The sequence below is a fragment of the Nicotiana sylvestris genome, chromosome 4 (assembly GCF_000393655.2).
Source record: "Nicotiana sylvestris chromosome 4, ASM39365v2, whole genome shotgun sequence".
NCBI lineage: Eukaryota > Viridiplantae > Streptophyta > Magnoliopsida > Solanales > Solanaceae > Nicotiana > Nicotiana sylvestris.
Genome location: NC_091060.1, coordinates 180,762,834 through 180,892,514, shown reverse-complemented (window position 1 = coordinate 180,892,514; position 129,681 = coordinate 180,762,834). Strand labels below are relative to the sequence as shown.

Below are 129,681 nucleotides of genomic sequence, written 5' to 3'. Positions count from 1 at the left end.
GGGGATTAGGGCTTGAAATTGGAGACCTTGATTTAGGAATTTGAGGGGTTGTTTGTGGTCGGATTTTGATATTCTTGGTATGTATGGACTCGTGGAAGGATAATGATTCTATTGATGTGACTTTTATCGAATTTCTAGACGTGGGCCCGGGGGTTGGATGGACCAATTTCGGGATTTTTAATATAATTTGATTATTTTCGCATGGGCTTCATTCCCTTAGCATATTTTGACGTTATGATTTTGATTTTGGATAGATTCGATGTGAGTTGAGGATGATTCAAGAGGAAAGGGCATCACGAAGTAGTATTTCATCCGGTTTGAGGTAAGTAACCATTGTAAATCTAGACCTGAGGGCATGAAACCACGGTATTTCATATTGTTTTGATAAATGAGGTGGCACACATGCTAGGTGACGAGCGTGTGGGCGTACACCTCTAGGGATTGTGACTTGGTCCATCCCGTAGCGACTATTAAGTCGCGTATTTGATTTGAAATCATATGATATCCCGTATTTCATCGATTGATACTATATTTTGGTTTGTACGCAGGCCTTGTGCCGACCTGTTTAGACCCTTAGGGGTATTTTACTACTTTCCTCACTCTGTTTGATTTGAAAGCATATCTTTTGTCATATTTTACCTATTTACTGTTTAAATTCGATTTCATTACCCTACTTCTTAATATATGAAAACTGTTTGGACTGAGTTTTTCTAATTTTCACTAATAAGCCCGAGTGGCCGTGATGTTATTGACTGAGAGAGGTTGAGGACCTAATGGTGAGGATTATGTATATATATATATATATATATATATGTGTGTGTGTGTGTGTGTGTGTGTGTATGTGTGTATGTGTGTATGTGTGTGTGTGTGTTATGGGTCGGGCTGCACGTCGCAGCGACATTATGTATATATTATGGATCGGGATGCACACCACAACAATATATATTAGGTTGGGCTGCATGCCGCAACAATATGACGCTTGGGCTGTAGGAGCCCCTACGGAGTCTGCAAACCCCCTGTGAGCATAGTCGACCATAAACTATGGATCGGGCTGCGCGCCGCAACGGTTATTATTATTATTATTATTAGATATCTATTGAGCCGGAATGCTAAGTGTGAGTACTGATTGGCGAGAGCTGAGTCCCGAGTGACTGAGAAGCTTGCCCGAGAGGCTATACTTATGAGTGATACCTTGCCCGAGAGGCTTGTCTGGGACATTTTGATGCTTTTACTCGCCATTTATACTGAGCCTCTGTTGAAAAATGCTGAATAAATGTATTGTTTTTCAAAAGTTTTGAATTGAAACTGGAGTTTTATGAGATAATTGGCTATTGACTGCTGATTTGACTTGATATTTCTGTTGAAATTCTTATATGATTTTAAATGCTCATCACTGCACTCAGACTTTATTTACATTAGTTACTTACTGAGTTGGCGTACTCACGTTACTCCCTGCACCTTGTGTGCAGATCCAGGTGCCCAAGCATCAGAGTGAGAGATTCCAGCACTCTCAGAGTCGTATCCGGAGATTGCAAGATAGCTGCACGACGTTCGCAGCCCTGCCTTCCTCCTTCCTATCTTAGTGTTTTGTACTTCAGGCTCATATTTTATTATTTAGACAGTGGTTGATTGTATTTAGAGGCTCATGACTAGTGACATCGGATTCGGGCTGTGTTAGTATGTTTTGTACTGGTTTCCGCACATTTCTGTTGATTTATATATTACATATGAAGAGTTTGAGACTTAATCAGTTTTAGAAAATGATTTTTATAAAAAAGAATTCGATGTAGTAAATGTTGGTTTGGCTTGCCTAGTACTATGATAGGCGTCATCACGATCGGGGTATTTGGGGTCGTGACACATTGCAGAATAAGTATGATACCAAGGAGGCAGGTGGGAAAATTTATGCTGCTAGCAGATTTTTTCGTTTTCAAATGGTGGCAACAAATCTGTAGTAGACCAAGCTCAAGACTTTATAATGAACGTTGGAGAGCTCAAGTCCGAGGATATTAAAAATGGAGACAATCTTATTGTTTGTGGCATAATAGATGATAAATTTCTACCTTCATGGAAGGAATTTCAAAAAAATATGCGTCACAAACAAAACGAAACTTCACTTGAGACGTTAATAATGCGGATTCGCATGGAAAAAGAGGTAAGAGGCCAAGACGCACTTATACAATCAGAAAAGAGCACTCTACAACCCGTCACAACAAAGATAAATGTAATTATTTCAAATAATATTACTCTTAAAACTCACAAAAATACTTCCTTGAAGCCGAAGAAGAAGACTTTAAGAAACATTATGGTAGACCTCCCAAGAATAATTATGGTGCAAATAACCAAGCACAGAATCAACAAGTTCAAATTGTGAAATTCATGCTTTATCTATGGTAAGAGTGGGAATATTGCTCAATTTTGCAAATTTCGGAAATGTGGTTCTACACCACAGGCAAACGTTATCGAAGAGGCACTTGTGACGATAATAACAGACATTAACATGATAGAAAATATTGATGGATGGTGGGCTGATCCTGGAGCAAACTGTCAGGATCTATCAGAGTGTCAATAGGTCTACAACCTGTCATTCTTGTCTCCTCAAGAATATCTACGACATAATTCCGTTGTGAGATCACAACACCTGAGCTAGACTGAGCGACCTCAATTCCCAGAAAATACTTTAATCTGCCCAAATCATTAGTCTGAAAGTATTGAAAGAGATGTTACTTCAACTTACTAATACCATCATGATCATTGCCGGTAATAACAATATCGTCAACATAAACGACCAGATAAATACAGAGATTTGAAGTAGAATGTCGATAAAATACAGAGTGATCAACTTCACTATGAGTCATGCCAAACTCCTGAATAACTGTGCTAAACTTACCAAACCAGGCTCGAGGAGACTACTTTAGACCATAGAGGGACTGGCGCAACTGACATATAAGACCACTAGACTCCCCCTAAGCAACAAAACTAGGTGGTTGCTCCATATAAACCTCATCCTCAAGGTCACTATGAAGAAAAACATTCTTAATGTCCAACTAATAGAGAGGCCAATGGCGAACAACAACTATGGATAGAAAAAGGTGGACTGATGCAATTTTAGCCACGGGAGAAAAAGTATCACTGTAATCGAGTCCAAGTATCTAAGTATACCCTTTGGCAACAAGACGAGCCTTAAGTCGATCAACCTAGCCATCTGGACCACCTTTGACTGCATACACCCAACGACAACCAACAGTCGATTTATCCGAAGGAAGAGGAACAAGCTCCCAAGTACTACTCGTATGTAAAGCAGACATCTCGTCAATCATAGCATGTCTCCATCCGGGATAAGACAGTGCTTCACCTGTAGACTTAGGGATGGAAACAGAGGACAAAGTTGACACAAATGCACAATGGGATGATGACAGACAATGGTAACTTAAACCGACATAATGAGGATTAGGATTAAGTGTGGACTATATAACTTTTCGTAGTGCAATCGGTTGATTAAGAGGAGACAAGGCCGCAATATTAGCAAGGCCAGGTGCAGGGCGTGAATCAGCTGAGCCTGATACTGGGTGCAGACGACAATGAAAAGTCAGGAGTGGTGGAGCTGTAGAAAGTTGAACTGGACTAGGTGGTGGCACTGGAGCTATAGTTGGTGGAATTGGAATAGGTGGTGGCACTAGACTCGGTGGTGGCACTGGAGCTATATGTGGTGGATCTGCAACTGTAACTGTAGATGGTGGAGCTATGGAGGAAGATGAATGAGAGATAGGGACTGAATCTCCAAAAGAAGGAATTGGTAGCACCTCAGAAATATCTAAGTGATTAACTGGACCTATGAAATATGATTGGGTTTCAAAGAAGGTAACATCAGCAGACATAAGAAATCGTTGAAGGTCAGGAGAATAACATCGATATCCCCTTTGTGTTCTTGAGTAACCCAGAAATATGTACTTAAGAGCACGAGGAACTAACTTATCTTTTCCTGGAGTAAGGTCATGAACAAAGCACGTACTCCCAAAGACACGGGGTGGAAGAGAGAACAAAGGTAAGTGGGGAAACAGAACATAGAATGGAACTTGATTTTAGATAGCTGAAGATGGCATACGATTAATAAGATAACAAGATGTAAGAACTGCATCCCTCCCAAAATGCAACGGAACATGAGATTGTATGAGTAGGGTACGAGCAGTTTCAATAAGATGTCTATTCTTTCTTTCAGCTACCCCATTTTGTTGGAATGTGTACGGACAAGATGTTTGATGAATAATCCCATGGGAGTTCATAAACTGCTGAAATGGGGAAAACAAATACTCTAGGGCATTATCACTACAAAATGTGCGGATAGAAATCCCAAATTGATTTTGAATTTCAGCGTGGAAGGTCTGGAAAATAGAAAACAATTCAGATCGATTTTTCATCAAAAATATTCAAGTGCACCTGGAATAATCATCAATAAAACTGACAAAGTAGCAGAATCCCAAGGTAGAACTGATCGACTAGGACCCAAACATCTGAATGGAGTAAAGTAAAATTTGACTCTACTCGATTATCACGACGCCGCAGGAAATGGGAGCGGGTATGCTTACCGAGCTGACATGACTCACACTCTAGAGTGAACAAGTGAGATAAGCCAGGTACCATTTTCTGAAGTTTTGACAAATTGGGATGTTTTAACCGTTTATGTAATAAATCTGGTGAATCAGTAACGGGACAAGTTATTGAAGGAAGACAAGATGCGAGTCCATGTAATTTTGCAAGGATAAGGTAATAAAGTCCATGTGATTCACGTCCGATACCAATGATCCGCCCTGTACTGCATTCCTGTATAAAAACAAGGTCATCAAGAAATAAAACAACAGATTTAAGTGATTTGGCTAAGTGACTAACATCTATGAGATTAAAAGGCCTACCAGGAACATAAACAACTGAGTCTAAATATAAGGAAGGAAGTGGACTTGCTTGACCTATTGCAGTTGCCATGGCTTGAGATCCATTGGCCATTGTGACTGTTGGAAGTGATTGAGGTGAAATATTAGTGAAAAGAGATTTGTTACCAGAAATATGATCAGATGCACCTGAATCAATGACCCAGGACTCAGAGGTTGAAGGTTGGGAGACACAAGTCACACTACTATCTGTTTGAATAATGGAAGTTATCCCTAAGATGTTTGTTTATATGCTTTATACTGAAGGAACTTAATATAATTCGGTAAAGAAACCATTTGGAGTAGATTCAATGTATTGGATCCAATGGATTGTGAGTTAAAGGCTTCAGATATGAATGCCATTATAATGTTGCACCGGAAAAAGCAAATTTTTTTTCTTCTAAAAATTATTGTTCACGCCGGAAAAATATAAAAGTGGTCAGAATTTGATTTAAATTGGATGGGTAGGCTCGGATTTGTGAGGAGAATACAGTAGAATACACTGTCCTGAAGAAGTTTCTCCAAAATCTGGCTGGAAACACTATCATGCTCTGGCGCGTGGACGTCGGAGCTTCGACGAAAAATTTCTTCCAGCGGTGCAGTGCGTGGGGGGTCTTCTGACGGAGAATTTTTATGGGTTGGTCACCGCAGGCCGATCTACTTCATGGTGGTGTTGGTTTTTCCACAACACTAACGAAAAATGGCTTTTTGTTACGGACAGACTCTTAAGTTGCCAGAAAATTGGCGACGAGATCTTTCTTCCCGGAAGCCGCTGGAATGACGCACAACGATAATTTTCTCACTAAAGCTCTGATACCATGTGAGAATGCATGGGAGAAAATATTATTAATTAATATTAACAATGATACAATGAGCCCTATATATATATAATACATGTCCTACTCCTAATACATATGGGATTAGGGTTATTTACTACTATTTAACTATCAAACTAACAGTGATGCAATGGATGAAAATCCTTAAACGAACCGACGGTAATAACCCGCCAAACCAAGAAGCTGCGAATCACTGTGGCTGAGGACGGTCTGGGCCAACAATGAACTGCCTCTATCTTCTTCGGATCAACCTGAATACCCTCACTAGACACCACGTTCCCCAAGAAAGCCACTAAACTGAGCCAAAACTCATACTTGGAGATATTTGCATAGAGTTTCTCATCCCTCAATCTATGCAACACAACTCTCAAATGCTCAGCGTGCTCCTCTTGACTACGCGAGTATACCAGAATATCATTAATGATAACAATCACAAACGAGTCGAGATAAGGCCAAAACACACTGTTCATCAAATGCATGAACGTTGTTGGGGCATTGGTCAGCCCAAAAGACATCACAAGGAACTCATAATGACCATATCGGGTCCTGAAAGTTGTCTTAAGAATGTTCGAGTCCCTGATCTTCAATTGGTGATACCCTAAACGGAGATCAATCTTAGAGAACACTCTGGCTTCCTGAAGCTGGTCAAATAAATCATCAATACGAGGCAAAGGATACTTGTTCTTGATTGTAACTTTGTTCAACTGCCTGTAATCAATGCACATCCTTATCGTGCCATCCTTCTTCACAAATAGAACAAGTTCACCCCACGGTGACACAATAGGCCGAATAAACCCCTAATCAAGGAGTTCCTGAAGCTTCTCCTTCAATTCTTTCAACTCCGTCGGTGCCATAAAATACAATGGAATAGAAATAGGCTGAGTGCCCGGCACCAAATCAATACCAAAGTTAATATCCCTATCCGGTGATATGCCCGACAAGTCTGCAGGAAACACATCGGGAAAATCCCTCACAACAGGAATAGAGTCAATACCAGGAGTCTCTGCATTAACATCCCTCCCAAAGGCTAAGTGTGAAAGACAACCTTTCCCAACCATCTGCTGGGCCTTCAAGAACGAAATTACTCTATTGGGAACAAAATCAATCGACCCTCGCCACTCATTCCATGGCACACCCGGCATAGCCAACGTCATTGTCTTAGCATGACAGTCCAATATAGAATGACACGGAGATGGCCAATACATGCCCAATATCACATCGAAGTCCACCATACAAAGCAACAAAAGGTCTACTCGGGTTTCCAAACCCCCAATAGTTACAACAAACGACTGGTATACACGGTGTACAACTATAGTATCGCCCACTAAAGTGGATACACAAACGGATGAAACAAGGGACTCATGGGGCATATCCAGATAATGAGCAAAATATGATGACACATATGAAAAAATTGGAACCAGGATCAAATAATACAGAGGCATCTCTGTGGCAGACTGAGATAATACTTATAATCACAACATTTGAAGAATCGGATCTGGTCTGGCTGGGAGTGTATAGAAATAGGCCCGACTACCACCTGATCAACCTTCCCCTCTAAGGCGACTCATAGCTGACTGACCCCCACCCCTAGATGCCTGAGCGGGTGGTGAAGTAACTGGAGCTGAAGTCGAGGGCTGACCCCTCTGCTGAGACGGACCCTCAAGAAGACGAGGACATTGCCTCCTAATATTCCCAAACTCTCCACACTCGTAACAACTTCTTGGTGCGGGAAATAGGGACTGAAGGGAACCCCTAGCACTAGAATGACCAGTAGAAGGACCTGGCATGGAAGAACCCTAAACCGATGGAGCACGGGACGAACTCTGGGCTGGTAGGGAATTGAGTGATGAATGACCCTGATGTGAGCTGTGAGAACCATGGCCCTATGACGCCCCACGATGAGCTGGGCGAGCTGATTGAGCATGTCTGAATGGATGGCATTTGCCATGCTGAAACTGACCTCTCGAAGGAGCACCGACAAAACTACCGGATCCACGAGGCCTTTTGGCCTCCCTCTCATCTTGCTCCAGGCAACAAACTAACTCAATCTCACGAGCAATGTTAACAACCTCCTCAAAATTAGCACCTGACACCCTCTCCCTGGTCATGAGAATTCGAAGCTGATATGTGAGGCTATCAACGAACCTCCTAATCCTTTCTCTGTCCATAGGAATCAACCAAACAACATGAAAAGCTAACTCCAAGAACCTCATCTAATACTGCATCACAGTCATATCTACCTGATGCAACTGCTCAAACTGCCTGCGCAGCTCCTCTCTGCGAGACTGTGGCAATACTTCTCCAAAAAGAGAATGAAGAACTGCTGCAAGGTAAGGGGCGCTGCATCAACAGGCCTATGCCTCTCATAAGCCTCCCACAAAGTAAAGGCAGCTCCAAAAAACTGAAAAGTAGTAAATTCTACACCGCTGGTCTCCAAAATACTTGATGTACGAAGAATCCTTTGACATTTGTCCAAGAAACTCTAGGCATCCTCGCCCTCTGTACCATTGAAAGTAGGAGGCTAAAGTTTACCAAACCTCTCTAATTGACGCTGCTCGTCGCCAGACATAACTGGTACCACATAATCCTAAGCTAGTGCAACCGGCTGGGCTGAAGGTGCCCCCATTGTCTGAAGTCCTTGCACAACCTGCTCAAGTGTGCGAGCAACGGGAGTCTGAGTACCTCCCCCGGCTTGAGAAGTAGTTGCAACCGTAGTAACTGAGACCGCTTGAACCAGGCCGGTGTATACAGATAGAATTTGGGCTAGGGCCTCCTGAAAGCCTGGAATCATAATAGGCACAATTGGTGCCTGAGCTGGTGCTGCTGGAGTGTCCGCATCTAGGACCTGATCCTGAACTAGGGCAGCTGGTGGATCTGCAGGTGTTGCCTTAGCTGCTGTGCGGGCTACACCCCTGCCCCTACTACGGCCTCGACCGCGTCCTCGGCCTCTAGTGGCCCCAACTGGTGATCGTTCATCCTGACCGATACCACGTGTCCTTACCATCTATAATAGAATAGAATAACAGAAGTTTAGTACTAGAATCAACAAATTCGCACGACAGGAATTTCAAGAATGTAAAGTTCTTCCTAAAGGTTCTGCAGCCTCCCGAGGATAAGTACATACGTCTCCGTACCGATCCGCGAGACTCTACTAAATCGGCCCATGACCCGTGAGACCTATGTAACCTAGGCTCTGATACCAACTTGTCATGACCCCAAATATCCTGATCGTGATGGCGCTTATCGCAGTACTATGCAAGCCAAACCAACATTTACTACATCAATTTTTTTTTTATAAAAATCATTTTATAAAACCGATTAAGTCTCAAACTCTTCATATGTAATATATAAATCAATTGAAATGTGCGAAAACCAGTACAAAATATACTAACACAGCCCGAATCTGGTGTCATTAGCCATGAGCCTCTAAATACAACCAAACACTGTCTAAATAATACAATATGAGTCTGAAATACAAAATACTAAGATAGGAAGGAGGAAGGCAGGGCTGCGAACGCCGTGCAACTACCTTGCGATCTCCGGATACGACTCTGAGAGTGCTGGAATCTCTCATTCTAATGCCGGGCACCTAGATCTGCACACAAGCTGCAGGGAATAACGTGAGTACGCCAACTCAGTAAGTAACTAATGTAAATAAAGTTTGAGTGCAGTGACAAGCATTTAGAATCATATAAGAATTTTCAACAAAAATATCAAGTCTAATCAGCAGTTCAATAGCCAGTTATCTCATAAAACTCCAGTTTCAATTCAAAACCTTTGAAAAAATACATTTATTCAGCATTCTTCAACAGAGGCTCAGTATAAATGGCGAGTGAAAGCATCAAAATGTCCCAGACAAGCCTCTTGGGCAAGGTATCACTCATAAGTATAGCCTCCCGGGCAAGCCTCTCAGTCACTCGGGACTTAGCTCTCGCCAATCAGTACTCACACTCACCACTCCGACTCAATAGATATCTTATAATAATAATAAAAATAATAACCGCTGCGGCGCGCAGCCTGATCCATATTTTATAGTTGACTACGCTCACTGGGGGTGTATAGACTCCGGAGGCGCTCCTACAGCCCAATCGTAATATTACTGCAGCGTGCAACTTGACCCAATATATATCATTGCGGCATGTCGTCCGATCCATATAAATATCGCTACGGCGTGCATCCCGATCCATAAAATATACATAATATCGCTACGGCGTGCAGCCCGACCCATAACATATATATGTATATGTATATATATATATATATATATATATATATATATATACACACACACACACACACACACCATTAGGTCCTCAACCTCTTTCAGTCAATAACCTCATGGCCACTCGGGCATATCGGTAAAAATCAAGAAAACTCAGTCCAAATAGTTTTCATATATTAAGAAGTAGGGTAATGAAACCGAATTTAAACAGTAAACAGATAAAACATGACTGGGGATATGCTTTCAAATCAAACAGAGTGAGGAAAGCAATAAAAATACCCCTAAAGGTCTAAACAGGTCGGTGTAAGGCCCCAAACATGGCGTACAACCCAAAATATAGTATCAATCTCTGAAATACGGGATATCATATGATTTAAAATCAATGCGGCTTAATAGTCGCTACGGGACGGACCAAGTCACAATCCCTACCGGTGCACGCCCACACGCTCGTAACCTAGCATGCGTGTTACCTCATTTATCAAAACAATACAAAATACCTGGGTTCAATACCCTCAGGTCTAGATTTACAATGATTACTTACCTCAAATAAGATGAAATACTACTCCGTAATTCCCTTGCCTCTAGACTCGGCCTCAACTCACGTCGAATCTATCCAAAATCAAAATCATAACGTCAAAATATGCTAAGGGAACGAAGCCCATGCGAAAATAATCAAATTATATCAAAAATTCCGAAATTGGTCCACCGACCCCCGAGCCCATGTCTCGAAATTTGATAAAAGTCACATTAATAAAATCATTATCCTTCCACGAGTTCATACATACTAAGAATATCAAAATCTGACCACAAATGTCCCCTCAAATTCCTAAATCAAAGTCTCCAATTTCAAGCCATAATCCCCCGATTTTCTTCCTTAATTTCCACTAACACCATGATTAAATAATGGAAAAATGGTGATAACCACAAGTAATGAAGCTTAAGTGGCTTACCCAACTAATAACCTTCGATTTCCCTTGAAGGACCACTGTCCTAGCTCACTTACCGTCTTCAAAAATGGAGAACCTAGCAAAAATACATGAAGGAAACCTTATATACTTTCTGACGCAGGGATTTCGCACCTGCGGTCCTTTTTCACTTCTGCGCTACCGCTTCTGCGGTTTTCACTTAAGTTCCTGGAACCGTACCTGCGCCTTACCTTCCGCACCTGCGGTCTCGCAGGTGCATTAAACCTTCCGCACCTGTGGTCTCGTAGGTGCGTTAAACCTTCCGCACCTGCGTCTTCTGGTCTTCCAGCTCCTGGCCACATCTGCACCTACTCTTCCGCTTCTGGGATCTCGCACCTACGGTCCCCAATCCGCAGGTGCGGTTATGACATGGGCAACAACTGAAGCTGCTCACTTCCAATTCCAAACTTTTTCGAAAATATTTCGAATTCATCCCGAGGCCCCCGGGACCTCAACCAATGATACGAACAATTCATATACCACTATTCAAACTTATACCAATCTTCGAAACACTTAAAACAACATCGAATCATCAAAACACCTTCGGATTCAAGCCTAATATTTCTAAAACTTCCGAATTCCGCTTTCGATCAAAAAATCTATCAAACCTCGTCCGAATGACCTGAAATTTTGCACACACGTCACAAATGACACAACAGACCTATTACAACTTTCGGAATCCCATTCTGACTCTGATATCAAAATTTTCACTACCAACCAAAAATGCCAAAATTCCAATTTTGCCAATTCAAGCCTAAATCTACCACGGACCTCCAAAATACATTCCAATCACGCTTCTATGTCCCAAATCACCTCACGAAGCTATCCGAATCATAAAAACCCTATTCCGAGATCATTTACTCACAAGGCAATTTTCGGTTGACTTTTCCAACTAAATGGCCAACTTAAGAGACTAAGTGTCTCATTCCTTTACAAAACCACTCCGAACCCGAACCAACCAACCTAAAACCATATAATACAATTGAACAAGACATAAGAAACAAAAATGGGGGAAACAGAGCGGTAACTTATAAACGACAGGCCGGGTAATTACACAATGCTTTCCAAATTTTCTTTGCAGTAGAGTAAGTTCTATCATAATAATTATAAAAATTATCAGATAGACAATTAAGAAGATAATATTGGCACTTGTATGAATCATCATTATATTTTTCAATTTTTTCTTGAAGGGCGATTAGCTCATCATCATTCATGGAGGAGTTGTCTACTTTGCTTGGATTCTTCTCAGTTAAAACGTAAGAAACATTGAGAAGACTCAAATAAAAAAGTACTTTACCCTTCCATCTTTTGAAATGAGTACCATTGAAACGGAATGACTTGTTGAGATCTCCCACCTTGATATCCGCGGATTTTTCAACTGTAGCCATTTGAATCTCCTTAATATCGTTGGTGAAAATACAATTACAGTTGAAAAATAAAAATAGAGAAAATAAAATAACTTCAAGCTGAGGCGCGTATATCTCGCTCTCTTTAATGAGATTCAAGCCCACTGCATCAAAATCTTCACTGGTCCATCAGTAATCCTCTTGACTTGTCTCTCCCATGATATAACATCCCGATCACGTCGTATGATTCGAACAAACTCTGGACAAATTGTTGAGTCCAAAGCTCCACCAAGATGAACACATTCCTTCAACAAAAGTAAAAACTCTCTTCTTCTTTTTTCACAACTTTAACCTCATTTCATTGAAACACTCTCAATTATTTTTCACACCACGTTATGGAAGAAAGACTCCTATTTATAGGTGTAGGAATTCTTCCTTGAATTAAATTGGAAGAAAGTGGGGTAATAAGTCATGAAATCATGGGGAACATCGGGTAATTAGTGGTAGAATATGTGAGAAGAGTTACAAAAGAGTTATGACCATGTTCTACATCATGGAGTAGTGGATTATGAGAGTTATGACCATTTTCTACATTATGGAGCAGTGAGAGTTATGACATATTTTATTTTAATATTAACATGCTAAAATACTAACAAAATATATATCTTCTATTATATTACAAAAATAAAGTGATAGACAAAAATATTAAACAAAGTAATATGCTAATAAAAATTTCTATTAACAATGTAATTATATAAAATATTGGATAATCTAATAAAAAGATATATAACAAAATGTTATTCAATGACTATATAAGTCCCTATAATTTAGTAGAGATTTTATTCATTAAAATTAGATAATATTATTGACAATAACAGGATAAAATTAAAAATTAAAAATATAATCAAGATTAATAAAATAAATATATTTTTTCTTATATTACAACAAACAAACAAAAAAACGAGCAGACAAAAGTATTAATAAAGTAATATGCAAATAAAAATTTGTGTTCAATTGTATAAGACACAAGAAAATTTGTTCGTTTTACTTTTCACCAATCTGTTAATTATTGAGAAACTAAAAACACAACTTATTTTCTCAAAATAGAGATTAAAATGCAGTTTAGTACTCTCTCCGTTTTCTTTTATTTGGTATGTTTTGATTTTTCACGACCCTTAAGAAATAATAAATGAAGTGCATAATTTATCAGAATACTCATATTAATTAATGCATATTTTATTGGATTTAAAAAAATAATTTAAAATAAGTAATAAATATTATGGTTATAACAGAATTTTTTTTGTCTTCGTAACAAATAAAAGTAAAAATTTATTTTTAGTATATATGTGAGGGTGGGAACACTATAAAATCTTATAATGCCGTATATAGTAGCTGACGTGGACCGTAGTGCCTTTAATCTGCCCAAAAATACCCACAAGCTTGTCTTGATTCCGTAACCTGAACATGGCGGAAACCGGCGACAGCAAGTCACCGGCAGCTAATCCCAACCCTGAAACTACCTCTCCGCCACCGCCACCGCCACCGCCACCTACACTTCAACAGCCGCAGACATCGTCACAGCCTCAGCTGCAACCACCGCCACAAACGCCGTCACAGCCACTGCCACCACCACAGCAACCTCAATCTGAACTTTTGCCCCCAAAGCGTCCCCAACAACTGGAATCCTCCCCAAACCCAACCACCGATTCCAAAGACGTGACTCCCGCTACCCTCTCTTCCCGCCTTACTGAGCCTGATTATATTTACATCCCCAGTCACTCCCGTAAGTCCCATCTACTCTTGAGCTACTTTTTATTCTTAAATTCCCCCCCCCCCCCCCGCACCCCCCCATATATAATGGATTGATTAATTAATTAATTGATGTATCGGTGTTTTTCTTTTAGGTTGGTTTTCGTGGAATAGCATACATGAAAGTGAGGTTCGATTTCTTCCTGAATTTTTCGACGGAAGATCACCTTCTAAGAACCCTAGGACTTATAAATACTATAGGAATTCCATTATTCGTAGATTCAGAGACAATCCCACTAAAAAAATAACCTTTACTGAGGCTCGCAAGACCATTATTGGTGATGTGGGTTCCATTCGTAGGGTTTTCGATTTCCTGGAGACATGGGGCTTGATTAATTACACTGCTAACTCTTCCAAATCGCTGCTCAAGTGGGAAGAAAAAGAGTCTAAGTCTACTTCTTCTGCTTCCGCGGCTCCGCAAAATGCTGATGTTAATGGAACTACTCCCACTGATTTTACTGCCCCCAAGAAGAGACTTTGCAGTGCCTGCAAATCAGCTTGCAGCATTGCCTGTTTTGTTTCTGATAAGGTGATTTCAACAATCTTCCATTGTTGTGGGTTTGTCTTATCTTGTTTAGAAGGATTAATTTGTTATTTAACAACCTTTGGAATCAAGTTTGAATCTTTTAACTTCTCAGCTGGTCATGCTTAAATTTGCTCTCACTGCTCAGCTCGTAGCTTCCTACTTTTATAGCTGGTGGTTTCAATTTTTTAAAAAAGTTTTCCCTTTTTTGGGCTTACTCGTAATTGGTAGTTTACTTAAGTGTTGCTAGGACTTGTTGCTATGGTCTAAGAGTTAGATCAACTTTGTTTGTTTAAGTGCAGTATGATTTGACTCTTTGTGCAAGATGCTACGTTCGTGGTAATTTCAGAGTCGGCATGAATACTTCAGATTTTCGGCGCGTTGAAATTAGTGAAGAAGTTAAGACAGATTGGACCGACAAAGAGACTTTGCACCTTTTAGAAGCTCTTATGCATTATGGCGATGATTGGAAGAAGGTTGCCGAGCATGTTGGTGGCAGAAGTGCGAAAGAATGTGTGGCTCGATTTGTGAAGCTTCCTTTTGGTGAGCAGTTTATGGGCCCTCCGGTGTCTGCAGAAGTGGATAATGAACCTGGGTCTGAAACTATGCTTCTTCCATCCAAGAGAATGCGCCTCACACCCCTTGCTGATGCTAGCAACCCAATTATGGCTCAGGTACTCCGTCATATTTCTTATTACCGGAAAGTGTTTAGGACGTTAGATCAACATGTTCTATTTAGTACCCATGACCATGAATATCAAACAGAGTCTGGACATCATTAACTGAAAACAAATTTGCTTTGGAATGAAAATGTTTCCTCACCAACGATACTCTGCAAGTTCAATATAGTTGCTGAACCAACTCACATCCTAAATGATCAAAGGAAACTTCACTTCTTATGACTTTGGATCGTTATGTAGTGCTGGAGAAGGGCTGCAGGGGTGCTTTGATTAACTTCCATTTTATGTCTCGGATTAATTGTTATAGGGTCCTGCTTTCTTATGGACTAAGACGCTTTTGGGGATTTCTTGAGGGGGACAAGTTAATTAAGTAGCACTTCAGTGTTATTCAAGTCAGACCTCAAATGATTCCTTTAGTTTTTGAATCTTACTGCAGGCTGCTTTCCTTTCTGCTCTAGCGGGAAAAGAGGTTGCAGAATTAGCAGCACATGCCGCTGTTACGGCTTTGTCTGAGAACAGTGAGGGAATAATGAAAGGGAGTCTAGCATCTCTACCTGGTGTCTTGGAGAAGCAAGGTATCTATCATCACTTATTACTTGTTTTGGTTTTGATGAGAATCCTTGTTACTGTTGTGAGATACTCGAGGCATCTTAAAAAGAATTGTCTAAAGCTTATCTGATTACAACTCTTGATTTTTGCTGTAATGCTATGCTGCAAATCTGCTATGTTAACTAATGTGTCTTCTTTGTGCATTGCGGGCTGCGTTCTGCCAGGGATTTCTGACAGTATTTTTGCAGTATTTGAATGCCAAGGATCATGTTTACTACCATTTTTGCTTAGCTAAAATTCTTCTCAGTTATTCTGACAGGATTGGCTTTCTTTTAGAGGGAAACATTAGTGACCTTGATACACAATTAAGTTAGAGTGATTAAACTACTCATTGAGAACATTTGTGATAATGCGACTTAGATAAGAGGCTTTTGGTGTTCCAATATTGACAATATGATGTCCCAATCTCGTTTTTCTGAAAATACTCGGGACTACGGCAACTTTGGGAAATTTGCGGAACTTGCAAATTTAAAGACAATAATCTCCCTCGTAGTGGTATTGTTGGCAAATGAGGCAGATTTCCATGAAACTGCAATAGTGAAAACGAAGATGAAACATTCATTTTCCAATTTTGCAAACAATAGAACTTCTAGATGGCTCAATGAACTGCTGTAAGTGACATGGTCTTATACTATGCAGAAACGGACGGAACTTCCAATGGGCATGCCAAGGATACACTTGAAAGAGCTCTTGTTGAAGCACGGTCTCAGCTTGAGGAGGAGGCACAGGACATAGAGAGAGCTGTCTCCGAGGTTGCTATCGAGGTATACTCATACATGAAATCAAGTGCTAAATATTCCAAGCTCCCTTTGATGAGGTCATCAGTGATGCTCAATATTTGATCTTTGTACATGTTTGCTTTCTTGCTTCCGTGCTTTACAGACCAGGGAGATTGAGGACAAAATTGCTCGTTTTGAGGAACATGATTTACAGATGGAAAAGGAGTGGCAACAGCTGATGCAGCTTAAGAACCTAATCTTCTTCGATCAACTTACTTTGCTGCTAAATAAAGTTGGTGCTACAAAAGCTGGAGAAGCCATTGGGGAGGAGGTGATGAATGTTAAGGCAGAATGACAAATCCCCTTGGTAGAATATGGTATCTTAGTTGCTTACCAATATAGTGGGATCTAGTTATTTGTCAAATATTAGGTAGTGGCAAATTCAAAGGAATCAGAAAGCAGAATGAGTTTCTTTAGCTGCTAACCCCTTTTCTTTTCTGTATTTCCTGACTTACATGTTGTATTCCCCTCTCCCCAGTTCCCTGAGAAGCAGCAACTGTTGCCTATATATTAAAACAAAACATTACAAGGGATTTAAAGTCAGTTGGTCTTGCAGAACTTGTAATTTACATTTTTTATTGTGTTTTCTTTAATATTTAACAGTGGAAACCAATGTATGTAATGCTATACCCTAGAGGATATTGTCTTTGCACTTGTTAGTTTCCCGTCCAGTTCTGCTTCTTAACTCTTACCTTAATATATTGGTCTCATCCGTTACCTTATTAATAGGCCAAATACATCGGCAGACCATTAAACTTGTCCTCACTTTTCACTCTGACACTTAATAAGGTCCTGGTTTGGGTTTATTCATGAGTTCTTCTTAATCTTTGCAACTTCTTGCGTTTTGTGACTCGGATTGGGGTACATGTCCTGAGTCGCGTCGCTCAATCAGTGGCTTTTATATTTCTGTTGGAGGTTCCCCAATCTCATGGAAGTCGAAGAAACAAACATCTGTCTCTCTTAGTTCAGCCGAGGCAGAATACCGTTCGATGAGGCAAGTAGTTACAAAATTGATATGGCTTGTGCGATTATTTGCAGATCTCTCCGTTCCTATCTCTCTTCCAGTTCCTCTTCACTTAGATAGTCAAGCCCCGATTCATATCGCCAAAAACCTGGTCTTTCATGAAAGAACCAAGCATGTGGACTTATATTGCCATTTTGTCCGGCAACAATTCTTAGCATGCTTGATTTCACTGTCCTTTGTTCATCTTCCTTGCAACTTTCATATCTCTTCACAAAATCCCTCCCCGGATCGGTACATCAAAATCTTCTGGACAAGTTGGGTGTTCTCACCGCCCCCTGCAACTTGACGGGGGTATTGACGAAGTCACAAAAGACGCTCAAATTATTAAAGACAAACATGATCAAGCAGGTCTCAAATTGTTGAAGACAAGCAGGAAGGAAACTTATTGTTCTAGAGATGAAAAGAAAAGCAAAGAAAATTCTCTTTGTTAAATCGATACTAGCAAAGGCCATACATTTCAAATTTGTTTTGAAAAATTTAATTTGGGCGAAATTTAATTTGAAGATGAAAATGTGTTCGGACATACATTTTCAAAACATAGTTCCCAATTTTATTTTGGAAAAACATGTACTCCTATATAATTTCCAAGTTTTGGAATTTTGGCCCAAAATCAGCAATTGATGTGATTTTGGGATTTAGGATTTTGCCAAAATATTAAGTTTTGAAAATAAATTCCAAATTTATTTTGACAAAACTCATGACCAAACGGAGCCAACAAACAACAGTATTATTATTTTAGATCTTTCCACATGTGCCAAGCTTGTGAGCTATAGCTGCATACAACTTATTTTTGTACAGTTCTGTAGTTTAGCCTTCTAAAGAGACAAATACAATAAAGATACTTTACAAATTTATTACTCCCCCATTTTAATTTATGTGAAACTGTTTAACTGGACACGAAGTTTAAGAAAAAATAAAGATTTTTGAAATTTGTGGTCTTAAACAAGTTAAAAAGGGGCTCAGAGTATTTGTGTGGTTATAAAAACTTCTCATCATTAAGGGTAGAATTGTAAGTTTAAACTAAATAGTTAATAAATTTTAAAAAGGGTCACTATTTTTGGAACGGACCAAAAAAAAAATAGGTTCACATAAACTGGAACGAGGGAGTAGGAGATTTTGTCATTTTATTTTGTATAGTTTGTATAAGTAGAATGTACAGGATTGAAATGAAATACACAGAAGAAATTTCTCTCAGTTGCACCTCTGTTTTTACATGACAATGGATGCATGTTTATGTCAAATTATCCTCAATCTCTTTCCCTAAAACTAGGATTTTTTTTTCTTCTTCTTTTTAGCCTTTTCACTCTTGAACTACTTGAACGAGGGGAATAGTCATCCGGTTCTGTAATAAAGATGGAATTTAGAAATAATTTATAACTCTCACGTCACTTATAAAGTAATTACAGATAAATTTCTAATGAGCATTAATTTGTAACCTAGAAAAAAAAAATGTTAACTAACGAGTTAACATTAAATTTTTTTATCTTGTCAGTCTGCCCTTGTATGTAACTTTGGTCATTATTTCTTTGTTTAACTAGTATATAGATTGCATAAGAATATTATTAAATATGGTGTATTAGTAATGTATGAGATTAGTAATATTAGGATTAGTTATGCTGAGATTATTTTTTATCCATTGTTTGGTTTGGTGTATTAAAAATAACATGCACTCCATAAGGGTGTATTCATGCTTATCCATGTATTAAAAACCATGGCATTACTAATACTATGGTTTGCTATGTATTAGTTCTATATAAGATAATACCAATAAGGTGTATAACTAATACATATATCATTTATACATAGGTTTAAAATTACTATCAAACAAGGATATAATAATACCAAAAACTAATACATATATTGTTTTTCCTAATATATTCTACCAAACGACCCTTCTAGTATAAGAAAATTGAACAATATCAAGTCATATTTACTTATTATCGTGATAAGTAATTTGTATTATTTTAAGCTTATAAAATCTATTTTTCTTGGGGTGATCCCTTTTATACTCTCAAATGTATATAATACAAAGGCTGAATTCATAGAAAGCCCCTTAAATTAGTCCATATTTTTTTATCTAGACACTTTAATTAAGGCAATAACCTATTGGACACGTATACTCTATTTAAAATGTGCCAATTAAACACAAACTGAACATTCTATGAACAAAAAAAAAATGCGTGCATTACAGGCATTTAACGTGGCAAATGCAACCATTAAAAAAATGACATGTCAATACATCCTCACTTTTCTCTCTATCTCCTTATCTGTTCCCTACTCTCTCTAAGATAAAATACATCACTGTTCATCCCCTTTAATTCTTCTGAACTTTTATCTTTTTTGCGTTTTTATCTCAAAAAAAACCATTAGCCATATGGGAGGAGGGCCATCAGGTGTTGGCTAGGACGACAAAGAGCTAAAGAAAAGTAGAAGAAGATTTTGGCCGGAAAAAACTATCACGCCGGCGAACACTTTTTTTTGACTAGAAAAATTTAAATTATTAAAATATACAGTTCCCAAGGATTTGATTACTTATCCACCATCGATGTCTTTCTTAACAACTGCTTAAATTATTTTCTAATGAATGACAAGAACGTAATATGCATCTTCTAAGAACTTATCACTCGTTGTTGGGATCAAGTTATGCAGTAAAATATGCTTATGAACCTGGGACTGAGTGTTTGGCCGATTCTTGTTGTTTATCATGTTCTTTTTTTTTTTTTTTTAAATTTCTCTGTTTGCATTGATTGTGGCTTGCAGGAAAATGAATCTTGCGGGATAGATTGGATTCCGGCCAAAAACCTTTTCTCATTTATCATCTATTTTACTACTTCGCTTTACTTTAGTTTTTTAGATTTTAGCAGTCACAAAAATTTGATTTGTTTGTGAACGTTAAATTTTCATTCATTCACGCACCTAACTTTGGGTGTGAAACACGTGTTATGACATGTAAGCAATGAGTGTCTAATAGGTACACTTCCATCTGAGTTTAGGTATTCAATTGGTCACTGTCTCAGTTGAAGTGCTTAGATGAAAAATATGGACTAGTTTAGGGGGCTGTTTATGTATTCTGCCTAATACAAAATTATTTTTAGACGGGGGTCAATTGATAACCTCTTATCAGAATGAAAAGAGTAATAAGGCCTCATTTGTTTGCACTTAATGGAGGTCTGAATCTTAATCATTCAGATCTCAGATATTAAGTGCGTTTGTTTTAAAGTCTGAATCTTAATTATTCAGATCTTAATCATTAAGTATTTTTTTTTACTTCATAATCACTTAATAGGTCTGAATAGACCTGTATGATTAAGATCCATAAAGAGACTTAATTTCATTAAGATGCGATCATCCATATTAATTATTAATTATCGCCACCGCCAACCATTATCAACTACCATCATACCACTACCACTACCACCATACTCAACCACCACCACCACCGCCACCATAATCGACTACCACCACCCTCCATCCCCACCACCATCATTCTCAATCACAAACAATACTCATCCACCTCAACTACCACAACTAACCACCCAATACCCTGAACCACCACCATCAACCAAACCTACCACCAATCACTACCTTTAGTCGACATTCACAAACACCCCCTTAGCGATCACCACTAACAACTACTATATTTTAAAGAATATAAGATTAATTAATATTTTATTTGAATTTTATGTTTATTAATTTTTTAATAGATTAATTTTATACATTCAGATGTTAAAATCAAACCGTCTTAGTTATTTAATATTCAAATTTTAATACATATTTTAATTGTTACTACAGATATGTATTCAAATTCAGATATTTTAATTTAAAAAAAAAACAAAAAACAAACGGCAAGCAGTGTTTGTTCTGTCACTTCTCATAAAGCTCAAACAGTGTTAGAAAGTATAGAACTTCTCAGCTCCACGTGCTAACACAGAACTTTCCAAAGAGAGCCACGCGTGATCATTAGACCTAGTAGAAAACAGACAATAGTGAATTTACTGAAAATGACTCAGTAGTGGCGTCATTTACAGAAACCTAAGAAAATCCCGATGTAGTCAGTGCCTAAAATAGGGTCAAAATCGACTTTACACTATGGGTGTTAAACGGGTCGGGTCAACCCGGTTCCGGACCGGCCCAGCCCGGTTAAAACCGGAACCGGCCCAGACCGGTTAAAGGGGGCTGGGTTGGGCTGGGTTAGGGGGGACAGGCCGGTTGGTCCGTTTACCATTAAAATATCGGTTACCCGGACCGGTCCAACCCGTTAGGTGAACAATACCCGTAAACCGGTTAACCGGCCCGGTTTAACGGTAAAAAAAAAATAATTTAATTTTTTTTTAATTTGGGCCAGATCTGGCCGTTGTCCAACGGGTGAATTGCACAAATAGCCAAATTTTGTTTTTTTAAAAAAAAAAGATTAACCCCCTCTTTAAAAATCTATAAATACCTCCCCTCTTCCTCATTTTTTCACTCATCTCTCAATTCTCATATTCTCTCATTCTTCAATCTTTATTCTTCACCTATTAAAGTGCAATCAACTATTTGGCTATTTTTTTTGGAATTTAATTTATCTTAGTACTTATCTTTTGAAGTTTGAACAATTGAACTTCAAAATTGGAAGAATTGACATTTCTTCGTGGTAACATTTGAGTTGCGGAATCATCAAGTGCTCAATTTATTGCCGAATTCGGTGCACTCCCTCCAACTCTTTCTCTTATTTACTATTTTACTTGCATATTTATTTGTTTTGTTGCTAGTAGTTAAATTTTTACAATATGTTTAATGCTGCAAAAAGAGTTTGTAACAAGGTTACTAATAGGAGAAATAAAAAAAGAGGTAGTACTTCAGGTTCAGCATATGGTAGTAATTTAAATACCTCTCCAAATATTCCTGAAATATTACCTGATAATAATATAGACTATGAACAATTGCAGGAAGATTTTGGTATAGATGATAATGAATTATAAATGGAAGATGAGATACCACTTACGCCTAGTAGTGTTGGAGCTGCTAGCAGGGGTGGTGGTTGTGTTGCTAGTAGTAGACCACCTGTGGCCCCGACTAGTAATCGTAGAAAAAGAAGTAAGGTTTGGAAATTCTTTGAGGAAATAGAAGGTACTGATAGAGTTAAATGTAAACTTTGTAATGATACTTTTAAACATAAGACTGGGGGTCAATTAGGGGGGACTGAGACACTTAGTAGACATATGAGAAGTGAGCATCCTATAGAATGAGGATCTGATGGAGATGGAAATCAATCAACTCTAAACCCTACTACTGGTGGTCTTGTGAAATATGATAAAATGAAGGATCGTGAGAAGTTAGCAAAAATGATTGATTTGGTTTGTCTACCTTTTTCTTTTGCTTCTTCATCATATCTTATTATGTATATTCAAAGGATTTACAATTCTTTATTTAAAGGTATCCCTAGAAGTACTTGTAGAGCTGATATCTTTAGACTTCATGGACAATATCAAACATACATATGTTATTTGTATAGCCACCTTACTTGTAGAGTTTCTCTAACTTCTGATATTGGTCATGCTGTTAATGGAAATGATTATTTGACAATTACATGTCATTGGATAGATGATAATACTTGTATGCAAAAACGTATTATCGCTTTTAGATATGATGAAGATCAGAGTCATACCGCTACGTTTATAAGTAGTACTCTTTGTGAAGTTGTTGAATTTTATAATCTCAAGCAAAAAGTATTGTGTATGTCTTTTGATAATGCTTCTAACAATAATGTCGCAATTTCAATATTAAAACTGCATTTGCAACTACCTCTTGATGAAATTTTTCATGTTAGGTGTGCATGTCATGTTTATAATTTAATTGTTAAAAGTGGCCTTGATTTATTTTCAACTGAGATTACTCATGTTAGAAGAGCAGTTGGTGTTATTCAAGGAAATAATAGACAATCTAGAATAAAGGAATTTAAGAATAAGTGTGTCCAGTATAACCTTAAACCCAGATTCATGCCAGACGAAATTGTTACTAGATGGAATTATACATATATATATTTAAAATGTTGCTACAAATATAGCTTCCCAATAACTGAAGTTGCTAATGCGCATTGTACTGATCCAAACCGTATGTTAACAACTACTACTTGGGAGGTCATTAATGATGTTGTTAAATTTTTACATAAATTTTATACAGCTACTGTTGAGTTTTCTGGAGCATATTACCCTACTGTTACTATGGCTTTAGTACATATAGCTGAAATTTCTTTTCTACTCTTTGAATTTAAGAAGAAAGAAAAATATAGGGATGTTGTTGAAAAAATGCAAGCAAAATTCAAAAAATATTTCTTTCCAATTCCTCCGATTTACTTAATTGGTGCCGTTTTAAATCCTTCTATTAAGATGTCTGATTGTCACCAATTAATGAATGCTTTATATACTTATATGGAGATTGGACCAACTGAAACCCCAGATTTATATACTTGTATGAACAAGCTAAATGAATATTTACAACAATTATACAATTATTATGCAAATGTAATTGATGATGCTGCTCTTAATGTAGGCAATGTTAATCCCACTATGTATTGTACCACTTCTGCTACTGTGGATGATGAAGAAGGCCTTGATAGTTTTAATATTTTTTCTACATTTTCTAACACTCAAACCAGTAGCAGGAACATTGATGAACTTCAATTCTACTTGCAGAAGCAAAAAGAGCCTCGCACAAAGGAATTTTCACCGCTGGGATGGTGGCATGAGAATGGAAAGCAATTTCCTGTTCTTTTCGCTATGGCTCGGGACGTGCTGAATGTGCCAATTTCAACTGTTGCATTAGAGAGTGCATTTAGCCAAGCAAGACAACAACTTGGAGACACCCGTCACTCATTGGGAAGCAATGCTTTGGAAGTTTTAGTATGTTTCAGAGATTGGATTAGATCGGAATGAAGAAATCAAGGACGTGAAGATGTTGATAGCCTAGAAGACGAGGAACTTGGAGATATATTAACACATGGTAACCCATCCGAATTTAACACTCCAGAAGAAGGTCACTCAGTTCATATTGATTATGAAGAACTTACTAAGGCAATGCAAAACTTTTGAATTTATTCTTTTTTGGTTAATTTACTTGTTAAATGTAAACCTTTCAATTTGTAAGTTTGAATTTTGAAATAAATGTAGCACTTGAAATTTATAAGTGCAATTTTTTTCCATCTTACTTGTATTCTTTATATTAATATAACTTACAATAGTTATACAAAATACAAAAAAAAAAATTAAAAAATACACTAAACCCGGCCCGACCCCCTCAACCCGTAACCCGTACGGTTCAATTTTTACCCGGATGAACCCGAACCCGTTAAACCCGTTAAGAATCAACCCGGAACCGGCCCGGACCGTAACCCGTACGGGTCCAAAAAAAGCGACCCGGCCCGGCCCACCCAATTAACACCTATACTTTACACTGCTGCCATCTCCGGGTCAATATCGGAGTTGAAACCGGGTTCGGACCTTCGTGACTGATCAGTTCATGTGCCTTTGAACTCTCCTAATTTCCCTCTCAATTCCAAGCCACAGTTTACACACAAAAAAAAAAAAAAAAAAAGAGAAATGTCGCAGCGACGCGATGATTATACCTCAATAGTTGAAGCCATGACTTTGATCAATCAGAAAGTGAATCTCATGGGCGTCGTCCTCGAAACTAGCTTTCCAAGGAAGACCAAGGGCACTGGTTAAAGCTCCTTTGATTTTCAACAATTTCAAGATTCTTTTTTTTGATGTTGGCAGTTACTTGTAAAAATTTGAGCTTTTTTCTTTTTAACAGATTACTTCTGTTTGGTTAAAATCATTGATCAGTCATACCAAAGTCGTGGGCTTTCTGTTAATATTTTCACTGAGACGATAGAGAAACTGCCTCTGGTATTCAATGCTGGTGATATTATTCTGCTTTTTAATGTTAGGGTAAAACTTCCTTTAGTTTTAACTTTGAACTTTAATTTACTATGTTACTAAAAATCTTGACTTATTTATGGTTATTGCACTTTGTGCAGATGAAAGTTCATAATTCCGTGGTTCATGCTGTGTTCAATAAAAATTTCTCTTCGTTTGCTTTGTTTGATGGCAAAGAGGGGCAGCTGTAAGCACGTGATTTTTGCCCTATATGAGAAATACTCCCAGAAAATGCAAAATAAAATAATTTTCCTTGGTGTGCAATTTTGAGTATTTTTGTGATATTTTTGGATAATTATTTGTATTTGTCTGTGTTTGCTTATTTGTTAAATTAATAAAAAATATAAAAATATGTCGCATTTTGCATGTAGGATTTCATTCTACAATTGTTAGTAATTAAATTAGTTTTACAAAAATTAAAAATTACAAAAAATAGGCATCTTTTGCATTTTTAGCATTTAATGTCCAAATGAACAATTTTATGCTTAATTATTACTTAATTGTGCGTTAATTGTTATTGGGAGTTAATTTGCGCTTTTATAATTTAATTTAGTTCTTAATAATAATTTAAGTATTTTTATAATTTAGTTTTAGAAAATAAAAGAAGAAAAGAGAACAAAAATACAAAGAAAAATCGGATTGGGCCACTTCTTCAAAATTCAACCCCAGGCCCAAACATTTGTCCAACCTTCTCCATGACCCAGTCCATCTCAACATGGGTCGACCCGGTCCGCCCCATTAACCCAATCTATAACCCAATACCCCTATCTTGCATTTCAAAGACACAAAAACAAAAGAAAAAAAAGAAAGAACAAAAACCCTAAAAAAGGGACCTAAACCATCCGCCCCCATTTTGGCTTCTTCTTCTCCAAACTCCAAGAACACCCCATCCATGGCTGCCCAAACCAGCTCCCTTCTTCTGCGTCCACCACCCATCACCTTCCCACCGCGAACACCACCACCATGGACGCAGTCCGGACTCTCTCACGTCCAAACACCACCACCCGAGCTGCCTTCCCGCCATTGACGCTGCTTCAAGCTCGAGTTTTCTGTGTGCTGCGTCGACCACCTTCCTCCTCCTCGTCAACCAGCTGTTGCTTCATCTTCTCCGAGCTTCATCTGCTCCGAGCTGCTGCTCCGCTCCGTCGAGTTCGTCGTCGTTTGGTCGAGCTTCATCTTCTCCAAGCTGCTTCACCATGAACGACGAAATCAGCTCACCATGACTGCTGTTGCTCGACGTCCAGTCCCCCCAGCTGCTGCTTCTTCACCTCCAAACAGACTTCGTCGACCGTTCGTTTCCATGGCCAAACGACCTCCGTTGCTGTTTCGTTCTCTTCGAGCTTGCGCATCACCATGGCCAAGCTGTCTTCACGCTATTGTTGCTGCCCTCATCTTCTTCGCGTGAACAAACCAAGCACTTCCAGCTGCTGTATCTTCAGACGAGCTGCTGCCACCTTTTCGTTCGGTCGAGTTTTAGTCGAGGTCGTCGAGCGTCGTTTTGAGTTCGTTCAAGTTTATAAGAAAGGTGAGTTCGTCGTTGAGTTCGCCGTTGAATCCGGACAGATTTATTCCCATGTTTGAGGTTCATCGAAACAGTCCATACGATCGAATTCATCGTTGCTCATCTCCGGTTAGTAGATTTTTGAGTTTTATTTTGTCCGTATTTTGTTTTGATATTTTCGGATCTAAAATCGGCAAATGTTTGTTTTGTTTATCGTTTGAATTAATTTTTAGTTCATGTTCATGTGTTGTTTGTTAAATTAATTTTTCAGATTCCAAATGAAAGATTAATTAATTGTTTTTCATGTTTATTTCATGTTCGTATTGTTGTTTTAAATGAATATTTGTTAGTTTAATGCTTGTTAGATTCAAATTGAAATTTAATTAATTATTTCTTCAATTTGTTTCATGTTGTTATAAATTTTCCAGAAAATGTTAATGTTGTTTGAATCGTTAGAATCCGTCATGTTTGTTGCTTAAAAACAGATTTAATTCATGTTCATCTTTGTTTGAAGTTCATGTTTAAATCCAGTGATTTAATGTGAATTCATGTTTGTTTGTGATTTGCTTGATTTAATTTGAATCATGCATATTGTTGTTTGTATCATTGTCTCTTTGTTCATCCATTAATGGTCTAAATTAACCAGGATTGGTTCCCGATATGGTTGATTTATTTCCATTAATTTGGAGTTTGTATTGTTCATCATGTTCATGTAAATTGTTGTTGAAGATTGTTGAGAAATTGGTCATCTTGACTATATTTTGGTTGAGTTATGATTAATTGATTGTTTAGAGCAGAGGGGTAATTTGGTAAATTGCATTGCATTCGGGGATAGATTTGTAATTGCAATAAGGTCGGAGGGGTAATTTGGTAATTGAACATTATTTTGATTCTTTTTGTTAAGCATGGGGGACAAATATAATGGGGTGGGGTTTTTGATGTACTTGTTTAATATAATGGGGGACAAGACAAAACATAATGGGGAAGAATCTTGCACTTGTTTAATGTAGGCATGGGGGACATATTGTAATGGGTTGGTAATGTGGCATTTATTTAATGTAGGCATGGGGGACATATTGTAATGTGTTGGTAATGTGACATTTATTTAATGTAGGCATGAGGGACAAAGTTTTAAAATAAAGAAGACATTTGATAGTGGGACAAAGCATGCCATTGGGGGAATAATTTGGGTTTAGGAATTCAAGGCAAAGTCTTGCTATAAATATAGAGTCATTTCTTGACATTGAGGAGAAGACTAGAGAGTTTTAAGAAGGATTTTTGGGGGAGAGAAAAAGAGTTGAATATTATTGAGAGGATTTTTAGAGAGAGTTGACAGATTCTTTTACACTTGAGAGTTGACATACTTTTATACTTGAGAGAGTTTGTGATAGTAAAAGAGAAAGACAATTTGAACTTTCACTCGAACAATTCTGTTTGCTTTTCTTCGAGTGTTATTCAAAAGTCAGAAACTACTGCATCTCGTATCTTTTCTCTCTTCTGCTTTGACTGCGATTGTACTTTTGCACTGCTGAGTTTTCAATCTGTTACTGGGTTATTCTACTGGTTTTTACTGGTTTTGCGGTGTTGCTGAACCTGCTGTTGCCGCGTTATTACTGTCGCTGACTCCTACTTCTTTTGTTCTTGTACTGCTGTTTCCAGGTACACATTTGTACACTCTTGGCTTGAAGCGAAAAAATGAAATATTAATCAGGCTCCTGTTCCTGTTGAATTCCTTTGTTTGGATCTGTGTTTGAATATTAATTTTCCTCTCTTTGTATAAAAATGTAGTCGATTAATTAATGAGTAATGAGGCTGCATATGTATGATTTCTTCATCTAATAATGCTAGTTTAAATTACTTGAAGAATAGTTAATCGGCTTTGATATTATTGTGTATCCCTCTCATGTTCCAGCATTAGTAAATAATAGAATATAAAAATGAAAGCAGTTTTTCTTTGTACAAACTCGATCGCAATTTTCCAATCGCATTAGCCGTAAACTAATAACTAATAAGTTACGTTTTCAGCATGTAAATAATTAAGAGATTTTCTTTTATTTTAGAGACGAACTTAATAGAAAATATAGTCACTATAGGTTTATCCTTTAAAATAAAAATGAGACGAGCCTCGCCAAATAAATCACAAACCGCCGGGGCCCTCAATAAAATACATAACCATTGACTAGACTTTGGATTTGGCCGTTTAATGAACCTTCACGGCCTCTTCCTAAAATAACAATACGCTAGTTGCTTTAGGCGTACCTTTAATAATTTAACCTTCTTAAACACGGGTGCACATTGATGTGACCCAAATCCAAATCTCAACGGAGTCAAAATGTGTCGACGACCACGGGTGCATTGATTGTGACGTGGTTCGAGATGCATTTTCACGACGTTGCAATTCTATAAAAATAAATGATAATAATAAAAGCGGTTTAAACTTAATAAAAGCACGTAAGTCATAACATGTATTTAAATCAGATATTTAGCCATTATAACAATTTAAGCGACCGTGCTAGAACCACGGGATTCGAGGGTGCCTAACACCTTCCCTCGGGTCAACAGAATTCCTTACTTAGAATTTCTGGTTCGCAGACTTCATTTGGAAAAGTCGAAAATTTCCTCGATTTGGGATTCAAGATAAACCGGTGACTTGGGACACCAAAAGCCAAACCTTTCCCAAGTGGCGACTCTGAATTAAATAAATAATCCCATTTCGAATATTGTCACTTAAATTGGAAAAACTCCCCTCGCGCATCTTACCCTTCGGGGCGGGCGCGCAAAAAGGAGGTGTGACAGCTGTGGCGACTCTGCTGGGGAAATTTACCCAGAACCACTGGTTCAGGGTTCAAGAATTCGAGCTTAGAATAATTGTTATATTTGGCTTTATTATCTGATCTTTATTACATGTTTTTGCATAACGTGCTAAATGTTGTCTTTTACCGCTTTGATATTATCTGAACTGTATATAAACTGTGCCGAAACCCTTCTCTTCTTACCTCCGGGGAGAAGCTCGCTGGTCGAGACTCCCTATTCTGTTAGTGTCAATACCTGAAATAAGAAAGAGGCCGGACAAGTTACAAAGCCGGACGATCTCGCGGGTCCCCGGTACGTAGCCCCCTCCTCGACTCGAGTTGTCCGCTCGGGTACACAGTCTAGAACAAATACCCAGGTTATGAACCTAGAATAACTTGACTTCATGCCGGATCCCTAGTAGGAACGCTTATTTGCATCATGTTGCATTTGACTTAGGGGACGCAACCCAGGGGTTGGGTCCGTCTAGGGCTAGCAACCTGAAATGAAAAGACCATCCTGTTGCATCCTATTTGTTTCCGTGCATTTATTTGTCTCGGACATGCATGCTGCCTGACTTTGGAGTATTTGAAAAATATCAACAAAAAAAAATAATAAAAAATAACAGTGTATAGGGCTAATTTTCTACTTTGAAAAATAGCAATGCCCAATTACTGTCAAAACTCTGCCGAAATTTTGCGATAATAAAAGGGGAAAATGTTTTATTTACTAAGAAAAAGAAAAACAAAAAGATAGAAAAATAGTCTTTTATTTTTGGGAAGTTGTTTGTTGAAAAATAAAAGAAAAGAATTTTGTTCTAAAATAATTCGGTTAATTTGACCGAACTACGCGGGTCTGATTCTCACCGGATGTGAGATACGTAGGCAAACCTCATCGGTTCTGGCCCCAATTTTCAAAAATCCAAAAAAAATATATTTCCCTTTAGTTCTTTCTTTATAAATTTTTCCTTAGAAAATACAAAAAAAAAAAAAATTAATATAGAAGTTTTCTTTAAACTCAAATAAAAATAGTCTCCTTCTTTCTGAAGTCTTTCATGTGAAATAATGAAATAAGAATTAAAATCAGCAATAAAAATCCAAAAAAAAAAATACTCTTTGCTTTTTAGTCTCTCTTTTGTAAAATGTTCAAAAAAAAATAGTTGAAAAATTGAATTCCAAAATATTAGGACTTTTCTTTAGAAGTGCTTTTGTAAATAAATAAAACTCAGAAATTCCACATCATTTTCTTAAAAGTCCCTCTTTCAAAATTTAAGAGGCAACATCATAAATCAAAAAATATACATTCTTTCTTCCGTAGAAAAGGTGAAACAAATGAAAAAAAAATCAACCAAACACATTTTCTTTTTCGTTTAAAAATAAAATATATATATAAAAATATATACATATATATAAAAAAAAACACAAAAAAAAAATTCCCAAAGTTCAAGTCAAAAGCAAATAAATTTTTTAGAAGTCTTTCTTTAAAAAATAAAACAAAAATAAAAAAAATAATTCTTTCTTCTTTTAAAAGCATTCCTTTCAAAAATTCAAAAAAAGGGTTAGTTTAGTTACTCCATTTTCGAGGCGAGAACTACGCCGGTTTGATTCTCACCGGATGTGAGATACGTAGGCAACCCTCATCGGGTCCAACCCCACCTTTCGCTAAAATAGCCAAAAATCAATAAATAAATAAAACGTGTCAAATTTTAAATTTTGCCATAAATAAGTTGGGTGGTGTCCAACCTTCCCTTTTGCTAAAAATAGCCAAAAATATATGTCAAATTTTAAATCTGTCATAAATAAGTCAGGTGATGCTGTTTTGTCATAAATAGCCGAATGTTCCCGAAAGGGACGCCGGAAGGCTGACTTTGCATAAACAGCCACCTTTGGGTCATTTTTTAAGGTTTGGTCCAGTTGACCCACACAGCCTTAAAATCTTCGTCACCGAGGCGTTGAAAGGCCGTGTTGGCAATATTGAGTTTTCTAATTTGGAAAACGATAAAAAGAGTCATAAATAAGTCAGGTGATGCTGTTTTGTCATAAATAGCCGAATGTTCCCGAAAGGGACGCCGGAAGGCTGACTTTGCATAAACAGCCACCTTTGGGTCTTGTTTAGTATTTTTTATCCAGTTGACCCACACAGCCTTAAAAACCTTCGCCCCGAGGCGCTGAAGGGCCGTGTTTGCAACACCAGGTTTTTATTGTAATTTGAAAAAAAAAACCAAAAAGAAAAAAAAAACAAAGAGTCAGCGGTCGGGTGAATACCGTTTGAATTTTGTCATAATAAGCCGAGCCAACTTCGGTCGCGTCTTAAACCGTTCTTGCCGAAGTAGCCTTAGAGTATCTTTCAGTTGTCGAAAGGTTATTTTCGTAAAAGAACGGACAAGTTTGTAAAATGATCATCCCCGGCCTCAAAATTCATGTGAAATTTGGAAGGGGCCACGTTTGCAAAAAATAACCGTTCGGTTGCATTTTGTGAGTGTTGAAACCCAATTTTTTATTATGAAGAAAAAAAATGTTTCATTACTTTTACCTTTCATTTGGCCCGAACTACGCAAGATCTGATTCATGCGGGGTCATGATACGTAGGCAAGCTCCATCGGATTCGATCATAGCTATAAAATAAATTGAAAAAAAAAACAAACTGAAAGAAAAGGAAAAAGAAAATCGAGTGAAAAAGAAAATAGAAAGAAAAGGAAAAAAGAAAAAAAAAAGAGTGCAAAAAAAAAAAGAGCGGCAAAAACAAGATCAAGAGTGACTAAAGAGAGGCAAGAATAAAAGAAAAGAGGTACATAGTGAAGAGGTCAAGTTTAGGGTCGGGATGAAACATGCAACCCGTTCAAACACATGGTAAAAGCATTTAACTGTTTAGGTGCATTGCATCCCCATCTTGCGATTTCCTATATGTTATATGCTTCAAAACTAACAAGGTTGTGTGTGTGAGTAAATTAGCCAGGTTCTGTTCAGGTGATTGGTTTTGTTGGTATGCAGTGATGAGCAGCCTTGCACGCGGCCACAACATTATACACAAAACTGAGCTCCACCTCCCAGAAACGCCCATCCTTACCAAGCTCCATATAATCCCCCAATCAAATGTTCATCAGTACAATCCTCACCCAAGAGAGTCTTTCAAAAGGAATCAGTTCACCTCTATTGGTGAATCATACTCAGGCTTGTTCCAAAAGCTAGTCAGGCGAAGTCTGCTGCAGCCAGTGGCCCCAAATCGGCCAAACACCGAGTCCCCCCGCATCGAGCTGATACTAGATGTGAATGCCGCTCTGGAGCAGTGGGGCACGGTACAAAGGACTGTTGGTCATTGGACCCTCAAAATAGCAGTTGAGGACTTGATTGAAGCTGAAAGAATCGTTCACCGGGACGAAAAAGTTCCTAACATAATGAACATTCCCCTGCCTACTCTCACAAATGGGCCAATAGATGGAATGATCTGTGAAGCTGAGGAATTTGATCCGGCACTGAAGGCTATTGCAGCCATTGTCGAGACAGAAGAAAAGCCAAAAAAAAAATGATTGCCATACCTGAAAGTTCCCCATCAGACGGGAGTCTCGGTAGCCAGTCTTGCTATCCTTTCTGCATCTGGATTGTCTCAGGGTGTGATCCAGATGTTTTACTTTATTGTCTTACTTTCCAATGAAAACCCTTCTATCTTCAAAAAATAAAAACAAAAAAAAAATCAAAAAATCAAAAAAAAAAATCAAATGAAATCGATATTTCATTTTCCCGGAATGTCTCTTTTCTTAAAATCTTGTCAGTTTTCTCATTCTCTTTTAGTTCTGTTAAATGCAGATTTCAATAATATGACATGCTTGCGGACTTCATGCCCGGATCTTAAAACTCTGTCAGACCTCGAAATAATGAATCAAGAATTGGGTCGCAATGAAGAATAGCTTAAGGAAACAAGACAAAGAGTTAGAACAACTGAAGGAAAATTGATTCCCGAAATTGGAAAGGTCCATACATTACAACAAAAGTACTGCCAAAAAGAGTGCGTTGTACTTGGGACACATCGAAGGAAATGTCCTTGAAATAACTGTCAATGCAAATGCAGTCAAAAGGTACTATGTTGGATCCTTTATATAATAAAATCTTTTCCGGTTGAGATGACGAAGGCTTTCATTCTCGCTACCCAAACACTATCAACCCTTTGCAAAACCCATTTGAGCTGGTTACTCTTCTTTGATTACCCTCTTTGGAACCTGAAAATATTATTGAAAATAAAATGAAAAAAAATTGAAATGAAAAAAAAAAGAAAAAAAAGAAGAAGAAAGAATTGGAAAAATAAGAAAATATATATACAAAAAAAAAGGGAGACAATGAGAATGAAAAAGGAAAGGAAGTGAAAAACAAAGCAAATCAGAAAAAAACAAAAACAAAAATCCAAAAACAAAAGTGGCCTGAACTACGTTTGACTTGATTCCGAAAGGATACGTAGGCAACCTCTCCTTGGGGTTCAGTCACACCAGAACAAAAATACAAGAAGTCCCCCAAAAGTGAAACTGGGGCAGAAGTTATAACGATTCAGCAATAATCCCGCCCAAAAGGTTCCAAAGTTGTAGTTCAATCCAAATTCTTTTCACCCCAAACCTTGTTCAAGTCCTTCTAATCAATCGGCAAAGCGGTTCAAAATGGGAGGATGGATTTATTTGGGTCTGATACAACAAAATGAGAAGAATAAAATGAGAGAGTCTTATTGGTGAAAACCCACACGGGCACCGTAAGGCGACGCTAAGCAGAGAAAATCAAAAGGAGAAGTCTTGTTGAGTGAACACCCACCCGGGCACTATAAGGAGATGGTAAGAAACAAAATGAAAATGCCAGCTCGTGAAAACCCACAAAGGGCGCCCATGAACGAAAATGAGATCCTCACAACCACCTCATCAACAGAGTCCTAGCAAGGTTCCTCGGTATTCAAGGCAAAGTTGTGATAAATTTTTGGGAGTCAGACGGTTTACACAGATCAGACATCCAGTCCAAAAGGCATGTCATGTTCATTGAAGTCCGCATGTACTCCAGATAAGTCCTTCTCTCCTTTCCCCGAAAGGGACACTTCTAGTTTTAAACTCATTCTCCATTCAATTATTTCTTTCTCTTTGAATCCCTTTTGGTCTAACACTGTTCCAAAACCAAGACAAAGAAAGGATGACAAGACTGATTTACGGGGCTTTCGTTGGATACACGCTAATGTGCAAAGGGCACCCAGCCTCAGTAGGGGGCATCAAGACGACCTCGACTGGTCATGGCAACCTATAAAGGCAATTGAAGTTGAAAGGTTTGGGTTTCACATGGTTAATCGCCTCCACGAAGTTAAAAAAAAAAAAAAAAGAAATCCCCACAAAGACTCCCCTTGTAAAAATTCTCCAGCAAGCTTGCCCCAACAAATCCCCAGCAAGTCCGTTTTGTACAAATCCCCACAAAGTCTCCCCTTGTACAATCCCCCACAGAGTCTCCCCAATATAAAAAAAAAATCCCCGTTGGAATTTCCCCAGCACATCCCCAGCGAGTCCCTTTGTAAAAATTCCCCAACAAGCTACCCCAACAAATCCTAGAAAGCCCGCTTTGAAACAAATCCCCAGCATGCCCCGTTGTACAAAAATCCACACAAAGAATCCACTTTGTAAATATTCCCCCACAGAGCTTCCTTTCGTACAAATCCCCACAGAGTATCCCCAATAAAATCCCCGTTGAGAATCTCCAAGCAAGATGGGACCCAAAAAAAAAAAGAGAAAAGAAAAATAAAAGAGAGCCTTGAGAGGCAAATCATCACAGAATCTGGAAATACAAAGCCTGAGCAGTCAAAAGAGTTTCGCCATTTGAATCCAATCAACGGCAGGACTTCGCGACAGAAATAAGGACGCAACAAAGCAACAGGAACGATCAAGGTCACCAAACCGACCGTCATTTCCGAACTAACAATTGTTCTTTGTCTGAAAAGTTGAAACAGGTATAATCCAAGACAACCGTGCAAGAAGCAGGTGTCACCCAAAGAAGAAGGTACACGGGTACAAGAAATACTTTGGCAATGATGAATTCACTCGAAAGGTAAGTTTCCACGAAACTCCCTTTTATCTTCTACTAAAACAAGAAAATTCAAAAAAAGAGGTCGTTTAGTATTCTCGAACTTTGTCCCCAGCCAGTCAGCATTAGGGTTTTAAACCCTAAACTGAACTTTTTTCCTTTCAGCCAGCATTAGGGTTTTAAACCATAAACTGAGCTTTTCCATGCAGTCAGCATTAGGGTTTTAAACCCTAAACTGACCCTTTTCCTTTAATCAGCATTAGGGTTTTAAACCCTAAACTGAACTTTTTTCCTTTCAGCCAGCATTAGGGTTTTAAACCCTAAATTGAGCTTTTCCATGCAGTCAGCATTAGGGTTTTAAACCCTAAACTGACCCTTTTCCTTTAATCAGCATTAGGGTTTTAAACCCTAAACTGAACTTTTTTCCATTCAGCCAGCATTAGGGTTTTAAACCCTAAACTGAGCTTTTCCATGCAATCAGCATTAGGGTTTTAAACCCTAAACTGAATTTTTCCTTTAGTCAGCATTAGGGTTTTAAACCCTAAACTGAACTTTTCTCCATTCAGCCAGCATTAGGGTTTTAAACCCTAAACTGAGCTTTTCCATGCAATCAGCATTAGGGTTTTAAACCCTAAACTGAATTCCCTTTAGTCAGCATTAGAGTTTTAAACCCTAAACTGAACTTTTCCCATTCAGCCAGCATTAGGGTTTTAAACCCTAAACTGAGCTTTTCCATGCAGTCAGCATTAGGGTTTTAAACCCTAAACTGAATATTTTCTTCAATCAGCATTAGGGTTTTAAACCCTAAACTGAACTTTTTCCATTCAGCCAGCATTAGGGTTTTAAACCCTAAACTGAGCTTTTCCATGCAATCAACATTAGGGTTTTAAACCCTAAACTGAATTTTTCCTTTAGTCAGCATTAGGGTTTTAAACCCTAAACTGAACTTTTTTCCATTCAGCCAGCATTAGGGTTTTAAACCCTAAACTGAGCTTTTCCATGCAATCAGCATTAGGGTTTTAAACCCTAAACTGAATTTTTCCTTTAGTCAGCATTAAGGTTTTAAACCCTAAACTGAACTTTTCCCATTCAGCCAGCATTAGGGTTTTAAACCCTAAACTGAGCTTTTCCATGCAATCAGCATTAGGGTTTTAAACCCTAAACTGAATTTTTCCTTTAGTCAGCATTAGGGTTTTAAACCCTAAACTGAACTTTTTCCATTCAGCCAGCATTAGGGTTTTAAACCCTAAACTGAGCTTTTCCATGCAATCAGCATTAGGGTTTTAAACCCTAAACTGAATTTTTCCTTTAGTCAGCATTAGGGTTTTAAACCCTAAACTGAACTTTTTTCCATTCAGCCAGCATTAGGGTTTTAAACCCTAAACTGAGCTTTTCCATGCAATCAGCATTAGGGTTTTAAACCCTAAACTGAATTTTTCCTTTAGTCAGCATTAGGGTTTTAAACCCTAAACTGAACTTTTTCCATTCAGCCAGCATTAGGGTTTTAAACCCTAAACTGAGCTTTTCCATGCAATCAGCATTAGGGTTTTAAACCCTAAACTGAATTTTTCCTTTAGTCAGCATTAGGGTTTTAAACCCTAAACTGAATTTTTCCTTTAGTCAGCATTAGGGTTTTAAACCCTAAACTGAACTTTTTCCATTCAGCCAGCATTAGGGTTTTAAACCCTAAACTGAGCTTTTCCATGCAATCAGCATTAGGGTTTTAAACCCTAAACTGAATTTTTCCTTTAGTCAGCATTAGGGTTTTAAACCCTAAACTGAACTTTTTCCATTCAGCCAGCATTAGGGTTTTAAACCCTAAACTGAGCTTTTCCATGCAATCAGCATTAGGGTTTTAAACCCTAAACTGAATTTTTCCTTTAGTCAGCATTAGGGTTTTAAACCCTAAACTGAACTTTTTCCATTCAGCCAGCATTAGGGTTTTAAACCCTAAACTGAGCTTTTCCATGCAATCAGCATTAGGGTTTTAAACCCTAAACTGAATTTTTCTTCAATCAGCATTAGGGTTTTAAACCCTAAACTGAACTTTTTCCATTCAGCCAGCATTAGGGTTTTAAACCCTAAACTGAGCTTTTCCATGCAGTCAGCATTAGGGTTTTAAACCCTAAACTGAATTTTTCCTTTAGTCAGCATTAGGGTTTTAAACCCTAAACTGAACTTTTTCCATTCATCCAGCATTAGGGTTTTAAACCCTAAACTGAGCTTTTCCATGCAATCAGTATTAGGGTTTTAAACCCTAAACTGAATTTTTCCTTTGGTCAGCATTAGGGTTTTAAACCCTAAACTGAATTTTTCTTTAGTCAGCATTAGGGTTTTAAACCCTAAACTGAATTTTTCCTTAGTCAGCATTAGGGTTTTAAACCCTAAACTGAATTTTTCCTTTAGTCAGCATTAGGGTTTTAAACCCTAAACTGAACTTTTTCCATTCAGCCAGCATTAGGGTTTTAAACCCTAAACTGAGCTTTTCCATGCAGTTAGCATTAGGGTTTTAAACCCTAAACTGAATTTTTCCTTTTAAGTCAGCATTAGGGTTTTAAACCCTAAACTGAACTTTTCCTTTAGTCAGCATTAGGGCCCCAACCCTAAACTGAACTTTTCCCCAGTTGGTCAGTATTAGAGTTTCAACTCTAAAACTGAACTTCTCCCCAGCTAGTCGGTATTAGGGCTCCAACCCTGAACTAAGCATGCATACCCTCTTTCATCAATTTTATGAACTTCCTGGCGAATAATTCATGAAATTTTCCTAGTGAAACTGGGGTAGAAAATTTCGTTCATTTGTTTTTTCCGCAGGTCTAACCTCGAGCCACACGGATCGAAACGACCCACTAGATGAGTCCCAACTCAGAATCTAAGAAGAAAAAGAAAAAAGATGTCCCGAGACACCGGAGAAAATGGAAGGTGGATCGTTCCAAGATTTGATCAAGGTCCCGAGTTCTACCAACCCCGTCCTATTCAGTATCGCAAGAAATAAATAGGCGCCTACAACTTGCAAGCATCAAGATTCAGATCGGAGTCTACAAGCAGAATCAGCTAAGACCCAAGATCAAGTCGCAAAAGAATCATAGATAGGAATCTTGTAACTAGCAGTTGACATGCATATAAGTATTTAGTTCAGTTTCAATTTTTCTTTGGTTGTAATAAGGCGGTCAGTAAAGCAGCGGTGACAACAGCAACAGCAGTAACATCAAGCATTGCAATCTCATGGTAGTCCCAGCTACCAAAACTTCCCGAACTACATTAATCTGATTCCCCTTTAGCCAGCGATATGTAGGAAACCTTTGAAGTAGAGGTTCGGTTAAATCTTTTTCAAAAAAAATGCTTCACACGGAGTACTCGGATAGGCAAAAATCGCTCACTTTATCTTTGCGCGAAAACCCTTCGTGTCTTCGGGCAAAGAGGGGCAGCTGTAAGCACGTGATTTTTGCCCTATATGAGAAATACTCCCAGAAAATGCAAAATAAAATAATTTTCCTTGGTGTGCAATTTTGAGTATTTTTGTGATATTTTTGGATAATTATTTGTATTTGTCTGTGTTTGCTTATTTGTTAAATTAATAAAAAATATAAAAATATGTCGCATTTTGCATGTAGGATTTCATTCTACAATTGTTAGTAATTAAATTAGTTTTACAAAAATTAAAAATTACAAAAAAAAGGCATCTTTTGCATTTTTAGCATTTAATGTCCAAATGAACAATTTTATGCTTAATTATTACTTAATTGTGCGTTAATTGTTATTGGGAGTTAATTTGCGCTTTTATAATTTAATTTAGTTCTTAATAATAATTTAAGTATTTTTATAATTTAGTTTTAGAAAATAAAAGAAGAAAAGAGAACAAAAATACAAAGAAAAATCGGATTGGGCCACTTCTTCAAAATTCAACCCCAGGCCCAAACATTTGTCCAACCTTCTCCATGACCCAGTCCATCTCAACATGGGTCGACCCGGTCCGCCCCATTAACCCAATCTATAACCCAATACCCCTATCTTGCATTTCAAAGACACAAAAACAAAAGAAAAAAAAGAAAGAACAAAAACCCTAAAAAAGGGACCTAAACCATCCTCCCCCATTTTGGCTTCTTCTTCTCCAAACTCCAAGAACACCCCATCCATGGCTGCCCAAACCAGCTCCCTTCTTCTGCGTCCACCACCCATCACCTTCCCACCGCGAACACCACCACCATGGACGCAGTCCGGACTCCCTCACGTCCAAACACCACCACCCGAGCTGCCTTCCCGCCATTGATGCTGCTTCAAGCTCGAGTTTTCTGTGTGCTGCGTCGACCACCTTCCTCCTCCTCATCAACCAGCTGTTGCTTCATCTTCTCCGAGCTTCATCTGCTCCGAGCTGCTACTCCGCTCCGTCGAGTTCGTCGTCGTTTGGTCGAGCTTCATCTTCTCCAAGCTGCTTCACCATGAACGACGAAAGCAGCTCACCATGACTGTTGTTGCTCGACGTCCAGTCCCCCCAGCTGCTGCTTCTTCACCTCCAAACAGACTTCGTCGATCGTTCGTTTCCATGGCCAAACGACCTCCGTTGCTGTTTCGTTCTCTTCGAGCTTGGGCATCACCATGGCCAAGCTGTCTTCACGCTATTGTTGCTGCCCTCATCTTCTTCGCGTGAACAAACCAAGCACTTCCAGCTGCTGTATCTTCAGACGAGCTGCTGCCACCTTTTCGTTCGGTCGAGTTTTAGTCGAGGTCGTCGAGCGTCGTTTTGAGTTCGTTCAAGTTTATAAGAAAGGTGAGTTCGTCGTTGAGTTCGCTGTTGAGTCCGGACAGATTTATTCCCATGTTTGAGGTTCATCGAAACAGTCCATACGATCAAATTCATCGTTGCTCATCTCCAGTTAGTAGATTTTTGAGTTTTATTTTGTCCGTATTTTGTTTTGATATTTTCGGATCTAAAATCGGCAAATGTTTGTTTTGTTTATCATTTGAATTAATTTTTAGTTCATGTTCATGTGTTGTTTGTTAAATTAATTTTTCAGATTCCAAATGAAAGATTAATTAATTATTTTTCATGTTTATTTCATGTTCGTATTGTTGTTTTAAATGAATATTTGTTAGTTTAATGCTTGTTAGATTCAAATTAAAATTTAATTAATTATTTCTTCAATTTGTTTCATGTTGTTATAAATTTTCCAGAAAATGTTAATGTTGTTTGAATCGTTAGAATCCGTCATGTTTGTCGCTTAAAAACAGATTTAATTCATGTTCATTCTTTGTTTGAAGTTCATGTTTAAATCCAGTGATTTAATGTGAATTCATGTTTGTTTGTGATTTGCTTGATTTAATTTGAATCATGCATATTGTTGTTTGTATCATTGTCTCTTTGTTCATCCATTAATGGTCTAAATTAACCAGGATTGGTTCCCGATATGGTTGATTTATTTCTATTAATTTGGAGTTTGTGTTGTTCATCATGTTCATGTAAATTGTTGTTGAAAATTGTTGAGAAATTGGTCATCTTGACTATATTTTGGTTGAGTTATGATTAATTGATTGTTTAGAGCAGAGGGGTAATTTGGTAAATTGCATTGCATTCAGGGATAGATTTGTAATTGCAATAAGGTCGGAGGGGTAATTTGGTAATTGAACATTATTTTGATTCTTTATGTTAAGCATGGGGGACAAATATAATGGGGTGGGGTTTTTGATGTACTTGTTTAATATAATGGGGGACAAGACAAAACATAATGGGGAAGAATCTTGCACTTGTTTAATGTAGGCATGGGGGACATATTGTAATGGGTTGGTAATGTGGCATTTATTTAATGTAGGCATGTGGGACATATTGTAATGGGTTGGTAATGTGACATTTATTTAATGTAGGCATGGGGGACAAAGTTTTAAAATAAAGAAGACATTTGATAGTGAGACAAATCATGCCATTGGGGGAATAATTTGGGTTTAGGAATTCAAGGCAAAGTCTTGCTATAAATATAGAGTCATTTCTTGACATTGAGAAGAAGACTAGAGAGTTTTAAGAAGGATTTTTGGGAGAGACTTGAGAATTTTTGGGGAGATTTTTTGGGGGGAGAGAAAAAGAGTTGAATATTATTGAGAGGATTTCTAGAGAGAGTTGACAGATTCTTTTTACACTTGAGAGTTGACATACTTTTATACTTGGAGAGAGTTTGTGATAGAAAAAAGAGAAAGACAATTTGAACTTTCACTCGAACAATTCTGTTTGCTTTTCTTCGAGTGTTATTCAAAAGTCAGAAACTACTGCATCTCGTATCTTTTCTCTCTTCTGCTTTGACTGCGATTGTACTTTTGCACTGCTGAGTTTTCAATCTGTTACTGGGTTATTCTACTGGTTTTTACTGGTTTTGCGGTGTTGCTGAACCTGCTGTTGCCGCGTTATTACTGTCGCTGACTCCTACTTCTTTTGTTCTTGTACTGCTGTTTCCAGGTACACATTTGTACACTCTTGTCTTGAAGCGAAAAAATGAAATATTAATCAGGCTCTTGTTCCTGTTGAATTCCTTTGTTTGGATCTGTGTTTGAATATTAATTTTTCCTCTCTTTGTATAAAAATGTAGTCGATTAATTAATGAGTAATGAGGCTGCATATGTATGATTTCTTCATCTAATAATGCTAGTTTAAATTACTTGAAGAATAGTTAATCGGCTTTGATATTATTGTGTATCCCTCTCATGTTCCAGCATTAGTAAATAATAGAATATAAAAATGAAAGCAGTTTTTCTTTGTACAAACTCGATCGCAATTTTCCAATCGCATTAGCCGTAAACTAATAACTAATAAGTTACGTTTTCAGCATGTAAATAATTAAGAGATTTTCTTTTATTTTAGAGACGAACTTAATAGAAAATATAGTCACTATAGGTTTATCCTTTAAAATAAAAATGAGACGAGCCTCGCCAAATAAATCACAAACCGCCGGGGCCCTCAATAAAATACATAACCATTGACTAGACTTTGGATTTGGCCGTTTAATGAACCTTCACGGCCTCTTCCTAAAATAACAATACGCTAGTTGCTTTAGGCGTACCTTTAATAATTTAACCTTCTTAAACACGGGTGCACATTGATGTGACCCAAATCCAAATCTCAACGGAGTCAAAATGTGTCGACGACCACGGGTGCATTGATTGTGACGTGGTTCGAGATGCATTTCCACGACGTTGCAATTCTATAAAAATAAATGACAATAATAAAAGCGGTTTAAACTTAATAAAAGCACGTAAGTCATAACATGTATTTAAATCAGATATTTAGCCATTATAACAATTTAAGCGACCGTGCTAGAACCACGGGATTCGAGGGTGCCTAACACCTTCCCTCGGGTCAACAGAATTCCTTACTTAGAATTTCTGGTTCGCAGACTTCATTTGGAAAAGTCGAAAATTTCCTCGATTTGGGATTCAAGATAAACCGGTGACTTGGGACACCAAAAGCCAAACCTTTCCCAAGTGGCGACTCTGAATTAAATAAATAATCCCATTTTGAATATTGTCACTTAAATTGGAAAAACTCCCCTCGCGCATCTTACCCTTCGGGGCGGGCGCGCAAAGAGGAGGTGTGACAGCTGTGGCGACTCTGCTGGGGAAATTTACCCAGAACCACTGGTTCAGGGTTCAAGAATTCGAGCTTAGAATAATTGTTATATTTGGCTTTATTATCTGATCTTTATTACATGTTTTTGCATAACGTGCTAAATGTTGTCTTTTACCGCTTTGATATTATCTGAACTGTATATAAACTGTGCCGAAACCCTTCTCTTCTTACCTCCGGGGAGAAGCTCGCTGGTCGAGACTCCCTATTCTGTTAGTGTCAATACCTGAAATAAGAAAGAGGTCGGACAAGTTACAAAGCCGGACGATCTCGCGGGTCCCCGGTACGTAGCCCCCTCCTCGACTCGAGTTGTCCGCTCGGGTACACAGTCTAGAACAAATACCCAGGTTACGAACCTAGAATAACTTGACTTCATGCCGGATCCCTAGTAGGAACGCTTATTTGCATCATGTTGCATTTGACTTAGGGGACTCAACACAGGGGTTGGGTCCGTCTAGGGCTAGCAACCTGAAATGAAAAGACCATCCTGTTGCATCCTATTTGTTTCCGTGCATTTATTTGTCTCGGACATGCATGCTGCCTGACTTTGGAGTATTTGAAAAATATCAACAAAAAAAATAATAAAAAATAACAGTGTATAGGGCTAATTTTCTACTTTGAAAAATAGCAATGCCCAATTACTGTCAAAACTCTGCCGAAATTTTGCGATAATAAAAGGGGAAAATGTTTTATTTACTAAGAAAAAGAAAAACAAAAAGATAGAAAAATAGTCTTTTATTTTTGGGAAGTTGTTTGTTGAAAAATAAAAGGAAAGAATTTTGTTCTAAAATAATTCGGTTAATTTGACCGAACTACGCGGGTCTGATTCTCACCGGATGTGAGATACGTAGGCAAACCTCATCGGTTCCGGCCCCAATTTTTAAAAATCCAAAAAAAAAATATATTTCCCTTTAGTTCTTTCTTTATAAATTTTTCCTTAGAAAATACAAAAAAAAAGAAATAAAAATTAATATAGAAGTTTTCTTTAAACTCAAATAAAAATAGTCTCCTTCTTTCTGAAGTCTTTCATGTGAAATAATGAAATAAGAATTAAAAATCAGCAATAAAAATCCAAAAAAAATACTCTTTGCTTTTTAGTCTCTCTTTTGTAAAATGTTCAAAAAAAATAGTTGAAAAATTGAATTCCAAAATATTAGGACTTTTCTTTAGAAGTGCTTTTGTAAATAAATAAAACTCAGAAATTCCACATCATTTTCTTAAAAGTCCCTCTTTCAAAATTTAAGAGGCAACATCATAAATCAAAAAATATACATTCTTTCTTCCGTAGAAAAGGTGAAACAAATGAAAAAAAAATAATTCTTTCTTCTTTTAAAAGCATTCCTTTCAAAAATTCAAAAAAAAGGGTTAGTTTAGTTACTCCATTTTCGAGGCGAGAACTACGCCGGTTTGATTCTCACCGGATGTGAGATACGTAGGTAACCCTCATCGGGTCCAGCCCCACCTTTCGCTAAAATAGCCAAAAATCAATAAATAAATAAAACGTGTCAAATTTTAAATTTTGCCATAAATAAGTTGGGTGGTGTCCAACCTTCCCTTTTGCTAAAAATAGCCAAAAATATATGTCAAATTTTAAATCTGTCATAAATAAGTCAGGTGATGTTGTTTTGTCATAAATAGCCGAATGTTCCCGAAAGGGACGCCGGAAGGCTGACTTTGCATAAACAGCCACCTTTGGGTCATTTTTTAAGGTTTGGTCCAGTTGACCCACACAGCCTTAAAATCTTCGTCACCGAGGCGTTGAAAGGCCGTGTTGGCAATATTGAGTTTTCTAATTTGGAAAACGATAAAAAGAGTCATAAATAAGTCAGGTGATGCTGTTTATCATAAATAGTCGAATGTTCCCGAAAGGGACGCCGGAAGGCTGACTTTGCATAAACAGCCACCTTTGGGTCTTGTTTAGTATTTTTTATCCAGTTGACCTACACAGCCTTAAAAACCTTCGCCCCGAGGCGCTGAAGGGCCTTGTTTGCAACACCAGGTTTTTATTGTAATTTGAAAAAAAAAACCCAAAAGAAAAAAAAAACAAAGAGTCAGCGGTCGAGTGAATACCGTTTGAATTTTGTCATAATAAGCCGAGCCAGCATCGGTCGCGTCTTAAACCGTTCTTGCCGAAGTAGCCTTAGAGTATCTTTCAGTTGTCGAAAGGTTATTTTCGTAAAAGAACGGACAAGTTTATAAAATGATCCTCCCCGGCCTCAAAATTCATGTGAAATTTGGAAGGGGCCACGTTTGCAAAAAATAACCGTTCGGTTGCATTTTGTGAGTGTTGAAACCCAATTTTTTATTATGAAGAAAAAAAATGTTTCATTACTTTTACCTTTCATTTGGCCCGAACTACGCAAGATCTGATTCATGCGGGGTCATGATACGTAGGCAAGCTCCATCGGATTCGATCATAGCTATAAAATAAATTGAAAAAAAAACAAACTGAAAGAAAAGGAAAAAGAAAATCGAGTGAAAAAGAAAATAGAAAGAAAAGGAAAAAAGAAAAAAAAGAGTGCAAAAAATAAAAGAGCGGTAAAAACAAGATCAAGAGTGACTAAAGAGAGGCAAGAATAAAAGAAAAGAGGTTCATAGTGAAGAGGTCAAGTTTAGGGTCGGGATGAAACATGCAACCCGTTCAAACACATGGTAAAAACGTTTAACTGTTTAGGTGCATTGCATCCCCATCTTGCGATTTCCTATATGTTATATGCTTCAAAACTAACAAGGTTGTGTGTGTGAGTAAATTAGCCAGGTTCTGTTCAGGTGATTGGTTTTGTTGGTATGCAGTGATGAGCAGCCTTGCACGCGGCCACAACATTATACACAAATGGAGTTTTTCCAATTTAAGTGACAATATTCGAAATGGGATTATTTATTTAATTCAGAGTCGCCACTTGGGAAAGGTTTGGCTTTTGGTGTCCCAAGTCACCGGTTTATCTTGAATCCCAAATCGAGGAAATTTCGACTTTTCCAAATGAAGTCTGCGAACCAGAAATTCTAAGTAAGGAATTCTGTTGACCCGAGGGAAGGTGTTAGGCACCCTCGAATCCCGTGGTTCTAGCACGGTCGCTTAAATTGTTATAATGGCTACATATCTGATTTAAATACATGTGGTGACCTATGTGCTTTTATTAAGTTTTAATCGCCTTTATTATTGTCATTTATTTTACAGAATTGCAACGTCGTGAAAATGCGTTTCGAACCACGTCACAATCAATGCACCCGTGATTGTTGACACATTTGGACTTCATTGAGATTTGGATTTGGGTCACATCAATGTGCACCCGAACTTAAGAATGTGATTTAATTAAACCGCGCCAACAGAGTCTAACGCGTTATTATCTTTGTAGAAGGCCATGAAATTTATTAAATGACCCATCCTGAATTCTAGATAATTATCAAGGTTATTTATTGAGGGCCCCGCGATTTACATCTCATTTGGCGAGGCTCGTCTCATTATTTTAGAGGGAACATCCTAAAACGGTTACATTTCTGATGTGTTTATCTCTTAAAAATAGAAGAAAAGATGCGTGCTATTTTTAACTATGTGTTTGGCCCAAATCCGGATTTTAGCTAATCGTCCGATTAATTATTTACGGACTGAAGAACATCGTACCTCATGAAAACATGCTTTGAATTTGATAAAAAGAAATGTATATGGGATTGATGAAATGCTACGACTGTTACAAGAGCCCCCTAACTTTAACTTATTCAGACAAGATTAATTAAAATTGCTTGTTTAGGAAATGCGACTGATGGTATTTGAAACTCATCCTGTAAACTGCTTCACGCAAACTGAAACTCAAGAGTTGAAACTGTATTATCTTTAGCTAGATCTAAACAATCATTTGCCCTTAAATATTCGAAACATGCTTAAATAACGAGTTTGAGTTAACAATTGTATTAAAATGGCTACACATTTTTCATGGATGGTATTTACATCTTATATACTACTAAATGAATAAAATGTCACAGTTTTCAGATTGGCATAAATTTAATTAAGTACAACCTTACTAATGTGTCTCTATTAGGCTAATCAGACCAAGAAACTACAAATCTTAACAACATTAAAAGGTAATTCATAAGCAATACAACAGGTGCTTCTAACTTCTTCAAATCTTTCGATTCATGCTTTCATTGTTACATCAAATGCGAGTCTTAGTATGTACCTGGATATTGGATACAACAGAAGGAGCAAGGGGTCAGTAGGGCAATAGAAGCGATACCAAACAGCAGCAGTAACAGCAGGTACCAATAGAACAATTCCCAGTGCAAGATACAGTTAGAACCGACAAGAAATGGTTGACAGGTAGCAGCAAACAATGCAGTAGGAATAATACTCCAAGACAGACCAACCCAGGGGAAACGAACAATATGAATCAACTAATGAACTCAGCTGATACTTGGAAGAAAACAGAGTTGATTGAACAGGTTGAACAAGACTGGGAATCAGACAAACAAGACAGAAGTAATTTGCTGATTTTCTGCTTATCCCTTTCCCTATCTTCTTTCTTTTCAAGAATCCAATATCAGTCTGCAGTTTTGAACTTATACTTAAGTTATCAGAAAGAGACCTTTTCCAGTTTTTTTTTTTACTGTTTTTCCCCAGAACTTCAATTCTCAGAATTTCAGTTTAGGCTCCCCCTCTGTCTCTCTATGTATGTCTGTGTGTGTATACTTCTCAGTGTGTATTTCAACTCTCTCTTTCAAAAATTCCTCACAGTCTGTCTATATTCTTTTCCCTTATAATTCTGTCTCCCCCCTCTCTCTGTGTGTGTCCCCTTTATAAGCCCTCACATTACCCCCTTTTAACAGCCTGTTTAGAATATCACCATACTCCTCCCATGTGCCTTCCATTTTCAGTTCCACTTTAGCTAATTAAGTATTAAACCCCATCCTTCCCCTGGCAGGCTTAAACTTTCCCATTTTATTAACTAAAAGCAAGCATGGGCAGCAGGATGTTGTCAGACTATTTTTAAAATTAAACAAGGATCTTTATGCAGGCCACAGGCTGTGCACAAAGCACATGAGGTGCACCAATGCACATGAGGTGCACCAGTGCAAGTGCTGTGCAAGAGTGCACATGCCCTCCAATTAAGCATTTAAACCAAACGTCCCTTTTACATTACTGATCCAAATCAACAGCTATAAGTAAACAAAATTGGTTCTTAATTGATTTAGGCAAATGTTCAACAGAAGCAAGTCAATTTGTTATTGTTCGGACAGTTGAAACTAATTGACGACATATGTCGACTCGACTATATTAATCATAACACATACAACTGTAACCAAAAATCAAACATTCAACAGTATCGACATATGATTTGAATTGTACTGGATAAACAAAATGGTGCTCGGGAAGCCATTTGATCAGTTCAATGTAGAGAATCAGCTAATTGCACACCACTTAACATACACATTATCAGGGCAAATAGAAAGACTCATTCAAACAAACAGAAGTTCAGGCAAAATGGATAAACAGAAGTTGGTAAAATTAAAACAAATATGAACAAACTTTTTAGAACAAATCACACGGACTAAAAACAAACAAAGGAAAAGAAGGCAGACTTACCTTAAAACTTGAAAAGTTTAACAGTTTGAACTCGGATTTGGACAAACTTTTCTTAAGGCTGAATGGACTTTAATCGAAGTGTTTCTCAGATGAGAAACACTTTGATTGAAGTCCATTAGACCTTAATCTCTTCGGTTGAACCGGTATGAACCAGTGATGAAGGACACGAAACCTTCAGACTTAGATCTGGGATTCAGGCTTCCCTGATCAGATTCGGACCAAACCAAGTATGGTTTGGTCACGAGGGGGGTCTGGGGAGTATCTGGTGTGAAGCTGGGGTTGAACCGTGTGGATCGAGTTTTGACTCGAATCTTCAAACGAAGATTCGAGGACCTAGGGGATGATTCGAACTACATGGTTAGCAGATCCATGTTCAGGATGGCAAGGGGTTTCTAGGGTGTTAAGGGGAAGGTCACCGGCGTTCAGGCCGCCGGGTTTCTGGTGAAGGTGTGCAGGGGCGGCTAGGGTTTGAAGGGGATGGGTTTGGGTGAAGACGACGCAGCTGGGGTATTGGATAGGGGGGTAGGGTAGTGTTATGCACTTATATAGTTAGTGGGCAAGTGGATCCTGGCCGTTGGATGAGACGAGATGAAGGGCCAGGATCCTTCGGCTAACAGGGAACGACGTCGTTCCAAGGGTGAAGGGTTAGGGTCGGTCCGGGTGAGACGGGTCGGGTTTATTGGTGGGTTATGGGGATTGATCTTGGACCGTTGGATCGGCTTGGTTTAAACGGTTGTGATGGGTTGGCATCGAAACGACGTAGTTTTGGTGTTAAGCTACGTCGTTTCATGGCCTGGGGGGTGGGCTGTTTGGACTGGTGGCTTGGGCTGTCCGTTTGGGCTGAGTTTGTTGGGCCAATTTTAACAAATTGGCCCAAGTCCGGAAAGGGCCTTTTCTTTCTCTTTTTTTTTATTTTTTATTTTTATTTCTTTTCTTATTTATTTTAAAACAAAACTAAGCCAAAAAAATCAAATTAAAATTAAATACACACTCAAATACAATTATTTGCACACATACTAAAATATTTCAAAACCGGTAAAGTCAAACCAAACAAAATCACGGACGAAAAATGCCTATTCACGATTTTCTATTTAACGACCGAATTACGGTTTGAATTACGCAGGACACATATATATTTTTTTGAATTTTATTTTAATAAAGTAAATAAATAAGAATGGGCCAAAATCACAAATAAATCCACAAGGTGCCGCACAGAAATCCGAAATTGTACAGCGGGGCCAATTATATATTTTTTTATTTCTTTTTGGAGCGATTGTCGTGTGAAGCAAAAATCACGTGCTCACAGCTGCCCCTCTTTGTTCGGAAACACGAAGGGTTTTCGTGCAAAGATCAAGTGAGCGTGTATGAGCGATTTTTGCCTATAGACCACTCCGTATGAAGCATTTTTTGAAAGATCTGACCGAATCTTGCTTCAAAGATTTCCTACATATCCTGGGCTAAACAGGAATCAGGTCAATGTAGTTCGAGAAGTTTTGGTAGCTGGGGCTACCATGGGACTGCAAGGCTTGCCGTTACTGCTGCTGCTGTTGTCACTGCTATGTCACTGACCGCCTTATTACAACCAAGCGAAAATTGGAAACTGAACTAACTACTTTTATGTATGTCAACTGCTAGTTACAAGATTCCTATCTATGATTCTTTTACGACTTGATCTTGGGTCTTAGCTGATTCTGCTTGTAGACTCTGATCTGAATCTTGATGCTTGCGAGTTGCGGCGACTTGTTTTTTAATCCCCAGGATACCGAATAAAATGTGACCGGCAGAGGTCAGGACCTTAGTCAAATGTTGGAGTCGATCTGCTTTCCCTTTACTCTGATATCTCGGGATATCTCTTTTTGTCTTTTTCTTCTTTGATTCCGAACTGGGATTTATCTCGTGGGTCATTTCGATCCATGTGGCTCGAGGTCAGACCTGCGGGAGAAAAGAAACAAACAAACGAAATTTTCTGCCCCAGTTTCACTAGGAAAATTTCGTTACTTATTCACCAGGAAGTTCATAAAATTGATGAAAGAGGATATGCGTGCTCAGTTCAGGGTTGGAGCCCTAATATCGACTAGCTGGGGAAAGGTTCAGTGTAGGGTTTAAAACCCTTACGCCAAACAAAGGAAGAATTCAGTTTAGGGTTTAAAACCCTAATGCTGCCTAAAAGGAAAAAAGTTCAGTTTAGGGTTTAAAACCCTAATGCTGACTAAAAGGAAAATTCAGTTTTAGGGTTTAAAACCCTGATGCTGATTGGCTGGAAAAGCTCAGTTTAGAGTTTAGAACTCTAATGCTGGCTGAAAGGAAAAAGTTCAGTTTAGGGTTTAAAACCCTAATGCTGACTGAAAGGAAAAAGTTCAGTTTAGGGTTTAAAACCCTAATGCTGACTAAAAGGAAAAAGTTCAGTTTAGGGTTTAAAACCCTAATGCTGACTAAAGGAAAATTCAGTTTAGGGTTTAAAACCCTAATGCTGATTGCATGGAAAAGCTCAGTTTAGAGTTTAAAACTCTAATGCTGGCTAAAAGGAAAAAGTTCAGTTTAGGGTTTAAAACCCTAATGCTGATTGCATGGAAAAGCTCAGTTTAGAGTTTAAAACTCTAATGCTGGCTAAAAGGAAAAAGTTCAGTTTAGGGTTTAAAACCCTAATGCTGACTAAAGGAAAATTCAGTTTAGGGTTTAAAACCCTAATGCTGATTGCATGGAAAAGCTCAGTTTAGAGTTTAAAACTCTAATGCTGGCTAAAAGGAAAAAGTTCAGTTTAGGGTTTAAAACCCTAATGCTGACTAAAGGAAAATTCAGTTTAGGGTTTAAAACCCTAATGCTGATTGCATGGAAAAGCTCAGTTTAGAGTTTAAAACTCTAATGCTGGCTAAAAGGAAAAAGTTCAGTTTAGGGTTTAAAACCCTAATGCTGACTAAAGGAAAATTCAGTTTAGGGTTTAAAACCCTAATGCTGATTGCATGGAAAAGCTCAGTTTAGAGTTTAAAACTCTAATGCTGGCTAAAAGGAAAATTCAGTTTAGGGTTTAAAACCCTGATGCTGATTGGCTGGAAAAGCTCAGTTTAGAGTTTAGAACTCTAATGCTGGCTAAAAGGAAAAAGTTCAGTTTAGGGTTTAAAACCCTAATGCTGACTAAAGGAAAATTCAGTTTAGGGTTTAAAACCCTAATGCTGATTGCATGGAAAAGCTCAGTTTAGAGTTTAAAACTCTAATGCTGGCTAAAAGGAAAAGTTCAGTTTAGGGTTTAAAACCCTAATGCTGACTAAAGGAAAATTCAGTTTAGGGTTTAAAACCCTAATGCTGATTGCATGGAAAAGCTCAGTTTAGAGTTTAAAACTCTAATGCTGGCTAAAAAGGAAAAAGTTCAGTTTAGGGTTTAAAACCCTAATGCTGACTAAAGGAAAAATTCAGTTTAGGGTTTTAAAACCCTAATGCTGATTGCATGGAAAAGCTCAGTTTAGAGTTTAAAACTCTAATGCTGGCTAAAAGGAAAAAGTTCAGTTTAGGGTTTAAAACCCTAATGCTGACTAAAGGAAAATTCAGTTTAGGGTTTAAAACCCTAATGCTGATTGCATGGAAAAGCTCAGTTTAGAGTTTAAAACTCTAATGCTGGCTAAAAAGGAAAAAGTTCGAGAATACTACATGATCTATTTTTGAGTTTTCTTGTTTTAATAGAAGATAAAAGGGAGTTTTGCGGGAACTTACCTTTTGAGTGAATTCTTTTTTGCCAAAAATGTTTCTTGTTCCCGTGTACCTTCTTCTTTGGGAGACACCAGCTTCTTGCACGTTTGTCTTGGATTAATACCTGTTTCGACTTAAAGAACAATTGTTAGTTCGAAAATGACGGTCGGTTCGGTGACCTTGATCGTTCCCGGTTGCTTTGTTGCGTCTTCATTTCTGTTGTGAAGTCCCGCCATTGATTTGATTCATATGCCGAAACCTTTTAGACCGCTCAGGCTTGTGTTTCCAGATTTTGTGATGATTTGTCTCGTAAGGCTCTTTTTCTTTTCTCTTTTTTGTGTCCCGTTTTGCTTGGAGGTTCTCAACGGGGATTTTATTGGAGGTATTTTGTGGGGATTTGTACAAAAGGGAAGCTCTGTGGGGAATATTTACAAAGTGGATTCTTTGTGTGGATTTTGTACAATGGGCATGCTGGGGATTTATTTCAAAGTGGGATTTCTAGGATTTGTTGGGGTAAGCTTGTTGGGGAATATTTACAAAAGGACTTGATTTTTTTTTTTGGGATTTGTACAGGGGGAGACTCTGTGGGGATTTGTCCGAAGGTGGACTTGCTGGGGAAGATTTCAAGATTTCTCTCTTTTCCTTTACTCCGGAACACCATCAAACGTCATGATTCATCATGCTTGGGTAATCATATCAACGAGATGAGGTGCTTTCCTTCATGAGACGGGATTCCGTGCAAACAAACCTGCCACCTGCCCTTTCCGGTGCGTCCTGAACTCCGGGTTAAAATGCAAAAAGGGATTCGAAAAGAAACAAAGCAGGGGAAAACAAATCAGAAAAGGAATACCCTTTTCGGGACGAGAAAGACTTATCTGAGGAAGATAACGCTGGCTTTAAATGACATGACATGCCTTTTGGACTGGACGTCTGACCTTCTAAGAGCTTGCGTTTTCCTGAACCAGAACGGACCTGTGATTCCAAACTGGTGGCACTCTGCCGAGACTTTCTTGGGGTGGCGTCATTCTTTTCGGCCAACAGCGCCCTTTGCGGGTTTTCGCTGGCTGACCTCTCTCATTTCTCTTCCTGTCGTCGCTTGATAGCACTCTTTGCGAGTTTTTACTAAACAAGCTCTCTCATTTTGGTTTCTCTTCTCCCGTCGCCTCGTGGTGCCCGAAGGTTTTCACCGCCGAGACTCTCTCATTTTATTTCTCTCAACTCAGGGTGTGCTGGTTTCCTTTTGTGATGCTTATTGGTTTCCCACCATCTTTGGTAATTGATTTGAAGGCTTGTACCTGGTGAAGAGAGGTAGCTGATACTAAACTTCTCAAGTGTCTGACATGCCCCGGTTTTCAATTTCAGGGTGAATGGGATTTTGTTGTTGGTGTGACTGAACCTCAGGGAGAGGCTGCCTACGTATCCTTTCGGAATCAAGTCAAACGTAGTTCAGGCCTCAATCAATGTTTTTTTTTTTTTTTTTTTTTTTTTTTATAAGCGGCTCGAAAGTTGGTAGAGAGAATTGGGTAGTGTTTGGGGAGTAGTGGGGAATAAACACCTTCGCCCTTTTCAACGTGTCAGGACCACTTGGAGTATGATCTAGACGTAGTACCTCTTGACTGCATCTGCATTCACCGCTGTGTCAGGGTCATTTCCTTCGATATCACCTAAATACAATGCTCCTCTTGGCAATATTTTCCTTACGATGTATGGGCCTTTCCAATTTGGGGCAAACTTTCCTTTTGCTTCTTCATGATGCGGCAGAATACGCCTCAGTACCAATTGTCCTACTTCGAAATTCCGAGGTCGGACTTTCTTGTTGTAAGCACGGGCCATCCTTCGTTGGTATAACTGTCCGTGACAAACTGCAGCCATCCGCTTTTCATCAATCAACGTCAATTGCTCCAGTCGAGTCTTAACCCACTCGCTGTCCTCGATTTCTGCTTCGACAATGATTCGAAGTGAAGGAATCTCTACCTCTGCCGGTATTACGGCCTCGGTTCCATAAACCAAAAGATAAGGAGTCGCTCCCACCGATGTGCGCACCGTAGTGCGATACCCCAATAACGCAAAAGGTAACTGCTCATGCCACTGTCGGGAACTTTGTATTGTTTTCCTCAAAATCTTCTTGATATTTTTATTTGCAGCTTCTACAGCACCATTGGCTTTTGGCCGATAAGGAGTGGAATTCCTGTGTGTTATCTTGAATTGCTCGCACACATCTCCCATCAAGTGACTGTTCAAGTTTGCTGCATTATCTGTAATGATAGTCGCAGGAATACCGAAGCGACAGATAAGATTTGAGTGTACAAAATCCACTACAGCTTTCTTGGTGACCGACTTGAGAGTGACAGCCTCTACCCACTTTGTGAAGTAATCGATGGCAACCAGTATAAACCTATGTCCATTCGAAGCCTTTGGTTCAATTGGTCCAATGACGTCCATACCCCAAGCGACAAATGGCCAAGGTGCGGACATGGGATGCAGTTCCGTGGGAGGTGCATGAATCAAATTACCGTGCACTTGACACTGATGACACTTCCGGACAAAGCTAAAGCAATCCTTTTCCATGGTCATCCAGTAATAACCTGCTCTAAGGATCTTCTTCGCTAAGACATACCCGTTCATGTGAGGTCCACACACACCTGCGTGTACTTCGTGCATGATCTTTCTCGCTTCCTCGATATCGACACATCTTAAGAGATTGAGGTCCGGAGTCCTCTTATACAACAATTCACTGCTCAAAAAGAAACCGCTTGCATGTCGCCTAATGGTCCTCTTTTGATCTCCAGTTGCATGCTCGGGGTATTCTTGTGTCTTCAAGAATTTCTTGATGTCATGGTACCAAGGCTGCGTATTTGATCCCGCCTCGATTACACTGCAGTAACCGTGTCTTTCCTTGATTTGGATTTCCAAAGGATCGACGTGGGCGTCGCCCGGGTAGGGTAGCATAGAAGCTAAAGTAGCAAGTGCATCTGCCAGTTCATTGTGACACCTCGGGATATACCTGAATTCTATTGAGGTAAAGCGCTTGCTGAGGTCCTCCACATGTTGTCGGTATGGGATAAGTTTGACATCCCGAGTTTCCCATTCGCCTTGAACTTGCCGGATGATCAGGTCAGAGTCTCCCATAATCAGTAAGTCTTTGACATCCTGATCGATTGCCATATGTATGCCCATAATGCAGGCTTCATATTCAGCTGTATTATTTGTGCAGAAGAAACGAAGTCTAGCTGTGGCGGGATAATGCTGACCGGCAGGTGAGATCAAAATTGCCCCAATCCCTATACCCTTGGCATTCACGGCTCCGTCAAAGAACATCTTCCAAACATGAGCTTCCTCTGAGATCACTTCTACGGTGTTTACCTCTTCGTCTGGAAAGTAGGTATCCAATGGCTGGTATTCCTCATCGACCGGGTTTTCGGCCAAATGATCTGCTAACGCCTGGGCTTTCATTGCCGTGCGAGTGACATAAACTATGTCGAATTCCGTAAGCAAGATTTGCCATTTAGCCAGTCTCCCAGTAGGCATTGGTTTCTGAAATATATATTTCAAGGGATCCAACCTGCTTATGAGGAATGTAGTGTGGGCTTGGAGATAATGCCTCAGCTTTTGAGCAACCCACGTGAGAGCGCAGCATGTCTTCTCCAACAGAGTGTATTTGGCCTCGTAGCTGGTGAATTTCTTGCTCAGGTAGTAGATCGCCTGTTCCCTTTTCCCGGTCACATCGTGTTGCCCCAGGACGCAGCCAAAGGAGTTCTCCAAGACTGTCAGATACAAGAAAAGTGGCCTCCCTGGTTCGGGAGGGACCAAGACTGGGGGATTCGAAAGGTACTCTTTGACTTTATCAAAGGCTTCTTGACACTCCGTTGTCCACTTAATCGCCGCATCCTTTCTTAACAACTTGAATATGGGCTCACACGTGCTTGTCAGCTGGGCAATAAACCGACTGATGTAGTTCAGCCTGCCCAAAAGACTCATCACGTCTTTCTTCGTTCTTGGGGGAGGTAGATCTTTGATAGATTTTATCTTAGTCGGATCTAGCTCGATACCTCTCCTGCTTACGATGAAACCCAAAAGTTTACCTGACGGAACTCCGAAAGCGCATTTGGCTGGATTTAGCTTCAAGTCATACTTCCTTAGCCTCTCGAAGAATTTCCTCAAGTCTTGGATGTGGTTATCCTGCGTCCTGGACTTGACTATAACATCGTCCACGTACACCTCTATTTCCTGATGCATCATGTCATGGAAAATGGCGGTCATGGCCCTCATGTAAGTAGCCCCAGCATTCTTTAAACCAAATGGCATGACCCGATAACAGTAGGTGCCCCAAGGCGTGGTGAAGGCAGTTTTCTCGGCATCCTCTTCATCCATCAATACCTGATGATACCCAGCGTAACAATCTACGAAAGACTGTATCTCGTGCTTGGCGCAATTGTCAACGAGGATGTGGATGTTGGGCAGCGGGAAATTATCTTTAGGACTTGCTCTGTTCAGATCTCGGTAATCTACACATACTCGAGTTTTCCCGTCCTTTTTCGGTACTGGAACCACATTCGCCAACCATGTTGTATATTGGACTACCCGGATCACTCCTGTTTTCAGTTGCTTGGTGATCTCCTCTTTAATTTTGTCACTGACCTCGGTTTTGAACTTTCGTTGCTTTTGTTGAACCGGAGGACAATCAGGATGAATCGGCAATTTGTGAACCACTAGATCGACACCTAGTCCCGGCATGTCATCATATGACCAAGCAAACACGTCTTTAAATTCAAGAAGAAGTTGAATTATCGCCTCTCGCGTTTTCTTGTCCGTGTGAATGCTTATCTTGGTCTCTCGGATTTCTTCCGGGGTTCCTAAATTTACCGGTTCAGTGTCATTCAGATTCGGCTTAGGTTTATTCTCGAAATATTCCAACTCTCGGTTTATCTCCCTAAAAGCCTCTTCCGCATCATATTCTGGTTCTGGATTCATTAATTCGCAGTTAAATAGCTCATTGTGACCTGGGCGTGAAGTCCGCAAGCATGTCATATTTAAAGCCGCATTATTAGGACTGAAAAGGAAGATAAGAGGAAAAGTAATAAAATCAGAACGAAAGAAAGAATAGGAAAGCAATGATGATTTTTTTTTATTTTCTTTTGAAAATTGGAAGACAACAACGTTTACAACTAGGAATTCGGAATAACAAATGAAAAGAAGAAAACGTTCAAGTTATGTCCCGGAGATAACTTGTGATACAGGAAAGGTGGCAGGACAGGTCTACCCGGACTTCCGTCTAGTTGGGAATGGCGTGATCTCCCAGTTTTGGAGCTTGGCGTTTGGCCCCATGTATATCAACTCAGCAGTGCTCGTGCCTTCGCCTGGTTGAACCATGTGGACCTCGTAGAGCATTTCCCTCATTGCCCCACATATTTCCTCGATTTCCTCAACTGTGAAGACCTCATCTTCTTCTTCTTCAGTGTACCCTGGCCTGACAAAAGTCGCATGTAAATCCGGCAGTGGTTGAGGCAACTTCCAGCCCTCATTTCTCCTTTTCTTTGCCCATTTTTCGTCTGCTGGAGTAGGTTTGAAACCTAGTCCAAAAGGTTTCTTGATGACTGGTAAAGTAATGGGTTCCGTCGTTCCCTGAAGATTTCGTCCAAGCCCCTTCCCTGGCCTAAATCCGTGTCGGATCATCTCTTTGGCCACCATAACCGAAGCGTTAGACAAGAAAGGCTGGGGGCAAGGTACTCCCTCTTCGTGCTGCTCTGCCAATACCACCTCGAAAGCTTGATAGACCGTATGCTCACTCCCTTCTCTTGGTTCAAGATACGGGATAGATGGGTCCCGATAAATGGCATGTTCATCTTCTCCATGGACCACGATCTCTTGGTCTTCATACTCGAACTTCACCATCTGGTGAAGAGTAGAAGGTACGGCTCCTGCCGCATGGATCCAAGGCCTGCCAAGGAGGAAATTGTAAGATGTGTCCATGTCGATCACTTGGAAAGTGACTCGAGATTCGACTGGTCCTATGACCAGCAACAGGTCTATTTCTCCCATGGTGTCTCTCTTGATACCATCGAAAGCTCTCACGCAGACGTTGTTGGGTCGGATTCTTCCGGTCTCAATTTCCATTCTTTGCAGCGTGGAGAGCGGGCAGATGTCGACACCTGATCCCCCATCCAGCATCACCCGCTTGACATAGTAGTCCTCACATTTGACTGTTAAATGCAATGCCTTGTTGTGTGCTGCTCCTTCCGGGGGTAGATCGTTCTTGCTGAAGGAGATTTGGTTGACGGCGAAGAATCTTTCTGTCATCCGCTCCAGTTGTTCTACCGAGGTTTCGACCGGTACGTATGCTTCATTCAGGGTTTTCAACAGGATCTTTTGATGCTCGGTTGACCTCATTAATAGTGACAGCATGGACACTTGCTCAGGGTGCTTGCGCAGCTGGTCTATCACTTCGTAATCCGGCATCTTCATCTGCTTGAAGAACACTTCCGCTTCTTCAACACTCACAGGCTCCTTTGGAGGGAAGCGCCTTTGTGTGGCGTTGTTCAGTTCTTGGGTATTTGAGTACCCTCCAACGAAAGTATTTTCTGGAAGTTCTTCCATGACCTCCTTACCTTTATACGTTACCAAAGTCTTTTGATAATTCCACGGCACTGTGGACGGGTTGGTCATTGGCTTTTGTGGCACGCGTCCGATAACCACTGGCTCATTCAGCCGAGGTGGTTGAATCGTCCCCCGGACCACATAGGCCCCTTTTGGCACGTACATAGGTTTTGCCTTTTTGATCCCGAAGTTCTGCGTCTTCTTGGCTTGACCTCGTGGTATGTAAAGAACTCCACCCTTTGCTGGTACTACTTTCTTCTCCACCTTCTTTTCGGGCTTGCTTTCTGCAGCCTTGGCCTCCTCCCCCCTTTCTGATTTCTGGTCTGTTTCAGGCCTCCTCGCTGTGTCGACAATGGCAATTATGGCTTTCAAGGCAGGGTCGAACTCTTTGTCTTCACAAATCATGCCGATCAGCGGCCCATTATTGTGAGCGGGCAATGGATTGTTAGTTACATTTGGGATCTCTTCGTCCCTTAGCACTATCTTCCCCTGCTCTATCAAATTTTCGACCACTCTTTTCAATGACCAGCAGTCGTTTGTATCATGTCCTTCGGCCCCTGAATGATAGGCGCATCTGACTCCGGCTTTGTAAGAAGGAGATGTCGGGTTTTGCCTCGTTTGGGGAATTGGTTGCAAGAAACCCAACTGGACTAGCTTAGGGAACAATGTGGAGTATTGTTCACCGATGGGCGTAAAAGTCCGCCGTCGAGGTGGCTCCTGGGGGCGGTAGTTATTCTGCGGGGGTTGTGGGTTATAGTGGTTGCGGTAAGGAGGCTGATTTCTGGGAGGTGGAGCTGGGCCTCGGTTGGCTTGTTGTGGTGAATGGTTATAAGGTTGGGCATTCATGACCATATAAGGTTGATGAGCATATGCCACATTTGAGTGGGGGTAGTAGTGTTGTGGGGCCCTTTCCGAAAAATGGGGCCTGGGATGACGATACTCCCTTGCTTCAGAGGCTGCCATAGCCGTTTCTTCCTTCTTCTTCCCCCTTGTCGTCCCTCCAGACCCGCTTTGGACGGCCTGGGAGGTTGCCCTTATGGCTGCTTGACTCAATATCCGACCCGTTTTCAGCCCATTCTCTACCATCTCTCCTATCTTGATTGCTTCCGCGAATGGCTTACCCATGGCTGACATCATGTTTTGGAAATAGTCAGACTCTTGAGCCTGGAGAAAGGTAGTGACCATTTCCACTTCATCCATGGGAGGCTTCACTCTCGACGCCTGTTCACGCCACTTAATAGCGTACTCTCTAAAGCTTTCCGAAGGCTTCTTCTTCAAATTCGACAGAGAGTTTCGGTCTGGCGCAATGTCGATGTTATACTGGAATTGCTTTACAAAATCTCTGGCGAGATCATCCCATATATGCCATCGGGACATTTCCTGATCCATATACCATTCTGAAGCTATCCCTACTAAGCTTTCCCCAAAATATGCCATGAGCAGTTCTTCTTTTCCGCCGGCTCCCCGCAATTGGTTGCAGTATTTCTTAAGATGTGCAATGGGGTCACCGTGCCCATCGTATTTCTCGAACTTGGGGGTCTTGAAACCCGTCGGCAGGTGCACGTGAGGGAACATGCACAGGTCGGCGTAAGAGACGCTCTTTTGCCCGCTCAAACCTTGCATATTCTTCAAACTTTGTTCAAGGCTTCTCATTCTCTTAGCAATCTCATTTTGTTCTGCAATCCTGGGGTTCTGATCCTGTCCCGGTGCGAGTTCGCACTGAGGCGGTAGAGGATTATTGTTGGTAGCGAACCTGGTTGGTTCCATTGAGAACGATGGTGCTTGGAATGTAAAAGAGGATGAGTCAAAGCTTGGCTTGTATGTGGCAGGCTGTGCCGTAGCTGGGCAAGGCGATGCAGTAAAGATATTCATGCTTGCATCGGTGGCCGACATTCGGGGATGAGGCTCAGAAGGTGATCCGGCGGAGAAAACGGAGTTGGCTGGGTACCCGAATGGGGTAGCAGGGTAATTTATGGGGACATTAGAAGTCCCACCTGACCTGGAGAATAATTCAGGGAATCCGGGGACGACACTTGGCGGCTCTTTCCCATTGTTCCAATCATCCAGCATTTCCAACATGCGGAGCCGTAGGATTCTATTTTCTTCTGCAGTTGCGGATTCAGGCGTGAGGACGGCTGAGATTGAGCTCTCCTCAGAGACGGGGACTGTTTGCAATGGAATTTCCGAAGACATTTCCACACTTCCTTTTGACCTGGTGAAGTAGGTGTGAGTACTGTTTCTGGTCCTAACAATAGGTAGTTGAACACCTCTCCTTGACCTCGTGAAGTATGAGTGCGAGGCCAGACTTTCACCAAACCAACCGTCTTTTCAAAAACCCTGGAAACATGCTCAATGACAAGCGCACGGTTAATTTGCAGCAAATAACAGATAGTTAATCTCACGTTGGGCATGATGCACCTATACAGTTAAGTGGATTACTATATGTCTGCTACGAGAGCACGCGTCATTCCGGTATTTTCCTCTTATTTCCCCCTTTTTTTTATTTTTATTTATTTATTTTTCTTTTATATTTTTTTTTTTAGCAAAATAAAATGCGATCGGATCCGATGAGGATTGCCTACGTATCACGATACTCACGTGAATCAGATCATTACGTAGTTCGAAAACACGAATGAGCGTGAAAGAAGCAAACTCTTTATTATTGAAGCAGTCTATTACAAACTACATTTTGCAAAAGAAAAAGCAAACTTTGGAAATAAACCTAGACTCAAAAATAGACTAAAAATCACCCTGATGAAAAAACAGGCAGAAGATGCTAAGATACAGATTTGACCTATGAATGCATTATGGTTTTAAAAATTGGTTTCCGCGGGGCGTCGTTCGGCCTCGCCGCGGTCCTAGGCGTGAGATCCCTCTCAAGTTGCTCTAGCTCGTGCATAGTCTGCTTGACATAACCCATTACTGCCGAGAGGACGGTAGCGCTGGACATGTTCTCACATCGTAGGCATCGTCTGGTGATGGCATGGGCAATGGCCTTGATCCTATCTCTGGTTTGCTTCTTCTCTACGAGCAGGCGTTTTGTCTGATCGCTGCATATCTTGAAAACTTGAGCATCTTGTACATGCTGATGCTTCAGTCGTCGTACTTCCAACTTCATCTGGGCTATTGAGTCATACCAGTATCTGCTCTCAATTTGGAAATCCTTGGCCTGATTAGCTGTTTTGATCTCAAGTGCAGCCATCTCTCTCTTTATCTTAGCAACAGTCTTCTCATGGTCGCTTTCCAATCGATTCAGGTACCTGCGATGCTTGTCCGTTCTTGTATCCCACTGTGCCTTGAGCTCTGCTATGATGTTTTCAGATTTCTCCAAACCATCTCGCCATTCCCTGATTTCACCTTTTAGCCCTTTTATCAGCTGCTCGTCCGATCGACGCCTTGGTTGTCTATCTGCATCCAACCTTATCTGTTTGATCTGGGCTCTGAGCATTTCATTTTCTTGAATCAACCTGTTCCGCTCTCCCAGATCGGTAGCAACTTGCACGTTGTGTTCATATTTCAATTTTTCCACTTGTTGCTTTAACCTGCTGATTTCGGTGCAATAGCCTCTTTCTTTTGCTAACCAATCCCACTGCTTTTGTGATGATTCGGTAAAATTCCGGATGTGGGGTCTCTTAGCTGGCCTTTCATGCTCGAGTTCCCTTCTGTACCATGCAAGGTAACCTGGCGCCGTTTCTCCTTTGGCTTGATCCCGCACGCAAGTATCTGATTTCAAATATTGACCCTCATTCCAGATTTGGCGAATCTTTGCTTCTGGGAACTGTCCGTTAGGACTTATCTCAATTGCTTGAGTGCTTAGATCTTCCTCATGAGGTACTGTCTGGCATTTTCCGAACTGTCTTAAAACTCGGCCGGGTGCGTAAGGTTGAATGCTCTTAAGCCCCATCAGCAAGAAATGAGTTTTAGCCGCTGACATATATAAGACCTCATCAACGGGCAACCATCCCAACTTCCATTGTATTTGGCTGGCAGTAAGAGCTTGAAAGAACGAGGTCCAAGCCAGGACTCCTTCGGGCAAACTGATCTCTTTGGCTCTCGCGTAAGATTCTTCTATGCGGGTCTTTTCCGGGGAACCATGGCTCAAAATCTCGGAATGATGGCAAAGGTGCTCGGTCATCCATATCTGCAGGAGCAAGTTACAACCTTCGAAGAAATTTCCCCCAGCTTTACAAGCTGTGAGAGCTCGAAAGATGTCGGACACCACCATAGGCGCGAGAGTACTGTCACTTTGCGTGAGTAAAGTGCTGACGACCCCCGATATCTTCAAATCAATGTTTCCATCTTTCCTGGGAAATACCAGAAGACCCAGAAACGTTATCATGAACGCCACCCGTCTGTGCTCGTCCCACTTCTGACGAACTCCTTTGCTGCACAGTTTGTTGATTGGATTATTGAATCCCCCCTCGTGACCGTATCTATCATATATGAAGCATGGAGTACAGAATCCGGCTGCTAGATCCGGGTTGTGGACTGTTCTAGGTATTTTCAATGAATCCAGGAACCGATGTACCGTGACGACTCTTGGGGCGACCAAGTATTTTTCCTTCAACGGAAGTTCAGTATTCCCGATGTATCCGGCCATTTCTTCCAAAGTTGGGGTGAGCTCAAAATCAGAGAAATGGAAAACATTGTGCGCCGGGTCCCAATAGGTAACCAAAGCTCTTATGATATCTCCCCGAGGCTGGATTTCCAACAGACCCACAAGACCTTTCAGATTTTTCTTAACCTCATTTTGCCCTTCAACACCTAGATCATTCCACCATAGCCGTAACTTGATAGGGATTTTGGTCATTATTGAAAAATGTTCATTTTGCATCGTGCTCATCCTGCACATTTATTAAGGTGATTTTAACAAAAATGACTGACTCAAAATATTTTACAGAGGGGACCAAGCTTTGAACACGGCCTTTAAGCACTTCGGGGACGAAGATTTTAAGGCTGTGTGGGTCTAAAAATGCTAAGCAAAACCCAAAAGTGGCTATTTATGCAAAGTCAGCCTTCCGGCGTCCCTTTCGGGAACATTCGGCTATTCATGTCAAAACAGCATCACCTGACTTATTTATGACTCTTTAAAAATTTGAAACATATTTTTTTTGATTTTGGCTATTTTAGCAAAATGGGGGTTGAACCCGACGAGGGTTGCCTACGTATCTCACATCCGGTGAGAATCAAACCGGCGTAGTTCGGGGCATACCGCGAATAGAGAAAATTAAATAAACCTAAAAATCAGAAATAAGTATTTTTTTTATTATTTTTGAAGAAAGATAAAGACTAAAGAAAAAAAAAATAATTTTTTTTTGCGATATTTGGACTATCAGTCTGAATTTATAAAAAGGGTATTACAAGAGAAAGAAAATTTTTTTTTTGAATTATGAGTTTTCCATTTTTTTTACTTTTAAAAATAAATACCATTTCTTTTTTTTTATTTTGAAAGTGAAAGAATTTTTTTTTTTATATATACCCCCTTTTTTTTAATAATTCAAACTAAGAAGACAAATTTTGTTTTTATTCTTTTTTTTTCTTTAGAACAATTCCGGTGAGGTTTTGACAATACTTGAACATTGGTTTTATTTTCCAAAATAAGTAATTATCCTTCCACGTTGCTATTTTCCTCTTTTTTTTTAGAAACCGGTCAGCATGCGGAACCGAAGCAAATAAATGCACAAAACAAATAGGATGCAGCAGGGTGGTCTTTTCAATTCAGGTTGCCTGTCCTAGACGGACCCAACCCCTGTGTTGAGCCCCCTAAGTCAAGTGCATCATGATGCAAATAAACGTTCCTACTAGGGATCCGGCATGAAGTTTCGTTATACTAGGTTTAAACCTTGGTATTTGTTCTAGACTGTGTACCCGAGCGGACCAACTCGAGTCGAGGAGGGGCTACGTACCGGGGACCCGCGAGATCGTCCGGCTTTGTAACTTGTCCGTCCTCTTTCTTATTTTAGGTATTGACATTAACAGAATAGGGAGTCTCGACCAGCGAGCTTCTCCCCGGAGGTAAGAAGAGAAGGGTTTCGGCACAGTTTATATACAGTTCAGATAATATCAAAGCGGTAAAAGACAGCATTTAGCACATTATGCAAAAACATGTAATAAAGATCAGATAATAAAGCCAAATATAACAATTATTCTAAGCTCGAATTCTTGAACCCTGAACCAGTGGTTCTGGGTCCACTATTCCCCAGCAGAGTCGCCAGAGCTGTCACACCTCCTTTTTGCGCGCCCGCCCCGAGGGGTTAGATGCGCGGGTGGAGTTTTTCCAATTTAAGTGACAATATTCGAAATGGGATTATTTATTTAATTCAGAGTCGCCACTTGGGAAAGGTTTGGCTTTTGGTGTCCCAAGTCACCGGTTTATCTTGAATCCCAAATCGAGGAAATTTCGACTTTTCCAAATGAAGTCTGCGAACCAGAAATTCTAAGTAAGGAATTCTGTTGACCCGAGGGAAGGTGTTAGGCACCCTCGAATCCCGTGGTTCTAGCACGGTCGCTTAAATTGTTATAATGGCTACATATCTGATTTAAATACATGTGGTGACCTATGTGCTTTTATTAAGTTTTAATCGCCTTTATTATTGTCATTTATTTTACAGAATTGCAACGTCGTGAAAATGCGTTTCGAACCACGTCACAATCAATGCACCCGTGATTGTTGACACATTTGGACTTCATTGAGATTTGGATTTGGGTCACATCAATGTGCACCCGAACTTAAGAATGTGATTTAATTAAACCGCGCCAACAGAGTCTAACGCGTTATTATCTTTGTAGAAGGCCATGAAATTTATTAAATGACCCATCCTGAATTCTAGATAATTATCAAGGTTATTTATTGAGGGCCCCGCGATTTACATCTCATTTGGCGAGGCTCGTCTCATTATTTTAGAGGGAACATCCTAAAACGGTTACATTTCTGATGTGTTTATCTCTTAAAAATAGAAGAAAAGATGCGTGCTATTTTTAACTATGTGTTTGGCCCAAATCCGGATTTTAGCTAATCGTCCGATTAATTATTTACGGACTGAAGAACATCGTACCTCATGAAAACATGCTTTGAATTTGATAAAAAGAAATGTATATGGGATTGATGAAATGCTACGACTGTTACAAGAGCCCCCTAACTTTAACTTATTCAGACAAGATTAATTAAAATTGCTTGTTTAGGAAATGCGACTGATGGTATTTGAAACTCATCCTGTAAACTGCTTCACGCAAACTGAAACTCAAGAGTTGAAACTGTATTATCTTTAGCTAGATCTAAACAATCATTTGCCCTTAAATATTCGAAACATGCTTAAATAACGAGTTTGAGTTAACAATTGTATTAAAATGGCTACACATTTTTCATGGATGGTATTTACATCTTATATACTACTAAATGAATAAAATGTCACAGTTTTCAGATTGGCATAAATTTAATTAAGTACAACCTTACTAATGTGTCTCTATTAGGCTAATCAGACCAAGAAACTACAAATCTTAACAACATTAAAAGGTAATTCATAAGCAATACAACAGGTGCTTCTAACTTCTTCAAATCTTTCGATTCATGCTTTCATTGTTACATCAAATGCGAGTCTTAGTATGTACCTGGATATTGGATACAACAGAAGGAGCAAGGGGTCAGTAGGGCAATAGAAGCGATACCAAACAGCAGCAGTAACAGCAGGTACCAATAGAACAATTCCCAGTGCAAGATACAGTTAGAACCGACAAGAAATGGTTGACAGGTAGCAGCAAACAATGCAGTAGGAATAATACTCCAAGACAGACCAACCCAGGGGAAACGAACAATATGAATCAACTAATGAACTCAGCTGATACTTGGAAGAAAACAGAGTTGATTGAACAGGTTGAACAAGACTGGGAATCAGACAAACAAGACAGAAGTAATTTGCTGATTTTCTGCTTATCCCTTTCCCTATCTTCTTTCTTTTCAAGAATCCAATATCAGTCTGCAGTTTTGAACTTATACTTAAGTTATCAGAAAGAGACCTTTTCCAGTTTTTTTTTTTACTGTTTTTCCCCAGAACTTCAATTCTCAGAATTTCAGTTTAGGCTCCCCCTCTGTCTCTCTATGTATGTCTGTGTGTGTATACTTCTCAGTGTGTATTTCAACTCTCTCTTTCAAAAATTCCTCACAGTCTGTCTATATTCTTTTCCCTTATAATTCTGTCTCCCCCCTCTCTCTGTGTGTGTCCCCTTTATAAGCCCTCACATTACCCCCTTTTAACAGCCTGTTTAGAATATCACCATACTCCTCCCATGTGCCTTCCATTTTCAGTTCCACTTTAGCTAATTAAGTATTAAACCCCATCCTTCCCCTGGCAGGCTTAAACTTTCCCATTTTATTAACTAAAAGCAAGCATGGGCAGCAGGATGTTGTCAGACTATTTTTAAAATTAAACAAGGATCTTTATGCAGGCCACAGGCTGTGCACAAAGCACATGAGGTGCACCAATGCACATGAGGTGCACCAGTGCAAGTGCTGTGCAAGAGTGCACATGCCCTCCAATTAAGCATTTAAACCAAACGTCCCTTTTACATTACTGATCCAAATCAACAGCTATAAGTAAACAAAATTGGTTCTTAATTGATTTAGGCAAATGTTCAACAGAAGCAAGTCAATTTGTTATTGTTCGGACAGTTGAAACTAATTGACGACATATGTCGACTCGACTATATTAATCATAACACATACAACTGTAACCAAAAATCAAACATTCAACAGTATCGACATATGATTTGAATTGTACTGGATAAACAAAATGGTGCTCGGGAAGCCATTTGATCAGTTCAATGTAGAGAATCAGCTAATTGCACACCACTTAACATACACATTATCAGGGCAAATAGAAAGACTCATTCAAACAAACAGAAGTTCAGGCAAAATGGATAAACAGAAGTTGGTAAAATTAAAACAAATATGAACAAACTTTTTAGAACAAATCACACGGACTAAAAACAAACAAAGGAAAAGAAGGCAGACTTACCTTAAAACTTGAAAAGTTTAACAGTTTGAACTCGGATTTGGACAAACTTTTCTTAAGGCTGAATGGACTTTAATCGAAGTGTTTCTCAGATGAGAAACACTTTGATTGAAGTCCATTAGACCTTAATCTCTTCGGTTGAACCGGTATGAACCAGTGATGAAGGACACGAAACCTTCAGACTTAGATCTGGGATTCAGGCTTCCCTGATCAGATTCGGACCAAACCAAGTATGGTTTGGTCACGAGGGGGGTCTGGGGAGTATCTGGTGTGAAGCTGGGGTTGAACCGTGTGGATCGAGTTTTGACTCGAATCTTCAAACGAAGATTCGAGGACCTAGGGGATGATTCGAACTACATGGTTAGCAGATCCATGTTCAGGATGGCAAGGGGTTTCTAGGGTGTTAAGGGGAAGGTCACCGGCGTTCAGGCCGCCGGGTTTCTGGTGAAGGTGTGCAGGGGCGGCTAGGGTTTGAAGGGGATGGGTTTGGGTGAAGACGACGCAGCTGGGGTATTGGATAGGGGGGTAGGGTAGTGTTATGCACTTATATAGTTAGTGGGCAAGTGGATCCTGGCCGTTGGATGAGACGAGATGAAGGGCCAGGATCCTTCGGCTAACAGGGAACGACGTCGTTCCAAGGGTGAAGGGTTAGGGTCGGTCCGGGTGAGACGGGTCGGGTTTATTGGTGGGTTATGGGGATTGATCTTGGACCGTTGGATCGGCTTGGTTTAAACGGTTGTGATGGGTTGGCATCGAAACGACGTAGTTTTGGTGTTAAGCTACGTCGTTTCATGGCCTGGGGGGTGGGCTGTTTGGACTGGTGGCTTGGGCTGTCCGTTTGGGCTGAGTTTGTTGGGCCAATTTTAACAAATTGGCCCAAGTCCGGAAAGGGCCTTTTCTTTCTCTTTTTTTTATTTTTTATTTTTATTTCTTTTCTTATTTATTTTAAAACAAAACTAAGCCAAAAAAATCAAATTAAAATTAAATACACACTCAAATACAATTATTTGCACACATACTAAAATATTTCAAAACCGGTAAAGTCAAACCAAACAAAATCACGGACGAAAAATGCCTATTCACGATTTTCTATTTAACGACCGAATTACGGTTTGAATTACGCAGGACACATATATATTTTTTTGAATTTTATTTTAATAAAGTAAATAAATAAGAATGGGCCAAAATCACAAATAAATCCACAAGGTGCCGCACAGAAATCCGAAATTGTACAGCGGGGCCAATTATATATTTTTTTATTTCTTTTTGGAGCGATTGTCGTGTGAAGCAAAAATCACGTGCTCACAGCTGCCCCTCTTTGTTCGGAAACACGAAGGGTTTTCGGCCACAACATTATACACAAAACTGAGCTCCACCTCCCAGAAACGCCCATCCTTACCAAGCTCCATATAATCCCCCAATCAAATGTTCATCAGTACAATCCTCACCCAAGAGAGTCTTTCAAAAGGAATCAGTTCACCTCTATTGGTGAATCATACTCAGGCTTGTTCCAAAAGCTAGTCAGGCGAAGTCTGCTGCAGCCAGTGGCCCCAAATCGGCCAAACACCGAGTCCCCCCCTCCCCGCATCGGCATCGAGCTGATACTAGATGTGAATGCCGCTCTGGAGCAGTGAGGCACGGTACAAAGGACTGTTGGTCATTGGACCCTCAAAATAGCAGTTGAGGACTTGATTGAAGCTGAAAGAATCGTTCACCGGGACGAAAAGGTTCCTAACATAATGAACATTCCCCTGCCTACTCTCACAAATGGGCCAATAGATGGAATGATCTGTGAAGCTGAGGAATTTGATCCGGCACTGAAGGCTATTGCAGCCATTGCCGAGACAGAAGAAAAGCCAAAAAAACGATTGCCATGCCTGAAAGTTCCCCATCAGACGGGAGTCTCGGTAGCCAGTCTTGCTATCCTTTCTGCATCTGGATTGTCTCAGGGTGTGATCCAAATGTTTTACTTTATTGTCTTACTTTCCAATGAAAACCCTTCTATCTTCAAAAAATAAAAACAAAAAAAAAATCAAAAAATCAAAAAAAAAAATCAAATGAAATCGATATTTCATTTTCCCGGAATGTCTCTTTTCTTAAAATCTTGTCAGTTTTCTCATTCTCTTTTAGTTCTGTTAAATGCAGATTTCAATAATATGACATGCTTGCGGACTTCATGCCCGGATCTTAAAACTCTGTCAGACCTCGAAATAATGAATCAAGAATTGGGTCGCAATGAAGAATAGCTTAAGGAAACAAGACAAAGAGTTAGAACAACTGAAGGAAAATTGATTCCCGAAATTGGAAAGGTCCATACATTACAACAAAAGTACTGCCAAAAAGAGTGCGTTGTACTTGGGACACATCGAAGGAAATGTCCTTGAAATAACTGTCAATGCAAATGCAGTCAAAAGGTACTATGTTGGATCCTTTATATAATAAAATCTTTTCCGGTTGAGATGACGAAGGCTTTCATTCTCGCTACCCAAACACTATCAACCCTTTGCAAAACCCATTTGAGCTGGTTACTCTTCTTTGATTACCCTCTTTGGAACCTGAAAATATTATTGAAAATAAAATGAAAAAGAAAAATGAAAAAAGAAGAAGAAAGAATTGGAAAAATAAGAAAATATAAGAAAATATATATACAAAAAAAGGGAGACAATGAGAATGAAAAAGGAAAGGAAGTGAAAAACAAAGCAAATCAGAAAAAAACAAAAACAAAAATCCAAAAACAAAAGTGGCCTGAACTACGTTTGACTTGATTCCGAAAGGATACGTAGGCAACCTCTCCTTGGGGTTCAGTCACACCAAAACAAAAATACAAGAAGTCCCCCAAAAGTGAAACTGGGGCAGAAGTTATAACGATTCAGCAATAATCCCGCCCAAAAGGTTCCAAAGTTGTAGTTCAATCCAAATTCTTTTCACCCCAAACCTTGTTCAAGTCCTTCTAATCAATCGGCAAAGCGGTTCAAAATGGGAGGATGGATTTATTTGGGTCTGATACAACAAAATGAGAAGAATAAAATGAGAGAGTCTTATTGGTGAAAACCCACACGGGCACCGTAAGGCGATGCTAAGCAGATAAAATCAAAAGGAGAAGTCTTGTTGAGTGAACACCCACCTGGGCACTATAAGGAGATGGTAAGAAACGAAATGAAAATGCCAGCTCGTGAAAACCCACAAAGGGCGCCCATGAACGAAAATGAGATCCTCACAACCACCTCATCAACAGAGTCCTAGCAAGGTTCCTCGGTATTCAAGGCAAAGTTGTGATAAATTTTTGGGAGTCAGACGGTTTACACAGATCAGGCATCCAGTCCAAAAGGCATGTCATGTTCATTGAAGTCCGCATGTACTCCAGATAAGTCCTTCTCTCCTTTCCCCGAAAGGGACATTTCTAGTTTTAAACTCATTCTCCATTCAATTATTTGTTTCTCTTTGAATCCCTTTTGGTCTAACACTGTTCCAAAACCAAGACAAAGAAAGGATGGCAAGACTGATTTACGGGGCTTTCGTTGGATACACGCTAATGTGCAAAGGGCACCCAGCCTCAGTAGGGGGCATCAAGACGACCTCGACTGGTCATGGCAGCCTATAAAGGCAATTGAAGTTGAAAGGTTTGGGTTTCACATGGTTAATCGCCTCCACGAAGTTAAAAAAAAAAAAAAAAGAAATCCCCACAAAGCCTCCCCTTGTAAAAATTCTCCAGCAAGCTTGCCCCAACAAATCCCCAGCAAGTCTGTTTTGTACAAATCCCCACAGAGTCTCCCCTTGTACAATCCCCCAGACCCCAATATATATATAAAAAAAATCCCCGTTGGAATTTCCCCAGCACATCCCCAGCGAGTCCCTTTGTAAAAATTCCCCAACAAGCTACCCCAACAAATCCTAGAAAGCCCGCTTTGAAACAAATCCCCAGCATGCCCCGTTGTACAAAAATCCACACAAAGAATCCACTTTGTAAATATTCCCCCCACAGAGCTTCCTTTCGTACAAATCCCCACAGAGTATCCCCAATAAAATCCCCGTTGAGAATCTCCAAGCAAGATGGGACCCAAAAAAAAAAAAAAAGAGAAAAGAAAAATAAAAGAGAGCCTTGCGAGGCAAATCATCACAAAATCTGGAAATACAAAGCCTGAGCAGTCAAAAGAGTTTCGCCATTTGAATCCAATCAACGGCAGGACTTCGCGACAGAAATAAGGACGCAACAAAGCAACAGGAACGATCAAGGTCACCAAACCGACCGTCATTTCCAAACTAACAATTGTTCTTTGTCTGAAAAGTTGAAACATGTATAATCCAAGACAACCGTGCAAGAAGCAGGTGTCACCCAAAGAAGAAGGTACACGGGTACAAGAAATACTTTGGCAATGATAAATTCACTCGAAAGGTAAGTTTCCACGAAACTCCCTTTAATCTTCTACTAAAACAAGAAAATTCAAAAAAAGAGGTCGTTTAGAATTCTCGAACTTTGTCCCCAGCCAGTCAGCATTAGGGTTTTAAACCCTAAACTGAACTTTTTTCCTTTCAGCCAGCATTAGGGTTTTAAACCCTAAACTGAGCTTTTCCATGCAGTCAGCATTAGGGTTTTAAACCCTAAACTGACCCTTTTCCTTTAATCAGCATTAGGGTTTTAAACCTTAAACTGAACTTTTTTCCTTTCAGCCAGCATTAGGGTTTTAAACCCTAAATTGAGCTTTTCCATGCAATCAGCATTAGGGTTTTAAACCCTAAACTGAATTTTTCCTTTAGTCAGCATTAGGGTTTTAAACCCTAAACTGAACTTTTTTCCATTCAGCCAGCATTAGGGTTTTAAACCTTAAACTGAGCTTTTCCATGCAATCAGCATTAGGGTTTTAAACCCTAAACTGAATTTTTCCTTTAGTCAGCATTAGGGTTTTAAACCCTAAACTGAACTTTTTCCATTCAGTCAGCATTAGGGTTTTAAACCCTAAACTGAATTTTTCCTTTAGTCAGCATTAGGGTTTTAAACCCTAAACTGAACTTTTCCATTCAGCCAGCATTAGGGTTTTAAACCCTAAACTGAGCTTTTCCATGCAATCAGCATTAGGGTTTTAAACCCTAAACTGAATTTTTCCTTTAGTCAGCATTAGGGTTTTAAACCCTAAACTGAACTTTTTCCATTCAGCCAGCATTAGGGTTTTAAACCCTAAACTGAGCTTTTCCATGCAATCAGCATTAGGGTTTTAAACCCTAAACTGAATTTTTCCTTTAGTCAGCATTAGGGTTTTAAACCCTAAACTGAACTTTTTTCCATTCAGCCAGCATTAGGGTTTTAAACCCTAAACTGAGCTTTTCCATGCAATCAGCATTAGGGTTTTAAACCCTAAACTGAATTTTTCCTTTAGTCAGCATTAGGGTTTTAAACCCTAAACTGAACTTTTTCCATTCAGCCAGCATTAGGGTTTTAAACCCTAAACTGAGCTTTTCCATGCAATCAGCATTAGGGTTTTAAACCCTAAACTGAATATTTTCTTCAATCAGCATTAGGGTTTTAAACCCTAAACTGAATATTTTCTTCAATCAGCATTAGGGTTTGTAAGCACGTGATTTTTGACCCTCCCCGAGAATTTTCACATTTTTAGCGTGATGAAATTGGGTCTAATATAGCTATTTTAACTATTATTTCGTTGCAAAAAGAAAAATTTCAAAAAATATATATATAAATTTTAGTTTATGTATCTCTCATAAACTTGAAAAATACAAAAATTGCACTTTATTTTTGTACTTTATATAATTTCGAAAATTACAAAAAATATAGTTCTATTAAGGTTTTATAGTCATTTTTAACTTTGAAAAATACAAAAATATTACCTCATATTTTATCTTAATATTTAAAAACGAAAATTACAAAAAATAGTTTTATTAATATTTTTGTAGCTATTTTAAATCTTGAAAAATATTTAAAAGGATATAGTTTTGTTTAAATACTAGTCTTATTTTTGGTAGTTATTTTGCTTACATAGGACTAGTTAAGCAACGTGTTCCTATTTCTCGGGTCCGGGCAAAAGAATAATATTCGGGTTCAAACTACCCGGTTTTAGGCCTAATTTCGGACCTAGCCCATAATAAACCGTGTCCAGGACACGTGGGGAACCCCACCACGCGTGGGGGACATATGCCTTGAACCCCACCACGCGTGGGCTCATTTTTCTGGGCAAAACCCAGTACAAAACACGGACAAAGGCCAAAGGAACAGGGGGACTTTTGGGAATTTTTTGAAAAAGAGTACTGTACCCTCGTCTTCTTCCTCAAGAAGAAAGAAAAAACCCTACTGTCGACCTGCCTCACGACCACCGGACCCCCCCTTTTCACCGTGAAACCACCCTTCAACCCAACTCCTCCAACGCCACCTCCATCAGCTTCGCTAGCCCTACGTCCGAAAACCACCACCCCAAAACCACCCCGTCACCTTCCCCCAGCTCCCCAACAACTCCATCACCAACATCACCAAACGCCCACCTCCATTAACGCTGGCACCCCCACTGTCGCACCAAACAGTCCACCAAACCTCCGACCCTAAACCATCGTCAAACAACCATCACCTCCCCGACGCTAAACCCCCACCGGACCGACCACCCTCATTCCAGGTCAAGCAGCGGCAGCTGATGCTGCGTTACCCAACCACCCTCTCCGTCTCAAAACTACCATCGTCAACCTATCATCCCGTCGCCATAACCAGCCTCAACACCACCACAAACGATCCCTTCCCTCCGTCGACCCACTGTGGTAACCAAACAGGCCCGACACCCTTCCAAAACCTTTCCGTCACCTCCCTATCGTAACCTCAAAAACCAGTCGCACCACTACTCACTCACGGCGTCACTGCTCCGACGACCACTGTTGTCCGTCGCTCCCATGTCCAGTGACGCCTTCGGCCATTAAAGACTGCCTGTCGACCCCCACAGTCGTCGACCAAACAGTCCGTCAGCTTCACGCCAAGCAGCCCTGCGGTGTTGAAGTCGAGTTCCAGGCCGAAGCCCAAAAGTTGAGTCGAGGTCCGGTTCGTCAAGTTTGTTCCGAGGTTTCGTCGTTGTTCCTCGTTCAGTGAGGTCCGGCTTGAGTTCCGTCGAGGTTGTTGTCCGAGGTTTCGTCGCAGGTCCAATGCATCGGACGATAATATCAAGTAGGTCGTCTCTGAATTCGTGTCTTTCATATTTGCTGTTTAGTAACATGTACATGTGTTTTCTTGAAATACAATCCTAGTTCATGCGAATAGTATGCAAATGAGCGAGACATATATACATGATGATTGCGAATTGCTATATTTGATAATTAACTCCGTATGGTATTGAAATTTGGCCGTGAATGTCTTTTCCGTTGTTTCGTTATTTTAAGTAGCTATTTGACATTTTGTTTCTTCATGTTTAAATTGTTGTTATCCAAATATTTGTCGCAATAGAGGTTTGCACATATTCTGAAATGCGTTAATTATTTAGTTTGTCTTAATAGTTGTTTATACGTGGCAGTAATGTTGAAATTATAGTAGCAATTTTAATTCCGCGAAAAAATGCTCGCTTCATCAAATAGGTTCAATCTATAACCTATGATCTCGCGAAGTAGCAAAAAACATAGTTATTTCAGCCTTGTCCTATTTCTAAAAAAAAAAGAAAAAAAAAGAAAAATAAATAAATAAATAAAATGAGACGAGCCTCGCCTAAAAATACAAGCTGCGGGGCCCTCTAAATGTATATATTAAATACTTAGATTCCGGGACGGGCCGTTTAGCAAATTTCACGGCCCTACCCAAAAATAATAATGCGCTAGTGGCTTTAGGCGCGCCTCTAATAATTTAATTTTCCTAAATTCGGGTGCACATTTATGTGACCCAAATCTAAATCTCAACGGAATCGAAATGTGTCTCTAATCGCGGGTATATTGATTATGGCGTGGCCCGAGATGCATTTCCATGACGTTGCAAATTCTTTTAAAAATAATGAATGAGACGAGCCTCGACAAACAAAAATGTAGAAGCTGCGGGGCCCTCTAAATGTATATATATTAAAAATATTTAGAATTCAGGAGGGCCGCTTAGCAAATTTCGTGGCCTTCCCCAAAATAATAACACGATAGTCTCTTTAGGCGCGTATTTAATAATCTATTTTCTTAAGCCTGGGTGTGCATTTCATGCGACCCGAATCCAAATCCCAAAACATCAAATAAAACGTGTTCCGGATTGGGGGTGCATTTCATGTGACGCAGTCCAAAGACGTGTTTTAAGCGATGTTCACATTTCTTTTAAAAACAATAATAGTAAAGCGGTTAAAAGATAAATTTGCACATAAGTTCATATTTGTATAAAATCAGATAATCAAGCCGAATATAACAGTTGAGCGACCGTGCTAGAACCACGGAACTCGGGAATGCCTAACACCTTCTCCCGGGTTAACATAATTCCTTATCCGGATTTCTGGTACGCAGACTGTAATATGGAGTCATTCTTTTCCTCGATTCGGGATTAAAATTGGTGACTTGGGACACCCTAAATCTCCCAAGTGGCGACTCTGAAATAAATAAACCAATCCCCTTTCGATTGTCCTTTAATTGGAAAAAACTCCCTTGCACCCCATCGGGTGCGGAAAAAGGAGGTGTGACAGGGTTTTAAACCCTAAACTGAACTTTTTCTTTAGTCAGCATAAGGACCCCAACCCTAAACTGAACTTTTCCCCAGTTGGTCAGTATTAGAGTTTCAACTCTAAAACTGAACTTCTCCCCAGCTAGTCGGTATTAGGGCTCCAACCCTGAACTAAGCATGCATATCCCCTTTCATCAATTTTATGAACTTCCTGGCGAATAATTCACGAAATTTTCCTAGTGAAACTGGGGCAGAAAATTCCGTTCATTTGTTTTTCCCGCAGGTCTAACCTCGAGCCACACGGATCGAAACGACCCACAAGATGAGTCCCAACTCAGAATCTAAGAAGAAATAGAAAAAAGATGTCCCGAGACACCGGAGAAAATGGAAGGTGGATCGTTCCAAGATTTGATCAAGGTCCCGAGTTCTACCAACCCCGTCCTATTCAGTATCGCAGAAATAAATAGGCGCCTACAACTTGCAAGCATCAAGATTCAGATCGGAGTCTACAAGCAGAATCAGCTAAGACCCAAGATCAAGTCGCAAAAGAATCATAGATAGGAATCTTGTAACTAGCAGTTGACATGCATATAAGTGTTTAGTTCAGTTTCAATTTTTCTTTGGTTGTAATAAGGCGGTCAGTAAAGCAGCGGTGACAACAACAACAGCAGTAACAGCAAGCATTGCAATCTCATGGTAGTCCCAGCTACCAAAACTTCCCGAACTACATTAACCTGATTCCCCTTTAGCCAGGGATATGTAGGAAACCTTTGAAGCAGAGGTTCGGTTAAATCTTTTTCAAAAAAATGCTTCACACGGAGTACTTCGGATAGGCAAAAATCGCTCACTTTATCTTTGCGCGAAAACCCTTCGTGTCTTCGGGCAAAGAGGGGCAGCTGTAAGCACGTGATTTTTGCCCTATATGAGAAATACTCCCAGAAAATGCAAAATAAAATAATTTTCCTTGGTGTGCAATTTTGAGTATTTTTGTGATATTTTTGGATAATTATTTGTATTTGTCTGTGTTTGCTTATTTGTTAAATTAATAAAAAATATAAAAATATGTCGCATTTTGCATGTAGGATTTCATTCTACAATTGTTAGTAATTAAATTAGTTTTACAAAAATTAAAAATTACAAAAAAAAGGCATCTTTTGCATTTTTAGCATTTAATGTCCAAATGAACAATTTTATGCTTAATTATTACTTAATTGTGCGTTAATTGTTATTGGGAGTTAATTTGCGCTTTTATAATTTAATTTAGTTCTTAATAATAATTTAAGTATTTTTATAATTTAGTTTTAGAAAATAAAAGAAGAAAAGAGAACAAAAATACAAAGAAAAATCGGATTGGGCCACTTCTTCAAAATTCAACCCCAGGCCCAAACATTTGTCCAACCTTCTCCATGACCCAGTCCATCTCAACATGGGTCGACCCGGTCCGCCCCATTAACCCAATCTATAACCCAATACCCCTATCTTGCATTTCAAAGACACAAAAAAAAAGAAAAAAAGAAAGAACTAAAACCCTAAAAAAGGGACCTAAACCATCCGCCCCCATTTTGGCTTCTTCTTCTCCAAACTCCAAGAACACCCCATCCATGGCTGCCCAAACCAGCTCCCTTCTTCTGCGTCCACCACCCATCACCTTCCCACCGCGAACACCACCACCATGGACGCAGTCCGGACTCCCTCACGTCCAAACACCACCACCCGAGCTGCCTTCCCGCCATTGATGATGCTTCAAGCTCGAGTTTTCTGTGTGCTGCATCGACCACCTTCCTCCTCCTCGTCAACCAGCTGTTGCTTCATCTTCTCCGAGCTTCATCTGCTCCGAGCTGCTGCTCCGCTCCGTCGAGTTCGTCGTCGTTTGGTCGAGCTTCATCTTCTCCAAGCTGCTTCACCATGAACGACGAAAGCAGCTCACCATGACTGCTGTTGCTCGACGTCCAGTCCCCCCAGCTGCTACTTCTTCACCTCCAAACAGACTTCGTCGACCGTTCGTTTCCATGGCCAAACTACCTCCGTTGCTGTTTCGTTCTCTTCGAGCTTGGGCATCACCATGGCCAAGCTGTCTTCACGCTATTGTTGTTGCCCTCATCTTCTTCACGTGAACAAACCAAGCACTTCCAGCTGCTGTATCTTCAGACGAGCTGCTGCCACCTTTTCGTTCGGTCGAGTTTTAGTCGAGGTCGTCGAGCGTCGTTTTGAGTTCGTTCAAGTTTATAAGAAAGGTGAGTTCGTCGTTGAGTTCGCCGTTGAGTCCGGACAGATTTATTCCCATGTTTGAGGTTCATCGAAACAGTCCATACGATCGAATTCATCATTGCTCATCTCCGGTTAGTAGATTTTTGAGTTTTATTTTGTCCGTATTTTGTTTTGATATTTTCGAATCTAAAATCGGCAAATGTTTGTTTTGTTTATCGTTTGAATTAATTTTTAGTTCATGTTCATGTGTTGTTTGTTAAATTAATTTTTCAGATTCCAAATGAAAGATTAATTAATTATTTTTCATGTTTATTTCATGTTCGTATTGTTGTTTTAAATGAATATTTGTTAGTTTAATGCTTGTTAGATTCAAATTGAAATTTAATTAATTATTTCTTCAATTTGTTTCATGTTGTTATAAATTTTCCAGAAAATGTTAATGTTGTTTGAATCGTTAGAATCCGTCATGTTTGTCGCTTAAAAACAGATTTAATTCATGTTCATCTTTGTTTGAAGTTCATGTTTAAATCCAAGTGATTTAATGTGAATTCATGTTTGTTTGTGATTTGCTTGATTTAATTTGAATCATGCATATTGTTGTTTGTATCATTGTCTCTTTGTTCATCCATTAATGGTCTAAATTAACCAGGATTGGTTCCCGATATGGTTGATTTATTTCCATTAATTTGGAGTTTGTGTTGTTCATCATGTTCATGTAAATTGTTGTTGAAGATTGTTGAGAAATTGGTCATCTTGACTATATTTTGGTTGAGTTATGATTAATTGATTGTTTAGAGCAGAGGGGTAATTTGGTAAATTGCATTGCATTCGGGGATAGATTTGTAATTGCAATAAGGTCGGAGGGGTAATTTGGTAATTGAACATTATTTTGATTCTTTATGTTAAGCATGGGGGACAAATATAATGGGGTGGGGTTTTTGATGTACTTGTTTAATATAATGGGGACAAGACAAAACATAATGGGGAGGAATCTTGCACTTGTTTAATGTATAATGGGGGACAAGACAAAACATAATGGGGAGGAATCTTGCACTTGTTTAATGTAGGCATGGGGGACATATTGTAATGGGTTGGTAATGTGACATTTATTTAATGTAGGCATGGGGGACAAAGTTTTAAAATAAAGAAGACATTTGATAGTGGGACAAAGCATGCCATTGGGAGAATAATTTGGGTTTTGGAATTCAAGGCAAAGTCTTGCTATAAATATAGAGTCATTTCTTGACATTGAGAAGAAGACTAGAGAGTTTTAAGAAGGATTTTTGGGAGAGACTTGAGAATTTTTGGGGAGATTTTTTGGGGGGAGAGAAAAAGAGTTGACAGATTCTTTTTACACTTGAGAGTTGACATACTTTTATACTTGGAGAGAGTTTGTGATAGTAAAAGAGAAAGACAATTTGAACTTTCACTCGAACAATTCTGTTTGCTTTTCTTCGAGTGTTATTCAAAAGTCAGAAACTACTGCATCTCGTATCTTTTCTCTCTTCTGCTTTGACTGCGATTGTACTTTTGCACTGCTGAGTTTTCAATCTGTTACTGGGTTATTCTACTGGTTTTTACTGGTTTTGCGGTGTTGCTGAACCTGCTGTTGCCGCGTTATTACTGTCGCTGACTCCTACTTCTTTTGTTCTTGTACTGCTGTTTCCAGGTACACATTTGTACACTCTTGGCTTGAAGCGAAAAAATGAAATATTAATCAGGCTCCTGTTCCTGTTGAATTCCTTTGTTTGGATCTGTGTTTGAATATTAATTTTTCTCTCTTTGTATAAAAATGTAGTCGATTAATTAATGAGTAATGAGGCTGCATATGTATGATTTCTTCATCTAATAATGCTAGTTTAAATTACTTGAAGAATAGTTAATCGGCTTTGATATTATTGTGTATCCCTCTCATGTTCCAGCATTAGTAAATAATAGAATATAAAAATGAAAGCAGTTTTTCTTTGTACAAACTCGATCGCAATTTTCCAATCGCATTAGCCGTAAACTAATAACTAATAAGTTACGTTTTCAGCATGTAAATAATTAAGAGATTTTCTTTTATTTTAGAGACGAACTTAATAGAAAATATAGTCACTATAGGTTTATCCTTTAAAATAAAAATGAGACGAGCCTCGCCAAATAAATCACAAACCGCCGGGGCCCTCAATAAAATACATAACCATTGACTAGACTTTGGATTTGGCCGTTTAATGAACCTTCACGGCCTCTTCCTAAAATAACAATACGCTAGTTGCTTTAGGCGTACCTTTAATAATTTAACCTTCTTAACACGGGTGCACATTGATGTGACCCAAATCCAAATCTCAACGGAGTCAAAATGTGTCGACGACCACGGGTGCATTGATTGTGACGTGGTTCGAGATGCATCTCCACGACGTTGCAATTCTATAAAAATAAATGATAATAATAAAAACGGTTTAAACTTAATAAAAGAACGTAAGTCATAACATGTATTTAAATCAGATATTTAGCCATTATAACAATTTAAGCGACCGTGCTAGAATCACGGGATTCGAGGGTGCCTAACACCTTCCCTCGGGTCAACAGAATTCCTTACTTAGAATTTCTGGTTCGCAGACTTCATTTGGAAAAGTCGAAAATTTCCTCGATTTGGGATTCAAGATGAACCGGTGACTTGGGACACCAAAAGTCAAACCTTTCCCAAGTGGCGACTCTGAATTAAATAAATAATCTCATTTCGAATATTGTCACTTAAATTGGAAAAACTCTTCTCGCGCATCTTACCCTTCGGGGCGGGCGCGCAAAAAGGAGGTGTGACACTCTATTGGAACACCTATGTTATTTGACTTATCTTCATAGGGAGCGAGATGAGAAACTTATACTCGGTTTAAGGAAGTGGTTGGTTGATCACTCTATTGGAACAGGTACTCTCCTTTTCTGGTCTAAATGATCCATGAAAAGTTATGTACTTTTACATAGTGATTGCACGGTTGATATATTTAGGATGCAACTTCGGAACCTGAAGTCTTTCTAAAATGTATCTTAGTCGGTGTGGAATCATCTGTTTCCATATAAGGATCAAAGTAACATTCTTACCCTTCTCGTGCAGGGGGTCGGGTGAGAGAGTGATAGATTTCATTTTATAACCACTTTAATTCAAAGATCTGACTCTTGATATGCTCTAATTACCTTAATAGATTTTCAATCTTTGAAAGATATCAGGGAAGGAGACGGCTTCAATTTGGTTTGCAAGGTAATACTAGTACTTGTACTCTTTACTAGCATGGACTTTATTTAATTTATTTTGAAGATCAATCAAGAAAACATGTTGCTGGTTGTTTGTTGTTCTCGAGTCTTGACTGTGGATGATTTCACTCAATATTTTTTCATTGCAAATTTTGATGGCATGTGCAAGATTCTTCGTGTAGTTAGAGAAGATGAGTGGATCCTTCTTGTGTGGGATGGAACTGACACTCCACCAGTTGCTATTAATGCAAGGTGACTGTTATATTTGTGCTTTTGATTGACCATCACGTTAGTTTTCTTTTAGAGGATAGTATTAATTATTTCCTTTTCAAGTGGAGGTACTTTGTTGCACAAGAAGTACTGCTATAGTTGTGAAGTAGATTATTTTAAACGCTCCCTAACAAATTTTTCCTGCAATTCATATTTGAAGTAAGTGGACCTCATGAACTAATTGCATATCAGATTGAGCCATCCAACACTTGCTCAGCTGCTTCTCTTTAAGAAAATATTTGCATTTGATTATGAAAGCTTTGTAAGCATTTACATAGTTTTACGTGTAACTATGAATTACAGGTTAGAGGATGAACTGGAAACCCCACTTCCTTTAGAGTCTGTGCCAGTTCGTCTGCCGAGAGACATATTCTGCAAATTGCCACCTTTTGGGACTGTGCTGAGGGTAACTCTGAATTGTGGCAATGAGAAACTTGGAATGAACGTGCTCAGGACCAATAGATGGGTGAAATTTGATAACCTAAGATGTCAACTTCTTGACTCACTGTGGCATGCTACCCACTTGCCGACTACTAGGTTTTGCTATTTGCGCGATGAAGATCACATTGTTTCACAGCGCATGAGGTTTTCTTCTCTGATATTTACATATTTTCTTGTAATGATGTGCTACAACATAGTGTGTATTTTGGGGGGTGGGGGGGTGGGTCCGGGGTCACGTGAACCCATGTTTTTCTTGTAAATTAAAAGTATATATATATATATATATATATATATATATATATATATATATATATATATATGCGCACCCAAGCTCAAAATATCATATGATCTGATGGTTATTGGGTGCACCTTTCTAAGCAAGGTTGGGAGTTAAATCTTACGTCTATCTTGTTGTTTTTTCTTTCTTTTTCTAAAATTTGGCGCACCCATTAGAGATGGGCATGTCTGGTGTCACTTCTTGCAATTAATTAAGTACTTTTTCTTTTTCTTCTTTCTTTGTTTGGTGTATTCTCTCAAAATTTCCAAGTCTGACATATTGAGGAGTGTGTATATATGTAAAATTTATATTCTGGATTCACTCTTCGTAATAGTGTTCCCATCTTCCCAAAATCCTGGATACGCCTCTGTCGGTAACAGTGTTGTCAAAGGCGAAAACTGTAAAAAAGCGCTCCCAATCTACAAGGGCTTTAACCGCACAACACAATTAAAGTATGGACTTTAGTTAAAAAAAGCGCAATGAAGAAAAAAATAAAATATATATGTAATTGAAGAAAAAAAATTAACAAGTTCGTTTATAATGATTTCCTTAAAAATTAATAATATCTTTTGGCCAATTATATTTATTATTTTGTACCACTCTATTCAAGATAGAACTTACTGGCAATGAGGTGTGGGCTTTAGTGCCTTGCTTGCTAAAGCGCAGCCTAACTGAGGTGAAGCGCATACTCTGAGCTTTTTTGAGTTTCAGGGCTTAAGCGCGCCTCAAATGAGCCTTTGACAACACTAGTCGGTAACATAAGCATGTCCAGCGTAGTCGCTCCACAACCATGTAAAACACGTTATCTTGTAGCATTGTAACTAATGCCTATCGCATAATCACCAGAACATCCTGTTGCAGCTTGAAGGTGTCATGATGATTTTCTTCTTCTCCATCCAGTGCCGTGTTTTGCATTGCCATAACTATTCTAACATCTACAAGTTGCATACCTGTAGGGAGTATGATAAGCGTATCAAATCTAAATGGGGATGGATGCCTCTTTCAGTCTTACCTTGGCCAACTCATGTGACAGGTTTGATTGACGTGTTTATGGCAGATCTCCATGTTTGATCTATAATAATACATACCAGCATTCGCCTAATAATACTTTGTTATAATAAACTTTCAGTGACCGACCATTTCGAAGTGCCTTTTGTCTCCTTGATGAAAGCTCTTGTGCATCCCAAGGTATCTTGCTGCTTCGTAAAGACTTTCATTTATTCTTTTCCCTTTTTGCTTTCTACTATGTGTTAGAGAGTTGTATTTAGTCATTCAGTTCTTTTACGTCTTTGCGAATAATACATCTTCATGCCTGGTTGTTTCACTCAGGCATTATCAGACTTTTTTTGCTATTGGACTTATTGCTGAAGGGCTGGAAATGCCCATGAGTAGAGAATACTGATGTCTAATAGGAGATTGTATCCAACTGGTGAGGTATTCCAGTTTGATCAGTTTGGATTTAGCTCTGTGTTATCTGTTCATTGCCATTTGCTTTCAGTGGCTTCTATTATTGTATTTTTTGCCACTTTAAGTTCGAATTTTCAAGGCTCAGAATAAGGAGAATGAAAAATCCCTTTTTGTTGTCATCAATTTGAGATGATTTTGTGAATGATCATGTGTTGGACCATATACTTGACTTGACATATTCAAAGTTATATCATTGAGCTTCTACCTTGTAGGTGGTAGGTAAATTCCACTGTGTCGTTCGAGTTGTGGCATCATTCCCTTGGTTAGTTGAGGATTATCGCTCCCCTACTGGCGTTTATAGGATCAGGCTAACCCTAGAAGATCCTACTGCCAGACTACACGCCTATCTATATGCTGAGGATGCGGTACCAATTTTCTTTGTGTATTCAGTTTTAGTTCCTATTTATGTTGTGAATATCTCAGAATGCTTCACTTAGGCCTTTTGAATGTTATCCTAATGGAAAATGCTTTACGCTAAACTTCATTCCAGCTTATTTTGGTTGATATGTCTTGGACTATCTTTAACGAGAAGGGGATTAGGTTATAGATTGAACTTTTTGGTTGATTTGGCTTTTTAGTCTATTTGGCCAAGCTTCTCCAATCCTAAAAAAATGTTTTTTTTTCAAAGTTGAAGTGTTTGGCCAAGCTGCAAAAATCAGTTTATTTCGAGAAGTGCTTTTTTCCGTAAGTGCTTTTTTCAAAAGTACTTTTGGTGAGAAGCAATTTATGTTTGGCTAATTAATTTGAAAATCACTTATGAGCAGCAATTAGTGTTTGACCAAGCTTTAAAAAACTGCTTCTAAGTGTATTTTTTTCGAAAATGCTTTTCAAAAAAGTACTTTTGGAGAGAAGCTATTTTTTTGGCTTCTGCTTCTTCTCAAAAGCACTTTTTTTACTTTTAAAAGTTTGGCCAAACACCTTAATTTTAGAGAAAAAAGCACTTTTGACAAAAAAAAAGCACTTCTCTCTCAAAGGAAGCTTGGCCAAACAAGCTAGTAGTTTTGGAGAAGTAGAAAAAATTAGCTTCTCTCCAAAAATATTTTTTTAAAAATCACTTTTGAGGAAAATACACTTAGAAGCAGTTTTTAAAAGCTTGGCCAAACACTAGTTGCTGCTCAGAAGTGCTTTTCAATTTAATTAGCCAAACACAAACTGTTTCTCACCAAAAGTACTTTTGAAGAAAAACACTTCTCAATATAGGTTGATTTTTGCAGCTTGGCCAAACAGGCTATTAGTCTGCATCAACTTTTCCATTCAATAATATGCAAGGCAGTATATGTTTATTGTGCCCAGGCTGATAATTCTAACTTCCTATACTTCACTTGCACAGGAACAGTTCTTTGGTGGCTACCCTTCTCTCGATGTGCTAAAAAGAATGCGGAATTTGTTGCTTGGAATTTGTGAAAGTGATGGTGACAGTGAAACCTCCACTTCCAACCAAGAGGGGTTGTTCTGATGGTAAGCAACCTCCACTTCCAACCAAGAGGTTGTGAGTTCGAGTCTACCCAAAAGCAAGGTGGGAAGTTCTTGGAGGGAAGGATGCCGAGGATCTATTTGGAAACAACCTCTCTACCCCAGGTAGGGGTAAGGTCTGCGTACACACTACCCTCCCCAGAAGCAGGAACTTTCGAATTTTGCAACCACGCTGAAGATGTAAGCAAGTGAAACTTGTATATTTACGGTGTATATGTAAATGTGCCAAACCTATTTTGGTTTGTTTTTGTAAATGTGGTGCATGGTGCTGGTTTTTGCAAAACTATGTATCAGCCTTTTTTGCTCTAAAGTAACTAAGTGTATTTTTGATTTCTTGTAAATGTTAGCAGTAACCTTTTCTGTACAAGTACGCTTCAAAGTTACTCTGTAGTAAATATTTTGGTGCTGAGCAATTCCACATTAAATGTTGTTTCCAAATCGAAATGATTTTCTCCCACCATATTGGGTCATTTAGTCTTCTTTGGGATTTTTACCTAGATATACTATAATTGAAATATATTTATTACTTTTATTTAGGTTCCTTATTAATTACTTTATATACCTATATTTACTAGTTTTATACAAAACCATAAAAAGGAGAAAATGAAACATACCTTAAATATTGTGTATCAGTTACATATAATCCCCTACATTTAAGATACTCTTCCTTTTTCCAAGGAAAACTATACTTGTCTTTATACTTACTTAAAATCATCACCTCTCTTTGTACTTACCCAAAATTATCACCGTAAAAAACCCACTGAACCCCAAAATCATCACCTCTCTTTGTACTTACCCACAGTAAAAAAAGCATTGATACCCATAATCTTTCTAACCCAAAAATCTCGCTTACTCACTCCTCTTCCACTGTTACCCCCCTAAAATTGCAGATTCTTTCCTCTTCCAAAGCTGTTGATATATGATTTCTCTCTTTAATCGTCCAAAATCTCTTTCTTATTTATACAATACAGAAGAAATTCTAAGATTTGCTCTACAATCAAGTTGTGGGTAAGCTTCACTCTACATTAAAGTTGGTTTTAGGTTGAATTTCATGATGAAACTCGAGGAAGATGAAGTTTCGGAATTGTATTACGATTGTATGATAAAGATATCATAATTGTATCTGAGTTGTATTTGATACATCAATACCTAAGACAATTCTGATACAATACTAATACTATTAAAATAAAATATTGTATTATAATTTAAGTTTAGAGTTGGTTCTAGGTGGATGTTTTAAATTGAAACTTGAAAAAGATGAAGATCAAAGTTGTATCATAATTTAGAATTGTATCACAATTTGTACCTAAAACAATACATGATGCAATACTAATACAAGTATAATACGATATTATATCAGTTTAAGTTTAGAGTCGGTTTTAAGTTGTACATAATTGTATCAAATTTGTATTTGAATTATGAGCAGTTGTGAGATCGTGACGAATTTCACAGTTTGTATCACAAATATATGATAATTATATATTAATTTATTAGTATTGTATCAGGTATTATTTTGGATATTAATGTACCATCTACAAGTTATATACAATTGTGATACAAGTATGATATAATTACGTTTTACGTATTGATATATCTGATACAATTTAAATACAATTATGATACATTTATAATACAATTCCTGAATATTTCTTCATTTTCAGTGTTATCCAGTCTTCCAACAAAAGAACGATGCAATTGATGATGTAATAATATAAAATTGTCGGCAATGGTGGGAAGAGAGAAGATGGAGATTCTGGGCTATATTAAGGAATTTTGTTGTAAAAAAAAGGAGAGAGAAGAGGAGGGGGGGGGGGAGGGGGGAAGGAAAGGATATAATTGAATTCCTTAATTGAAGACATTAATAATGGGGTGAGAACATTTTAAGGAACAATCTACACAATTTGTAAGAAAAACCTAGATACTTATTAAAAACTACAAAACATAGAGAACATTGGTAAATAAGTTTCTAATATAGTATAACTAGGTAAAAATCCTTTTCTGTGTAAACACTATCTTATACATGATTTTGCAATTCTTGCTTAGTTAACAAGTTAAACTTGGTTTATGAACTAGGACTCGGTAACTTTCTTTATAGGACCTTTAACTGCTACAAGTATTCACACTATTTGTCACCTAAGCAGGATAGCTTGTGAATTTTCCAACCAACTAATTTTCATTTTGACATTTTGTAATGTTGGTATATAAGATTGTTAATACCATTTAGTCCTACAAGAGAAGTTAAAACTCTTTTCATTACGTTTCTGAAGATAGTTTGACATGACAAATAAGAACAATGAAGAGATCAATTCCCCACAAATCACCAAAATTTAAAAAAAAAAGCAAAGAAAACATGCACAACTTTGCATTCATAAACTCAGTAATAATAAAATTATGCTACTCCATTGTCAAGAAAATAACTTGTGAATATTTCTACAGCACAATAGAGTGAGACTAGCCAGTTAGGAGTTAGACTAAGAATGTCATTGGTCGTTTATTGATGCAGGGCTTTACCTGCTAGTTGTACTATACCAACCATCTATTTCGTATTTCGTATTCTGTATTTCATATCTCTCATATTGTTGGTATTTTATTATGCATTTTTATGGTACTAATATATCGGCTCCTGTTGCTTTTTTGAGCCGAGGGTCTCCTGGAAACAGTCTCTCTACCCTTCGGGGTAGGGGTAAGGTCTGCGTACATATTACCCTCCCCAGACTCCACTTGTGGGATTATACTGGGTCGTTATTGTTGTTGTTGTTGCATTGTCAAGAAAATAGAGTTCTAAGATACAATGCATACCTAATCTTTAGTGTGAATTCGAATCCTTAGTTTTTTGACAGACTACTAATCTATTTAGTAATTACATAAAAATTCCTTGTAGTAATATCTCGGTTAAAAGAACAATATTAGTAAGAAAATAATTTCAAACTGTCAGAATGTGTCCAACTTTGCAAAATGGAAAAGTACTTAAATGATGTATTTAGTCATAGTATCTCGGTTAAAACAACAATTTTGGTAAGAAAATAATTAAAAGTCCAATGATGCATTTCATTCAATATTACTAAATTGTATTATTAAATTGTAGTAGTTAATTAATATACATTATTACCTTAAATTTAAACATAGCTTCGGTAAGTCTTTAATTTTTATGCTCCTAATGGAAAATCCGAATTTGTCTTTGTATTTTGTTGAAAAAAAGTATAGCATCTCCTCAGAAATAACTAAATTACCAAAAGAACAGATTTTCAAAATTTAGGCTTTTGCTATAAAAAAACTTTTCCTCGACTTATTTTCTCCATTCTCTTCTGTGTTATCTTGCATTCTTCGAAAAAAAAAATCTCATTTTCCGGTAAGAAAAATAGAATTTTCCTTATTTTTTCTTCCGTTTTCTTATTTTCTAATGAATTTCGAGGTTTTCTGTAAAAAAAATTATGTTTTTTCGCGAAAAGAAAAAGATAAATTATTTGGATGTTAATAGTTTTTTTTTAATGCTATTCTTTTAAGCGTTATTTACCAATTCTTATTTTTAGTTTTCTTGATCTATTAAAAGTTTGATAAAATCTGCAGTAGTCATAAAATTTGTGATTTTTCTTCTAAGAATCTGAGAAAAAATGACAACTTTCATTTGGTTCTCTACTCAGGTCAACTATGGAAAACACATTCAAAACGTCAGCATCTCAGACTAGCGGAGAAATGAACACAGAGCAGCTCACCGCCGCCGGCGCTGGCGTCAATCCGGCGACTGTTCCTCCTGCGGTTGCTCAGAACACTCACTTGCCCTTCGCTTCGCCGGTGCCTCGTCCGTATCCGTCGGCGGAGGGCGCTACCGGTACCGGTGCTCAGGTTGCTCAGAACACGCAGTTGTCATTCGCTTCGCCGCCGTCCCATCCGTACCCGTCGGCGGAGGGCGCTACCGTTACCGGTGCTCAGGTTGCTCAGAACACGCACTTGTCCTTCGCTTCGCCACCGCCCCGTCCGTGTCCGTCGGCGGAGGTCGCTACTGGTACCGGTGTTGCGCTGTCAAACGTGAACGTGAATTCATCTGAACGGATGACAAAGAAGAGAGGCAGGCCAAGGAAGAACGGCCCACATGGGTCTATTGCGTTTGGTCCGATGGCAGCTGCTTCGGCATCCGCCGCCGTAACTCCGCCGCAAGGACCGGTTTCTTCTGCGGCTGCCCAGCCTGTATCTGAAGGGGGACCGTCGAAGAAACCCAGAGGCAGACCCCCTGGCTCTTGCAGGAAGCAGCGACGTCGAACTTTTGGTAAATCCCTATATTCTCTCCTGTGTCAGTTCCTATTACTAGTTTAGTTTAGTACTAGGTTCTAATAAAAACATGCACACGTGTCTTAGAATATATATAGACTAGAATGTTTGTTGGTTGGTTGACCAGTTTCCCTGTAGGGGTTCAGTCCAAGTTTTGTTTTTTTATCTCTTTTGTTAGTTTTACTTTCAAAATGGAAACAATTTGGTCCTAATTTATCATTTTTTGAGCTGGTATAATACATATATGGACGTAAAATATTGAGTATATTATACTCCCTTCGTTTCAATTTATGTGAATCTATTTTCTTTTTAGTCCGTACAAAAAAGAATAACATCTTTCCCTATTTGGAAACAATTTACCTTTATGCAATGATTTATAGCCACATAAAATATATGTGCTTCATTTTATACCACAAGTTCAAAAGTCTTTCCTCTTTTCTTAAATTCCGTGCCCAGTCAAATGAGTTTACATAAATTGAAACGGAGGGAATATTATATTATATTATATTATATTATATTATATTATATTATATTATATTATATTATATGTTGATGACGGCAAAAACATAAGTAAAAGAGTTGGGCTACGTCACCACTTACAATTTGAATGGTGCAAAAATATTTTGTGTTTATACGAATCTCTTAAATGTAAAAATAAAAATATGATATAAAGAAAATGTAAAACTAAAAAGAAATTCAATAAAATCTATTTTTCAATCATTTTCTTTCTTTTTTGATCATTTTTTTTAACTCTTGAGAGTGACATGTCACACATTTCCCATACTGCTTTGGTTTATCCAGCATCATTATTTTACGAACTTTGATAAAAAAGTTTTTAATTGCAGGATCGGCAGGTTCTGGCATTACACTTACACCTCATGTTATCACTGTGGAAAAAGGAGAGGTTACTTCTTTTACCTTTTTGTTTTATTTCATTAATGCCATGAAAGTTATCTTGACCCTTGAATTCAAAATTTCTGCAGTAATATTTTTTGAGTTGTCATTTTAAGGGTAGTTAGAAGCTCGTTTAGTGCTGACTGCAGTAAATTTGATATAATCTTTGCAAAATTTTGTTTATGCATGCACATGCTCTTGTGCGTCATGTTACAAATTAAAGAACCCAAAAGAGAGTAACTAATCAAAAGAAATACTCCCTCCGAGAACTTGTATAGAGAAGGATTTCCCGCGGTGCAGCAGTTCTTCCATACCAACTTAGCTGTCCGGCGCTGCTATTGGCATAACAACCAGTACACCATAGGTTAGCCCAACCCAATCCTCTCGTACTAGGGTTGGCTCCTCGCAGTTCTCCCTTTAACACCAACAGTAGATAGGAACCGAGACCAAAATTGGAAAAAGAGATACGAACGGAGAGGAATAACCAATCGATGAAAGAACATGAAACCATTCTGTTTCAATAGAGGTACGAGAAATGGTTGGGGGCAATGAAGTAGGTGAAGTGGTTGGATTTTGCGAGCTGTTCCGTTTCAATTTAGACGAGGTAGTTTAACTCGGTGTAGAGTTTAAGAAGAAAAAAGACTTTTGAAACTTGTGATCTACAAATATTGTTCTTATATATAAAAAAATTTGAGTTAAGGTTACAAATAATGATAACCTAGAGCGCAATACTTAAATGATTTTCTTTTTTGACAAGTAGTACACCCCTAATATAATAGTAATAGTAACTCCATAACCATAATGGGGACTCAATTTAACAATGTCTTTATCCTGAATGAGTGTATGTATGTGCCTTGTGATACAGGACGATTGACTTCTTTGTAACTATACTTTATTTCTTCCATTATAAGTTTTAGATAGAGGTGTATGACATAAATATTTGAATTCTTGCTACGGCCTTGTATTTGCATATCATAAATTGTTGTGGCGAATTTCAGATATTTACATTGCATGCATTAGTTATGATTTTACTAGTTTTTATCATCTTTTTTTCAGGACATAGCAGGAAAAATAGTTTCATTTACTCGGCAAGCTCCAAGGGCTGTTAGTATCATGTCTTCCCATGGTGCTGTATCCAAATTGACGCTTGTACGAGCTGCCACGACTGATGAAACTGTGACACATGAGGTATTGCTTTCCCATTTCGTATTGATTTAGTTTTTCATGGTTCCACTGTGCCCGCCTTAACACTCATTGAAACCTTTTGATTTGTACTATGCACTTTAGATGGAAGTTCATCCTCATTGTAAATTTTTCATTCAATTGTTATACACAAAAAACAAAGTGGAATGAAAGCAAAAGATTCATATAGGCAATACCAACTAGTTGGGATTGAGTAATTATTCTAAGACTTACTTCATATCTATTTCTTTATTCAGCTGCATTCTACTTCTGCAATTTCAATACAGTTCATATGGATGTTAGTCCAAATGTGTTCTCAACTCCTTTCTGTGTCCGAAGTTATGCACTTCTGCTGATTAAATGTGCATCTGTTTTACTCTTCCAGTATGCTTATCCTAGATAAATGCGTAGACTTGAGTACGTATGATGTTTGCCTCTTGTAGGGACAGTTCGATATAGTGTCTCTATCTGGTTCCTTCAGGGAATCCATAATTGGCGATGAGGATAGCTGGACGGGTGCAATAAACATAGCTGTAGCTGGAGATGGATTGGTGTTAGGTGGTAGTGTGATCGGTGATCTGACGGCTGCATCAAAAGTCGAGGTTTGCATTTTTTGAAGTCTTTATGAAGTTTCAGCTTGTGTTTACTATTTCTAGTGATCATCTCATAAAGCTCTAGCTACTACTAAATCTGTGTTAGTTGAGGCAAGAACTTACGTAGATTAGGATGGGAATATTTTCTTGTATTTTCTCTACATTGCACACTCTACTCACTTGGGAAGGGGTAAGCTCTGCGTAAACACTATCCTCCCCAAACCCCACTAGTGGGATTTTACTGGATCGTTGTTGTTGTTTCTCTACATTGCACTTGTTCGTGTCCTTATCTTTGTGTCTTGTTCTTCTGTTTCTTTTCAAGTTTTGAGAATTATTCCTTTTTCACTAATGGAGTATTATTCTACGTAATTGCACACTCTACTCACTTGGGAAGGGGTAAGCTCTGCGTAAACACTATCCTCCCCAAACCCCACTAATGGGATTTTACTACAAAGAAAGTAATATTTGCATGTGCATCCTGAAAAGGTTATATTTCTTTTCTGAGTAGTGACTTTTTTGTTGATAAATCGAATTCTTGCCCGGATTTCCTATCATATCTTTTTACCAAGAGCACTAGAAATAGATTGCAAGCGCACTCAAAGTAGTAATGATAAGCGTAATGCAGAGGCCAATGACATGGCCCTGGAATCAATTCTGCCATCTTGTTTTTTACTTTATTTATGTTTTAGACGTATATAATACATATTGAACGCCTTTTGTCGAGAATTTTTTTCACTTCTTTCAAATTTGAACACCCTTGGGAAAATTACTAGCTTCGTCACTGCATACGTCATGCAGTTGTTGTTTGCATAAGCACTAATTTGATGGTTTCTGTTGTAGATTATTCTTGGCACTTTTGTTGATGAATCGGAAAGAGCCAATAGCCCACCAGCGCATGGGACTTTTGGCGAGTCGTCTGGGCGTCAAGACAGTCCCCTCAATCATGGAGATTCCAACAATGCGAACATGCAAGGCATCTCAAACATGCCATAGAAGTGAGTGCGTTCTGCTCGTTACAGATACTGGACATAAATGATGCATTCTGCATCATTTATCCTGATAATAATATGTCTTTTGACTTAATTATTGGTTTTTAATATTTAGGTTGCCAACAAATGTTAAACTAAGCGAAGTAGAAAGATTTTGAACTGAATTTGAAGAAACAGAAGAAGTTCTGCACGCAGGCCTGAATTCTAGGCTTATTTCAGCAGCTGTCTCTCAACTTTGGACTTGGAAAAGAAGAGTTACCATTGAAAAGTGCTGATATTCACGGCTTGTTGAAGGGTTTCTTCTTTATTTTCTTCTTTTATGGATTCTTCTATGCTTTCTACTTCGGTTTTGTTTTGTTGAACGTTTTTCGGCTAAGTTTTACGACTGGTGTTTTGATGAACCTTTTTGTGTTGGATGATTCTTAAACAGTTCGTTGGTTTTATTTATATAACTAATTGTTTTGCAATATTTGATGCCTTAGTTCTTGTTTATACTGAATACATTTACAGGTTTTTGGACAGCTAATTATAATCACTTAGGGTTAAGTTAAAGTATTAATTAATAGCTTGTTTGGCCGAAAGGCCAATTTTTTTTTTTTTTTTTTTTAAAAAGTATTTTTTTCAAAGTCGAAGTATTTGGCCAAGCTCTTAGAAGAAAAAAAAATGCTTTTAAGTAAAAGCAGTTTTAGAGAAGCAAAAGAAAATAGCTTATCTCCCGAAACACTTTTTTGAAAAGTATTTTTGAGAAAAATACACTTAGAAATATTTTTTTACAGCTTGGCCAAACACTAAAAGCCTGTTTGGCCAAGCTACAAAAATCAACTTAATTTGAGAAGTGTTTTTTCTCAAAAGTACTTTTTTCCAAAGTACTTTTGGTGAGAATCAGTTTGTGTTCGACTAATTTATTTAAAAGTACTTTTGAGCATCAATTAATGTTTGGGCAAGCTATTAAAAACTGTTTCTAAGTATATTTTTCTCAAAAGTACTTTTGAGAAGTGCTTTTGGAGAGAAGCTATTTTTTTCTCCTTTTTCAAAATTGCTTTTGCTTCTACACAAAAGCACTTCTTTTTCCTTTAAAAGCTTGGCCAAACCCTTTAACTTTGAAAAAAGCACTTTTTTTTTTTGAAAAAAAAAATGCTTTTGGCTTGGAGAAACTTGGCCAAACAAGCTATAAGTACTGCTCAGAAGAGTTTTTCAAATTAATTAATCAAACACAAATTGTTTCTCACCAAAAGTACTTTTGAGAATTACTTTTGACAAAGCTTTTTCTATCCTAGAAGCACTTTTTTTCTTAAAAAAGAAATGCTTTTTTCAAAGTTGATGTGTTTTGAACAAGCTCTTAGAAAATAAAAAAAAAGGTTTTTAAGTAAAAAAAAAGTAGCTTATCTTCAGAAGCACTTTTTTGAAAAGTACTTTTGAAGAAAATTGTTGTTCCAAAACGCACACGCAAGTATACATGATCGACAAGTAGTATAGGATTGTAAGTCCAGATATCGTACCCACATGGACTTGTGATTAACTATCAACTAAATTAAACCAAACAATTAATATATTCAAGCGAAACCTAAAGTATGAATATTTAATTAAAATTAATGTAGAGTAACAAATTAAGAGTATAAAGAAAACAACGACAAGTTTAAAGACGGATTCAATGGGAGAAAATATTCTAGAGCTATGGGTTAGCTAACAATCCCTTTGAGTTGTCTACCTAAATTATCTAATTAATTTATTTGGTTTATTGATTGACGTGGTTAATATTGCTCGTAGCCTTCTCCCGAAGTACAACTCGCCTATTCAAGCTGACTAGTTTTCTAATTAGTCGACTAGATGTAATAACGAGATAACAATAAGAGCAGAATTTAAGATGCAGAAATAAAGTGCAGGAATTAAAGACACCGAAATTTTTATACTAGTTCGAATTCAATGTGCACCCTAGTTCAGATCCCTTGGGTTGCAAGGGAGTTCTCTTTCAGTGAATGAGTTTCTTGAGTACAACGTGAATGGTGTGGTTTACACCAATGGCTCAGTGTCTATGTCACTCATTTCTTTTTGCTACGATGCCTCTCCAGTATTTTTCTCTCTTTGTTCTCTAACTTGTTACACAGCAGATCTAGTAGAGCTACAATATTTGTTTGCAGTAAAACAAAGAGAGGGTATTTGGTTCGATCAAAGTATATCTGTCTAAGGATTAAGGATATGTATAAATACTTTGTATGAGGCCGTTGTTGAAGAGATTTGCCAACCTAAGAGATTTGATCCTTGAAAAGAAATTGATTCTTTCCAAGAATAAGGTTATTTGTCGTTGCTCTTCCTTGATGAGAGGACTTTAATAGCTTTCCTTCTACAGGTCTTGATAGCGCCAGATTTTCTCCTTTATTTTTGGTCCTTCCAATAATAGCAGCTTGATCGATCATCTTACAAGATCTTCAATGCTTCTTTTCAGCTTCAATCAATCTCTGATTGATTTCCTTGCCGAATCTTTAGTTGTTTGATTGATTCCTTCCTTTTGATTTCTTTGATCTTGGATGTTTTCCTTGTGTCCCTATACCAAAAGAAATTATATTATTTTTCATTATTAAAACTAAAACCTAATAATCTGCCCTTTTTGGTGATGACAAAATAATGTATGTAAATATCAGTTGACTTCCCTGTATTTTACCCCCTTCCCCCTCAATGAGTGCAGTTGACTCCCCCTCAATAGGTGTTGTTGAGACTATTTCCTTTAGTCGACTGCTTCTGCAGGAGCTCTGACTCCCCCTCAAGAGGTGCCAGAACTTCTTTTAGTCAGCTTCTCCTATAGTATCTATAGTCGACTTCCCCTGCAATGGATGTACCTACATGAATATATATATATATATATCCTTTTCTTCTTTTAGTCAGCTTCTCCCGTAGTATCTATAGTCGACTTCCCTTGCCATGGATGTACCTGCACGAATATACACATATATCCTTTCTCCTCCTTTTTGGCATCAACAAAGAGGGGATAAGATAACAACACACTATATACTAAAACACGATTTATAGCATGATATGTTTGTAGAGTTATGTCAAAACAAAACATATTTTCTAAACATCATAAACAAAAATAAAAAAATCATCCAACGACTGGTTATCCAGTCCAAAATAGCACAGCAAAAAATATTGTCTAAACCTTCAACATTAACGATGCAAGAAATAGGTAAGAATGTTGCAAATCGCCTCCTTCTGTTGATCAAAGCTGGCATTGGCTGAGATAATCACTCCATCAAGCATGTCGTGTACCTCCTTAAATGCCTTGACTGCGTTTTCCCTAACTTTGAGAACTGTAACTCTTATCTTTGAAACATCATACCATGTCTCTTTGCAGATTGCATGAATATCTCCAATAGTGGACTGAGTATCAGTAAGAAGATCTTTGATGGCGGACAACTAATTGTCAATGGCAACTGGTTTCTCAGCAAGGTCACGGACACTGGGACTATGATGGGAAATCGAGGGTTTGGATTTTGGATCAGGTTAAGCATGTTTGACCTCACCTTCTTGTTTCTTAACCTATGAGCCCTTCACACACATATACCCCATACTTGAAAATGCTCTAAAATTGTAAGACTTTAAAATAGAGATGAAGGGATATTCAGAGATAAAAATATTATGCCATAAGGCAGACTGGTGTGATCATAAGCACTTTCAATCATAAAATTGATTACCCAGGAGGACAGTTTGATCTTGAGTTTTTTCACAAGGCAATAGACAAGAAATGTATCTCCTTGAGAGAAGGTGGAGAAAGAGCCAATACGAAGAAGCAGAGTAGTTGCAACAATGTGGGCTAGAACATGAGTTTCAAAGCTAACATCACATGGACCTAACTGGTTTGGGAAAGATTCAGATGGACACTCAGCAATATACCGCTTTGCTTGATCAAAGGTGAATTCAAAATCATCAGGCCAGAAATTTTTGAAAAGCATAGGAAAACCAGAACACTTGCACTGGAAAATTGAATCAAACATGGCACAATCAAGAACAATGTGCTTCCCTAATACTAAAGAGTTTAACTTATCAGACTTATTAGAGCGAAGATTTGCATAAAATATTTTCACTAGGGGTTCATATAGGAGGGGGAACGGAAAAGAATTTAGACCAGCCCTGATGAACAAACAAATCTTTTACCTTACAATTTAGGGCTTTTATGTCATCAAGGTCGACTACTCTCCCATGAGCAATTGGCTTGTCTTTCAAAGCAATGAAAAAATTCATGTTTAGAGAATCCCAGAAATTTAGGTCGGACTCTAAAGAACTAGAGAGATCTATTTTCGACTTCTTTGGAGTAAAGGATTCAGGGGGTTCTTCCATATGCCTTTTTTCCAGGACTTTTTCTCCTAAAATATGAAAATGATCTGAGAGGTCCACCTGAGATGAGGCAAAACCTTCCGAATGGTCTGACCCTAGGTCTACTTATTCTAGAGGTTGAGATAGGGGTTTTGTTTTGGAGCGAGTACTCTTCTTGGTAGAAACAGAAGGATTTTTTGAGTGTTTGGCCATGGAAGAGCTTTTGGTGAGAGAAAGTTTTTGGAGAGGGTTTCTAGGCGATGGGGACGATGGAGACTGAAAAAGGTTTTCAGGTATCAAAAAAAGGGTTTCTGACGGTTGAGTACAGAAAAGGAAAGAGGTGTCAGTTATACAAAACAACAAAGTTTGAACATTAGGCATACAAAAAATAATAGTAACATATAGGTCCTAATATTAATGATTAATGCAAATAATACCAAGTAATTCTCTTAAAAAGCAAAATCTATCCTCTAGTAATGGCTTAGTAAATATATCCGCTAATTGATCAGTAGTTCCAATAAAAGATAGTTTTATATTTCCTTTAAGAACATGTTCTCTAATAAAATGATGCTTGATGTCTATATGTTTTTCCCTAGAATGATGCACAGGATTTTTAGAGAGACATATAGCACTAGAGAGTTCACAGAAAATTCGAATGGGTTTAAAGAATATTTCATAGTCACCCAATTGATGAGACATCTATAGTAATTGTGCACAACATTGTCCAATGGCGATATACTCGGCCTCAGTTGTGGATAATGCGACTGATCCTTGATTTTTATTGCTCCAAGATATCAGTGCCTTTCCAAGTAATTAGCATGTCCTAGTGGTGCTTATTCTGTCTTCCTTATCACCTGCAAGATCATCATCTGAAAAACCTTCTAGTTTAAAATTGTTAGATCGTGGATACCATAATCCGTGAGAGACAGTTCCAATGAGATATCTAATAATTCTCTTTACTGCAGTCAGATGTGATTCCTTAGGAGCTGACTGAAACCTGGCACATTTACAGATACTAAACATAATATCCGGTCGACTAGCAGTTAGATAAAGAAGTGAGCCAATAATTCCATGATACTTAGTTTCATCAACATAATTTCCCTATTTATCTTTGTCGAGACTTGTTGAAGGACTCATTGGTGTGCCAATAGTTTTAACATTGCTCATACCGAACTTTTGAATCAACCCATTTGTATATTTTACCTGACATATGAACGTTCCTTCTTCAGATTGTTGAATTTGAAGTCCAAAAAAGATCTCCCATCATACTTATTTCAAACTCACTTTGCATAAGATTTGAAAATTCCTTGCACAGAGGAGGATTAACACTAACAAAAATAATATCATCAACGTAAATTTGAATAATGAGATTACCTTATGAGAATATTTTAATAAACAAGGTGGTGTCTACTTTACCTCTTGTAAATCCGTAATCAATAAGAAATGAGCTAAGTCTTTCGTACCATATCCGTGGAGCTTGTTTCAGTCCATACAATGCTTTGGTCAGTTTATACACATGGTAGGGAAACTTTGAATCTACAAATCCAGGAGGTTGTTTCACGTATACTTCATCTTCAATTAAACCATTCAAAAAGTCACTTTTAACATCTATCTGGAATAGCTTGAATCTTTTAAATGATATGCATATTCAAGAAGAATTCGTATAGATTCCAGTCGAGCTACTGGAGCAAATGTTTCGTCATAGTCGACTCCTTCTTGTTGTGAGTATCCTTGAGCAACTAATCTGGCTTTGTTTCTCACAACTTTTCCATCCTCATTCAGCTTATTTCTGAAAACTCATTTTGTTCCAATTACGGGAGCATTTTCAGGCTTGGGCATCAGTTTCTATACTTAATTTTTGTCGAATTGGTCTAGCTCTTCCTGCATTGCTTGCAACCTTCTTGAGTCTTTTAGAGCTTCCTCTATTTTCTTTGGCTCAATCTGAGAAATCAGTGCTATGTTTGCTTTCTTCTTGAGAGCTCTCCTGGTTTTCATTCCTTCACTTGGATCTCTTATGATGAATTTTTGAGGATATTCAGGTTCATTTCTCCATTCATTTGGACGAATTGTATGAATAGTTGACTCCTTCGGAGATTCTGGTTGACTGTTGCTGATCTCATTAGTTGACTCTATCACACCATCAGATTTATTAGTTGATTCTTGAGATTTGCTTGTCTCATGAATTTCTTGAGTTTGATCTTCATCACTTGCAATAATTTCTTTATCAGCCGAAGTATTATTCTCATCAAATATAATATGTATTGATTCTTTCACACACAGTGTGCTTTTATTATAGACTCTAAAGGATCTACCATTTAATGAATAACCCAGAAAATACCTTCGTCACTTCTTGGATAGAATTTTCCAAGATTGCCCTTACCATTATTGTGAATGAAACACTTGCTTCCAAACGGATGAAAGTAACTAATATTAGGTCGTTTATCTTTCCACAATTCATAATGAGTCTTCTTCAAAATGGGCCTTATGAGACATCGGTTGATAATGTAATATGCAATACTTACTCTTTCTGCCCATAAGTGATTTGGCAACGAATATTCTAGTATTATAGTTCTTGCCATATCTTGCAAGGTCCTATTTTTCCTCTCAACGACTCCATTCTGTTGGGGTGATCTTAGGGCAGAGAAGTTGTGGGTGTATCCTTGATCATTACAGAAATCTTCAAATGCTCTACTTTCAAATTCTCCTCCATGATCATTTTGGATTGTTGTAATCAAATACCCCTTTTCTCTTTCAACCTTCTTACAGACTATCTCAAAAATTTTCAAAGCTTCATCTTTATGAGATAAGAAAATCACCTAAGTAAAACGTGAGTAATCATCAACAATAACAAAAGCATATCATTTCCCTCCTATGCTAACAGTTCTAGTAGGTCCAAATAAGTACATATGAAGCAATTGCAAAGGCTTAGAAGTAGATACAATATCCTTATTTTTGAAAGAGTTTCTAGTTTGTTTTCCAATTTGACAAGCATCACATATATGATTTCTAGAGAAATTGAGTTTAGGCAAACCAATAACTAAATCATACTTGGAAAGTTTTTCTATCAAATGCATGCTTGCATGACCAAGTTTCTTATGCCATAACAATGGATCATCAGATATGGATGTTAAACAGATATGACCATCTATATTTTCAAAGCCATCAAGAATATAAACATTTCCATACCTTTTACCTGAGAGGATTATTTTACATGTATCATCTTCAATAGCACAACTTGTTTTCCTGAATTGTACTTCATACCCTGAGTCACATAACTGACTTATACTCAGAAGATTGTAGTTAAGTCCGTCAACAAGATAAACCTCAGTGATATCACAATTATTATTGAAAGGAACTGTTCTGGTACCGACTATTTTTCCTTTTGAGTCATCACCAAACTTGATATTTCCTCCGTCTATTTTTGTAACTTTCTTAAATAGGTTTTTGTCACATGTCATGTGACTGGAACCCACACTATCTAAGTACCATTTTCCTTTGCGACTCCTCATGTGGTGTTCATACAAAATATAGTTATTACTTTCTTTTAGGTACCCAAGCTTGCTTGGGTCCTGGTTGGTTAATATTACTCGACTCAGGATTGTTTTTGGATTTTCAAATCCATCCTGAAATATTTGATTTACGAAATTGACAAAAGGAATATTTATGTCCACTTTTGTTACAATAGCGTAAATCCTGATCCATTTTTGGATCTTTCATTAGTGTTAGTACTAGTGGACTCTGTTCTGGCTGGTACTTCTCCAGTTGACTTTAAGTCGCATGGTTTGACCTGAAAGAACTATGATTGGTGGATTTGTGCATGCCATTGAGTTGCATTTGCAATTCCTCAAACTCTTCTTGAAGTACTTCTTTTTCAATTTCACATACTTTATGCTTGAGTTTCCAGTATTTTACTTCTTTATTGAGTTGCTTTAGTTCATTCATCATTTTTTGAGACTCTTTCAAAGTAAGGTCAAGGATATCCTGCAATTCATTACACCTTTCGCAGTTATAAGATCTTACCTCGCTTGTTTCACCTCGTTCCATGAAACAGTTCTCATTGTCATCTTTGCATTCATCGTCTGAAGTGTCCTCATCTGTCCAGCACCCTGAGAGTTTATTCATGTCGTTTTCCAGAATTGTCATGAAGCAAAGATTTGCTATCTCTTCGTGTTCTGAACTATCTTCATCACTCCAGCTTCTAAATGATTTTTTCTTGTTGAAGCCTCTGGAAACTTTTCTTTTTAGATCAGGACATTCAGCTTGAACATGCCCAAATCTTCCATACTCATAGCATTTTCCATCATTTTTGTCTTGTCCATTATATTGTATGGTTCGCTTGGGTGGCATCCTTTCTCTTCTCGCATTCCTGTATCTCCTCATTACACCATCCATATTCCTTGATATCATGGCAATTTCTTCTTGAAGAGCTTTAGGGTCATCATCAATATCATTTTCTGCCTTTTTAGTTGTGGCCTTGAATGCAACTATTTTCTTCTTTTCTTCCTCGTTTGTTTTCTTGAGATGAGTTTTCTCGAAAGCTATGAGTTTTCCTCGAAGTTCATTGTATGATAGTTTGTTCAAATTTTATGATTCAAGTGTAACCACTTTTGTCTGTCAAGTAGTGGGTAGACTTCTAAGAATCTTCCTAACTTGATCATCATTTGAGTATGTTATGCCAAAAGCTTTTAGATCGCTAATGATTTTGCTAAATTTGGCAAACATCTCTTCAATAGATTTTCCTTCTTTCATCTAGAAAAGTTCATAGTCATGAACTAACATGTTGATATAGATTTCTTTCACTTTACTGGCTCCTTCATACGTAACTTCAAGTTTATCCCACATCTCTTTGGCTGTATCGCAACTGGAGAATTTCTCATACTCCTCACCACTAATAGCATTATAAAGCAGATTCCTTGCCTTATTGTTAACTTGTACAACTGCCATTTGCTCATTTGTATATAAATCTCTATCTTCAGGATTAGCAGGTGGTTGAGCGGCAACCGGCAGAGGGTAGTTCCCCTTTTTGATAACTCTGCAGACTTTGACATCATATGCCTTTGCGTATATTTTCATACGCACTTTCCAGTGAGAGAAATGTTGTCCATTGAAATACGGTGGCCTCACTTGCGATGTTCCTTCTTGGAAGAGTGCTCCGATAATAACTTGATTTGCCATGATCTTTTCTCACAAGTTGTTAAGCAAAAGAAACATGTGAGCCTCGCTCTGTTACCAATTGAAAATACAAGGGGGGGGGGGGTGAATTGTTTATTTTTATATTTTAATCACTACAAGTTGACTAGTTTTCTAATTAGTCGACTAGAGGTAATAACGAGATAACAATAAGAGCAGAATTTAGGATGCAGAAATAAAGTGCAGCACCAAAATTTTATACTGGTTCAGATTCAATGTGCATCCTAGTCTGGTCCCCTTGGGTTGCAAGGGAGTTCTCTTTCGGTGAATGAGTTTCTTGAGTACAACGTGAATGGTGTGATTTACACCAATGGCTCAGTTTCTATGTCACTCGTTTCCTTTTGATACAATTCCTCACCAGTATTTTTCCTTCTTTCTTCTTTAACTTGTTACACAACAGATCTAGAAGAGCTACAATGTTTGTTTGTAGTAGAACAAAGAGAGGGGTATTTGGTTTGATCAAAGTATATATGTCTAAGGCTTAAGGATATGTACAAATACTTTGTAGGAGGTCATTGCTGAAGAGATTTGCCAACCCAAGAGATTTGATCCTTGAAAGAAATTGATTCTTTCCAAGAATAAGGTTATTTGTCGTTGCTCTTCCTTGATGAGAGGACTTTAATAGCTTTCCTTCTATAGGTCTTGATAGCGCCGGATTTTCTCCTTGCTTTTTGGTCCTTCCAGTAATAGCAGCTTGATCAATCATCTTGCAAGATCTTCGATGCTTCTTTTCCGCTTTAATCAATCTCTGATTGATTTTCATGCCGAATCTTTAGTTGTTTGATTGATTCCTTCCTTTTGATTTCTTCGATCTTGGATGCCTTCTTTGAGTCCCTATACCAAAAGCAATTATATTATTTTTCATCATTAAAACTAAAACCGAACAATTTTGACGTCCAGAATTGATCATCGACCCCCGAACACGATCGATCCCAGCTTAATCCCTTGGACTTTTACTCAGACTTCACAGCTCTAAATAGCTCAAATTAGTTCCACAACATCTACATAGCTCAGAATCACTCCTACAAGGCATAAAACACACAATAAGTGCAAAACACTAGCGATTAAAGCTCAAACACCATAAAAGTGGAGTAAATTAGAGTGCGATAAGCGACTAAAATACATAATTATAGCCTACTATCAAAAATACACTTAGAAATACCTTTTCACAACTTGGTCAAACACTAAGTGCTACTCAAAAGTATTTTCAAATTAATTAATCAAACACAAACTGGTTCTCGCCAAAAGTACTTTTGAGAAAAAGCACTTCTCATATAGTCTATTTGGCCAAGATTTTAGAAGTTTGGCCAAACATACTATTTGAGAAGTACTTTTGACCAAGTTTTTCCAATCCTAGAAGCACTTTTTTTTTTGAAAAAGTTAGTTTTTTTTCAAAGTTGATGTGTTTGGCCAAGCAACTTTTGGAAGAAAAAAAAGTGCTTTTGAGGAGAAGCGGAAAAATGCACTTTTAAGAAAAGCACTTTTAAGAAAAATACACTTACAAGCAGTTTTTAACAGCTTGGTCAAACATTAATTGCTGATTAGGATTGCTTTTCAAATTAATTAGCAAAACATATATTGCTTCTCACCAAAAACACTTTTGATAAAAAAATACTTCTCAAAATAAACTGACTTTTGCAGCTTGGCCAAACAGACTATAAACTCATAAGAGAAATATTAGAATTGGACAAGTTTACGGTGTAGCTAATAAGATTTGGCTAATAATTTGGAGATTCATCACCTTAGGTTGTGTAGCCCTGCAATTTCCACCAACTCTATTTGTTTACTTTTAAAATGGATAACAATTGAATTTATACGTGGTTTTAAAGATATGTAGATTGATTCAACACAAATAATCAAGAATGTTAGATAAATGAGTTAAAGATACTATGAATAGTCAAACCAATCGTAATGTTATGGCCTACCTTGAACTTGGATTGGGCAATAGTTTCTGCCCTCGGTTGGATCTTCGGTTCGAAGCCAATCAAGAACAAAGAGCAAAAGTAAAATAAAGAATTTTCAGTAGCTAGAAAGCAGAGAAATAATTTTATATCGCTTTGGTATGCGTGTTACAATGTTCCTATTGAATAAAAAGCTTCCCCTTTATATAGTAGGAGAGTTCCATCCCAGTACAATTCTAAAAATGGTAAGAAATCCTCCTTTTCTGTCAATTGCTGATACACTACCGACATCGAAAGAGATCTGCGCCGTAATATCCAGTTAGGTGCGGATATCACGGTCCTCTGTTAGTCGTATGCAACCGTTTGAAGTGCTTTCCAAGATCTTGGAGCTCGTTCTAGGTTGGAGGAATGTTATCTTGTCGGGCCCGATGACGAGTACCCCATTCCAGCCTCGATCCAAAGAGTTTCCAACTTCGATCTCGATCTCATACATTCATATTCTTACTTCGTTTGACTTACCGGGAAGTCGGTGTGTGCGTTAACCCCGAGTTCACCCATATACACTATATTTACTATTTTTAGAAATTTTAGACTGACTAACATTATTCTTTGCGGGTGTGATCCTGAACTCATCAGCCAAGTTATATTTGCAAACCGGTTATTTTTTTTAGGACTAAAACTGGGCGTGATAAGTTTTCACCGAATATGGAGGCTGAGTGCTATTCTACTAATTCCAAAGGACTGACTTATTTTAATATTGTCATGCAGAAACAAGGACCATAGAAACTTTCTGTCATGATGATAGAATTAGTGGAATGCCAGTTTGATATACTAGTGATTCTGCAGTTTTCTATAAGTGTTTATCTTTTCCTTTAGGTAACCATAGGATAGGATGTGACTATCCCAGTTTTATTTTAGTTGTTGTAACATAGTACTTTGATTATTGAAGGTACTGCAATCTTGTATTTTGGTCTTGTAAACATGTTATCCTAATCACTGTCCAGACCTATCCATATTTTGTTACATAGCGGGAATCAGAATCCAATTGCGATTGGTGCAGGGTCACTAGTATAATGACGACAACAACAACGATCCAGTGAAATCCTATTAGTGGGGTCTGGAGAAGGTAGTATATACACAAACCTTGCCCCTACCCCGAGGGGATAGAAAGGCTGCTTCCGATAGACCCTCGGCTCAAGAAGACCAAGGTCACTTGTATAATGAATTATTAGAAAGTACTCTTTTTCCCTTTTGGAAGCTCTACCCTTGCACTCGAACTACTTAATAATCAGGACGAAGATAACACCAAAATACAATTATGTCTCAATCTCCAAGAAGTTAGAGTTGACTATATGAATCCTCATTGACCACGTCGCTCCATTTAAACACACTCTGTCCAATATAATACAAAATAAAGACAGTCTCTCGAGACGACCAAAAAACCAACATTATACAAAATAAAGTCATAGTCTCTTGAGACGACCAAAAAAAGGAGAAAAACGTTGTAGGTATTGAAAGGTATCATAATCTCTCAACTTGATATGATTGCACTTACATGTTTCATAGCTAAAGTCGACGAAAGAAATATGATACCCCTACTTTTGAGCTCTCTTCAGCAGGAATCTTAGGGAAAATACCCCCAAAGCAAATGTCTGCCAAAACCATGCTTTTGCATTTGCAGGATCTACTGTTTTTGCAAGATTCCATGCATATATAGCTTCACCTGCATGTGCTGTAGCTGCTAGAACAAACATCACTTTCAATGCCAACATAGAGCGAAAGAAGAAGAGGCCAATTGCTCTAACAAAGGGAATGGGTCCATAATCCGGCAAGTATGCAGCACCAAACAACGATAACATTCCAATCGCACAAAACAGCCATGTCCATATTGTAGGTCCATCCAAACTCCTCCTTTTTCTTTCTTGCCAATATGCGATGGTTGCAGCCATGCCCTCCTTGGAACTCACTAGTGGGATGTATCCAAGTTCCTCCTTTGCTTTTAGGAATGAGAAGTAATGAGTGACACCAACCTAGCACAAGCAGAAGACCAAAAATCAGCTAGAATTCTACCTCTTATACAATAAATGTCGTGTCTAGCCCCACCTGTGGGATTAAACTGGGTTTGTTGTTGTTGTTGTTGTTGTTCATGACAGAATTCACAATAGGTGGACAGGTTTGAAACAAGGTGTCGACATGGGTGTAAACAGGCGGGGGTCACCCCAAAAAAAAGTCTTAACGCATTGGACAGTTTTTTAACCAATTAAAACAATCTTATTACAGAAAGAAAAAAATAAATTGGATAAATTTATACCAGCCATCTATTTCGTATTTCGTATTCTGTGTTTCATATCTCTTATATATTGCTGTTATTTTATTATGCATTTTTATGGTACTAATATATCGGCTCCTGGTGCTTTTTTGAGCAGAGGGTCTCCTGGAAACAGCCTCTCTACCCTTCAGGGTAGGGGTAAGGTCTGCGTACATATTACCCTCCCCAGACCCCACTTGTGGGATTATACTGGGTCGTTGTTGTTGTAGCGTAACAAGGTATGCGAGAGTCACGACTCACGGGTATATTATCAATTCTATAATAGTAAGGTCATTCGTCTAGAATAAAGTTGCACAGAGTATTCAAGTAATGCTAATTAGGGCACTAAACAAACAATTTTCATAAAAATTATATCTGTCAAGGAGTTATAAAAACTTACAGAAGAAGAAAAATCCAAGTGAATGGCTAAACTGAGAAAATTGGGGAATGGGAGAGAATCTAATGAAAGAGGAAACTATAAGTATGTCTTTTGGTAAACTACTTGAAATTATAGGATTCATTATTCATCAATCTAAAAGGAAAGCAAAGCAGAGAAGGTTAATGAAACCTCTAGGCAGAAATATTAATGGAAGTAAAGGGGGAGCAATGGCCCCTATGAACCACCTCCCCCTTGTTCCACCCCTATAGGAAAATAGATTTATCTCTGTAGACTTTAACAGGTCAAGCGGAAAAATTTTATTTTGTGCCTCACACAACTGACACTAGCTGTGTGAGGCCTCTTTTTTGTCTCACGACTGTGTGGGTCCCAGAATTTTGTGGACCCAGATGTGTAAGATATGGGTCCACAAATATGTGAGATAAAAAGAGGCCTCATACAACTAGTGTCAGTTGTGTGAGGCACAAAATAAAATCACTCGGTCAAGCCCATCATTTAACTCTTGGAAATATGTTGGCAATATAAGTACTGATAAAGGAGCCAGGGGAAAAAAGACAACAATCAATCATTCGTTCTCTAAGAACAGGAAGTCATTGCTTTTGCTTCAGTATAATTGCCATAACGAGAAAATGGTTCATCCACAGGTCTGTTCATAGAATAAAAGAAGCAATAATGGATTCAAAGATGAAGTACTAACCTTATAGACTTCAGCAGGAAGGATCAGAGGTTGAGGAAGCCAGCTACGATTTAACCAAGGATGCAAGATGGAGTACAAGGCCCAGAAAAAATTTCCCAAAAGAAGAGCTTGAGAGACAGTTAGTGATGTCTTTGGTAGGTCGTAGTCCAGGCTTTTCAGTAAAGGGCGAAGGAACTCAAAACTGTTGATCGGAGACCCTGCAATAGAAGATCAATGAAGTAGGAAGGTGATGCAGCAAGTAACAAATGCTCTGCTCAGAGCAAAATTTGTACTCTGATAAGCGATTAATTGGTCCAAGATTCATGCTAAAGTCTCTGGAGATCACCTGACTCATAATCCTACTCTACTAGGTCCAAGACTCCACAATCCTAGAGAACAAATATGAGACAAGGAGTTATTACCATCTGATATAAAATAAGGTTGACCAGCAGCAACTGGATGCCCTTTTCTGCCAGGGATGTCATCCAAAAGTCCCATGCTAGCCAATAGAAGTGCCAATACAAGATTGTCCACGTACACCCAATCTGATTTCACATTTGGTGAACCGATTTTGAACGGAAGCAGACCTAACTTTGCAAGAGTTATGATCCTCGGCAGGTGCCTTTCTTCACCTGGACCATATATAGCAGCTGGACGAATTGCACAGGTGTAAAGGCATTTTCCATTTTTCTTACTGTGCAATGAATACAGAAAAGAGAGAAAACAACCATATAAATTATGTTAATACAACATCAAGCTGCAGTTCTACATATGAACCACCATAAATATACTTATACACACACATTGTACATAGGTAAATAGGCAGAGATGCAGGTACAAAAATTGCATATTTCTTTTTTAAAAGTTGGTTGTACTATCCAATAGGAAGTAAGTAAGTGAAGATATGTGGAACCGATTATGAAGTGCTTTAAATAACCAAAAAAAAAAAAAAAAAAAACCTTTGGAGCATGTTGCACTTTACTTATTGTATGTATCTTACCAAAACATTGCAGAACACGGAAAAGTAAGGAATTAAACAAATGTGTCATATTACAGAACCAGGAAACAGAATTGAAAAAGCCAAACAGCTCTTGAGCGGTTAAAAGAACCATTTACAAAAAGGTTTTGGCAGCTTTCTGCCTTGCATGTTTGCACTGGGAGAAACTGATTGAAAAAACTGGCAGAGGAAAAGCCAATGACATTTTGCTTATTTTATTGTTCTTTCCATCTGAAGGAAATCGTATCTTCCAGTTAACAAAAACAATCTTGTAAGTGCAACTATCTTGCCAAGACATCAGCTATCTTCGATAGTATATAGCATGTGGTTCAACATGATAGTTCAATGCAGTCAATTCTGAGTGAATAGAAGAAAAGTGTGAAATTTCGATGGATCTAGGGAAAGGGGATGACTTATCTGTGTGTTTCTATTCCATTGTATACATTAGAGAGAAGTTCAACTGCATAAACTGACAGGAAATAGGAGAGTGGATCGTGAATGATAATGTTCCTGCAAATTTTACTTACTTGAAGGGACGACCATTGCTCTTTAGGACTAATTGTTCAGCGATGGATTTGCTGCGTCCATATGGATCAACATGGTCATCAACAGGGAAATAAGGTAGATTTTCATTGCCATTAACGATTTCCTTACCACCATAAACGACATTACATGTGCTCACATAAACAAGCCTCTTAATCTGATGCTCGATGCAAGTATCAATAATGTGACAGGTTCCATTTATATTAACCTCATCAACACGACGATATTGGAGCATTTCTTTCCCCGACATGCCATAGGAAGCAAGATGGAAAACACAATCTGCCCCTCGTAGTGCTTTCTGGACATCTTGTTTGTCTGTTATATCCCCTGAAATTTGAAAACACAGCAAATTACGCTGCTGCAGAAAATATTTCACCGAAACACTAAAACATACAAGCGGACTGTACACTAGTTTTCAATTTTCGATTTTAAAACGCAGGCCAGTTCCTTATAATCAATCAATCAATCAACTATGCCTCACCAAATAAATTTGGGATACACTATCTCTGAGTAACTGTATCGATTTTGCTCTATTTAGATTCATTTCATTCAAATACCCCTAAAAGCTGGCATCTTTTCACTAACCCATCTCCTTTCTTGATCCTTTTATTACTTATATGTTGATTGGAATTGAGAATTCAGATTAGCCAAATGATACCAATCTTAACAGAAACAACTAGTGCGTGTATTGACAATCAGCAAAGAAAAAGGGAATTTCTTTTAACAACAATCAGATAAATAAGACGTAAAACAACAGCTTTGACCTTCAGAATCAATCACCCAAATTGGATAATAAAAGTTGACTCATTTACCTTGGATGAAATGAACCCCATTTTGACGGAGTTGATGAGACCAAGGAGAATGGGTACGAAGATCAAAGGCCTTAACAATACGAGCACCCCTTCTGACGAGCTCAAGACAAAGTGCGGAGCCTACGAAGCCTAGTCCACCGGTCACTACGAAACTATTGTTCTCTATCCCTTCGTTCTCGCTCAGATGCATTCTCTCTCTTCTGCTAATTACTTACACCCAACTACAACAAACTACAAAACTACTCCACACCGCTTTCCAAATTTGCGCCAGCCTTACCTTATTTCTGTATATCTGTTCTTGTCTTAGTTTTGGACTCAAGAATGTTTGTTCTTTTTTACACGATCCAAGCTAGTACACGTCAATTTCATGGACCAAATACGATGCATAAGTAGGCATTGCACAAATGCTAAATCGCATTTATCTACAGTGGCGCAAATGGATTTTCAAGTAAGTCGTATTTTTATTATCAAATACGCATTTACTAAATGTGACTTATATATATATAGATATATACAAATGTGGTTTATTGGGCTCCAAAATAAACGGCGGATTTGCATCTATACCCAGTTTTTGGATCACAATTTAACTTATACCTACTTTGTAAAAAAATATTGCAAACGTACCCACTTTTCGGGTAACTTCATATATACGGGGCCTGAAGTAGCAAGAATTTATGTCTGAAGTTTGAACTTCAGATTTTTTTGCCTGAAGTGTGACCTCATCAAAGTAAACTTCACATAATTTCGTATGAAGTTTGGCCTAACTTGCAAAAGCAATCAAAAAAACTTCAGTTCATAGTGCAAACTTCAGACAAATTAGTCTGAAGTTCTTCAGTTTGTAGTGCAAACTTCAGACTAATTTATAGTGCAAACTTTAGATAAAATCAGCTTGTTATATTTGAACTACAGATAATTTTTCGTGGCATGAAAGTTGCAAACTTCAGACGTAATTTAACCTAGTAATATCTGAAGTTTGGCCCTGCAGTCCCAAATTTCAGTTGATGCTTCTTGAAGTTTTGAATATAAACTCTTGTTTTATTATTTACGTACTTTGTGTTAGGATATATTAATGTTTGAGAGGCAGTGGTGAGTCTTTCTTTCTTCTTGATTTGTCGTTTTGTCCAATTTTCAGAAACGATAACATGTGTAACTTATAGGATAACACGTTTGAGAGAGAAAAGAAGAAGAAGAGGAAAAGAAGAGGAGAAAGAAAGGAGCGCATAGGTCGCAGGTGTAAGCACGTGATTTTTGCTTTACGAGCAATCGCTCCAAAAGAAAATAAAAATAGTGACAAATGATTTCGCTGTACAATTTTTTCGAGTTTTCCGTGACATGTGTTGTTAGTCATTTATGGGTCTGTCCATTTTACATCTAGTCATTACCAAACAAAAATACAAAAATATGTGTCAGTAAAAGAAAATTCAAAAAAATATATATATACATATGTGTGCATCGTTCGTTCTAGGCTTTTAGTTAACTTACTTGAATATTTGGTGATAATTGTGTTAAAATGTTCCATTGTTGTTTAGTTTTAATTTCATTATTTTATTGTCTATTATTTTATTTTATTTTTTTTGTTTCAAAAGAAAAATGAAACTAGAAAAACAAAAAAAGAAGAAAATCGGTTGGGCCCAAAATAAATGGAACAAAAACAGGCCCAAACCAACACTGATCCAGTCCAAATCCAGCCTGCCCAAGCACGGACTCAAACGACGTCGTATCGGCGTCCCCATTTGAAGCCGTTGATCTGATTCAAAGGAACGGTCCAGATCAGGCTGTCCAACTCACCTCAACGACGCCGTTTCAGGCAAGTTGATCTGAGCCGTCCAACCTCATTGATCCAACGGTCCCTGGCTTCCCTCAGGACCCGACCTATTTAGCCGGTTCAACCCAACCCCTCACCTAAACCAAAACGACCCCGTTCCCATACCAAACGACCCCGTCCTGTTACCCACCAATAGATCTAAGCCGTTCAGATCACTTGATCTAACGGCTCCAATCTCTCTTCCCCTTCCATATATAAACTTGACCCTTCACCCCGCACCCCCTATCCGAACCCCACCCCTCACTCGTCTCCTTCCCCAGCCTGAAACCCCCAAACCCTAGCAAGCCGCCTTAGTTCCCCTTCCACCAAAACCCGGCGGCATGAACGCCGGTGGCCACCTCCCGAACACCCTAAGACCCCCTCACTCTCCTGAACATGGATCTGTTACTCCCTAGCCTCGAATCACTTTCGTTCGTCTCGAATCTTCATTTTGAAGATTTGAGTCGAACCCGGATCTATGCCAAACCACCCCATCTTCATACCAGACACCCCCTGACCTTCCTCGTGACCAAACCAAGCTTGGTTTGGTCCGAATCTACCCACAACTCCCAAAAATCCAGATCTGAAAATCCAGACTTTAGAACACATGCACGTGGGGAATCCGGCTAGCCTTAACGAGGGGTTTGAGGTCTAATAGACCTTAATCAAGGTGTTCTCATGTGAGAACACCCTGATTAAAGTTTGTTCGGCCTCAAAAGTTCAATGTTGAGTCAGATTTGGTTCAGTTTTGTTGGGACATTTTTTTTGGTAAGTTTTCTTTTCCCTTTTTGTTTTATTCAACTGCTAGTTAAGTTGTCAGCATGTTTCGTTGTGTATGATTGGTTATTTTCTTTTGTTTTTTTCCATTCGGATTTCTTCCATCTATGTTAAAGGCATTTTATTTGGTCAATTGTCTTCTGTTTGTGTTCTGAATATACCCTGTGATATACGTGCTCATCAATTAGATTAATCGTCAAGCGAGTTTAATTCATATAAGTTCCCAGTGTTTGAACAAATTTGTCTGAAGTCATTCGGGACTCTATACGTGTTGTTTATATGAACGATTGATTGTTATGTGTTACGATTAATATAGTCGAGTCGATATATGTCGTCAATTAGTTTCAATCGTTAATGGTAACAACTTGATTCGTATTGCTTATTTCTGCTGTGATCGTATTTGAGTCTCATTAGGAACTGAATTGTATTGCCTGTTGATTTTGTTCAAATTGAATTAAAAGAACATCTAGGGGAAAGGTTATAATGGCAGATTCAGACTTTGGTTTTAAAACACAATGCCATTTGGTTTGGACCGTGGGCAGCATGTGTATGGTTAGCTTTAAGGAATTAAAATAATTGGACAGCATGTGCTGTCAGATTATATTCCCACTGCCCATACTTTGTTTAAATAAACAAGTGATTAGTACATTTTAACAAAAAAGAGAGAGGGGCTGTCAGGAATTTGATGGGAGTTTTGTTTATTTAAAAGAGGTGAGTGAAAAAACAACAGGGATAGGGAATTTTGAGTTGTCAAAAAGACTGTAAAGTGTTAAGGTTAGGCTATAAAAGAGGCAGACCTTCCATTAGAAAAAGGGAGTTCATTTTTGAGTCTTGAGAGATTCTGTGAGTTAAGAAAACTGAAAAAGGAAAAACAGGAATAAATTTCAGAACATTGTGAATGAGTATTGTCTAGAAGAAACTGTGTAAGAGTCCAGTTTGATCAGGTTGTCTTTGTGGCTTTGCTTTTTCTGTCGTTTGCCAAGCTTTCTTGTGATCATTGGATTTCTGTTGCTGTTACATTCAACATTCTGGGCTGTTATTTCCTACTCTGTTTTTCTGGGATTGTTTATTTGTTGCTCGACTCCCTGCTGAGCTTCATCATTGTTGGCTGGTCGTTGTTGCTGTGTTGTTGCTGTGTTGTTGCTGTGAATCTGCTGTGCTGTTGTTTGCTGTGTACTATTCAGCTGATCCTTTTCCTTCTTCTTTTGTTCCTCTATACCAGGTACACAACTAATACTGTCCATGTAATTTGAAAGTCGAGCATGAATACAAAAGGGAAGATTTGAAGACATCTATGTCCACATGTAGTTGCTATATAGATGATTATGTAGTGTGTAATGGTTTACAATCTTGTTTGGGTATTGGAGTTGGCCCTTTCATATAGTGAATACAAAAAATGTAGTATGGTTTGATATCATATGTTGGTTAGGTTAAAAGACAAAGGGATTGGCAGTATACTAGGCTATGTCTTGAAAATCAGTTGTGTTTTGTAATTAGCATTCTCTTTTAATGCATGTCAAAGAATAAAACTATCCGCCTTAGTTAATTTTCATTCTCTTTTGATAAACTGCCTCGTTATAATTATCAAGCCACACCCTTATAACAATTAGCACAAGTCCGCGCCCCTCAACCTTATGAAGGTCGAGCCCAGGTCAAAACAGACCAAACAGACCCGCCTCGGATAAACAGTGGCCCAGGTCTGGCCCATCCCGCATGAGCTGGATTTGGGCCCATAATGTTCGATCAGCTGTCCGTATGCATGGTCATGTTTCCTTATTCTGTAAAAGCATTTCGGATCCTGCTGTAAATAATCTGCAAGCATGTAAATAATTAAGAGATTTTCTTTTATTTTAGAGACGAACTTAATAGGAAATATAGTCATTATAGGTTTATCCTTTAAAATAAAAATGAGACGAGCCTCGACAAACAAAAATGTAGAAGCTGCGGGGCCCTCTAAATGTATATATTAAATACTTAGATTCCGGGACGGGCCGTTTAGCAAATTTCACGGCCCTTCCCAAAATAATAACACGATAGTCTCTTTAGGTGCGTGTTTAATAATCTACTTTCTTAAAACTTGGGGTGTGCATTTCATGCGACCCAGATCCAAATCCCAAAACATCAAATAAAATATGTTCCAGATTGTGGGTGCATTTCATGTGACGCAGTCCAAAGACATGTTTTAAGCGATGTTCACATCCTTTTGAAATAATAACAATAAAGCGGTAAAAAGTTAAAATTGGCACATTGGTTCATAATGGTATTTAAAATCAGATAAATAAGCCGAATATGACAGTTGAGCGACCGTGCTAGAACCACGGAACTCGGGAATGCCTAACACCTTCTCCCGGGTTAACAGAATTCCTTATCCGGATTTCTGGTGAAAATTGGTGACTTGGGACACCCTAAATCTCCCAAGTGGCGACTTTGAAATTAATAAACCAATCCCATTTCGATTGTCCTTTAATTGGAAAAACTCCCCTGCGCCCCGCGGGCGCGGAAAAAGGAGGTGTGACAGCTCTGGCGACTCCACTGGGGATTGATCCAGAACCACTGGTTCAGGGTTAGAAATTCGAGCTTAGATAAATTGTTATATTTGGCTTTATCTGATTTTTTACATGTTTTGAGCCTAATGTGCTAAATGTTGCTTTTACCGCTTTGATATTTTTGGACTGTATATAAACTGTGCCGAAACCCATATCCTTTTTGAGTCTTCTGAATCATGAAGAAGGGTGTACTTCGTACGACTTCTTTTCTGTATAGTGTCAAATCCCAATTTAGAACGAGGTTCGGACAAGTTGCTAAGCCGGTGAAGCTTCTGTATTCCCGGTACGCTGCCCCCCTCGGCTCGAGCTGTCCGCTCGGGTAAGCCAGGTCTAGAACAAACACCCAGGTTCTGAACCTAGTATAACAAAGCCACATGCCGGATCCCTAGTAGGAACGTTTATTTGCATCATGTGCATTTGACTTAGGGGACTCAACACAGGGGTTGGGTCCGTCTAGGAATAGCAACCTGAAATAGAAAAGGCCATCCTGATGCATCCTACTCACTGCTTGTGCATTTATTTGCTTCAAACATGCATGATGACCGGTTTTGAATGTTGAGAAATTTTTACATAAAAAATAAAAATAAAATATATATATATATATAGAAATAAATAAACCAGTTAGTTTATCACCCGAACTACGTCGGTTTGATTCTCACCGGATGTGAGATACGTAGGCAACCCTCATCGGGTCCAACTCTTTTTCCATTTTACCAAAATATATGTATACACATGTATATAAATAAATTTTTCGTTTTTGTCCAAAGATTTTTGGTTAGAGTCAAAATAAAGGTTTTTGTTTTCACCTAAAAGGTCACCCTAATAAATGTGCAGGATGAACACAGAGCAAAATGAACCATTCTCAGCCCTCAGCGAGGTCCCTCTACAACTCCACATGTGGTGGAATGACTTGGAAGCCGATAGCAAAGGGGTAATAGGAAGAATATTGGGAGGTTTTGTAAATTTGTTGGGTGTTGAGCCGAGGACAGATATTCTTGAAGCTCTAATACCATTTTGGGACCCCACCTGCAATGTATTCCGTTTTGTTGACTTTGAACTTTCACCGACACTTGAGGAAGTTGCCGGATATGCGGGACTGAATGAGAAGTTAAGAGGGCAATATTTGCTTTCGCCAAGGCCAGTGTCCCCGCATGCGTTTCTGGATCTACTAAGCATTAGTCGGAAGGTACAACATGACGATTTATCGAGAGGGTGTTGTGATCTCCATTTCTTGTATCAGCGGTACGGGACCCCGCAGGGTTTCGAGGAACCGAACCTTGGGCTAACTCACGGCGGGAACAGAAACAAATGGGAAGCAAGACGTACTTTGGCTTTTATCACAGCATTCTTGGGAGTCATGGTCTGCCCAAGGAAGGACAAAAAGATAGAGATAGGTCTGGTAGGGATGGCCGACGTGGCAATCAAAAGAACCAATAGTACTGTGGTTCCTTTGATTTTGTCCGAAATCTACCGGGCTCTGACTATATGCCGAGAAGGAGGCAAGTTCTTCCAAGGTTGCAACCTGTTACTTCAGCTATGGATGCAGGAACACCTCCATCACCGAGTAGGATACATGAACCACGGGTTGACCGAGAGGAATTGTATCAGCGGATTCAAGAAGCGCATGACAAGCGCCAGATTTCCTGAAGGTGTCGAGGAATGGTTTACACGGTTAAGGTCAACAACAGCTAACCAAATTGAATGGGCATTTGGTTGGTTAACTGATACTGAGGTTATCTACATGTCGGCTGAAGAATGTCATGTTCTCTTAATGGGGCTTCGCAACATCCAGCCATATGCCCCTCATCGGGTATTACGACAACTGGGCAGGTTTCAAGTAGTCCCTAATGATGAAAACCTGAGCAAGCATGCCCTGGAATTAAGCCCGGGGGTCATATTCCCCGAGGGGAAGATTAGAAAACTGTGGCATGAATGTAGATTCTTGGAGCCAAAAACCATGGTACGAGAGCTAGCTAAAGGTGAGGTAGACCCAAAGTACGATGCTTGGTTCGAAAGAAGGTTTCAGACTCGGCAAAGACCTGCTAAAAGGGCCCACGTCCAACACTTCACCAATGATTCACAAGAGCAATGGGGATGGTTAAAAAGGGAGAAAGGTTACCGGGTCGAAATCGGGAAGCTAAAGCAACAAGTTGAAAGGCTTGTATTTGAGAACAATGTGCAAGTCGCCTCGGAGCAGGCTGAAAGAAACAAGTTAGCCCAAGAAAACCAAACCTTGAAGGCCCGCCTTCGCCAAGCCAGTAAGAGTAACGTTGACCAATAGAAGCGTCGCTCTGATGAAAGATTGATAGCAAGTTTGAGAAATCAGGTCATCCAAAGTCAAGAAGAATTAGAACAATCAAAAGCTTGCATAACAAGGATGAAGGTCAGATGGGCAAAGTACGCAATGGCCCGGAAGCAGCGTTTGCAACAGGTCATAAGGGATTATGAAATGAGCATCAGAATATTAAGGGAGACGAGCTCCACTCTACATGATCGGATCGTCAAACAAGCACGAGACGCCCAGGCCGACAGAAGACAGTGCTACGATGCAATAGCCTGCATGGAAAGACAAATGGAGTTATTTCAGGATCGACTCGCCAACAATGCTCAAGCACTGGGGTTAAAGAACCAACAAATCAGGCAGTTGCTCAGTGAAAGAGATAACATTCAAGCAAGGATTGATGAAATAGGGTATTACATCTACATGAAATGCTTGGCATGTGAGCGAACACCTCGGAAGACCCTCCTTGTTTCCATCATGGGCTGCGTCCGCCGGATTATGAACGAGTTGAAGAGCCTGCAAAGAGACCTTACACCTAGAGCCGCGAAAAGGCCGGATGATGCCTCGCGGCCCCTTAAATTGGAGAATTAGTTTTGGTCAAGTCCTGTTTATTTGGCTTTGGTGGTTTTTCCACATGTTGTTTTCTTTTCATTAAACCGAGTTTAAGACCATGGAGTCTGTACTATTGCTATTCCTTGCTTGATGAAATTTGTAATAGCAAAATTTTGCGAATGAATTTAATGATTTCACAAGAATTGTGTGTTTCTTTACTTTAAGGCAGAACTACGCCTGGTCTGATTCACGCGGGGACGTGATACGTAGGCAATCCCCATAAGATTCGACCGCTTTTAATAAATAAAGAAAAGAAAATGTAAATAAAATAAAACGTAGGGTTTCGCAAAATACTTTAAAAAAAAAAGAGACGAATGAGCAAACCGGGATGACGCATGTTGTTTGAAGCAAAGCATGTAGAAACAGTTAACTGCCTAGGTGCATTGCATCCTCTATGTGTTATAATCAAATCTGTTAAGCTCTAACACTAACAAAGTTTGTTGTTGTCTGATACCAGACAGTTAGTTGTTAAAGAATTCTGGCAACACATTCATACCAAACCAGATCCAAAGGACCGGTAGCAACAAGCATGACTACTTCAGAGAATAGTAATGAGGAAGAAAGGCCGATGAGCCAGTTGCTAAAAGAGGCAATGGAAAAGATTGAAAGGATGGGACTAGAGATGCATGCAATGCAGCTAGCCTTGGCCAAAACACAAAAGAGCCCTGAGACACTGGGACACATGCCGGAGTACCCTCACTCTGGCCCTTCCACAAGCCGCCCAAATCCCCTCTATCATCAGGAAAGAAGCCCTCATGATTCCCAAGCTCCACCACCCCATCAACCTCTCCCAACACCTAATATTCCCATTTTTGTGGGACCTGCATCAGCCCCTTTGCAGCGAACGACCAGTGAGCCATTGTTTCAGGCTCATGATACACAATACTATCCCCCTGAGCCTACATTCCATGCACCCGAACCACAGGCTTACAATCCCCATTTGGAAGTACCGGCAGAGGTTGAGAAGCCGGTTAAGGCCCCTGAACAGGATGAAGTGTTGAGAAAGTTCAAAAGCCTGGAGCAATCCTTCAGGAACTTGCACGGGCTGGGCAATCAAGTCAGCGTGGCATACAAAGATCTGTGCCCTTTCCCAGATGTCCAACTCCCGGCTGGGTTCAAGATGCCCAAGTTTGATTTATATGAAGGACACGGTGATCCCATGGCACATTTGCGGGGATTCTGTAGCAAAATGAGAGGGGCAGGAGGCAAGGATGAGCTTTTGATAGCTTATTTCGGCCAAAGTCTGAGCGGATCTGCACTGGAATGGTATACCAGGCAGGATTTCAGCAGGTGGTACACGTGGGATGACCTGGCGCAGGCTTTTGCAGGTCATTTCCAATACAATCTGGAGATAGTCCCTGACCGTCTCACGTTATTGAGAACTGGGAAGAAACCCGGGGAAAGTTTTCGCGAGTTCGGGTTCCGCTGGAGAGAACAAGCAGCTAGAGTCGATCCTCCCATGAGAGAGGGAGAGATGGTGGACTATTTTTTGCAAACATTGGATCCAACCTACTTTGGTCACTTGGTGACAACGGTTGGAAAATCTTTCAACGAGGTGGTCAAAATAGGGGTCATGATAGAAGAAGGTTTGAGATCGGACAAGATCTTAAACTATTCGGCACTTAAGGCCACAACCCAGGCTATTCAAAGCGGCACGGGAGGTGCGCTAAGAAGAAAGAAAGAAGAGGTTGCCACGATCGAGGCAGGCAGTTGGTCCAGGGCTGGCAGGCCGCACTACAACCAACCCAGGCCTCACAGGTCAAACTACCCATACAACCCACCACAAAATTTCTATCCACCTCGAGAACCACATTGTTCCGTACACCAAGCCCAGGTATACACTCAGCCTCCGGTTCGCCCACAATGGCGCGCACCGGCTCCCCAGAACATATATGCACCACCACAAAACACCTACCCTCCACCAAGGGCATATAGAAACCCTTCAGGGGCAGGTTTCCGGGGAAATCCAGATGCTAGGAATGACAGGTTGCGGAAGCAAAGAACCTTCACCGAACTGGGAGAAACCTACACCGCTGTGTTCCACAAGCTGCGGCAATTGGGTTTGGTTAGTCCTGTCCATACTCGGGAACCAAATCCCCCGCCTCAGAATTTGGATCGTTCAATCAGTTGTGAATACTGTTCAGGGATGCTCGGGCACGATACCGAGAAGTGCTGGAAGTTAAGGCATGCCATACAGGATCTTATTGACACCAATAAGATCGAGGTCCAGACACCGGAGGCTCCTAACATCAACCAAAACCCACTGCCAGCGCACCACGAAACTCACATGATTGAGTTGGTGTGTGAGGGAGGAGAATTAAGAAAACCCTCACAAACAGTGATGATGATCCAAGCCGCCCCGAGAGAAGTCTTAACCAGTGGAGGAATGAGTATACAGCCGCAGGGTGAAGGCGTCAAGCCGGTAGTAATATTGGGGAAGAGCCCGTCCGTCATAGCAAGCAAACCCGAGCCAAGCAAGTTGGTAATACCAGGGATCCTGCCCACACCGGCAGTCATGTTGAAAGGGGTATGTAGAGAACGGGTGACCATAAAGCCGGTGGTCCAACTGCCGATGATTGACAGCAGGGCTGTGCCCTGGAAATATGAAAAGGCAGTGGTGACGTACCAAGGAAAACAGGTGGAAGAAGTCAGTTGTGAAGCGCAAGGGCTGACTCGATCAGGTCGATGTTTTGCTCCGGTGGAGTTAAGAAAAACCAACCCAGTGGCAACCAAGAAGCCAGTGTCAGAAGAAGAGGCTGAAGAATTCCTGAGGAAGATGAAAGTACAAGACTATTCTGTGGTTGAGCAGCTGAGAAAAACACCGGCCCAGATCTCACTATTGTCATTACTCCTCCATTCCGAGGAACATCGTCGGGCCCTGTTAAAGATATTGAACGAGGCCCATGTACCCAGTGAGATTTCTGTAAACCACCTGGAAACCATTGCCAGCAAGATTTTCGAGGTGAACAGAGTGACATTCTCAGATGATGACCTGCCGGTGGAAGGAACGGAGCACAATAAAGCTCTATACCTAGCTGTCAAATGTGAAGACTCGGTGGTAACCCGAGTATTGGTGGATAACGGCTCAAGCGCCAATATTTGTCCATTATCCACCCTGGACCAGTTAAAGATTGACCGTGGAAGAATCCGGGAGAATAGCATCTGTGTCCGGGGGTTTGACGGAAACGGAACCGCCACTGTGGGGGATGTTGTACTTGAATTAACCATTGGTCCGGTCCTATTTACCATGGAATTCCAGGTGTTGGACGCCACGGTATCTTACAACTTGCTGTTAGGACGACCCTGGATTCATGCAGCTAAAGCGGTGCCTTCCACCCTACATCAGACAGTGAAGTTCGAGTGGGAAAGACAAGAGGTCGTGTTGCACGGCGAGGATACAACATGCACCATGGGCGGAACCATCGTACCTTTCATAGAGACCGCTGATGACAAAGGTCCTTGGGTCTACCAGATTCTCGATACAGGATCGGCCAACAAAATTTCTGAAGGAGAAATCATCCCGCACCCTAGGGTAGCTGCCGCAACAGTCATGATGGTATCAGAAATGCTGGGTAATGGATTTGTGCCGGGAAAAGGCCTGGGAGTTGAACTTCAAGGGATAGTCCAACCTGTTTCCCTTCCTAAGAATCTGGAAACCTTCGGGTTGGGGTTCAAACCAACCGCAGCAGACAGGAAGGAGGCGCGAAGAATGAAGAAGAGGGTCTGGTTTCTGCCTAAACCAGTGCCACGCCTCTCAAGGTCTTTTGTCAAAGCAAGTGCCAAGGGGCCAGCGATCCCAAAGATTCGAGGACCTTTGATCGGTATAAATGAATACCTGAATCAGAGTTTTGAGAGGCCATTCGCGGATGTCAGTATGGTGGAAGCTGGAGAAGGTTCCAGCCGAGCAGAGATACAATTTGTGGGGCCTGAGGCCAAGACCAACAATTGGACGGTTACTCCTCTTCCTGTCCGAGGGGAGTCTTGGTAGTAGGCTTTGATTAATGTTTTGTTTGTTTGTTTGTTTGATCGGATTATTCAAGGGTGTAATCCCAATTTTACTTTCGTTTTGTAAAAGTGTGAACCCTTTTTATCCCGCAAATTTAATAAAGTTCTTTTCTTTTGTCCCATTTTAATTTCTTGTTTTGTTCTTTTTCTTTCTGAACAGTTCTCTTTTTACTGGTTCTAATGACATGGCATGCACAGCGGATCTTCGACCTAGTCTAATAAATCAATCTGAAACCGACTCAATGATGCAAAAGGTCGTTTGTGACGATGAATCTGAATGTGACGAAGGTGAAGCCTTCGAAGAAATAAACAGAGAACTGTGCCAATTTGAAGAGAAACCCAAGCCTAACCTAAATGACACCGAGGCTGTGAATTTAGGAGACGCTGATAACGTCCAAGAGACCAAAATTAGCATCCACATTGAGCCGAATGTCAGAGCAGAATTGATCAAAACTCTCAGGGAATTCAAAGATGTTTTTGCATGGTCATATGATGATATGCCTGGATTAAGCACCAATTTAGTGGTTCACAAATTACCCACTGACCCGGCATACCCTCCGGTCAAGCAAAAACTAAGGAAATTTAAAACAGAAATGAGTGTAAAGATCAAAGAAGAAGTGATCAAGCAGTTGCAATCGAAGGTCATTCGGGTCACTCGGTATCCCGAGTGGTTGGCCAATGTGGTACCAGTCCCAAAGAAGGATGGAAAAATCAGGGTGTGCGTCGACTACCGCAACCTCAACAAAGCAAGTCCCAAGGACAATTTTCCGTTACCCAACATTCATATCCTGATCGATAATTGCGCTGGGCGCGAGATCGGATCCTTTGTGGATTGCTATGCGGGTTATCATCAGATCCTAATGGACGAAGAGGATGCTGAGAAGACAGCGTTTATTATGCCATGGGGAACCTACTGCTATCGGGTAATGCCGTTCGGGTTAAAGAACGCTGGGGCAACGTACATGCGAGCAATGACTGCTGTGTTTCATGATATGATACACAAGGAAATCGAGGTGTACGTCGATGATGTGATCATCAAATCTTGGCGTCAGGAGGACCATGTAGCAGGCCTGAGGAGATTTTTCCAAAGACTCCGCAGGTATGATATCAAGCTTAACCCGGCCAAATGCGCATTCGGGGTTCCATCAGGAAAGTTGCTGGGATTCATCGTCAGTCGACGGGGGATTGAGTTAGACCCATCCAAAATTGAATCCATTCGAGATTTGCCACCGCCAAGGAACAAAACAGAGGTAATGAGTTTGCTGGGTAGACTCAATTACATCAGCAGGTTCATCGCTCAACTCACAGCAACTTGTGAGCCCATATTTCGGCTGCTGAGAAAGGATGCTGCGGTAGGTTGGACAGCAGAGTGTCAGGAGGCCTTCGACCAAATCAAAGGGTATCTGTCTAATCCACCCGTATTGGTCCCGCCTAAGCCAGGGAAGCCTTTGATTCTTTATCTAACGGTCCTGGAAAATTCATTTGGTTGTGTATTGGGGCAACATGACGACACAGGAAGGAAGGAGCAGGCCATCTACTATCTTAGCAAGAAATTCACAGTGCATGAGGTCAAGTACACTCAACTCGAGAAAACATGTTGCGCCCTGACTTGGGTAGCTCAGAAGTTGAAGCACTACCTGTCTTCATATACTACTTATCTCATATCCCGCTTGGACCCATTGAAGTACATCTTTCAGAAACCTATGCCCACGGGAAGGTTGGCAAAATGGCAAATTCTGCTCACAGAATTTGATATCATCTACGTAACGAGGACGGCCATGAAAGCCCAGGCACTGGCAGACCATTTGGCAGAGAATCCCGTTGATGAAAAATACGAGCCCTTAAGAACGTATTTTCCTGACGAAGAGGTGATGCATACGAATGAGTTGGAATTACCTGAGGAACCGGGTTGGAAGCTTTTCTTCGATGGAGCTGCAAACGCGAAAGGGGTTGGAATAGGAGCAGTACTCATTTCTGAAACAGGACGACATTATCCTGTTACAGCTCAATTACGCTTCTATTGCACCAACAATATGGCCGAGTATGAGGCTTGCATTCTGGGTCTGCGCTTGGCTGCTGACATGGATGTCCAAGACGTCTTGGTCTTGGGAGACTCGGACCTCTTGGTACATCAAATTCAGGGTGAATGGGAAACACGAGATCTAAAGCTCATACCATACCGACAATGCTTGCATGATCTGAGCAAGCAATTTCGATCGGTGAAGTTCAAACACATCCCGAGAGTTCACAATGAGGTTGCGGATGCCTTGGCCACCTTAGCATCAATGTTGCACCACCCTGACAAAATGTATGTTGATCCTCTACACATCCAGGTCCGTGATCAGCACGCCTACTGCAATGCCATAGAAGAAGAAGCAGATGGCGAACCCTGGTTTCATGATATCAAGGAATACCTCAGAATGGGGATATATCCAGAACATGCCTCTGGAGACCAAAAAAGAGCCCTTCGGCGTTTGTCGAATGGTTTCTTCCTCAGTGGAGGAGTATTGTACAAAAGAACCCCGGATTTGGGATTGTTGAGATGCATAGATGCCAGTCAAGCAACGACGGTTATGGCAGAGGTACATGCTGGAGTTTGTGGGCCACACATGAGCGGATATGTATTGGCAAGAAAGATCCTTCGAACAGGGTGTTATTGGCTCACCATGGAACACGACTGTATCACTTTTGTGAGGAAATGCCATCAGTGCCAGATACATGGAGATTTGATTCATTCTCCGCCAACAGAGTTACATACGATGTCAGCACCCTGGCCGTTTGTGGCATGGGGCATGGATGTCATTGGGCCCATCGAGCCAGCAGCGTCCAACGGTCGCAGGTTCATTCTAGTGACCATTGATTACTTCACCAAATGGGTTGAGGCTAAAACCTTCAAATCAGTAACCAAGAAGGCGGTGGTGGACTTTGTTCACTCCCATATCATCTGCAGATTTGGGATCCCAAAAGTGATCATTACGGATAACGGTGCGAATCTTAATAGCAGCCTGATGAGAGAGGTGTGCCAACAATTCAAGATTACACACCGCAATTCCACCCCATATCGTCCCAAGGCGAATGGAGCAGTCGAAGCAGCCAATAAGAATATCAAGAAGATACTACGAAAAATGGTGGAAGGGTCCAGACAATGGCACGAGAAATTACCCTTTGCTTTGTTGGGGTACCGCACTACCGTCCGGACCTCCATAGGCACAACTCCTTATTTGTTGGTGTATGGAACTGAGGCCGTGATACCAGCGGAGGTCGAAATTCCATCCCTCCGAATTGTCGCTGAAGCCGGGATTGATGATGATGAATGGGTAAAAGCTCGATTGGAACAGTTGAGCCTGATAGATGAGAAAAGATTGGCAGCAGTATGCCATGGTCAGCTGTACCAGAAGAGAATGGCAAGAGCGTATAATAAGAAGGTGCGCCCCAGGAAGTTTGAAGTAGGGCAGTTGGTATTAAAGAAGATCCTCCCACATCAGGTCGAGGCAAAAGGCAAATTCGCCCCAAATTGGCAAGGGCCTTATATCGTGACCAGAGTATTGTCCAACGGTGCTTTGTGTTTGACAGATGTCGAAGGTAGATGTGTCGACATGGCTATCAATTCAGATGCAGTCAAGAGATATTATGCGTAATTTCTTTAATTATGGCAATTTTTGGTTTATTTGTTTGTATTTGGCATTTGTTGAATAATGAGATGACGGAGGCAATTTTTTTCTTCTATCCAAACACTTTTAACCTTTGCTCCCCCCTTCGAGCCTAAGTAATTCTTTCATACCCCTCTTTTGGAATCACTAATGGAAAAGACATGGGAAAAGAGAAAAAGAAAAGAGAAAGAAAATGAAAAAAAAAGAAGAAAAAAAAAGAAGAAGAAAAAGAAGATGAAATCATAAAGAAATACAAAACCGTGGGAACTACGTTTGACCTGATTCCTCAAAGAGGATACGTAGGCGCCTCACGGCTCGGTCATAGTATGCATCATAATAAATATAGGATGCATAATGTACATAGTGTGCATAATAGACACAGCGTGCGTAACGCACATAGCACAACATAAGAGTAAAAAATAAATTCCCCAAGCAAGAAAACTGGGGCAGAAGTTATGTTTTAAAATTCCAACAAAGGTTTGATTCCAAAAGTTGTAGCACATCACCCATCAAATTATTTTCATTTTTCATAGCCTTTCTTTAACTCCACACCAAAACCAACATCAACGTCCCAAAGACCTCCCGATCAATGTTCAAGAGATGTCAAGTCAGGCAAATAAGACCGAGAATAATACACCAATCCCCCAGCAAAGAAGAGGATCGTAAGACTGGAAATGAATTGATAGTCGAAGGAATCTCCAGAAGAGAGGGTCGTATCTACAACGCCCCGATTCCTCGAAAGAAATAAAATGAGAGAGTCTTATCGGTGAAAACCTTCACAGGCACCGAGAGGCGATGTAAGATGAGGGATATGAAATGAGAGAGTCTTATTGGTGAAAACCTTCACAGGCACCATAAGGCGCCGGGAGATGAGAGAAAAGAGAGAGTCTCATTAGTGAAAACCCCTCGAAGGGCACTATGAGGCGACAAGACAGATCAGCAAAGCTGCCACATTCGAAACGAAATGAACACTCCTTTATCATCCCCAGCAAGTCAAACCATCCGGCAAATCGATTGATACAGATAGACTGGGTCGGGAATCTATGGTGCACGCCATGATCACAGGGACCAGTTGTGTCCTCCAGATAAGTTCTTTTGGTTGTCTCCTCCCACAAAATATTGGTTCAGAAAGGTTTTCTCCTTCCCATATCTTTTATTTCTTTTCCTAAAAATGTGTCTTGAAAGGGTTTTTCAAAGCTTACTACCAGAAACCGAAGGGGAATTCATCCAATGCAGGATAATATAAACAGTCTTAAAGGCCGGTCCCAGGCAATGCAGGGATTGTGCCCGGAAATTTTGGAAGAAGTAAGCTCCAAAAGGGAGTGGTTTCGGGAATTAGAAGCAGACTCCCACATCATGTGTTTAAAGAGAAAGCAGAGAAGGGGATAAATCGAAAACCAATCCCCAGCAGGCTAGAGACCCCCAACAGGCAACTTTGCCCGCCAACCAATTATGGGGACAAAGAGCAAGAAAAGGGGAAGAAAGGAAAATCGTCCGCCAGAAAGGCACCCTCTACCACCACGATAAAAACTAATTAAATCCTTTTGTCTGCTGCAGGAAAACAAAGGATTGATGAGGACAGCGAGATGCAACGCCAAGGAAGTCACAAAAACCGGGGCAGAAAATTTTCTGCCGATTGTCGAAAATTTTCTCGGAAGAACGGGGAAGCAATTTTAATACTTTTAAGTTCTAGGTCGCCCACCAGTATAATGCAGGAATATATTTAAGTTCTAGGTCGCCCACCAGTATAATGCGGGAATACTTTTAAGTTCTAGGTCGCCCACCAGTATAATGCGGGAATACATTTAAGTTCTAGGTCGCCCACAAGTATAATGCGAGAATACATTTAAGTTCTAGGTCGCCCACCAGTATAATGCGGGAATACTTTTAAGTTCTAGGTCGCCCACCAGTATAATGCGGGAATACTTTTAAGTTCTAGGTCGCCCACCAGTATAATGCGGGAATACTTTTAAGTTCTAGGTCGCCCACCAGTATAATGCGGGAATACTTTTAAGTTCTAGGTCGCCCACCAGTATAATGCGGGAATACATTTAAGTTCTAGGTCGCCCACCAGTATAATGCGGGAATACTTTTAAGTTCTAGGTCGCCCACCAGTATAATGCGGGAATACTTTTAAGTTCTAGGTCGCCCACCAGTATAATGCGGGAATACTTTTAAGTTCTAGGTCGCCCACCAGTATAATGCGGGAATACTTTTAAGTTCTAGGTCGCCCACCAGTATAATGCGGGAATACATTTAAGTTCTAGGTCGCCCACCAGTATAATGCGGGAATACTTTTAAGTTCTAGGTCGCCCACCAGTATAATGCGGGAATACATTTAAGTTCTAGGTCGCCCACCAGTATAATGCGGGAATACTTTTAAGTTCTAGGTCGCCCACCAGTATAATGCGGGAATACATTTAAGTTCTAGGTCGCCCACCAGTATAATGCGGGAATACATTTAAGTTCTAGGTCGCCCACCAGTATAATGCGGGAATACTTTTAAGTTCTAGGTCGCCCACCAGTATAATGCGGGAATACATTTAAGTTCTAGGTCGCCCACCAA

General features: G+C 39.2%; 6 protein-coding genes across 6 annotated transcripts; 4 read left to right on the top strand and 2 right to left on the bottom strand.

Annotated features, from left to right (window-relative positions):
• Nucleotides 1-13,692: 13,692 nt before the first annotated feature.
• Nucleotides 13,693-17,365, top strand: LOC104231441 (SWI/SNF complex subunit SWI3B). Its single transcript, XM_009784442.2, has 6 exons — nucleotides 13,693-14,077; nucleotides 14,199-14,632; nucleotides 14,929-15,300; nucleotides 15,743-15,881; nucleotides 16,555-16,679; nucleotides 16,798-17,365. The coding sequence occupies exons 1-6, from the start codon at nucleotides 13,759-13,761 to the stop codon at nucleotides 16,987-16,989; spliced, it is 1,581 nt and encodes a 526-aa protein (XP_009782744.1). The 5' UTR covers nucleotides 13,693-13,758; the 3' UTR covers nucleotides 16,990-17,365.
• Nucleotides 17,366-25,295: 7,930 nt separating this feature from the next.
• On the top strand, nucleotides 25,296-86,370 carry LOC104231442 (protection of telomeres protein 1a-like). The gene is made up of 11 exons (XM_070174014.1): nucleotides 25,296-25,416; nucleotides 25,510-25,646; nucleotides 25,736-25,821; nucleotides 82,025-82,138; nucleotides 82,403-82,466; nucleotides 82,629-82,711; nucleotides 83,033-83,314; nucleotides 84,404-84,480; nucleotides 84,577-84,635; nucleotides 85,127-85,279; nucleotides 86,245-86,370. Exons 1-11 carry the CDS (start codon nucleotides 25,296-25,298, stop codon nucleotides 86,368-86,370), a joined length of 1,302 nt encoding a protein of 433 aa, XP_070030115.1.
• Nucleotides 86,371-90,035: 3,665 nt separating this feature from the next.
• LOC138890613 (AT-hook motif nuclear-localized protein 9-like) lies at nucleotides 90,036-92,421 on the top strand. Its single transcript, XM_070174013.1, has 3 exons — nucleotides 90,036-90,651; nucleotides 91,499-91,557; nucleotides 92,413-92,421. Exons 1-3 carry the CDS (start codon nucleotides 90,036-90,038, stop codon nucleotides 92,419-92,421), a joined length of 684 nt encoding a protein of 227 aa, XP_070030114.1.
• A 235-nt stretch (nucleotides 92,422-92,656) lies between these two features.
• Nucleotides 92,657-94,517, top strand: LOC104231444 (AT-hook motif nuclear-localized protein 10). The gene is made up of 4 exons (XM_009784445.2): nucleotides 92,657-92,735; nucleotides 93,173-93,331; nucleotides 94,163-94,317; nucleotides 94,427-94,517. Exons 1-3 carry the CDS (start codon nucleotides 92,661-92,663, stop codon nucleotides 94,313-94,315), a joined length of 387 nt encoding a protein of 128 aa, XP_009782747.2. The 5' UTR covers nucleotides 92,657-92,660; the 3' UTR covers nucleotides 94,316-94,317; nucleotides 94,427-94,517.
• Nucleotides 94,518-97,470: 2,953 nt separating this feature from the next.
• On the bottom strand, nucleotides 97,471-103,791 carry LOC138890611 (uncharacterized). The gene is made up of 11 exons (XM_070174012.1): nucleotides 103,422-103,791; nucleotides 102,404-103,154; nucleotides 101,496-102,309; nucleotides 100,955-101,432; nucleotides 100,514-100,883; nucleotides 100,300-100,405; nucleotides 100,080-100,228; nucleotides 99,471-99,613; nucleotides 98,458-98,666; nucleotides 97,998-98,276; nucleotides 97,471-97,719 (listed from the first exon to the last, which is right to left on the bottom strand). The coding sequence occupies exons 1-11, from the start codon at nucleotides 103,789-103,791 to the stop codon at nucleotides 97,471-97,473; spliced, it is 3,918 nt and encodes a 1,305-aa protein (XP_070030113.1).
• A 3,212-nt stretch (nucleotides 103,792-107,003) lies between these two features.
• LOC104231443 (uncharacterized) lies at nucleotides 107,004-111,783 on the bottom strand. Its single transcript, XM_009784444.2, has 5 exons — nucleotides 111,441-111,783; nucleotides 110,613-110,955; nucleotides 109,511-109,782; nucleotides 109,110-109,306; nucleotides 107,004-107,737 (listed from the first exon to the last, which is right to left on the bottom strand). Exons 1-5 carry the CDS (start codon nucleotides 111,628-111,630, stop codon nucleotides 107,303-107,305), a joined length of 1,437 nt encoding a protein of 478 aa, XP_009782746.1. The 5' UTR covers nucleotides 111,631-111,783; the 3' UTR covers nucleotides 107,004-107,302.
• Between the last annotated feature and the right edge of the window lie 17,898 nt (nucleotides 111,784-129,681).

What these genes read in the sequence shown, in the direction of transcription:
- LOC104231441 (XM_009784442.2), top strand. Translation starts at nt 13,759, where the DNA reads ATGGCGGAAACCGGCGACAGCAAGTCACCGGCAGCTAATCCCAACCCT. An exon ending in GCAACCCAATTATGGCTCAG is followed by an intron (nt 15,301 to 15,742) that starts GTACTCCGTCAT and finishes ATCTTACTGCAG; the next exon opens with GCTGCTTTCCTTTCTGCTCT. An exon ending in TGGTGTCTTGGAGAAGCAAG is followed by an intron (nt 15,882 to 16,554) that starts GTATCTATCATC and finishes TATACTATGCAG; the next exon opens with AAACGGACGGAACTTCCAAT.
- LOC104231442 (XM_070174014.1), top strand. Translation starts at nt 25,296, where the DNA reads ATGTCGCAGCGACGCGATGATTATACCTCAATAGTTGAAGCCATGACT. An exon ending in GATGGCAAAGAGGGGCAGCT is followed by an intron (nt 25,822 to 82,024) that starts GTAAGCACGTGA and finishes CGCAAAAAGGAG; the next exon opens with GTGTGACACTCTATTGGAAC. An exon ending in GCTTCAATTTGGTTTGCAAG is followed by an intron (nt 82,467 to 82,628) that starts GTAATACTAGTA and finishes GGCATGTGCAAG; the next exon opens with ATTCTTCGTGTAGTTAGAGA.
- LOC138890613 (XM_070174013.1), top strand. Translation starts at nt 90,036, where the DNA reads ATGGAAAACACATTCAAAACGTCAGCATCTCAGACTAGCGGAGAAATG. An exon ending in GCAGCGACGTCGAACTTTTG is followed by an intron (nt 90,652 to 91,498) that starts GTAAATCCCTAT and finishes TTTTAATTGCAG; the next exon opens with GATCGGCAGGTTCTGGCATT.
- LOC104231444 (XM_009784445.2), top strand. Translation starts at nt 92,661, where the DNA reads ATGTCTTCCCATGGTGCTGTATCCAAATTGACGCTTGTACGAGCTGCC. An exon ending in ATGAAACTGTGACACATGAG is followed by an intron (nt 92,736 to 93,172) that starts GTATTGCTTTCC and finishes TGCCTCTTGTAG; the next exon opens with GGACAGTTCGATATAGTGTC. An exon ending in CGGCTGCATCAAAAGTCGAG is followed by an intron (nt 93,332 to 94,162) that starts GTTTGCATTTTT and finishes TTTCTGTTGTAG; the next exon opens with ATTATTCTTGGCACTTTTGT.
- LOC138890611 (XM_070174012.1), bottom strand. Translation starts at nt 103,791, where the DNA reads ATGGCAAATCAAGTTATTATCGGAGCACTCTTCCAAGAAGGAACATCG. An exon ending in CTATCCAAGAAGTGACGAAG is followed by an intron (nt 100,884 to 100,954) that starts GTATTTTCTGGG and finishes TGTGTGTGAAAG; the next exon opens with AATCAATACATATTATATTT. An exon ending in TTCAGATGATGATCTTGCAG is followed by an intron (nt 98,667 to 99,470) that starts GTGATAAGGAAG and finishes TTCATATTTTAG; the next exon opens with GAGAAAAAGTCCTGGAAAAA.
- LOC104231443 (XM_009784444.2), bottom strand. Translation starts at nt 111,630, where the DNA reads ATGCATCTGAGCGAGAACGAAGGGATAGAGAACAATAGTTTCGTAGTG. An exon ending in TGGGGTTCATTTCATCCAAG is followed by an intron (nt 110,956 to 111,440) that starts GTAAATGAGTCA and finishes TTCAAATTTCAG; the next exon opens with GGGATATAACAGACAAACAA. An exon ending in TTCCTGCTGAAGTCTATAAG is followed by an intron (nt 107,738 to 109,109) that starts GTTAGTACTTCA and finishes TGCTTGTGCTAG; the next exon opens with GTTGGTGTCACTCATTACTT.